The sequence below is a fragment of the Pelodiscus sinensis genome, chromosome 26, assembly GCF_052426305.1.
Source record: "Pelodiscus sinensis isolate ZL-2025 chromosome 26, ASM5242630v1, whole genome shotgun sequence".
Classification (NCBI taxonomy): domain Eukaryota; kingdom Metazoa; phylum Chordata; order Testudines; family Trionychidae; genus Pelodiscus; species Pelodiscus sinensis.
The window spans coordinates 2293097-2412334 of NC_143077.1; the positions used below are offsets into that span (position 1 = coordinate 2293097).

At 54.3% G+C, this 119238-nt stretch overlaps 1 protein-coding gene across 1 annotated transcript; it reads left to right on the forward strand.

Moving 5' to 3' along the window:
• The first annotated feature begins 33925 nt into the window (after positions 1–33925).
• MAN1C1 (mannosidase alpha class 1C member 1) lies at positions 33926–106587 on the forward strand. Its single transcript, XM_075908919.2, has 13 exons — positions 33926–34031; positions 35352–35921; positions 62129–62225; positions 85721–85836; positions 88651–88731; positions 91472–91566; positions 94979–95102; positions 96892–96985; positions 100846–100961; positions 101073–101292; positions 103811–103983; positions 104683–104798; positions 105800–106587. Exons 2-13 carry the CDS (start codon positions 35481–35483, stop codon positions 105921–105923), a joined length of 1797 nt encoding a protein of 598 aa, XP_075765034.2. The 5' UTR covers positions 33926–34031; positions 35352–35480; the 3' UTR covers positions 105924–106587.
• Positions 106588–119238: the final 12651 nt, after the last annotated feature.

Sequence of the window (119238 nt, forward strand, 5' to 3'; positions counted from 1 at the left end):
CTTCTTGTTCTGTCATCAGAGGCCAAGGAGAACAATTTTTCTCCCTCCTCCTTGTGACACCTTTTTAGATACCTGAAAACCACCATCATGTCCCCTCTGTCTCCTCCTTTCCAAATTAAACAAGCCCAGTTCTTTCAGTCTTCCCTCATAGCTCATGTTTTCTAGACCTTTCATCATTCTTGTTGCTTTTCTCTGGACCTTCTCCAGTTTTTCCACATCTTTCTTGAAATGTGGTGCCCAGAACTGGACACACTACTCCAGCGGAGGCCTAACTAGTGGAGAGTAGAGCAGAAGAACGACTTCTCGTGTCTTGCTCACAACACTCTTGTTAATGCATCCCAGAGTCATGTTTGCTTTTTTTGCAACAGCGTCACACTGTTGACTCATATTTAACTTCTGGTCCACTCTGACCCCTAGATCCCTTTCTGCAGGACTCCTCCTAGACCATCGCTTCCCATTCTGTGTTTGTGAAATGGATTGTTCCTTCCGAAGTGGAGCACTTTGCATTTGTCCTTATTAAACATCATCCTATTTACTATTTCTCCAGTTTGTCCAGATCATTTTTAATTATGACGTTATCCTCCAAAGCAGTTGCAACCCCTCCCAGCTTCGTATCATCTGCAAACTTAATAAGAGTCCTCTCTGCCAATATCTAAATTGTTGATGAATATCTTGAACAGACTCAGTCCCAAAACAGACCGCTGTGGAACGCCACTTGTTCTGCCTTCCAGCAGGATTGTGAACCGTTAATAACTACTCTGAGTACGGTTATCCAGCCCGTGATGCACTCACCTTACAGTAGCCCCATCTAAGTTGTATTTGCCTAGTTTATTGCTAGGAATATCATACGAGACCGTATCAAATTCCTTACTAAAGTTACAAGGTATGCCACGTCCACCGCTTCTCCCTTAGCCACAAGACTCGTTATCCTATCAAAGAAAGCTATCCGACTGGTTTGACATGATTTGTTCTTTACAAATCCATGCTGGCTGTTCCCTATCACCTTATATCTACCAGATGTTTGCAGATGATTCCTTAATTACTTGCTCCATTATCTTCCCTGGCACAGAAGTTAAACTCACTGATCTGTAGTTTCCTGGGTTGTTCTTATTCTTTTCAATGAAAATACGAGCTTTTCATTGCCGCTCACAGCACAATGCCCTCCCTGCCTCCCTTGCCCAGCAGGCCTGTAGGGCGCAAGCCTCCTCGGTGGCTTCCCGGGGCCTGCCAGCGGGGCGTGGTGGCTGGAGTCATGCTGCCGTCGGCAGCTAACGCTCTGGCGGGCGCGCGCTTGCCTGCGTGCTTTGACTCGGGCCCAGGGTTGGACTCAGCAGTTCTTTCTTTCCTGCACGGTGCCTCTGGAAGGCGAGAGCAGGGCTGGATTACCCAATAGGCAGACTAAGCACGTGCTTAGGGCACCAGCAAAGCAGGGGCACACACAAAAAGAAGAGATTTTTACAGTATATTGTTGTTTTTATTTTGAATTCCATATGGAGGGGCACCATCATCTTTTCAGTGCTTAGGGCCTCTAAAGGTCTTAATCCAGCCCTGGGCGAGACGTGGAAGCAGTAACGAGACCCATGGGCAAGCACCGAGGCGCCAGCTCCGGCTGCTCTCGGGCTCAGCATCCTCCAGCCACAGCTGTTCGTCAGGCCCCGGGACGGCTGCCGATCGGCTTTTCGACAGGCCGTGGGCTGGGTTGTGAGCGGGGGGCGGGGAGGAAGCCTGGGGAGAGGGACAGAGCAGCGGTGGGAAGGAGTGAAATGGGGTCAGAGCTTCGGGCGGGGCTGGAGCAATTCAAATGAAAAGCAAATACCTGTGGGCAGATTTTTAAATTTTTTACATACGGGGATTAATTTTCATGAATGTCGTAGGCCCTCTCCGGGAGAGGCAACAGCTCATTTTTACTGTTTCCGCTTTGGACTGGAATCAAAACCAGGCTCTTCTCAGCCCCGAAATGTCGTTGATTCTACCCCAGGTTTTCAGCAAGCTTTGGACACAGTGTCCTTGGCTGACATGTAATCGCTTCGCTAAAAATCACCTGTCGAGCAGCAAATGCAGAAATTCATTTTAGGATGTTGACAAATAGATTCAGTAACCCGAGAGTAATGGAATGGCCTCAAAATGTAACACCGAGCCCGCCTGGGACTGAATGTGGAGTGGGTCTGAGTTTACAAAGATCCCTTTCTTCAGTGTCAAACGAACACAAATTCCATAAAAGTTTTTTTTATTCCTATTGGCTCTTCCAGTCTAAGGATATGTCTCGAATTATGAATGCTAAGTATCCAGCCTGGTCTTTCATGCATAACTGATGAAGGTGCCAAGGAACAAATTGATCTTTCAATTTTGATGTGACCTTTCGCGTGTTTGGGTAGAAACTCAGGAATCCATTTTCCTTCCACTGCGTGAAACGGTCTCCTTGGCTCCCGTCTTCCAACCATTTAGGAAGGCGACTGCATCGTGGGGCGCAGCTGAATCTTCTCCTCTTGCTGGTTGGCCCCTTGTAACTAGTCAGCCTCGGGTGTGGTTCAACACTTGAACGTGTCACTATTAATGAGAGCCGGTGCGCCTGCTGTCTCTCGGGCCGGCTGAGCCGCTGCTTTGGGGGCTATTTGGGGCGGGCTGGCCGAGCGCATTTCATGCAACATCTCTCAAAGGCGGGGGGCTTGCGCTAGAACCACTGAATTTGAACAATCCTCTCTCGGAGCAGCAATTCCTCTCCTCCCGCTGACCCGAAACAGGCGTTTCCATGTCCTTGAGCGCGGCTCCCTCCTGTCCTAGCCAGGCTCATGCGGCCTCTTTCACCAGCACCGGAGTAACGCCACTTCCATGGCTCCTCCAGGGAGGGCCCTGCTGCAGCGCCAGCTTCTTTCCACGCACTGAGAGGCGGCAGGGCCAGCGCCGTGTGCCTGGACCAGGCCCCCTTGTCCGTGTGGGGAGGGGCATGTACGTATCCCCACAGCAGGGTGGGAAAGGAAGGGGCCACTCCCCTGCGGGCTCGGGAGTTCAACTCACAGGGGAAGCAGGCAGAGGGGGTCTCAGAAGAAAAGGAGTTTTCCTGACCTCCCGCTCCAGCTCAGGTGCTTGCGATTCCCAGGCTGGCAACAGGGAGGACTCGGGAGCAGCCTCCTTCCTCTCCGACCCAGCTGCTCTCAGGAAGAGCTGACTCCTTGCAGGAGTGACAGGCGCTTTCCCCCACTGCCCCGAGCTCTAACTACAGCGAACTGAGGGGACTCTTGGAGGCAGCAACACTTGGCACGTCTCTCCCCACCGCCACCTTCCCGAAATCAACCTGCCGCCCCTGGCTACGCGGCCCCAGCTAGCCCTGCCCAGGGGTCGCTTGCACACAGGGCAGCACGCGGCTCGTTCGTACCCAGCCGGCACGGATCAGAGCTACAGTGGATCCTGCAAGTGGGTTCGTGCCCATTTCAGTGGCGCCCTGCACTGCTGCTGAGAGCCAACCCCCCACACGGAGCCTGGTGCATGTGTAGAGGAAGGGGCTGAAACGCCTGATCCTGCCGCTGAAGTGAGTGTCCAGCACTCCAGGACTAGCACGGCCGGGCTGGGCCGGGCTCGGACAGCAGACCGAACAGCAGGGTGTAACAGGCAGGATGTGGCGTGTCCTGGCAACGAGGCAGGATGTGGCGTGTCCTGGCAACGAGGCAGGGTGTGGCGTGTCCTGGCAACGAGGCAGGGTGTAGCTCGGTAGTAGGAATCCCTAGTCCAGGGGGCGTGTCATTCCAGCCCCGGCCCTGTTGGGCTGTAGCTGCCAAGCGGCTTTGCGGGGAGCAGTCCTCGCAAAGGGATTATCCGAAGGAGGAACCGCGTTGCTCATGGGGGGCAGGGTGTTGTCATGGCCAGGGGCAGTGCTGACCAGCACCCGGTGACTACACTCGGGTACCTGACAAAGGTGTCGGCCGGGGGTCGGCAGAGCCAATGGAGATAGAGGGTTGAAATCTGAATTGGATAGAGGCCTCCTGCCGGCTTCCTTTGTGTGGGACAGTTAGCCCAGAGTTGAGACACACAGAATGATTTAAACCCAGGCAGGACTGCCATGCCCCCCGCCTCCCCTGCCACGGAATTCAGGGCATGGGAGCGGACTGAACAAAGAGAAAAAGGAGAAGTGAGGACCAGGGAAATGCACGTCCAGTCGCGTTCAGGGTAATTTTTCTTTATTTTGTGGTTTGGTTTGAATTGCTCTGTGTGAATCTCCGCCTCCCCTTCCCATTTACTACCATCTAAGCTTTGTGCCAGAGGTTTCTTTTTTTCTCTGTTTTAATTCGGTTTCCTCAGTTGCTCTGTAACATCTAGCAACCAAGTCTGCTTTATCAAGTTTATATTTTGTTTTGTAATAAAAATCACTTCTTTTAAGTGCACAGTCAACCTGTGGAACTCCTCGCCAGAGGATGTGGTGAAGGCTAGAACTTTAACAGGGTTCAAAAAAGAGCTAGATAGATTCATGGAGGTTAGGTCTGTCGATGGCTGTTAGCCAGGATGGGTAGGAATGGGGTCCCTGGCCTCTGTTTCTCTGCAAGTGGGAGACGGGAGGGGTCACGGGAGGATTCCCTGTTCTGTTCCCTCCCTCTGGGGCACCTGGCACTGGCCCTTGTGGGCAGACAGGACACTGGGCCGGATGGAGCTTTGGTCTGATCCCGCCTGGCCGCTCTGATGTTCTTACGTAAGGTGATGATTTGATTCTTCTGTCCTGGCAGGTCTGTCTGTGTCTCTGCAGGCCTCAGACTGAGGGGTCAGCTACCAGAGGCTGCAGCTTGGTTTTCTCTCTTCTTTTTCAAGCTCTTTTGGGGGCAGAAGAGCTTGGGGCCCCCCCGGGGGCGGATTCGAGTGTTCACCCCTGGGTGTTTAGGGGTCAAAAAACACTTGATGGTGGCAGCGAATTCCCCAAACTCTGGGTAGTAGGATTTGGGGGGAGTTTTTGTAACCAGGGCCTGGAGAGGGGAGGTTTTGGAAGGTCTCTTGCAGGCCCCCACTTTCTGCACTCGGAGTGCCAGAGTGGGGACCAGCTCCGCCAGGTGTTGTCAAAGACAGACACGGCCTCTTCCAGAGGGCAGCTGCTTGCCCCTTTCTGGAAAGGGGAGGCCTTCTGGGGTCAGAAGTTGGGCCGAACACAGGGACCCGGGGGAGGGGTGTTTCCAGAGAGGCTCCTTCGATATTTCGACGTGGCCCTGATTGGCCACCCAAGTCACATGGGGCTCTGCTGGCTGCGGAGGCGTGTGCCATGCGTTGGCTTGCTGGTGCGAAGACGCGTGTCTGAGTCCAAGCCAGCAGCCACGTGCGTCTCATTGAAAATCTCTTTGGAGGGTGACCGGACCAAGCCAGGAGCGGCTGGACTGGGGCCCCCTGAGGCGTGAGCTGGGTCTGGGTCCCTGGCGGCGGGAGCCGGGGGAGGGGCCGTGTGGGCTGGACGTGGGCTGGACGGGCAGTGGCTGCTGGAGGGGCGTGTTCGGTCTGTAGGAGCGGGAGCAGTGGGGGGCAGGATGGGGGGAGCCGCTCTCAGTGAAGGCCTCGGCGGGGAAGGAGGGCGAAGGAGCAGACGTAACGGGAGGAGAATCCCAACGCGCCCATCTGCTGAGATGCGGCTATGCTGACAGCCACCTGGCGCGGGGAGGGGGCGGAGGGAGGCAGCTCTGTGCCCCAAAAGGGGCGGGGCCGAGGGCGGAAGGGGCGGGGCTGAGGGCAGTCAGCCCTTGGCAGCAGCCAGACCATGGTGCAGCTGTGGTGGCTGGGAGCTCCGGGCCCCTTGGAATCGCTGGGCCCTCGAGCAACTGCCCCTTTGCCCCCCCACTCTGCTGGCTGGCCTGTGAGCAGGTAACCTCCCCCCCCGGAGGCAGTAGCTTTAACTCCTTTTCTTCCCTTTTGTACGTTGCTTTCCCATCCGCCCCATGGGCCATCCCACGCCCCACGGCTCCGGCCACCGCTGGGGACCAGGTTAGTGCTTCTCGTGCTGGCTTGGGGCGGGAGCCCAAGGAGTCACAGCGCTGGCCGGAAAACAACTTTATTCGAGCCGCGATGCTCTTCGAGCTCTGTCTCGCCAGCGCTGGCCTCCCACCTCCCCACCCCCACCCAACCCCGCTTCTTCCAGATCACCAGGCACTGGGCAGGGCTGTACCTGGCTGCCTGGGACGGGGGAAGTGCGGTCTAATGGCTTCGCCACCGAACCGGGACCTCTGGGTCTTTTTTCCAGATTTTCCACAGCCGTGGGTGAGCGGTCGTGCCTCAGTTTCCCCATCTGTATGCTGGGGAAGCCGTGTGACAATTCAGGGGTGTCAGTCGAGTGCTCGGCGGGGTGTAGCAGGTGGGCGTCACATCTTGTTTGGGATCAGAGCGTTTAGCCTGCCTGGTGCGGCAGTCTTAAGCTTTGGGGGGTTTTCCCTCCTCTCCTTCCCAAAGTGCTGAAAGCTAATGGAATTGGTGAATTCCCGCTGCGGGGGGAGGGGGACAGATGTGGGGGTCGATGTTTTCTTTGAAAACTACAAAGAAAAAGCCACATTTCATCCGAGCGCCTGAGTAATGCATTTCCTTGGTAGCTACCCCTGGGGCCCATTCCCTGGAAGCAGGTTTCCTGGCCAAATTCTGCCCACAAGGCACCCGCTCCACAGCCTGCCGCTTCCCCCCATCCCTTCCTCCCTGCCCCGGGACAGCCGCTCTTGGGCGCTAGTGCTGCTTGGAGAAGCGTGTGCTCAGCAACGCTTCCCTCCACTCCCAGGGAGGTGTCAGCTGGGAGAAGCGCGGTGGGGGGAGGGTCCGACACGCCGGCTCCAGGGTCTGGCTGTGACGTAGCGTTTAACACACGCGTGTGTCTTTTACACGAGGCTGAGGTGTGCTGTCCATGGCGTTGGCTGAGGCCCCCTTCCCTCCAGACTCTCAGCACCTGAGCTGCGAGGAAAGGAGCCAGGCACCCAACCCCCGTGATGTGGCTTCGTCTGCCATCCGTTCTGCAGAGCAGAGTGCAGCTTTTCCTGGTACACTTCCTGCCCACCCTTGCACGCTGTGATGCCAGGCGGTGAGTGCACAGTAACGGTGGGGCTGGCATCTGATCATGCCCAAGGAAGTGGGTGGGTCAGTTCACACCTCGCCGATGTTATTTTAAAAAGTCTCAGAGTCTGTAACTTTAAAAACAGCGAGCAGCCCTGGAGCACCTTAGAGACTAACCGCAGTACAGCGGCATCCTGAGCTTTCGTGGGCACTTCCTCGGGTGAGCTGGAGAGGGACAACAGGAACCCAGACATTAGAACAGAAGAGAAGGGGGAAGGTACCTGTCAATTGCAGGCTCGGTGCCAATTGAGCTAATTAAGAGGACAGGAAGTGTCATGTACTGAGCCTCTGAAGTAAATGAGGGTTAAACGCAGGAAAGTCTGGCTTTATAGTGTGACATCCAGTTACTGGCTTTGCTCAAGCCCAGGGAAACCGTGTCCAGTTCGCAGGTGAATGGCAGCTCCCCACTCGCTCTCTAAGTAGCTGGTGAATTTCAGGACTGCTGGTTGTTTTCAGATACTGGTTGAGGCAGGGAGCTCGGTGCTGGTAACGCTCAGGGCAGGTCTGCAGCTTTTCTTTGCAAAGGAGCCACCTGCTTCCGATGAAAGCTGAGACTGAAGATCACTTGAGGCCTGTTCACACCTCCCCAGTTTGTCCTTTGCCGCATCCCTCTTCAGGGAGCAATGGGCTGTCCGAGGGAGAGCACCGCGAGGGTGGCCAGGTGTCCGGTTTGAACCGGGCAGTCCGGTATTTGAGCTTTCTGTCCGGGAAACAAATAGAGAAAATACCGGACATAGAAATCTTGGGTATTTTCTAATTAACTTAGTTTTAGTATCATGAGTATCAGGACGTAGTTGCTACTGCCTGGCCGGTCGACAGGCTCACGCTGCGAGAGTCGCACTGGGTGAGCGTGTCGACCAGCCGGGCAGTAGCAACTACGCAGTAGAGAGGAGGGGGGCAGGGTCTAGGGCGGGATGGAATCCCCGGGGCCAGACTCGCCCATGCGCCCTGCTGGGACCATGTGCGGGACAGGCAGCGCCCCAGGATCTGCATGTGCCCAGGCCAGCCCCGCTCCCCACCAGCTAGTTCCCCCCACCCCCCCCGGCCAGCCCCACTCCCCGCCAGCTAGTTCCCCCCACCTCCCCCCCGGCCAGCCCTGCTCCCTGCCAGCTAGTTCCTCCCACCTCCCCCCCGGCCAGCCCCGCTCCCCGCCAGCTAGTTCCCCCCACCCCCCCCGGCCAGCCCCACTCCCCGCCAGCTAGTTCCCCCCACCTCCCCCCCGGCCAGCCCCGCTCCCCGCCAGCTAGTTCCCCCCACCTCCCCCCCGGCCAGCCCCGCTCCCCGCCAGCTAGTTCCCCCCACCCCCCCGGCCAGCCCCACTCCCCGCCAGCTAGTTCCCCCTATCTCCCCCCAGCCAGCCCCGCTCCCCGCCAGCTAGTTCCCCCCACACCCCCCCCGGCCAGCCCCGCTCCCCGCCAGCTAGTTCCCCCCACCTCCCCCCCGGCCAGCCCCGCTCCCCGCCAGCTAGTTCCCCCCACATCCCCCCCGGCCAGCCCCGCTCCCCGCCAGCTAGTTCCCCCCACCTCCCCCCCGGCCAGCCCCGCTCCCCGCCAGCTAGTTCCCCCCACATCCCCCCCGGCCAGCCCCGCTCCCCGCCAGCTAGTTCCCCCCACCTCCCCCCCGGCCAGCCCCGCTCCCCGCCAGCTAGTTCCCCCCACCTTCCCCCCCGGCCAGCCCCGCTCCCCGCCAGCTAGTTCCCCCCACCTTCCCCCCCGGCCAGCCCCGCTCCCCGCCAGGTAGTTCCCCCCACCTTCCCCCCCGGCCAGCCCCGCTCCCCGCCAGCTAGTTCCCCCCACCTTCCCCCCCGGCCAGCCCCGCTCCCCGCCAGCTAGTTCCGCCCACCTTCCCCCCCGGCCAGCCCCGCTCCCCGCCAGCTAGTTCCCCCCCTTCCCCCCCGGCCAGCCCCGCTCCCCGCCAGCTAGTTCCCCCCACCTCCCCCCCCGGCCAGCCCCGCTCCCCGCCAGCTAGTTCCCTCCCCCCTCCCCCCCCGGCCAGCCCCGCTCCCCGCCAGCTAGTTCCCTCCCCCCTCCCCCCCCGGCCAGCCCCGCTCCCCGCCAGCTAGTTCCCCCCCCCCGGCCAGCCCCGCTTCCCGCCAGCTAGTTCCCCCCACCTCCCCCCCGGCCAGCTCTGTTCCCCCCAACCTCCTCCCGGCCATCCTTACTTCCCACTGGCCGGTTCCTTCCCTCGATCTCCCCCAGCCAGCCCCACAACCCACCAGCTGGTTTTCTCCCTGGCCAGCCCCACTCCCCCCCAATTCTCTCCTGGCCAGCCCTGCTTCCTGCAGCCCCCCCCCCCTCCTCTCAGCCAGCCCCACTCCCCTCCCAGCCACCATCCCCCCATCTGAGATCAAGTGTGTCCGGTATTTTTTTGAAATCATCTGGTAACCCTAAGCACTGTGTCCCCACACCTGGTGTTACAGATGAGCTGTGGATGGAGTTTGATGACCTGGTTCACCATGGTCACATCACTTTAGGCAACAACCTCCCTCCCAGCTAGAAACGCTGCTGCTTTCTCGCTCTGGTACCTCCCTGTCCCCTCGGCTCCCGCCGTGACAGTGCCATGTTGCTTTGGGACCTGCCTCCTCCTCTTCCCCTCTGTGGCATGAATGTGACTCTGACATCTGAGGGTTTGGCCTTCGGCCTCCTGATGACATGCCCATGTGTGCAAGCCTGAAGTCTAATGCACGGGGCGCGTGTGTGGACGTATTCTGCCTCTTCGGACTGGGCCGCTGTTAGTAAAACTGCCCGGAACAAGAACGCAGTTATATCTCCGGCTCTTGTCAAAATGATTTTGAATGTGCTAGCTTTTTGCTAACCGTAAATTTAAATAATAATGCCATGTGTCACTTTTCTAAAAAAATGTAACCATAGCAACAAGAGCATCTAAATTATTACAGGCTGATCACTTCCCCACAGGAATCCCATCACATGCTTTCAAAACAGTCCCACAGGTGTGGGTTTTTAATAGCTCCCCCTCCCCCCATCTACTTTTTCAAACAACTGTGTGTATGGAACTAGGGCTTTCTCCATCCATGTGCTGCCTTTAGAAAACCTACATTTAGCTGCCACCATGCTTTGCGAGCCAGAAAGAGAGCGTTTCAGCCATGATCTTGTGATCTTAAATGGTGGGACGCAACCCTCACTTATGCAAGTAAACCCATTAAGTTACCCTCGTGTAAAGCTAGAATAACTCCAGGAAAGGCAGTGAATTAAGAGTCGTTTTGCTCTCTCCAATGGGATTGCTCTATACGAATAAGGTCAGTGAGCTTGCAGACAGAGCTCAGTGAATTTTTTTCCAGTGGGAGGGAGGGGGAATGAGAAATCCAGATTTAAGGCAAACAAACCAATTTTTAACAATTATCAAATTTAGAAAATACCTCACATTTTTGTTTTGAATTGACAAAGACATTTTGCATCCAGTTGATGATTTTTTTGTTTTGTTTTGTTCAGCTATTTTCCCGTGTTTTTTCTCCACTTGGCCAAATTTGAAAACAAAAAGCTGCTCTGAAACAAAAGGTCAAAATAAAACATTTTGGCATTTTTCTTCAATGGCTGCAACTAGGAGTTGAATTTGACCCAAGTTCAAGGTTTGGAGCCTTGGGAAAAAAAATGGGCAACATTTCTATTTGCCAAAAAACAAAACAAAAAACCCACAAACCTTTGCCCGTCTCTTTGGATGAATATTTTGAGTCTGATTCCATCTCTAGTGGCAATATTGAAAAATCTTTGTTTTTTTTAAACTTCTTTGAGATATCATCCTCAGCAAACAACTTCACTGGATGCCGTCGTTTTGAAATCTGTTAAGTTCTTTTAAACAAATGGTCCAGTCTTGGCCGATGTTCCAGTCTCTAAGCCTGCTGGCCCCTTTATGGGCTGTTACAATCCGTTTCAGATCCCCCAGCTGTGTTTGTCTCTTCCTCCTCCTTTCTGTAAAAAGGAAAAAAAAGAAAAGAAATAACCCCCTACAAAAACCAGAGACATCCACAGTGCTGTCAAACACATGATACTGGAGGAAGAAGAGGGACACGTTTTTCTCTAATCTCTCATTTGGAAGGACTCCTAATGCTCCCTGTGTTGTACTAGTAGGTTGAAAATGTTCAGACACCAAAAGATGATTTTTTAAAAATAGTTGATTGTGTCCCTTGTAAACAAAGGCAGCTACTGTCTGGTGGGTGCAGGGACAGAAATAAAAGATTTATAGGCCCTGCTGGATAGTTGAGGTAAGAAAGCGGGTTTAATAAACATACGTGCATGTAGTAATGAGACCTTAAACCAAACCTGTGGCATATTTAATACCAGAGGCTCCTGCTTGTGTCCCTGGGGCTCCTGCGTCTCTCCCACCAGAGGGAGCTGTGCATTACCCTGCCGACTGCTCCATCTCAGCTGCATTTCCAGGTGAGGTTCGTACCCGCTACACTTTGCAAATTGCTGGGGCAGGAGAGGTGCTTTATAAAGGTAAAATCCTACTTACGGCTCAAGTCTTTCAGAACAAACTCGGGTTTCGTGAGACGTGCCTGGCGTTCGGCAAGGTCGGCACAACACAGGAGCAGTGTGGTATTTTTGCAGAGCTTTGAGTAATTATTGCAGCAATAGAGAAGTGTGGCCAAAGCACCAGAGGATGCAGTTTTCAAGGATGAAGCTTTCATTTTTAGAGTGTGGTTGTAGTCTGGCTGATGTCTCTCCACTAATGCTGTTATGGGAACAATGTGTATTATGTGTCAGTGATTTTTCTCATTACAAAAGTAGGGAGGGAGAGGAGGAGACGTGTGTGAGAGATACAAATGTGCGGGAGTCCTGCAGATCAGGCTGGGATCTGTAAGTCCCTCTCTTTCCTTCACGGTTCCCTTAGCATCACCTTTTAATAGAGTCTAAAACCAGGACTAACAAATTTGTTGAAGATGCGTGAGCCCGAAAATAATCCCGTTCTCTCTCTTAGCTTTCTTAACTCTGCAGGCCCACGCTGCATATGAAATAGCATTAAAAAAGTAAGCACAAGGAATAACGATCAGTAGGAGCAGATCTGGAAATGGTGTGAGAATTAGCGTGCGAGTCGGCATTGTCCTGCCGCTCAGAATGAGCCTTGGCATGTAATATACACTATGTGTAAGGTGTCCCTCTTGTGACGGAGCCAAACCGTCCTACGCGATCCAGCCACCCAGAGGTCTAACAAGTCATTCCAGTCACTACTGTGCCATCGAAGCAAGCAGTCGTGTGTCTCTCATTTCCACGGAGTATCCTTGGAGCTTTGTTTTGGTGCCTTGTTGCACTGACTCTGCAAATGTTCAGAGGCAGAACCACACTCCTGTGGCCAGAGATGTGACCCCACAACAGATTATGGCTTCCCTGCTCATTTATGCCGACAGCACACGTGCTCTCAGACAAGACGGCTACTTGCTCTTTACCATACAGGGTCAGTCGATGTCACCAAACAGTAGAAAATGTCATTCTGGAGTGGGATCATGGGTGGGAAAAAGAATCTAATGCACTAAGGCCAAGTCTACTCTGGTGGGAAAAATCAATGCAAGATGCACAATTCTGGCTACGTGAATTGCATAGCTGGAGTCGATGTATCTTGCACCGATCTTCTGGGGCGGCCCCACAACAGGAGGTCGGTGGGAGAAACACTCCCCTTGACTTCCCTAACTCCTTGTAACAGCAAGAGCGAGGAGTGCAGTGCCAATGAGGGTACGCTCAGCGTTTGATTTAGTGGGTCTTCCCTAGACCCACTAAATCAAATCCCAGAGAATGAATTGATTGCCAGAGTGTCAATCCTCCAGCAAGTGGAGACGTGGCCTAAAATTCATGTATCCGTTCCTGTACCTGACTCCTTGTCCACCTGAGTGGAGATCCTCTATTAGACTCAACAGGCCACCCTGGTGCATGCAGATTTGCTGCAATCCTGCACTGGCTTGGCTTCTTCCTCACCCTGTGACAGTGAGTATCATCGCAGACAGTAACTCCCAGTACACAAGTGCCCACAGCCAGAGTGCTACAGCCCTAGCCTCCCTTACGGCAGAGACTGATCTCTGGTTATAGAACTTGGGCAGCAGGTTCTGCCATCTGCACCCAAGAGAGCTCCTGTGAATGTGATTCATGTCTTCGAGAATGTTTGGGTTAATCTCCTAAAAACGCACTTTGTTTGCTGAATGAGTACGTTATGGAAACAGCCTGATGTTGCCATGAGTACGAGCCCCGGCACACAAAGCAGCAGTGCTCTGAGTCGTTATCCCTGGAAGCCGGGCGCTTGTGCAGCCACTCCGGAGAAATTCCAGAGCTGCCCAGCTGACGAGCAGAGCACACACAGCTGGGTTTTATGTTTCTGCTTGTGGTGCACATTCACACATGCCTCAGTGCACATAAATTTATTCTGCACATGGATGAAAAAGTTTATCAGGAACGTTGTTTGAGACCCCTGATTTAGGCCAAGAAGTGAAGGACAAAGGCAATGTAAATAAGCAGAATATTATCTGCAGTTGAATGGGGTAAGGGTAAACCCTCTGGGAAGGCCATGTGGTCTGTTGGCCTGAGCGCACAACTGGGATACAGGATGTCTGGGTTTCCAGGACTCTCTGCAGCCAGGGACGCATGGGGTGTGTTTCGTCCTGGCTGGAATTCCCTTGATTTTTAAAGAAAGCAAGGAAGGACAAAACATCCCGGCTTTTCCTCTCTCTTTTTTTTCTTAGCCAGACTCCGAGTCTCCTTGTGCACGGCACCTCGTCAGTTTTGATTATAATTCTATGTTTGCAATCTGCTTCAGTTCAGGTTTTCTGTTTTACAGCCTGGCAATCTAGCCTGTGCCTCTCTTTAATCAGTGTGCAGCAGGCATGAATGATGCAGCCCCGTAGATGACGGCTTTTAAAAATGTGTTTATAATACACATCCGTTTTTAGCCTAGACATATTAGTATTTCTTCTCAAGTGCCAGGCCATTAGTCCTGGCTGTAATATAGATAATGCTAGAAGATTGACCCGGCGTTGTTCCAGTCCTTAGCTTAATTAATTTTGGGGTTTGGAAAATGAAATGGGAGTGTCCAGGCTTCGTTTGGATCATTGCTCCGGGGTGGGGCAGGGGTGAGGGGTTCAGTGCGCAGGCTGCCCCTGGGAGAGACGACTACTCCAGCCCTCTCGCACCGCAGCAGTTTGGCACCAGGTGAGAAGCGCCTTTCCATGGCTGCTGCAGCGGGCACAGCCAGGGGAGGGGGGCGTGTCCCCTCGCTGGGGCAGGTCCCAGTTTGTCTGCCCCCTGTGCTCCCCAGCCAGACTGAGGAATGGAGAAAACTGGGCACTTTCCCCATACCGCCTAATGAAGGGGAACAGCTGGCAAGGTCCCTGCAGGAATTGGGGGAGGGGCGCTTCAGTTTCCCCCCCACACACACCCTTCCCTAAAGGGTGCCTTCTAGGTGGGAGGCTCAGGGCAAGGTCTGTCTGGGACGATCACCTGCCTGGTGATTCTGCCTCATCTGTCTGGTTTGATGAGAAGCCTCAATCCCATCCAGGCACAGCCCGATTTCCTGGCACAACCAAACTCTGGCCTTGCGTTAAGTTCTGATATAGGATCATAATTCGAAGGAGTGGTAGAAGGGAGAACAGCAAAATAGAGACAATGGATTTCAGGAAGGCAGACGTTAGCAACCTCAGGGAGCAGGTAGGTAGGTCCCAGGGAAAGCAAAACTAAGGAAAAACAATTGCAAACAGCTGGCAGTTTTTCAAAGGGACATTATTATGGGCACAAGAGCAAACTATTCCACTGCGTAAAAAAGCTAGGACATCTGGCAAGAGACCACCCTGGCTGTACCAGGAGATCTTGAATGATCTAAAACTAAAAAAGGAGTCCTATACAAAGTGGAAGCTAGGCCAAATTACAAAGGATGATTATAAGCAAATAACACAGGTATGTAGGGGCAAAATTAGAAAAGACAAAGGCACAAAACAAGCTCAGTCTAGCTATAGACATAAAGGGGAACAAGAAAACATTCTCCAAATATATCAGAAGCAAGAGGCAGACCAAGGACAGGGTAGGCCCATTGCTCAATGAAGAGGTTAAAACAACAACAGAAAATGTGGAAAATGCAGAGGTGCTTAATGACTTCTTTGTGTTGGTTTTCACCAAAAAGGCCGGTGCCTTGCTGATTGGATGCTTACAATAGTGAATACTGGAGAAAAGGCGGTAGGTTCAGAAGTTAAAATAGGAAAAGAACAAGTTAAAAATTACAAACTAGATGTCTTCAGGTCACCAGGGCCTGATGAAATGCATCCTAGAATACTCAAGGAGCTGATAGAGGAGGTATCTGAGCCATGAGCTATCCCTCTTGAAAAGTCATGGAGGTCGGGAGAGATTCCAGAAGACTGGAAAAGGGAAAATCTAGTGCAAGAAGCAAGGGGCTTAAACTGCAGCAAGGGAGGTTTAGGTTGGACATTAGAAAAAACTTCCTACCTGTCAGCGTGGTGAGACACTGGGATAAATGGCCCAGGGAGATTGAGGAATCTCCATCATTGGAGGTTAGACAAATATCAGTCAGGGATGCTTCAGAACAGTGTTTCTCAACCTAATCCTGCAGACCAGATCCAGCCCGCAGGCCCTGCTCTTCATCCTTCCTCAACGGCCGCCTTGCTCTCCTACCCACTAGCACGCGCTGCTTTCCAGTAGGGAGGGAACAGAGCACTTGAGTAGTCGGCTACCCGATCCGCCCAGACTACGCACATTCCCCTCCCCCCACTTGCTGCCCCTGAATCAGAGGAAGCAAAGGGGGAGGGGAGCAGGAGCCAGTGTGGGGGCGGGGAGTCAGCTTAAAAGCCGGTTCCCCCCAGCACTGTCTCCATGGGGCCTCCTGCCCCACCCTCGCTATCAGAGGCAGCGACGCGGGGACGTGCCGCAAAGCTCAGCACGGGCAGAGGCTGCTCCGGCAGCAGCCCCTGTCCATGGGGGGGCGGTCCCAGCTCCCCACTGGGACCCCCTGCGGACAGGGGCTGCTGGACCGGGCAGGAGCCGGGACAGAGTAAGCCGGCTCAGTCCCGGCTTGTGCCAGGTCCAGGAGCTGTCCCCGCTGCCATTCACCGAACTGGCTCTTGCTACACTTAAAAGGCAGCACCACAGCGGTCCCAGACCCAGCTGGAGCCGGGCTTGCTCAGTCTGGGCTTGCACTGCATCCATGACCTACCCCCTGTGGCGCTCTCCTGGCTGGCTCCGGCTCCGGGTCCTCCCCCTGCTGCGCGCCCAGCTCCTGAGACATTTAAACTGCAGAGCTGCAGCGGGGGCAGCTCCTGGACCCAGCATGAGCCAGGACTGAGCCTCCCTTATTGACTAACGTGCAGTCGGTACAAATTGTGTCGACTGCATGATCAGCCAGTTACCTGCCTCTTAACAGCCTTGTTTTCCAGTCCTCTGGATTGCCCCAATGTAACTGAGCGCAGCTGTTTTGTCACTTGCTGTGATTAATGGATTTGGAGCAAGGTTCAGTTTGGCCCTAGGGATCGGGGGGGGGGGGGAACACGTGGAAGTTACGTGGGGGGTAGCAATTTATTATACAACTTTCTGTTGCTTTTTCTGCTAAATTCCTTTTCCTTTCTGGCCCGGTGATGAGGGAAGTGCACTTATTTTACGTACCTAGTCAGTGCCAAATCAGCGCACGTTATCTCCTTCTGCCACGTAACCTCCGCACGTGGCGTCACTGTGTGTGTTGCCACTGAACGTGGCCCAGAGCCAACCTTGAGCATGTACACCCCCTTACTCCAGGCTGCATTTCTCTGAGTTTGTCCCTTTCTATAGTCCAAAGTAAGAATCCCTTGGCCCACGTTGGAGGGGAGCTACCTCTGCAGGGAAACGTGGCCACTGTTTGTGGCAGAAAGTGAAGAATCCTCACCCCACCTGACACTACAGGAGGAACGGAGTGCAGCCGGCAGAAGGTAATCAGGGAAGCTGGACTCTGGCCAGCACCTTGGGCCTGACACCTCTGCAAAGACTCCGAAAAGGGGACTACAACATAAAAGCAACCCCTGCATGGTGAGTATCCAGATTTGATTTTACGGGTATAAAATAGGATTTTGACGCCAGCCAGCGGAGCTATGGAACTGAAGGGATTCTTTTTCTCTTACTGCTTTGGCTTATGCTTCACCCTGGTCATCTGAAATCTTAAGTAATCTCTCTCCTTGATGCTAACGATCTGATCCAGGCACTGGCACGCTGGACATGGGGAGCACCACAGTGTATCTGCTTGACTCTGTTGCTTAATATCTGTGCAGGGGAAAGAGTAATTCCCTCATTTGGCAAAGCTGCACATAGCAAAGAGCTCTGACAACTCTTACTCTCCTCGGCAGGAAAAAGAAATATATTTAGCTGATGAAACATCTGCCCTGCTCCCTTTATCTGTCCCCCTCCCTCCTCCGGCACGTCTGGCCTCACTGAAACAATGTTAAATTCTGCCTGGATGGGAAATCGCTGGTTCAGATGATCTTCCGGCTTCACTCTATAGCATCCATGCAAGACACCGGCGGCACTGATCCTACCCGACGTCGGGCAGCTTGCGATCACTGGGAGAAAGAGGCGGCTATCTGAGCTGTGAAACGCGCTGCAACAATATATTAATCTTCATATCCTTGCCCAAAGGCACCGGCTGACCTGCGGCGCCCTGGAGCAGAAGTGACTGTAAAGTTGACAAACGATTTTCGTGGCGCTTTAGTGGCCACCAGAGGCCAGTCAGTCTGCGGAGCTGGGCCCCGCGCGTTTAGCGGCAATGGATGGTTTAAATGGCTTTTAATTCTGTGGAAGTGCAGCCGCTTCCCTGCGACGGGCGCTGCAGTGGGAATGTAAGTCGGCCCTTTGCATTGTTGCGATGTGCCCTGGTTTCCTTTGGCCCACGTCCTGGCAGGCGCGTTCAGAGCCATTGGGACTGGAAGCAAAGGAGCTTTGCCGTTGGGGGGCGGGGGGGTTCTCTCTGGAAGATGGATATTTTCCCTTTGCCAAGGTACACGCTCAGCGAGGAGGATCTTTCAGCGAGTGTCCCGGGCTGGGGCAACACCCGCACCGCCTTCGGACTGGGGCCGTGCTCCTCTGCTCCGTCCACGGGGCCCAAAGGGACGTCAGAGGCTGCACGAGGCTTCGCTGGACGTGCCCCTGAGTTACGTCACCGTGAGAGTCACACCAGCTTCTGAGGCACAAGGGAGGGGGCCAGCTAGCAAGTGTGAAAAATCAGGACCCTTTTTTGGGGGAGGGGATTGGTGCCTATGTAAGACAAAGTCCCTAATAGTGGGACAGTTGTGGCTGGCTGCCCGACAAGGGGAGAAATCCCTCTCCCCCCGAATGACATTTTGATATTAACTCCAAGGAAGGCGCAGGTTTGACCTAAGACTTTACGGTGTCCCGCTGGAGAACCAAGCCTGCATGCACTAAGGATGGAAGCCTATGAGAGCGGCCATGCAGAGTCACCCCTATGGTCCATCTAGCCCGATATCTGGTCCTCTGACAATGGCCGGTGCCAGGGGTTTGGGAGGGAACCAACAGTGCAGGGCAGTTAGGGAATGATCCATCCCACCATTCAGTCCCAGTGTCTCACAGTCAGAGGTTTAGGGACACCCAGAGCACGCGGCTGCATCCCTGGCCATCTTGGCAAAAGCTATTGTCCTCCAGGATTGTCTCTCGTGCTGCTTTTGGCCTTCACAACATCCCCCAGCCATGAGTTCCACAGGTTGGCTGTGCAATGTGTGAAGGAGTGCTTTGCAATGTGTGTTTTATTCTTTCTGCCTATTAATTCCCTTAGGTGACCACTGGTTCTTGTGCTGTTACATGACGGGGTAAAGAACACTTCCATATTCCCTTCCTCCAGGCCATTCGTGACTGTAGAGACCTCTCAACCGCTTTCACGGCCAGCCAGGGACCTGCCACTCCCTCTGGCATTGTGGCTGCTCCTCATGCCACAATATCAGACCTGGGCCATCCCCAAAGTGGCAGAATCCAGATTCACTGGTTGCTTCCGGCAAGGTTGGCCTGCGAGACGAAGATCCTCGTGCTCTGTTGTCTTTCTGGGCTCGCAGGGCAAGAAGGAGATCATGCCCTTTCTCATCTTCCCTCCATGCAACTGCCCCCATGGCATATCGGCTTGTGCCCAGCTTTGCGCTGTTTCCTATGTCCCCTGGCCTGGGGCAGCGTGGAGCTGCTGAGACAGTCTTTCATCATCTTTAAGCCAGACTCCTCATGTTACGAAATCTCCCTGTCCACTTGCCGCAGCATTCCAGGGCCGGAGACGTGGCACGGATTTTCTCTCTGCTGTTGAAATAAAAAAAAATCCTTCTGCTTGTGACATCTCATTCTGCCCCCTCCGGGGAGCCGGGCCCATTTGCACAGTGGGGTGCTGAGCCCGGCTGGAAACGACTTCAGGCAGCGCCCCGGCTTCCAGCACCCTTCAGCCCAGCGGTGGGAGATGAGGGGGGTTGGGTTTTTATACCATGCAAATGATTCTCTGTTCTGCCAGCAGAAACGTGCCATTTACATGCGTAGGGAAACTCCACTTGCATATCCCTGGGCGAGAGCCTGAATTCGGGCTGTGGATCTCCTCTGTCAATCAGGGCTGGTTGCTCATGATAGCATCGGCAGCCCGGAAACGCAAACCAGTTACTCCTGGCCTCTGCCTTCGCAAGACTGAGCTTTACTGGAGATTAGATGGAGCGGCAGCCAGTGGTTCCTGGAAACTGAGTACTTGGGCAGCCGCCCAGGAGAGATTCAGGTGCTGCCCAGCTGATTAGCAGAGCGCCCACAGTCATCAGCATGTGTCTACTGATGGTGCACACCTGCACATTCCTTGGTGCACAGAACATAAAATTTATTCTGCACGTGGATGGAAAAAAATTAGAGGGAACATTGGTGGCAGTTCCCTGCCATGCTCATCTGTCTGCTTCACCCACAGACTTGGCCAGTTTTAACTTTGCCTTGCAGGTAACAATCAGTGAACCCCGAGACGTCTCTCTGGAGTGTCCAGTCCTCCTCACTGTGACACAGAAATTATTAAGTCGGCTGCCTCCAAAGAGACAGTGTATGCACTAGTGTGTCCAGTTAGCTGGGGAGTCGCTCTATACTTCAACGCTGCATCTAGATTGGCCTGATTTTCTGGAAATGCTTTTAACGGAAAAGTTTTCCATTAAAAGCATTTTCGGACCAGAGCGTCTAGATTGGCACGGACGCTTTTCCGCAAAAGCACTTTTTGCGGAAAAGCGTCCGTGCCAATCTAGACGCGCTTTTCCGCAAAAAAGCACCGATCGCCATTTTTGCAATCGGGGCTTTTTTGCGGAAAACAAATCTGAGCTGTCTACACTGGCCCTTTTGCGCAAAAGCTTTGTGCAATAGGGACTTTTGCCCGAACGGGAGCAGAATAGTATTTCCGCAAGAAGCAGTGCTTTTGCGGAAATTCAAGCGGCCAGTGTAGACAGCTGGCAAGTTTTTCCGGAAAAGCGGCTGATTTTCCAGAAAAACTGGCCAGTCTAGACACAGCCCAATAGAAGAGCACTAAGGTGGCTTATGGTAAAACTAGGACTAAGTTTACTAATAAAGAGCAGAAATGCAAGTGATACCAAGCAAGACAAAAAGAGACAGGCATTGCTTCATGCAAAGCTCAATGTGCTTTAGCTGTTAGACACTAAAACTTAATTTTAGCACCTTCCGAACTTTGCAGCACCTCTAGTCCTCCAGATTAAAGGGTCCGATGTTCACAGAACCTGAAGGGGGCCAAATGCCTTGTTCCGGCGGGAATGGACAATTAGAATGTCTTCTTGCCCCCTTTGTGTTTCCCCAAAGACCATTGTCTACTTCAGGCGCCAATGGGGCTGCCTGCCGGTGCAGAGTCTGCCTCCAGACGTGCTCAGTTGGTTTCTTTATTTACCTTTATATGTGACTGTACTTTCATTGCTCCCACCTGCAGTCAAGCAGGTCCGCCAGGTAAATCCACAGCCCTTTCTCTAGGGCAGACGTGAATTTTGCACTGCCTCCAAAACACGTTTTAAGAACATATTCCCAGCACACTTGCCTAAGTCTTCATACACACCGCTATGTCCATCAGGCAGCGCTACTCCTGACCAGGGCCCTGGCAGTGTCTGTATAATGCCTTTTGGAGTATAGCACTTGTCAGTGAGTGTCAGGTCTGATATGAGCTACAGTACAGGGCATCGTCTGCAGTGGGCATTCAGGGGTAGAGAGTCTCCTGAATTCACAGGTTCTAGGCTCAGCTATACTGGGTTGTGCTCTGTGTAGTTGTCAGGCTTTCAGACCCACTAGGCAAGGTCCTCAGTAACGAAGATGGACCGAGTCACATCAACAGACAATTTAGCTCACCCGTTTCCTCCTCTCTGTGCGTACAGCAAGGCGCCTATGTCCCAGCCTACACGGCTTTATTTCAGAATAACCACAAAGAAAGAACAGATATAAGGTCCCCATGGGAGAAGAGAGAACACAGCGGCTCGTTCTGGAATATTCTTTATCTCCAGTATTTGCTCACAGCTTCTCCTCGTTACCGGTACAACGCCTGAGGAATGTAAAGGTGCCTGGCAGCGAAGCCCCCTCGTTATCGATCTAGGTATTTCAGAATTGTGCATCCATCCGTCTGTCTTGTCTAAAGGGTAAGAGCTAAGACCACCACGTTTGGTATGCCGCTTCCTCTGAGCCTAACGCAAAGCAGGATCGGGTTTGGTTGTGCCAAGGAAATGGGAAGTGCTGGGAATAGGACTGGTTTCCACTGCGTGGAAAGGGAGGGGCACAGCATGAAGGGACGTAATTCTGAGAGTAGCTACTGGGGGCGGCGAGCCTGCAGGTGAGAAACCCCCTGCAGCGAGATCCCTGAGGGCAGCCGCACCACCAGCAGTGTGGCCAGCAGGACTGGGGCTCGCCAGATGGCTTGTCTGCTACCAGATGGGGAAGTAGCCCTCCCCCAACCCTTCCCCACTCTTGGCACCGGGGGGGGGGGGTGTCCATGCTGGCTGGTGGGGAGACAGGCGGCTCCTTGTGACCGGGGTCGGGAAGGGAGAAAAGGCCCTGCCAGCCTGGGGGCGGGGACAGAAAACTCCACCAGATGGAATCCCCTGCCTTGAACCCCTCCTCAGCCCCAACCCTCACTCTCACCCCCACACACACACACTCCCAGCCTCCTGCATTGCCCTCCCCACATCCCCAAGGCCCTGCCCTGACTCCTGCATGCCCCCCCCCCCCAAACTGCCAGTTCCCTGCCCTGAATAACCCGGGCAATGCTGGGTAAATCAGCTAGTAACAGTTATATAACTACATGCAAATCAAATGAATGTCCAGCATGTTTATTGTAAGGGCCAGTTCTTTAATTGGGAAGCTGCCTCAGGGCGCCAAATGCCAACTGTATGTCAATTACTTCATTGGCCTGACTGTGTATCCCCTGTTGCCAAATTTAATGCATCAAACGTCCATCCAGGTGCTGTCTGCTTTCTTGGTGACTGTCAGCTCTCAGGGCTTGTCTTTCTAGTCAGACCGTGTGACCCTTCTCCTTCCCCAAGGGCTTGCAGCTCAGTATTGTGGAAATCATTGGCTGTGGTTTGCACATACGCCAGTCTGGCAAAATGTGTTGATTTCTTTATCCAGTTCCCAAAAGACCAATGGACTCTGTTTGAGGTACCTGTGGGATGGGCTGGAAGGTCTATTCTCCTTCCCCAAGCCCCGACAAATACAGCCCTTCTGCATTGTGTGCGAAGACAAAATCGCATAGAGCTTCACAAAGGAGAAGACAGCTAATCGAGTGTGGTCTCTGCAGGGGTTGGGCTAGAGGGGAAAGGGAAAACACACTGGAAAAAGCATAGAAACTGGGGACCAGTAGGAGCCCTTAATTCCCAGCAGGCCCCCCAAAGCTGAACCACAACAAATTAGGCTAAACGCCAACATAAAGTGGCAGGAGCCTTTTAACATTGCATTGAAAAATGGCACCTTTCTGTCAGCCATGGTGCGTGTCCTTGTAGAGGTAAAGAATTGTTTTAATGGCATTTTTGTCTATTTTCTGTTGTCATCGCCTCTACTTTGCAGTTAATGTCTGCACACAAAGTGTCTAGTTTACAGAGTTGGGTTGGTTTACAGATTTTTTTTTTTAAGTATATGCCTGAATCTAGTATCCCTTCCTTCCAGGGAAAACAGGATTGTTTTGACAATACCAGCCACAAAACGTCTGACAGGACTGCAACTCCTTTATTCCATCTGCTTTCTATAGCCCCTTCTAGCTGTTGTGCCTAGAAATCATAGGGTTAGGCATTCTAAGGCGCAGACAGAGTGTATTGGCTGCAAACCAGAATGATATTCCAGCACAATAGACATTTCCTAACTAGTCCTGCAGCTAAGATGGAAATGCTTTCTAGAGTAAGAGAAAAATTCAGTCTTCTTTAAAATATAAGCTAAAGGCTCTACAAATAAACTTAATTATCTAGCCAAACTATTTTGCTGGGAGTACTATCCCTCACACTCTAGTTTTCCTTCCAAGTGTAGATATTAAATTCTACTTTTCTTATGGCCATAAAATTGTAATTTTCTTTAAATTATTACTTCCAGTCCTGCTAAAAATAAGAATAATAATTCAACTGGACCCCAAATTTACAGTAATTTTGCTTCTGCCTTATAACTCCTTCAATGTCAATTTCTCAAGTTTAGGCCAAGTATGCCTGATTGAATTACAGCTGTGTGCACAGGCTAGGTTCTCTGTGTTACATGTGCTAAATTGTTTTACAAATGCAATTAAACACTTACCTTGAAGGCAGTGCTCTGTCATGAAAAACAAAAACTGCAGCATATCTTAATTTAACCAATGGTTTTTTTTAAAGAACCTTTTGACTTCTCTGGTGTTATTGTTATTTGCATGTCACATCAGGTTTGCATTGCAGATCCTGTTTTATTGCTCTTTCTGATGTTCCCACATAATCTTGTCAAGAAAGGGGATCCAAGCCTTTCAGTTTAAGGGGGCAGATGTAAAAAAGGCCAACGAGCCACAGTTGCTGTTCCATTCCCGTTGCGGTTTTCAGGTTGCAACAACAGGCGGGCAAACCATCCAGCTCAAGTCCCTTGCTGGGAATGCTCTCGGGGAGATGACAGACCTGGCATAGCCAACTCCAACCTAGGAGGGGAGTTCAGTGCATGGAGGAGGTGTGGCTGGACTGGTGCACAGGGCACCGGGCATGGCCAACTCGTGGAAGCTATCGCAGTGCCCAGGCTGGGCTGGTGCACACAATGAAGGAGGTGTCAGTAGTTCTAGGTCCTCAGCTTCTTCTCTTTCCGTCTCCTGAGCTACCGGCATGGGCAGAGCCAATTATTTTGCGCTCTGTGGGGCTCCCAGCCTGGCAGAAGAGCAGGCACTACACAGAGCAGCTGGGAACGGCTTTCTGTCCCCTGCCATGTGGCCAGAAAGGAGCTGTAGCCGGGGGGAGAAGGGGGTGGGCAGCTCAGAATACTCTTGGCTAACACCAGAACCGCCCCTGCAGCTTCCAGGGAAACCGTATGAGGCAGGTGGGGCCCATCTCTTCCCACCCAGTAGTGACGGGGCTGAATCCCATGTCTCTGGGGGTACAGCTCCCTGAACAGGTGATTGCTCACAGGGAGTTTTGAGGGGGAGTTCTCCAGGTAGAGGAGAAGCAGATACAGGACTCTTGAGGGAAGTGGGTGTTGTTACTGGGGCTTTCTTACTGTGTGCTGAGCTTGTGTTTGTGAGTGAGGGTTGGTGTGTGTTCTTTTTTGTTTTTTGTTTATTTATTTATTTATTTTCCCTTGTGTTTGAGAGTGAGGCTTTTTTTCCCCCCCACCTCCCCTCTGCCCCCCCCCTTGATGGAGTTTGTGCTGTGATTGGCAGGTGGAAACTGTTGGCTTCTAATTAAAGTTTGAATTCTAGAAGCCTCTGCTGATTGGCTGAGCCTTGGTAGGGGGAGGGGCTTTATAAGGCAGTGGGCAAGCGACCAAGGAGCTTGCGAACAGGTGATTGCTAACAGGGAGTTTTGAGAGGGAGTCTGGAAGGGGAGAGGGAAGGGCGGGAGGTTCTCTTGCCTTTCTTTTTAAATCCCTTTTCCAGGACAGCAGCGATGGTTGGTGATGGGTCTGCTGCTGTTACCCGCACGGCGTGTGCCATGTTTGTCTTCCTCCCGGAAGAAAGAACGGATTTCATCTGCACCAAGTGCAAGCTGGTCGACATTTTGGAAGAAAAAATTAGAGGACTGGAGGCCCAAGTGTCGACCCTACGCTTGATCAGAGAGGATGAAGACTTCCTCGATAGAAGGCAGCATTTAATCCTTCAAGCACGGCAGGCAGAAGAGCCAGAGAGGGCAGTATGTGACCAAGAAGAGAACTGGCAGCATGTAACTTCTAGAAGGGGAAAAAGGCCAGCACGGGAATCCCCCGATGCTATAGAGGTAAGCAATCGCTTTCAAGCTCTCTCCACAGGCTCTGCAGTGCTGAAAGCTCTGGAAGGGACCTCACAAGGAAGAAACCAGAAGGGAACACCATCTACTGGAAGGCATGGGATGCGTAGTCCTACGGATGGGGGTTCTACGGCCACCACACCCAAAAGAAAACGACGGGTGGTGGTGGTCAGGGACTCCCTCCTAAGAGGGACTGAGCCATCCCTCTGCCGTGTGGACCTGGACTCTCGAGAGGTGTGCTGCTTACCGGGAGCTCGCATTCAGGATGTCACCGAGAGGCTTACCAAGCTGATCAAACCTTCGGATCGCTACCCCTTCCTGCTTCTCCACGTAGGAACTAATGATACGGCCAAGAATGATCTTGAGCGTGTTACTGTGGATTATGTAGCACTAGGAAGAAGGATCCAAGAATTTGGAGTGCAAGTGGTATTCTCCTCCATCCTCCCTGTTGAAGGGAAAGGACTGGGCAGGGATCGTCGAATTGAGGACGTAAATACGTGGTTGCGCAGATGGTGTCGCAGAGAGGGCTTTGGTTTCTTCGACCATGGGACTCTGTTCCGGGCGCAAGGATTGTTAGGAAGAGATGGGATCCACCTAACGAAGAGAGGAAGAAGCATCTTCGCGGGCAGGCTTGCAAACCTAGTGAGGAGGGCTTTAAACTAGGTTCGTCGAGGGACGGTGACCAAAACCCTGAGGGGAGTGGGAAAGTCGGATACCGGGAAGAAATGCAGAGAGGAAGGGGCAAGAAAGGAGGACCCATGTTTCAAATGGAGAAGATAGGACGATCAACTGGTTACCTGAAGTGTTTGTACACTAATGCGAGAAGCCGGGGCAACAAACAGGAAGAACCGGAGGCCCTGGCCCAGACCAAGAAATATGATTTAATTGGGATAACAGAGACTTGGTGGGATGACTCGCATGACTGGAGCGCTGTCATGGAAGGGTATAGACTGTTCAGGAACAACAGGCAGGGGAGAAAAGGAGGAGGAGTTGCACTATATGTAAGAGAGCACTACGATTGCTCTGAACTCCAGTATAAAGAGGGAGAAAAACCTGTTGAGAGTCTATGGGTTAAGTTTAAAGGAGCAAACAACAGCCTTGGTGTTGTGGTTGGTGTTTGCTACAGGCCACCGAATCAGGTGGATGAGGTAGATGAGGCTTTCTTCAGACAACTGAGCGAAGCTTCCAGATCGCAGGCCCTGGTTCTCGTGGGGGACTTTAATCACCCTGACATCTGCTGGGAAACCTATACGGCAGTACACAGGCAATCCAGGAAGTTTTTGGAGAATGTTGGGGATAACTTCTTGACACAGGTGCTGAAGGATCCGACCAGGGGCCGTGCGCAGCTTGACCTTCTGCTCACAAACAGGGAGGAACTAATAGGGGAAGTGGAGGTGGGTGACAACCTGGGAAGCAGTGATCATGAGATGGTAGATTTCAGGATCCTGACCAAAGGAAGAAAAGAGAGTAGTAAAGTACACACCTTGGACTTCAAAAAAGCAGATTTTGACTCCCTCCGAGATCTGATGGGCAGAATCCCCTGGGATGTTAACATGAAGGGGAAAGGGGAGTCCAGGATAGCTGGCAGTATTTTAAAGAAGCCTTATTGAAGGTACAGAAAGAAACCATCCCGACGCATAGCAAGAGAGGCAAACATGGTAGGAGACCGGACTGGCTTACAGGGGAAATCCTTGGTGTACTTAAGCACAAAAAGGAAGCTTACAAAGAGTGGAAACTTGGACAAATGACCAGGGAGGAGTTTAAAGGTATAGCTCGAGAATGCTGGGGGGTTATCAGGAAGGCGAAAGCGCAAATAGAATTGCGACTGGCTAAGGATTTCCATTCCAAACGGCTAAATGTGCACTACATTTGGCTAAGGATGTGAAGGATAACAAGAAAGGTTTCTACAGACATGTTAACAAGAAGAAGGTGATCAGAGAGGGTGTGCGGCCCCTAATGGATGAAGGAGGTAACCTAGTGACAGATGATTTGGGGAAAGCTGAAGTACTCAATGCTTTCTTTGCCTCTGTATTCACGGACAAGGTCGGCTCCTGGACTTCTGCGCTAAGTGACGCAAGATGGGATGAAGATGGACAGCCCGTGGTGGGTAAAGAACAGGTTAGGAACTATTTAGAAAAGCTAAACATACACAAATCCATGGGTCTGGACTTAGTGCATCCGAGGGTACTGAGGGAGTTGGCAAATGTCATTGTGGAGCCTTTGGCTATTATCTTTGAAAAGTCGTGGAGATCGGGAGAAATCCCGGATGACTGGAAAAAGGCAAATGTAGTGCCCATCTTCAAAAAAGGGAAGAAGGATGATCCAGGGAACTATAGGCTGGTCAGTCTTACCTCGGTTCCTGGAAAAATCATGGAAGGGATCCTTAAGGAATCCATATTGAGGCACTTGGATGAGAGGAAAGTGATTAGGAATAGTCAGCATGGATTCACAAAGGGCAAGTTGTGCCTGACCAATCTGATTAGCTTCTATGATGAAGTAACTGGCTCGGTGGACATGGGGAAGTCAGTGGATGTTATATACCTTGACTTTAGCAAGGCTTTTGATACGGTCTCCCACAATATTCTTGCCAGAAAGTTAAGGGATTGTGGATTGGATAAATGGACGGTAAGATGGATAGAAAGATGGCTAGAAGGCCGGGCCCAGCGGGTAGGGATCAATGGCTCGATGTCAGGATGGCGGCCAGTTTCTAGTGGAGTGCCCCAAGGTTCAGTTCTAGGACCGGTTTTGTTTAATATCTTTATTAATGATCAGGATGAGGGGATGGATTGCACCCTCAGCAAGTTTGCGGATAACACTAAGCTGGGGGGAGAGGTAGATACGCTTAAGGGCAGAGATAGGGTCCAGAGTGACTTAGACAAATTGGAGGATTGGGCCACAAGAAATCTGATGAGGTTCAACAAGGACAAGTGCAGAGTCCTGCACTTGGGATGGAAGAATCCCAAGCATTGTTACAAGCTGGGGACCAACCGGTTAAGTAGTAGTTCTGCAGAAAAGGACCTGGGGATTACAGGGGATGAGAAGCTAGATATGAGTCAACAGGGCACCCTTGTAGCCAAGAAGGCTAATGGCATATTAGGTTGCATTAAGAGGAGCATTGCCAGCAGATCCAGAGATGTTATCATTCCTCTTTATTCGGCTTTGGTGAGGCCTCATCTGGAGTATTGTGTCCAGTTCTGGGCCCCCCACTACAAAAAGGATGTGGACACATTGGAGAGGGTCCAGCGGAGGGCAACCAAAATGATTAGGGGGCTGGAGCATATGACTTCTGAGGAGAGGCTGAGGGACTTGGGTCTGTTTAGTCTGCAGAAGCGAAGAGTGAGGGGGGATTTGATAGCAGCCTTCAACTTCCTGAAGGGAGGTTCCAAAGAGGATGGAGAGAGGCTGTTCTCAGTAGTGACAGATGCAGAACAAGGAGCAATGGTCTCAAGTTGTGGTGGGAGAGGTCCAGGTTGGATATTAGGAAAAACTATTTCACTAGGAGGGTGGTGAAGCACTGGAATGGGTTACCTAGGGAAGTAGTGGAGTCTCCATCCCTAGAGGTGTTTAAGTCTCAGCTTGACAAAGCCCTGGCCAGGTTGATTTAGTTGGAACTGGTCCTGCCTAGAGCAGGGGGCTGAACTTGATGACCTTCTGAGGTCTCTTCCAGTTCTATGATTCTATGAATATGTTTAAAAATAAAAGTGTAAATGTTCCTCTTAACCCACTCACCCTCCCCCCCAGTCTCAAACATGGCTTCTGTCATTGAGTGAGATGCATCACTGGTTAGGAGCAGGGCTGCAGCTACCCGAGAGGTCTAGTGAGGGCTAAAGTAGACTGGTCAAATGGTGTGAGCACGTAGCTAGGTTCTCCTGAGCCCTAACTGGATGCCCCACTGAACCTCTGTCTCTTCCACAGGGATAATCATGGGACGCTTTTCGATCCACCTGGTTAGGCAAAATGGCAGGTTGTTTCTGTTAGGGGGAAGACATTGATTACAGAGTCAGGTGTGCAGGCTTGTTATTTACCAGAAGGGTATGTTCAACCCTGTGTATCTGAGTCCAATAGGAGTCAAGGGTCTCTGTCCACATTTCTAAGCACATTGCAGCCAGCACTTAGCTCAAAAGTTTGTTCTCTTCAATTTTTTTCCTCAGAACCACACTACCAGTCCTGTGGCTGTGTTTGATGCTTCATTGATGCCTTCTCTCCCTCTCTTTCTCTGGTGTTTTTTTACTTCTTACTTGCTCAGAGCTACCAAAAACCAATGCTCAGTGCCTCGAATAGATTAGCTGCTCACCATCTGTGCATGGCCTGTGTTTTGAGGAGTGGCTTCTACTGTTTCACAGTCTGTGAAGGAGCTTGATTACTTCTTATATTTGTCCAGAATGAAAAGCGGCGGTTCCACCACCAACTTCTATGAGGTTTGACCCAATCCCCAGCATAACAGTAATATTTACCTTTCTCAGCAAGGTGCAGAGCGCGTGCAGAAATGTTTGTGTGGCCCTTTGAAGATAAAAAAGATTTAAGAAGATAAAAAAACCAAACACTTGAAAGGGATTTCAGCCCCCCTGCTTCAGGTTATAAGACGATCTCTAACTAATGGAGGTTAGGAAGAAACTTTTTCTATAGGCAGTTTAGTCCATAATTTTTCATGGCAGTTACTTGAATATTTCTATGATGCATCTAGTCTGGACGTTGGAATAGGCAGGACATTGCTGTGACCCAGCATGAGAATTTCTTATTCCGAAGTATATTACAGTGGACAGAACTATAGAAGAACTCAAATTGGGTAGTGTTTTGCTATTTTTCAAAGATGAAGGCGAGAGTGCAAGGACACAAAGCTCCCTCTTCATTTCATTGCTGCAGACTGCGTTGATCATGATTACAAGCATTGCATGTTGGGCCGTTCCTTGTCTCCACTGGGGCAGGTCTGTTCGTAATACAGCAGGGTGTCAGGGAACCAGCTTTTGCCACAGTGGGAGGTGGGGGGGGGACACTGATTTATGCCCAGACCCTCACATCTTTCCATTGCCACTTGGCCAGACGTGGACTTCTTACCTCCCTGAGAGCTGCTCAGCCCACAACATGGCATGGCCGGCGCTGCCATCCCCAGGGGGCACTCTGAGTAAGATAAAGCACTAAATGTGTGGAAGGTCCAGCTCTTAAGTCGCTCTGGGGAGTGCCAAGAGCTCCAGGGGAGCTACAGGCCAGGCAGAGGGGAAGTGTTCCAGGCTGGAACAGGCTGCCAGGCACGACAGAACAGGGCCATGCCGTGACCTGGGATAGAATGTTGCAGCTGGGAAGTACTGTTTCTTGGGGTGCTGGGAGGGTGGAGCATTGCATCCTGGGAGGGGCTATATTTTAGGGGGCCCTGGGCAGGGTGGAGCGTTGCATGCTGGGAGGGGCTGTGTCTTGGGGGGCTCTGGGCAGGGTGGAGCGTTGCATGCTGGGAGGGGCTGTGTCTTGGGGGGCTCTGGGCAGGGTGGAGCGTTGCATGCTGGGAGGGGCTGTGTCTTGGGGGGCTCTGGGCGGGGCGGAGCGTTGCATGCTGGGAGGGGCTGTGTCTTGGGGGGCCCTGGGCAGTGTGGAGCGTTGCATGCTGGAAGGGGCTGTGTCTTGGGGGGTCTCCTGGCAGGGTGGAGCGTTGCATGCTGGGAGGAGCTGTGTCTTGGGGGGTCTCCTGGCAGGGTGGAGCATTGCATGCTGGGAGGGGCTGTATCTTGGGGGGCTCTAGGCAGGGTGGAGCGTTGCATGCTGGGAGGGGCTGTGTCTTGGGGGGCTCTGGGCGGAGTGGAGCGTTGCATGCTGGGAGGGGCTGTGTCTTGGGGGGCCCTGGGCGGGGTGGAGCGTTGCATGCGGGGAGGGGCTGTGTCTTGGGGGGCCCTGGGCGGGGTGGAGCGTTGCATGCTGGGAGGGGCTGTGTCTTGGGGGGCCCTGGGCGGGGTGGAGCGTTGCACGCCGGGAGGGGCTGTGTCTTGGGGGGCCCTGGGCGGGGTGGAGCGTTGCACGCCGGGAGGGGCTGTGTCTTGGGGGGCCCTGGGCGGGGTGGAGCGTTGCATGCCGGGAGGGGCTGTGTCTTGGGGGGCTCTGGGCGGGGCGGAGCGTTGCATGCTGGGAGGGGCTGTGTCTTGGGGGGCTCTGGGCGGGGCGGAGCGTTGCATGCTGGGAGGGGCTGTGTCTTGGGGGGCCCTGGGCGGGGCGGAGCGTTGCATGCTGGGAGGGGCTGTGTCTTGGGGGGCTCTGGGCGGGGCGGAGCGTTGCATGCTGGGAGGGGCTGTGTCTTGGGGGGCCCTGGGCGGGGTGGAGCGTTGCATGCTGGGAGGGGCTGTGTCTTGGGGGGCTCTGGGCGGGGTGGAGCGTTGCATGCTGGGAGGGGCTGTGTCTTGGGGGGCCCTGGGCGGGGTGGAGCGTTGCATGCTGGGAGGGGCTGTGTCTTGGGGGGCCCTGGGCGCGGTGGAGCGTTGCATGCTGGGAGGGGCTGTGTCTTGGGGGGCTCTGGGCGGGGTGGAGCGTTGCATGCTGGGAGGGGCTGTGTCTTGGGGGGCTCTGGGCGGGGTGGAGCGTTGCATGCTGGGAGGGGCTGTGTCTTGGGGGGCTCTGGGCGGGGTGGAGCGTTGCATGCTGGGAGGGGCTGTGTCTTGGGGGGCTCTGGGCGGGGTGGAGCGTTGCATGCTGGGAGGGGCTGTGTCTTGGGGGGCTCTGGGCGGGGTGGAGCGTTGCATGCTGGGAGGGGCTGTGTCTTGGGGGGCTCTGGGCAGGGTGGAGCGTTGCATGCTGGGAGGGGCTGTGTCTTGGGGGGCTCTGGGCGGGGTGGAGCGTTGCATGCTGGGAGGGGCTGTATCTTGGGGGGCTCTGGGCGGGGTGGAGCGTTGCATGCTGGGAGGGGCTGTATCTTGGGGGGCCCTGGGCAGGGTGGAGCGTTGCATGCTGGAAGGGGCTGTGTCTTGGGGGGTCTCCTGGCAGGGTGGAGCATTGCATGCTGGGAGGGGCTGTGTCTTGGGGGGTCTCCTGGCAGGGTGGAGCGTTGCATGCTGGGAGGGGCTGTGTCTTGGGGGGCTCTGGGCGGAGTGGAGCGTTGCATGCTGGGAGGGGCTGTGTCTTGGGGGGCTCTGGGCGGAGTGGAGCGTTGCATGCTGGGAGGGGCTGTGTCTTGGGGGGCCCTGGGCGGGGTGGAGCGTTGCATGCTGGGAGGGGCTGTGTCTTGGGGGGCTCTGGGCGGGGTGGAGCGTTGCATGCTGGGAGGGGCTGTGTCTTGGGGGGCTCTGGGCAGGGTGGAGCGTTGCATGCCGGGAGGGGCTGTGTCTTGGGGGGCTCTGGGCGGGGTGGAGCGTTGCATGCCGGGAGGGGCTGTGTCTTGGGGGGCTCTGGGCGGGGTGGAGCGTTGCATGCCGGGAGGGGCTGTGTCTTGGGGGGCCCTGGGCGGGGTGGAGCGTTGCATGCCGGGAGGGGCTGTGTCTTGGGGGGCCCTGGGCGGGGTGGAGCGTTGCATGCCGGGAGGGGCTGTGTCTTGGGGGGCCCTGGGCGGGGTGGAGCGTTGCATGCCGGGAGGGGCTGTGTCTTGGGGGGCTCTGGGCGGGGTGGAGCGTTGCATGCCGGGAGGGGCTGTGTCTTGGGGGGCTCTGGGCGGGGTGCAGCGTTGCATGCCGGGAGGGGCTGTGTCTTGGGGGGCTCTGGGCGGGGTGCAGCGTTGCATGCCGGGAGGGGCTGTGTCTTGGGGGGCTCTGGGCAGGGTGCAGCGTTGCATGCCGGGAGGGGCTGTGTCTTGGGGGGCCCTGGGCAGGGTGGAGCGTTGCATGCCGGGAGGGGCTGTGTCTTGGGGGGCCCTGGGCAGGGTGCAGCGTTGCATGCCGGGAGGGGCTGTGTCTTGGGGGGCTCTGGGCAGGGTGCAGCGTTGCATGCCGGGAGGGGCTGTGTCTTGGGGGGCTCTGGGCAGGGTGCAGCGTTGCATGCTGGGAGGGGCTGTGTCTTGGGGGGCTCTGGGCAGGGTGGAGCGTTGCATGCTGGGAGGGGCTGTGTCTTGGGGGGCCCTGGGCGGGGTGGAGCGTTGCATGCCGGGAGGGGCTGTGTCTTGGGGGGCTCTGGGGCAAAGGGCGCCCCTGGCTTGAGCCCTCCTCCCCCTCTCAGTTCCCTCAGCTCGCTCCATTTAAATTAGCTGAGGCGTCTCAGCCAATCGCAATGAAGCTGAGGCACTTTAACAGCCAATGAAATCCCTCCTCGGGCAACGGCCTCTGCCCCCCAGCTCGAGCCGGGTTCTGTGGTAAACAACCGGGAGGCGCGACCCGCCTACCTGAGCCTAGCGTAGCCAATCGCCAGGGCAGGCTCCACCAAAGACCCAATCGCAAGTGAGGGAGCGGGCGGGGCGGAGTCAGGGGAACGCTTGGCTGCCATTGGCCGATGCCCCCTCCTCCCACTCCCCCAGGGTGGGTTGGGCTGCCGCGGCAGCCATTGAGACGAGGGGGCGTGGCCGGAGGGAGGGTGGTCAGGGCGGGGCTTGCACGGGGGGCGCGGCCTGGGGGCGGGGCCAACCGGCGAGCTGTCGCAGTGAGAGCAGAGCCGCGGTGGAAGCAGCCGCAGCCGCTGTGTGTGGCGCGCGGGCGGGGTGAGATGTTCATGCATTTGCGGGGGTGGAGGGGCAACAGGGCAGTGACTGCAAGTGGGGGGGGCACGTCATTTGTGGCGGGGGGTAGGGGCGGGGGGGGGGGTAATAGGGCAGTTACTGCAGGGGGGGCAGGTCGCTTCTGGCGGGGGGTAGGGGCGATAGGGCAGTTACTGCAGGGGGGGCAGGTCGCTTCTGGCTGGGGGTAGGGGCGATAGGGCAGTTACTGCAGGGGGGGCAGGTCGCTTCTGGCTGGGGGTAGGGGCGATAGGGCAGTTACTGCAGGGGGGGCAGGTCGCTTCTGGCTGGGGGTAGGGGCGATAGGGCAGTTACTGCGGGGGGGCAGGTCGCTTCTGGCGGGGGGTAGGGGCGATAGGGCAGTTACTGCAGGGGGGGCAGGTCGCTTCTGGCGGGGGGTAGGGGCGATAGGGCAGTTACTGCAGGGGGGGCAGGTCGCTTCTGGCGGGGGGTAGGGGCGATAGGGCAGTTACTGCGGGGGGCAGGTCGCTTCTGGCGGGGGGTAGGGGCGATAGGGCAGTTACTGCAGGGGGGGCAGGTCGCTTCTGGCTGGGGGTAGGGGCGATAGGGCAGTTACTGCAGGGGGGGCAGGTCGCTTCTGGCGGGGGGTAGGGGCGATAGGGCAGTTACTGCAGGGGGGGGCAGGTCGCTTCTGGCTGGGGGTAGGGGCGATAGGGCAGTTACTGCGGGGGGGCAGGTCGCTTCTGGCGGGGGGTAGGGGCGATAGGGCAGTTACTGCAGGGGGGGCAGGGCGCTTCTGGCGGGGGGTAGGGGCGATAGGGCAGTTACTGCAGGGGGGCGGGGCAGTTACTGCAGGGGGGGCAGGTCGCTTCTGGCTGGGGTAGGGGCGATAGGGCAGTTACTGCAGGGGGGCGGGGCGCTTCTGGCGGGGGGTAGGGGCGATAGGGCAGTTACTGCAGGGGGGCGGGGCAGTTACTGCAGGGGGGGCAGGTCGCTTCTGGCGGGGGGTAGGGGCGATAGGGCAGTTACTGCAGGGGGGGCGGGGCAGTTACTGCAGGGGGGGCAGGTCGCTTCTGGCGGGGGTAGGGGCGATAGGGCAGTTACTGCAGGGGGGCGGGGCAGTTACTGCAGGGGGGGCAGGTCGCTTCTGGCGGGGGGTAGGGGCGATAGGGCAGTTACTGCGGGGGGGCGGGGCAGTTACTGCAGGGGGGGCAGGGCGCTTCTGGCGGGGGGTCCGAGACGCGGGGCGCCGAGGCGGGAGGGGTTCGCCGCCAGCCACTCGCTGCTCGCCACGGGGCGGGTCGGAGCCGCGGGGCGCTGAGAGTTGCGCCTCTCTCCCCGCAGGCAGGAGGGCGACGCGCGGAGCTGCCAGCGCCCGGCGAGGGACGAGCGGCGGCCGGACGGGCGGCCCCAGCCCGGCGAGCGGAGGCGGCTCCTGCCCGGCCGGGGGCACGAGCCGCCCCCCCCGCGGCGATGCGGCGGCCTGAGCGCCCCCGCCCCCCCGCCCTGGCGCTGCCCGCGGGGGGGCCCGGAGCCGCCGCCCCCCGCGCGCCCCCGGCCGGGCCCATGCTGCTGCGCCGGGCGCCGGGCGGGCCCGCGGGGCTGCGGCTGCCGCGCAAGTTCCTGGCGCTGCTGCTGCTGTCGGGGCTGCTGACGCTCAGCTTCGGGGCGCTGCTGCTGCTGCCCGACGCCTCCCGCCTGCGCCGCCTGCTGCTGCCCCGCCGCGCCCCCGCGCCCGCCCCGCGCCCCGCCAGCCCCGCCGCGCCCAGCCCGGGGGGCGCCCCGCCGGCCTCGGCCCCCGCCGCGCCGCGCTTCGACTACGCCGCCTTCCGCCGCGGCCTCCGACACCCGGTGCTGGGCCGGCGCGGCGCCCAGGAGCCCGAGACCCGCGCCCGCCGCCTCAAGATCAAGGAGGTAAAGACCCCCCGCGGCTGCTGTGAACCCCCCGCGCCCCCTTCCCCGGCGGTGACCCCCCGCCACCCCCCATCCCTGGTGTCCGCCCCCCTCGCCGCCCCCCATCCCTGGTGTCCGCCCCCTCGCCGCCCCCCATTCCTGGTGTCCGCCCCCCTCGCCGCCCCCCATCCCTGGTGTACGCCCCCCTCGCCGCCCCCCTCCCTGGTGTCCGCCCCCCTCGCCGCCCCCCATCCCTGGTGTCCGCCCCCTCGCCGCCCCCCATCCCTGGTGTCCGCCCCCCTCGCCGCCCCCCTCCCTGGTGTCCGCCCCCCTCGCTGCCCCCCTCCCTGGTGTACGCCCCCTCGCTGCCCCCATCCCCGGTGTACGCCCCCCTCGCTGCCCCCATCCCCAGTGCCTCCCCTTCCCTGGCGGTGACCCCCCACCATCCCCATCCCTGATGGTAACTCCCCTTTTGTTACCCCCATCCCTGGTACCCCCCTCTCTGCCATCCCTGGTACCCCCTGCCACCTCCTACCCTGGTCCCCTGTTACCCTTCATCCCGCCCCGTATCCCTCCTGTGCCAGGCTACGCTTCTCTAGGGACCCCTCTGCCACTCCCACTGTGCCCTTGTTGACCCCTTCCTCTCTCCTCCATTATTCCACCAGCCTCCCTGCCTCTTCTCCTTGTTTGTCTGAGCCTCTCTGCCTGCTCCCGTTATCCGCCAGGCTTTCCAGCCCTACCCTTGCCACCCTCGCTTCTCCCCCACACTCTCTCCCAGGTTAGGCAGATGCGCGATGCCCCTGGAAATGGGGTGTCTTTTTACGCAGCCCCGAAGGCAGGACACAAGGCACTTGTGCCTGCATTTCTGCGCACGCAGCTGAGGAGCTGTGCTGGGGTAGCGGGATAGGTGTGACCAGGAGCAATGCGAAGAAATTCTGCCAAGGGAAATTGCAGGTTGGCTATTTGGAAAAACTTCCTACCGGCTGGCTGGGAAGGATGGGTAACGCTGTGGGAGAGTTTCCCGGGGGGGCGAGGAATGGAAGCCTGGTCACGTCAGATCTTTAAAACATGGAAAGGCTAAAACACTAGACAGCGATCAAGTGTGCACTAGCCTAGGGGCTAGACTGGATGTGACCTAACAGGTCTCTCCTGCAAATTTCTGGGTCCTCTGTAAATCTCTCTGGCATCTAGCTGAGGCAGGAAGGTTGATGCCTTTTTCCCTGGAAATGAAGACCAAATTCTGGCTTTGGTTTAGACCTGCACGGGCTTGGTTATATCAGTGCGGTGACAGGGCTGTAACTGAGGGTAGACTTTGGCTTAATGCCTACGGTTTGTGCGTAAAACCTGGCTGCTTTGCAAACATTGCAGTGTAATCTGTGACCTAGTTTACCGAGAGCTATAGAATCAATGGAATAGATTTTATTTATCCTGTCTTTTGCCATGACTGATGATAAACTTGGAGCAAATCTTAATACATCAAAAATGCCAATATATAAAACACAGGTTTAATGATGCAGAGTATTAATTTCCTGGATTTGTTACTTAGTAAAGCTGTAGGCATTCAGCATGTTCTTAGAGTTGAACAAAGGGGGAAATGAAAGGAGAATGGGATAATATAAGGTTGATAAGTCCTTGATGCAACCTACCTTTTACAAATACACTTTTTTTTTAAGCACTCCTTTTGGTTCTGATGCTGCTGTCCTCAAAACAAAGGCTGCAGTTCTGGTAAAATTCCTACTCCTCTGCCAAACAGCCAGACGCAACACGCCCGGGGGGCTCCGTTTCTTCAGGATCCCAGGCGTTATTGTGTTATCCTTTCACTCTGCCTACCTGATCGCTGTTGTCAGCCAGCAGGGGATCAAAACATAGCAGCATCTTGCGCTCTCGTGCGCCGGAGGTAGGGTACTTGTATGTTTTGATACCGTGCCGGCCCCCGGTGCCAGAGTACACGAGAACGGCATGAGGCCCACATACAAAGCTAGCATCAGTCATTTTAAAAATAATCAAATGTGGCACCAGACCAGTTATCTGTGTTTAACTTTTAATGGAAGATTAATATTTAGTAGCCTGAACGTATTGTGCACTTAGCCTGCATTCACAAGTAGTGCGGGATGGCAACGTGTGATTTTTTCAGGTGGTCAAATACATACAGTACTAGTTGTTATGCAAGATACTTAATCGTGAAAAGGGCTGGAATTCATTCCCCCCCTACCCCCCGTTCAAATATGGAGCTGGAAGACACAAGTGACTATAGAAAAGAGGAAGGAGATAGTGCCCTGGCTTACTAAGGGGACAGGGTATTTTTTAGTTTCAATAGAAGACATATGAGAGGGGAAATAGAGAGAGGGCAGAAGATAAAATGTATCTAAACAGCAGAGTAGAAACAGTAAAGTCCTGAGCAGCATTTAGATTGTCAAACCACAGGTCGTGTTGAAACAAAAACCAGGACTATGTAGCACTTTAAAGACTAACAAGATGGTTTATTAGGTGATGAGCTAATAAACTATCTTGTTAGTCTTTAAAGTGCTACATAGTCCTGGTTTTTGTTTCAGCTACACCAGACTAACCCGGCTCCATTTCTACCACAGGTCGTGTGTGTTTTCTGGAAGTGGGGGGGGGGGGGGGGGTCTGGGTGAGTGGTGATAGCAGCAGCACTCTGCAGGGATAGACCGCTCCTGGCACGTTCAGATGTATCCAGCAGCAGTGTGGCCCTGGCTTGATCAAGACATCGTCTCTGGTCCTTGGTGATGTCCCAGTCCCCTTTCTCCAGAATTTCAAGCTATGCCATTTACCAAAATCTGCTCCCGATTGTTCTGGGGTTCAAGTTCCCCCCCCCCCCGCCCCCCGGCTTGTTCTCACGGGGCACTGGGTGCATTCGTCAACATGGAGAGGAGGGATATGAACGGCTTGAAAAACAATTTAGACCCCGATGAGCAGGAGGCCATGTGAAAGGAGCGAGGGTGCAAGGGCATCAAGGAGCACAGATGATGTCTCAGTCAGATCCAGGATGTTCCCTTTCCTTGCAGTTGGAGGAAGGAGTGGAGGCCGCCCAGGCACCATTCCTGGAACTCCACTTGGGCTCCATCTTGCATGTCGGCTTTTTAATCTTGGCCCATTTGTTCATTTTCAGGCCACTGAGATTAGTCGCCTTTCTCTCCCCCACTTCAGAGCCTCTTGGCAGCTGGGTGTGTTCCCAGTTTCTTGGCCAGGGTGCTATGCTCTGCTCCAGCCCTTCCAGCCCCATCCCACTGTACATGGACTGCTGTCCAGGAAGGAGCCCTGCCCAGACTGGTGGCATTCGAACTGCGCTGCAGTTTGGGAAAGCCTCTGCGGAACCATATGCACAGGGTGTCGTCTTTGCCGATATTTTGACTCTCAAACGGGAATACGGGCCAGGCTGCTGGTGGTGTTACCAATTAGAAGAATAGTGATAGAAATGTAGCCATGTTAGTCTCGTGTAGCTGGAACAAAAAACAGGACTATGTAGCACTTTAAAGACTAACAAGATGGTTTATTAGGTGATGAGCTTTCGAGGGCCAGACCCTCTTCCTCACATCAAATAGTGGAAGAAAATTCTTCCACTACTTGATCTGAAGAAGTGGGTCTGGCCCTCGAAAGCTCATCATCTAATAAACCATCTTGTTAGTCTTTAAAGTACTACATAGTCTGTTTTTTTGTTCCAATTAGAATAAGTGCTTGCAGAATTGCGATGAACTTAGCTGGCTAGGATATTTTCCTTGGGAACGCCAAGCTGTAACCCTTGTTCTAAGGGGCATGTTTATGAAGGTTCTAATTTCTTCTGTTAATCCCCAAGTCAGTGAGCAGTCTCTGTCTTCAAAAAAGAAAGCCCCTATATTGCCCAGGCTTCTTACTGCAAAAGGTCACTGTCATCTGGAGAATTGCCTAGGATGTGCTGCTGTGTGTTACTTCTAACAGTTGAGTACGACAGGAGTTCTGACCTTTGGAGAAATTGCAATAAAACTAAATCATAGTATTCCCAGTGCTACAGGTTAAGAAATTGGCTGGGCTTGGAATAATTCATCTCCTGAACCGAGCTCTGAAAAACACTAGTTGTATAATTGATCAATCATGCATGATTTTGGGGAACGGTTAATTTTTAACGTGGCAAATACTGATTAATGTTCAAAATCAAAATGTGGTAATAGGAAGTGGCTGTAAAAGGAACACTGGGGATTCTGTATTTATTATCTCAACGATTTTCAGATCAAATTGCCTCAGTCACACGTCAGAACAATTCTCCCTTCTCCCCCGCCTCCACGTGCCATCACTGAAAATTCAGCCTACGATCTGGAAGAACCAAGCTGGGTGGCTTGTGCCTCTTGTGCAGCAGCGCCCCGAGGTGGGCTGTGGCAGCTGGCGCCCCACGCGGAAGGCGTGATCGGTGTCCCCGCCTGCATGGCCATCAATGGCCGTGACATAATCATCGGGCACCCTGGGACAGTGGCGCCCTAGGCAACCGCCTCGTCTGCCTAGGCCCACGGGCCGCCCTTGCTCGTGTCCCATGGATTTTGCAGGCGGAGCTGATTTTCCAGTTTTGCTGATGATGCATGAGGCAAATAGAAGGCAGTGTGCTCTCCTGGTACTGCGTGGGCTCGGTGGGTGTGATGGGGGGGATGTGCTGGGCCTGAGACCAGTAGAAAAGACAGAACTTTCCCCTGACGCGGCGTGACCCCAACCAAAGCAGCCAAGTGCTAGTGCCTGAGAGTAGGGACCAGTGACTGAGTAGAAACAGTCCACACAGTGAAACTGACTAGCCTGCTTTCTCTCTCAAAGCTGGGGAAAATCCAAGCAGTAAAAGAGCAGCATAAATAATGGAGCATTGTCATTTCTTCGGGGTTAATAAACAAAGACGTGGATAGTAACGTAAGTAAGGAAATGTGCCTTGATCAATCATAAGAGAAAAGGATCTGAACCAGACAGTGTCCTTGGAGCGGAGTTTTCAAGGCATGAAGAGGGACTGTGTCCAAGTTAGGGTCACCACACAGGAGTTCCTTGCTCTTAGAGACAGACTCTCCCACACAGGACTAAGAGAGGTGACAGTAATCCGGTGCTCCCGACTCCTGCACCCCAACATCCCCACTTCCTACTTTGAGCCCCCCACACTTAAACTTCTTACAAGTGCTGTTGTATCACTGCCCCATCCCCTGCCCTGAGGGGGGTGTAATATGACAGTACCTATAAGTTACTTTCACCCTGGCTCTCTAATATATATTCAGTTTTTATTGATAATTACAATGTCTTTGCTTTATGTGTTTGCTCTGCAGCCTATGGGAGCTGCAAGCAGCTGTACCCATGGGCGCACAAGTAAACCGTCCTGCGGCCCGCCAGGGGCTAATCCTGGCCACTCACAGCTGGGCGCTCAATGCCCACCTCTGGCTTAGATGGTTATGAAAATCCTGCCTAGTAACCCTAGTGGATGAAGTACAACAGGCACGTTGCAGGTAGCTGCCGAGTCCGTGCTCTTCCTCAACCCTGAGCCCCGGCTCACGTGCTCACCCAGTCCTTGGTGGCTCTGCAGACGTGGCCAGTCTAGGGACGATGGTACCTGGTGCATTCCCAGGCCTACTTGAGACTGGACTGGGACCACCAGCTGCAGTAACCGGAGCTCCTCAGGGCCGCTGGCTTGAATGTGCCTCTTGGTGAAATGCACCATGTCACATTAGCACTGCTGGAGACGGTCCCTGGGCTAACGAATCCATGAAGGTCTCTGCCTCTGTCTCTCCAAACTCTTCCGTGCCGTGCCATTGTTTCTCCTTAATTCTCGGGCAGCCCTACGACTAAATACCACAGCGTGTGCGTGCTAGTGCTTGCATCGTGCCACTAGCGCCTCAACATGGAAAAGGCTTTTGTGAACTCCTCTGTCTGGCTTGGCCACCGATAATTTAGTCCTTTGTGGTGGTCAAGTGCCTTGTACGAGGTGTATGCTGGAGATCTGTTTAAAGAGGAAGCTGTTACAGTACAGTATATCAATATATTGGGTTCAAATCATAATTCCAGCTGTAGAGGAAAAATAGTTCTTCGGTATTTTGGGATTCTAGCTGGGTCAAGGCCTGCTGAAAATTTCCTTTATAGCGTGTTCTCTTTCCTCATGCATTATTTACTGAACCTTTGAAAAGGCACAAGTTCCCCAAATAGTGCGTACGATATTGTTTGTGCTTCACCATTCCCTGGTGGATTTTTGCAAACACAATGTAGACCTACCCTGTGTATGATGAGATTGTGAATTCCTCATTCACCACAAGTGATACATGGTTAACCATGGCAAATATATTTGCACCAGTTTGTGTATTTGGGTAATTGACTAATATCTTTGTCCTGTTGAGGTGATGTGTGAATACTGATCATTATATTTCTCTCTCTGCCCCCATGCTATAAGTACTGTATATTTCGAGATGCTAATGGTACAGAAAGGACCCACTAGTTTTCCTACAGTCAGGGTTATTTCAAGAGGTTATAAATTGTCTGTAAATGTTTACTCTTGGTTACAAAATCAAATGCTGAGAGCTTTTTTCCAAAACAGCTAAATTTGGTGTAAAGCTGGTTTGTAAACTGCTGCTTCAAAACAGCGCCCTGGTCAAACACAAGTGAAATTGCTCGAGTGTGGTCCTCTCCAGGCAGATTACAGATAATGACTGAACACAAGCATTGGATGTGGCTAAACAGGTTTCCAGGATGCATGTGAGTCTATTATGCACAAGGCCTTACATATTGCTGAATTAGTTCAGTGAACGCATTGGGTTATCTCCCTTACAAAGACAAGAAGGACGGAGCAGGGTGGTTATAGTGGCTTCGCCTCCTGTAATGCTTTACCATATACAATTATGGAAAGAATTGAAGTGATTAAATGTCACACAAATATTTGCTAAAACATGGGATCTTATCCAGCTTGACTCGTTCACTGTGCAAAATATTTATGGGTTCTTGATTAATCTTGTAATCAACAATTAAATTTGCTCCCTTACCGGGAGGATTATTTCCGTTTATTCTTTCTTCTTGCTTCATTGCAAGAGCTGATGGGGGAAACTCTCTTCTTACTCTTTACATTTCAAATAGGTATCGAATCCCTGCAATTACCTTGTTCTTGAAGGAATGAAGGATGGTAAGAAAATGTTTTACAATCAGTGGGTCTGTGCTTTTGCTTCTAATCTTAACATCGACGTGCAGTTGTCTAAAAGATGCGAACTATTTGTGGTCTTATTCGCAGGAGAAGGTTAAATCTTGTATTTTTATTGTATTTGTAAAGATAGAAAAGCAGTGACTGTATGGACCCAACAAGTACAGGCAGTCCCCGGCTTATGTACAAGATAGGGACTGTAGGTTTGTTCTTAAGTTGAATTTGTATGTAAGTCGGAACTGGTACATATTGTAGGGGAAACTCTAGCCAAACATTTCTCCAGAGCTCAGTTTTATTCTCCCACATCTCACTTCCCTCAGTCCTTTATTCTCAAGCTGAAGTGTCTGCTGAGAAAAGCCGCTCCGCGTCTCCCTGGTCTGGGGGGGGGGCGCTAGCTTCGCGTCTCCCTGGTCTGCTGGGGGGAAGCAGCTAGTGCGGGGTTGCCTCACCCCGTTTGTAAGTAGGGATCCGATGTAAGTCGGATCCATGTAACCCGGGGACTGCCTGTACCTTAAAATGGTAAAAGGCTTTTGGAGTGTGGAGCTGACATGCACCCATAATTGTCACCTTAGCTAGTGTATGGTTTGGCAGTATTTCAGAAGGTCTCCAGAGGATCTGTCATGGTGTGTTGTACCAATGATCTGTACGTAATGTATTGTGTATGATGGACCTAAGGGAACTCAGGGAAGGAGGCATAGTGGGAACAGAAGAGGAAAGAATAACATTAATTATTTCAACTTCATTTATTTATTTGAGACACACATCGTGTCCTATTAAGGACAGCAGAACGAGACTCTGGGTTCCATTTGTGGCTACAGATTCACTTTGCAGGCTTAGGCAAGTAAAAAAGAGACCGTACTGAATTAAATATTGCCCATAATTTAAGGTTTTTTTTAAATAGCAGGTTATGTAAATGCTTATCATAGATATTCCTATTTTAAAATGTCCAATAGAAACACTACCAGAAAAAATTTCCCTGTCATTTTTAACCCAAATACTGCACATAATAAGTCTAATATAACAGAATTAAAAGGTGAAATTTACTAGAAATAGGAGTGAAATGGACGACTTCGTTGTCCACCCTGAAAGACATGGCAAAAGTCAATTGCAGGAATGGTCAATTAAAAAAAAATAGGGTGTTTTTTTTTTTTTTAAGTCTTCTAGTGTTAACCTGAAGAAACCTATGGCATTTGTTGTTGTATAAAGAATCAAATCTTTAAGTATATAATATCTTACTCTTAACTTCTTTAGCTTAGTTACGTCCATCTATGAAATGGGTATTGCTGTACTCACCTAGTTCAGTTAGCTAGTGTGTGGCCCAAATTACATCTTAAAGCGCTTTGAGTTCCTTAGGGTCACTAGAAGCACAAATGATTTTTAGAGATTGTTCTAAACCAAAAGTTGCTTTACTGCTTCCCCTCAATAGCTGAAACAAGGGGTTCCTTGCACGTAACCAGGCTGAGTACTGGAGTCAATAGAGAGGACTAAAGGGGATTTAAAAAGCAACCAGAAGTCCCACTAAAACTAAGTTCTAGTGCAGGGGTGGCCAACCCGTTTATGAAGACAGCCGAAACAGCAGCGGAAAAAATGCGAAGAGCTGCACCAGAGTTGTCAAGCCGAAAAAAAAGTGGGGTGGGGGAAAGGCTGCCCCTTTAAGGAGCAAACAAGCAAGCTTAGGCCTTTTGGTCTTATCAGGCTCTGGTCAATGGCCGCCATCTTGGGTGCCATTTTGAATCGCTGACCCAGTAAGCGCAGGTGGGCTGGGGAGGGCCATGGGCCCTTGGGGGGGGGGGGCGCAGGAGTGGCTTTGCAAATCACACTTTTGGAGGGGGAGAGGGGAAGAGCCACATGCAGCTTGTGAGCCACGGGTTGGCCACGGCTGTCCTAGTGGCTTATTTAAGTTCATTGTGTGTGGTTGACTGGGAGTCAGGAACTCATTAGTTCTAATCCTGCCTCTGACACTTCCACTCTGTGGTCATGGCTGTGTCACTTAACCTCTCTGTTCCTCATCTTGGGTCGAATGGAGATCATTGTAAGAGCGTTGTGAAGAGTAAATTATGCAGGAGGTGGGGAAAATGCTCAGGCAACACAGGCCCGAGTGTGCTGTACAAAGTGCCGTACAAACACGAACTCGCTGTCAGAACGATAGATCTCTCGAAAATGTCAGTTCTTTAAGCATCCTGTCTAGTCAACACAAAATTCTCATTGACTCCTTTGGGAGCTGGTGAGCTCCGAATCGCCTGTTAGTACTAAGAATTGAAACCAGGGTAGGTCCTTTCTAGAGAGCAGTGTTTTAAAACCTGTTCTTGCTGGAATTGTGTTAACATGATGTCCCGGCCAGTGAAGAAAGTGCATAACTGTGTTCTTTGGAAAGTAACAAAGTCAATTATAATGCGGTAATGCCTGCTCGTACTATTTCTGCCCCAATGCCATGTGTGTACAGGTAAGCCTGGCTAGCAGGTAAAGAGACTGGAGACTTTTCAGTTCTTCAGTTCCTCCTCAGATGGTGGTGTTGCCAGTCCTGAGCTGATGTCTGATTCTTCCAGAGTTATGAAAATAGACATTTACTTGTCATAGCTATTTTAAAATGTTTTAGCTTTACCCAGGCAGTCCTCAGCTGCCCTTTCCCATGTTGCTTAACCTCCTCAAAACCTTTTTCCAGCAATGGAACCACGTGATTCTCCAATTCCTAAACCTCGGAGTTGTTTTGGACTGAGTCTTAATGGACTTGCATGTAGCCAGTGTATTGCTCCTCTGATATATGCATATATACACATTCTTCCATTCTCTATGGTGGACTGATTCAAGCAGTATATTTTGAAAGGGTTATCGATCTCCAAAAAATCCTCCATAAGATGCAGGAAGAAGTCGTAGAGACCTTCTCTTCCTTCCATTCCTTACTCTCGCGTTTTCCAAAACTTGAAGGACAGGACATTTTTAGGGGGAATATTCCTAAAAGTGAGATTTATTAGGGTGTGAAATAGACTTCCACCACTGCTTTGGGGGAAATGTTGCTTGGGCTGTCTAAAACTGGGATAGAAAATGTGTCGTGGGACACCATTCTACTGGCAGGGACGAAGATTCACCGACCCAATCGGTCTCCTCCGTCTGATTCCTGTGGACCCTTACGTCTGTTCGCCTTGTTTATTATCCATGTCACCTGCCTGGCTTCTCATAGCTCTTCACTCTCAGAAGTTCATTAATCACTGTAGTGTGGCGACAGTCTACTGCTGCGCTGGGATTGTGCGAGGGCCTATCCCGGTACCCCGCGTGATGGGAGGGCAGACTAAATGGAAGCAGGGCCCCTTCGCTCTAGCAGCTGAATTCTAACATCCCTGCCACGCGCTTTCTCTTAAAGATCCAGGATTTGAAAGCCGATTTCTCGTTGCCTGCGAGACTCCTGCGGGAGTTTATCAGCCTCTGGCTAATACGTTTGTTACCGAGCTCTAAGAATTCCTTGAGCGGGAATTCGGGCGTTGGACTCTGAGAAGGCTGTAGGACGACTTCCTTGTACCCTGCGTGGGATCATTGTCTTGTCTCCTACTGACCAGAGCCTGTGATAAGCTGCCAGCTTACGCCTCGCTGCTGGGCTAGAACTTGAGAATTGCTGCTTCCCCATCTTGAGAAGTTGAGATGACAAGTCCCTGTTGGGGGGGGGGGGGTGGGAGGGCCCTGTGCTCCGTGCTCCATGCAAACTCGCAAAGGGGCTAGCAGGTCAACCAGCAAGAAATCATTAAACTGAAGCTCATCCTCCACTTCGTTCATGTGAAGCAAGTCAGGGCTTGGCTGGCACCCAAGGGACACGACTGACTGTTTCGAGCCCGTGCTCCAGCAGAAGTCGTGGGCTGTTCTGGGTTCTTCTTGCCTCATCCTCCTTCATTTGGACAGGGGCCAGGCAAACTCCTCTCCGAGCTTCCCCTCTCTTTCTCTTCCTCCTCCCTTCTCCTGGTACATCGGAGCAGAGAGGAAGCGACGCGTTTTCTGTATCCTCCCTTGCTTCCCTCCTTGGCTACCCCGCCTGCCCGCACCGCCGTGGGTTTGGCGCCATCTGCGTGCCAGGAGAATGCCCTCGCTGTGGCTGATGGGGAAAGGAGACGTAACCTGCCAAGTTCCAGAACGACCGCGATGAGCAGGGTAGCTCATGGAGCGGGTGGCTAATGAAGAGCTGCATGTCCCGGCTGAGGCCGTGCGCTTAGTGCCAGACGCACTCGATGGAAAGGAAGAGCCTGGGTCTGCTGCAGGGAGCACGTCCGGCTGTTCAGCATAACCCGTGGCATGGCCTGCCAGCCAGTGGCACCTGCTGGGGGGGGGGGGCTGTGTCGCCTGCTTGGGGGGGGGGCTTTGTCGCCTGTTCCCACGGCCAGCCAGGGCCCCCAAAGGGAGAGCTCCTTCTCTGCGACTGCCAGCTCTCACGCTGCAAAGCCTGCCATACCCTAGGGATCTCTGAGGCTGTTCCGTGACTTGCAGCTGGGGGGCGGAGCTGCCCGAGCCAGGCAGCCCCGCCCACTCAGGTTTCGTTCAGCAGCGATGGCCGAGTGAGGCTGCTGCTGCGGGACCTTGGCTCTCGGCTGCACCTTCCATCCCCATCCTCTGCATGGGTTAGAGCGAGGGATCCTGAGGCTGGGCGGCCGGCTCGAGGACAGGCGTGTGCGTTAGTGACGTTAGGGAGGAGGCTGTTAGGCTTATCTGTTAATCTAAGATGATCAATTAATCTTGGCGACTGCTCGTGCTCCACGCCCCTTGGAGCAAGGGAGAGGGGAGCGGGAGCTGGTGCTGCGGGCAGCTGGCTTAAAATCCGGTTGCCCCAGCACCGGCTCCTCAGTGCTGCCTATCCCCCCCCTCCCGCCAGTGCTGCTTCTGTCAGAGGCTGCATTGGGGGTGTAGCTGGGGAGGCTGCCTGGGCCCCCCATGGGCAGAAGCTGCTCCGCATGTCCACCAGGGCGGGGGTTCTCAGGGGTGAATGGGGGAGCGAGGGCCCCTCGTTGCCATAGGCTGTGTTCACCCTGGAAGGCCTTTTGCGCAGGGAAGCAGAGGAGGGTTTTCCACGCGGCTGCGGGTTCCGCCCGGGACCAGACGTGGCTTGTTTTTGTGCGGTGACGGGTCCTCTTCCCACCCCCGCGGCGGTGAGGGAGTCTCGGCCTTCGGGGGCAAAGGCCACCACGGCTGCGTGGGGATGGGGTCTGTGGGCAGGTGACCAAGACGTCAGAGATTGGATCGACCCTCTGTCTGCCGCCAGATCGACCCTCCGCTGGTGGCAGCCTTCACGCCAAACCCGCCTCCTTTCGGTGCCCCTCCCGCTCCTGGCCAGCGGCTTGAGCGCTGCCTGAGACCCAGCTGCTCGCCAGGCGCCTCGCCGGGATACGGACCGGCTCCTCTGGCTCCGGGTCCCCCTGCCCCCAGCACGCTCGGCCACAACTTCCTCCTCCTGTCTCCGTCAGCTGCCGGCTACCCCCTGAGGGGCCCACAGGGTCTTCGGAGCGGAGGGGGGGCCACCTCCAAGGGTCTTATCTGGCTCTTTGTAGTGCCGGCAGCTCGTGGGCGCGGCGCCAGCGTGGCGGTTTGTGACAGGGTCCTTCTTTGTGACCCTGCACTGCCGTGTGGCCCGGCCATGACCCGTCGGTCGTGCACCGCGAGATGTGCCCGTCGGTAGCGTCGTGCCTGCGGCTGGAGCACAGCTGGGACCTGGCAGGTCCTGTCCCTCGACCTGGCTCCACGCTGGCAGCCCGGGGTGCAGGCATGGCCAGCTGGAGAGAGGTGCTGAGATGGCCACGTGTTGCCAAGCAAACAGGAAGGGGCCTTTCAGCTTTCCAAAGGAACGCAAAGGGCGGGCCTGAGGGTTGGTCACCTGAGCAGGGCTGTAGAGTTCAAACCGATGACTAGAGAGGCCAGAACAGGCATTGTGGGAAGGGCGCCGGAGGCCAGCCAGGACGCAGAACTACGCCCCAGCGCTGGATCCAGAGCGCCGCCTCTCGTCAAGGTGGTTTAACGAGAGTGCGCCGCCTGCGGAGCTAGTGCGCACCAAGCGCCTGGCCCATGTGGGCACCACGTGCGTTGTAGTGCGCAGGCTGACTTACAGCACAGTAACCTGCCAGCGTAGACTTGGCTTTACACAAGTTGGCGCGATAGGGCTTGGGGGGCATCACTTTTCCCTACACGCTGTTTGTTTTTAAAGAGAGAGAAAAACCCTTGGCATTTGTTTCTGTTCTTTCAGTCTGCCACTCTGTGTCCTTTGGGACATCTCCCAGGCTGCTGGCTCTCCGAAAGTGAGAATCCTCCAAGGTATCTTTAGGGAAGATTACTTAACTTGTAGGACTGCCGTTCTGAAAACCCAAACTACCCTGCCGGGCACTTCTCCGCCTGCCTCCCTCTTGTTCATCTGGAGTGCTGGTCGCTGTAGAGCGAGATTTTGGTATTTTGTGTGCTGGAGACTAGTGCAAAGCAAGAGGTCAGCTTAAGTCAGAGCCTTTAAGGAAGGCTCCTGGCTCACCATAGAGCCAGAGGGATTTCCCGAATGTTTTAGGCTTCAGGTACAAGACCCAGGAGTGTGACTCTTGCAAGAGAAGCACAGTGTCGAGAGACGTCCTCTTCCTTTATTCTGCTCAAAGCCTGGGGGAATAGCAGTGAGGAGTAGCTAAGAGCCAGTACCAGGCTGAACTCCTAGTCTAAAGGAGTCATTTGACAAATCCAAATAATAAAGCAGTCTCTGAAATTTAGCACTCAGCCTCTGAGTCTCACCCTGTGCATGTGTAGGCTCTTCTGCATCCCATGACAAGTTTGTTTGGAGCCGCTGTATTTTGCAAACATCTTCTAATTTTGCGGCTGTGTCAGCAAAAATAAATGTTAACAAGTGTAACCACTGTATAACGTTTGGGGTGTAAGGTTAATGCTGTGAAATGTTCTGCAAGTGGGGGGGGGGGGATTGTTTTTTTTTTTTTATTCATTTTATTTATAAACTCCAGCTGATGTAAGGATTCTTGAAACCACCTGGGTGGTGAATTAGAGCACTCTTTGGAGCAGCTCCTTGCTACGTTTCTTACTTTCCAATATCTGATCCGTTGGGCTTTTGCTGCCTTTGCATATCCATTTCCGTGTGCACAGAGCCATGCATGCGCATGGACACCAGCACTACCGCCTCTTTAACCATTTTACCAGAAGTTATAGCTGCGTATTTACAACCCAAAGGCCAGTTTACCCCCCCCCCCCCATTGCATTTTGCTAATGTTCTATATGCATCTGAGTGGCCCTTCTCTGAGAATCCAGCATGTAGAGTTCATATTCTGTGTTAAATTAGTGTCGTGTGTGGCAGGGGAAGGCCGCATTCTGCAAGTAACAGAAGGTTTTTCTAAGGACTTCCCAGCAAACTCAAGGTTCTTTTAGAAGGACTTTGCAGCGTCGATGTTGCCGGAAGGGTTAATACATTCAACCTTTCCGTAATGATAATCGAAGACACTAATTATCACCACAGTGGTTTTTAATTCTTATGCCGGAATCTGCACAGCAATTTTTCCTCTCCTTAGCATCTCTTGCCTTCTCCCTCTCCCCGGCCGTTCATATTCTGCATGTTGTTGGGCAAGAAATCCTCAGCATCAGCTGCATCACAGAAGCCGCAGTTAAGTCTGATCTTAGCAGCTGTCCCTAACTTTTTGCAGCATGCAGCATTACTATTTGTGCAACAGTCTGCGAAAAACCGGAGGGCTGATTTCTAATAGGATCCCTTCCTTCAGGCCTGTACGGAGTGACAGCGTGTAAAGTCTCTTGTGAAAGTTCTCTAAAGCTTATGACAGCAGGTACGTGAGCAGTCGCAAGAGATAATGAGCTAAGGACCGTTGCTTTTAGTCCTGCTTCTTTTGTGCTGAAACAGTCTTGGTCATGCACTGGAATCTGCTATGTATGACCAAGCAACGCAAATGATGAAAGGTCTAGAAAACACGAGCTATGAAGGGGGGCTGAAGGAATTGGGCTTGTTTAGTTTGGAAAAGAGAAGACTGAGAGGGGACGTGATAGTGGTTCTCAGGTATCTAAAAGGGTATCAAATTTGCAGCAGGGGAGGTTTAGATTGGACATTAGGAAAAAATTCCTAACTGTCAGGGTGGTCAAATATTGGAATAAATTGCCAAGGGAGGTGGTGGAATCTCCCTCTCTGGAGATATTTAAGAACAGGTTAGATAGACATCTGTCAGGGATGGTGTAGACGGAGCTTGATCCTGCCTTGAGGGCGGGGGGCTGGACTCGATGACCTCTCGAGGTCCCTTCCAGTCCTATTATTCTATGATTCTATGATTCTATGAAATGGGGGGAGGGGGAATTGTTCTCCTTGGTGTCTGAGGATAGAACAAGAAGCAAGGGGCTTAAACTGCAGCAAGGGAGGTTGAGGTTGGACATTAGGAAAAACTTCCTACCTGTCAGGGTGGTTAAACACTGGAATAAGTTACCTCCGGGGGTTGATAACTGGAGATATTGAAGAGCAGGTTGGACAGACGCCTGTCAGGGATGTTTTGGTGCTTGGTCTTCCGTGAGGGCAGGGGACTGGATTTGATGGATGCTTGAGGTCCCTTCCAGTCCTAGTGTTCTGAGAGTCTCTGATCACTTACTGAAGCTTGGAACAAACAGGTTTTCTTCTTCTGTTTGCTGTTCTGCAAAGACCGAGAATGTAAATACGTTGACTTCTGATAGAATTCGCTATACGCTTCATTAGAGTGAGTCGGGGGGCCGCTTGTTTGTAGCTCTTCCCCTCCAAGTATTAGAGCGCTCTATAGTTTGCCCTGGACTCAGATTCATTCTCAAAAAACTCGTCACCCGTTTGCAACCTACTGTTTCATTAAGAATCATTAACTGCAAAATCAGCCGCTGTTGGCGAGATGTTTCTTAATTTAGATGCAGCTGGAGCCAGTGGGACTTAATGCCCCATCTAAAGATTTTTTTTTCTTTTGATATAGTTCAACCCAGTTGTGCTCTGCATCTAATTAGGAGTTAGTTTAATTGTGTTTTGAGATGTGTTCTCTTCCTTTTCAGCTTCCCTGGCAGGGGACGGAAAGTCAGGAAGACTCCTGGGTTCTCTTCCAGGCTCTGTCACTGGCTTGTACGGGGCACTGGGTAACACACGGTACATGCCTCTGCTTGTGAAATGGGAATAACACTTGCCTTTGTCTCATGAATGTGGAAGGGCTTGGACTCTGCAGACTCCTTTTCAGAGAAGTGCTGGGCATTGTTACCCCTCCGCTTTGGACTTGCAGGTATTTGCCTGTCTCCGTGGCTGCAGGGATGTGGTGGTGAAACTCAGTTTAATGGTTTGTAAAGTGCTTTGAGGTCCTCAGATGAAAGATACTGCAAAGTGCAAATCCACAGCTGCCTGGGGCTTCCCAGCTGTCGCTTTATTGTGTACATCAGCCGCTCCGAATGTCACAGCTGCAGGAGGGGTAGAATTGGGATCTTTCTGCACAGAAGTGCAAGGCCCTGCTGCCAATGAAAGGAGACCCTTCATGAGCCGGTTGGGACGTAGGACACAGCTGGTCGTTTCTGACAGTCCAGTAGAGGCCCCTGAGCTCGTTCACGATGGGGGAGTTGTGGCTGAAGTGGCTTATCTGACGTGTGAGCCCGGACTCAAGACCTTCCTTGAACGTACATTATGATGAGCTGATCCCACCAGAGCGCCCTGGCACTGGGGACTAGCACCCCCTGCTGGCTGCTTGTCTTTCTGCACCACTCCACTGCCCAAGGAGGAGCACCCAAATCCAGTGTCTGTCAGCAACAGAAACTCTCACCACTGGGTATGTCTAGACTACAGGCTTTTGTTGACAGAAGTTTTGTTGACAGCTTCTGTCGACAAAGATCATCTAGACTACAGCCGGTTCTGTCGACAAAGCAAGCTGCTTTGTCCACGTGAGAGTGTAGACGCAAAGGACCGTGTAGATGCAATAACGCCTTGTCAACAGAACTGTCGACAAAAGGTGTTATTCCTTGTAGAATGAGGTTTACAGCCATCGACACAACTGCTGAGTTCTGTCGACAACTCAGCGGCAGTGTAGACGCAGGGATAGTTTTGTCGACAAAAGCCTGAAGTCTAGACACACCCGCTGTCTCAAGGGCTCCCAGCTGGCTCTGGGCTTCGTCTTCAGTTTTCGGGTTGGTTGCTCTGTAACCTTCTCCCCACATCCAGCCTCAGGCATTGGCCCCTCAGACTGCATCTGTCTGGGTGCATGTTCTCGGAAGTGCGTCTGGTTCCTCCCTTCAGAGCAAATGCTCTTCCCTGTTACAAGGGCCACACGTCCTTTCAGTTCTCGCTTGCTGCCTCCCAGTCCTGCTCCTCCGGCTGAGGAGCGAGTTGTGCCTGTGCTGTAATTAACTGGCTGTTAGCCTCTTGCCAGCCCATGGTCTCACCCCCCGCAGGGCCGTCTTGTGCTTCAGCAGAGTTCACTCTAACGAATTCCAGCTGTAGATGACTCAGGTTTATTCGCAGTCTTTGCTTTGTTTGTATTTCCTATTCAGTAGAATGAAATTGGTGGGGAAAACATCTCTTGTATAAGTGTACAATGTACCCTGAAGACTGAACCAAAAGTCCTAGGCAAAAGCTCTCCACTGCCAGTTTGACATGATCATATTGTATTTACTTTGTAGATAGCACAGGTACATGTAGCAAACAAATTCGAGTAAGTAGCTACTGTAACTTTAGTCGATGTTATCTGCTGGGGTATTTACACTTCGGCCGCCGATTTGGCAGATTTTCAAGTCCAGTTTCACACCCCATTTCCGAGCGCTCAGGTGCATGGGAATGGCTCACGGTTCCGGGCATGGCTGTGTGATTTTTACACAGGACTGAGGATGGGTCTGCTGGCTCAGTGCAGAAGTGTCTGTAAAGTACTTGAGGCTTTGTCTGACATTGGGTGTCTTTCTGAAAGAAACACCCCTGACTGGTCTTGATGCAGGAATTTGGGTGAAATTCCAGGGCTTATGTTATGCAGAAGGCTGGGCAGATGATCGCAATGGCACTGCCTTCTCTTAATAGATGTGAACACAGGCTGTAATCCCAGGGGTTACCTTGGGGTAGACAAACTATTTGACAGAGGGTGTATTGCTTTCTTGATAGCATAATACTCCATGCATGGCCAATCGCGGACCCCACATGCTAAGCACCTGTCTGCATGCAGTGGGGACCAGCTGCATCTGAGTTAAGTCTTGACTCTGCCACAGACTGCTTGAGCAGTGTTGGGAACGTCACTTTCCACTCCTGCCTGATGTTTTCCTCCTTTCTAAAAGCTTTGGCTACATCTACATTACAATAAGATGTGGCACTCCAGCAAGGGGAGTAACAGAGCTGGAGTTGATGTACCTTAAGTCACCTACTTGCAGTGGCAATGGGAGACACTCTAGTACCCGTGTTGACCAGAGAGTGCTCTGCGGTCGATTTGGTGAGTCTTCGCTAGACCAGCTAAATTGCCTGCCAGTGCATTGATCTCCGTTCATTCCATCCCAGCTATAGGGTAGATATCAGCTTTCGAGATGATGATTCTTTGTTGAAGGTTGAATTAATCCCTTTGTTACTTATATTTGCATATGCAGCATGCCATTCACATTCAGTTTCATAGTAGTAGTTAGTTTTTATTTACTATTCCTCAGCACTCCTGTGAAACAATCATTGTTTAGTTTTCAGATAGGCACATTGAGGCCCAGAGGAGCTAGAGTTAGTAGAAAGCTGATTTTTTTTTTTTCCATGGACTACACTGTCCGCAAAGTTTCCCAAACTTCCATTCCCATTTCTAATCCCTGGAACTCACCTCCTCGGTAGTGGTGGTAAGGATGAAGGCAGTTTCTGTTACGTTAGTTAAATAAGAAAAGATCAAGCTAATGACGAGGAAATGACACACATTGTGGTTGTCAGGTGCTTGCAGACCTATTAACTGAAAACTCCACCATTCTTCTCGCCATTGATTCATGGTTAGAAGATAACATGGCTGCTTTAGAACAGACAGGTGAGTCAGGGTCTCTCTGAATTGCTCAAGTTCCCGTTGGGATCTGTTGGATTTACAGTAATCTTTAATTATAACTTGTAATTGCTTTAGGATGGATTATCAGGGTTGCGGTCCATTGCTGCATGTTGCCTAGTAACATTCTCGTGTGCTGCAGCAGGGTCTCTTCTGCGAGTTGCAGGCTTTTGTCACCACGAAGTAAAGGCCCGTGGTTAGAGTGTTTAAATGAAACCTGCCAGCCAAGCGCCATGACATTTAGCAATACAAATATTACGTAGAGTGACTCCCCAGGCTCTTTCCAAACGCGTGGGTCTGAAAGGGCCCCGGCGTGATGATCGCTCTGTGGCAAAGCTTTTTAGTTCGAGTCCCTCATTCTGCTCTTCAGCAGGGTTTGTGTGTGGATTTAAGTGTTTCAAAAATATAATTCAGGGCCCGGTACTGACCTTGCACCAGTTTTACATGGGTTGCAGCTCCCTTTGGTGGAAATCAGGAATGATTTCAAGTCGAGTAAGCAAGAGAGAGCAGGAAGTGTGATAAGCCCTCGCACCCTCCTTTTACTGCCTCTTCCTCCATAGCTTTGGCTGGGAATTGTTTTTCAGGGTGGGAAAATACACAGCAATGGACTGCAGGTAAGAAATCAGAACCGGCGCTAATTTCACTGTCCTAAAAGGTTGGCGGCAGAAAAAGTCAGATCGTGTCTGATCCGATCTACCAGGTTAGAAGCTGAAAAGGTCAGATCTTATCTGACTGCAACTGATCTTCAGCAAAAAGACAGAGGAGAAAACTTGCCCGTTTGAGTAACAGTGGGAAGATTGTTAATTTAAAAAACAAGCAACAAAAAAGAGGGAAAAACCCCAAATCTGCTGAAATCCTCTAACTTGGACTCTTTTAGATAGTGTGAGAGTTTAAATATTTTATAGGGAGCCGATGGGTAAGGATTTTCTTTTTTAAGCAAAAGAGCCATGAAAGTGGTTATCTTGTAAAGATAATTGCTTTGTATAATGTTCATAGGAAGCTCTTGAAATGGACTGATTGGTTGGCATATTTAAATTTCATCTCTTAGGCATTTACTAATTACCCTAGCCTAGATGGATAAAACTAATCAAATAGCTGCTTGGAAATGCTCTGCATTTTAAAACCAAACTGGGCTGACAGGAGGCAAATGTGAGTTTGATTTCTTGCTGATCCTCTCTGGTTTTACAAGTAGATTTAACCCAGTGTGTTAAATTAAATGCCGATTCTGTTCAATCACAGCGGAGGTGTTGTGCATGTCCATTGCCAGGGTGGAATATTTCTTGGGCTGTTTTGATCTCGGCCTCCTGTGCCCTGAGGTTTCTCCTTTGGTGCGTCAGTGACCTACCTAGCTCATGCAAAGGGCAGATTGCTTCCTGCCGCGGTCCCATTGGCAGCCCAAAGCCCGCCACGCCACTGCATGCCAGCCACGCCGCTGTGCTCAGTGGAAGGTGCCTGCTGTCCTCGTTGCTGAAAGTCGAGCTCCCTAGCACTTGGACAGGGCTTGCCCAGTTCTCTTGTCCAAGGTGGAACAGAGTCCTGGACTGGAGCCACCAAAGCGCTGCTGTAGCCAGGGACCTATGGAAGCTTGGTGTGGCGGGATTTTTAGAATCCTAGAGCTGGAAGAGACCTCAGTCCAGCCCCCTGCCCAAGGCAGGACCAAGAAAACTCAATCAAGCCAGCCAGGACTTTGTCACGCTGAGACTTAAACACCTTTAGGGATGGAGATTCCACCCCCTCCCTCAGGAACCCAGCCCAGCGCTTCCCCACCCTCCTAGGGAAATAGTTTTTCCTGATGTCCAACCTAGACCTCCCCCACTGCAACCTGAGCCCATAGCTCCTTGCCAGGACTGGCAACATTTTGGCACCTGAGGCGGGGAGCTCAAATGACGCCCCCATGCCCCCTCGCTTGGGCCAAAACTTTGGAAGGTCTCAATTCTGCCTCCTTCCTGTTCTACTCTCTTGGGACTGCTGCTACCTGCCCCAATAAAGGAGAACTAGCAACTTAAAACGCCTTGTTCAAAAGTTTTGAGTAACACTTCCCTTGACGCCTGAACAGCAGATGTAACTGGTGTGCCGTGCATCTAGAGGGGAGAGAATGTGTATGTACCAGCAGCAGACACAATTTTCTACACTCTGGGTCCTAGTGCCCCTCCCCCCCCCAGTCTGGCACCCGAGGCGGCTGCCTCAGTTTCCTCATGGTAAGGCCGGCCCTGCTCCTTGCTTTAATAGATCTTTATTGATCAGGGTGGTGCTGGGGAGGTTACGGGGGCTAGAGCCACCCAGAAGTTGGCCGCAGCACTCTTCCCCCTGCGGCCACCGGAGGAGTAAGCCTGGGCAGGGGGCTGGGGTGCCCAGGAGAAGTCATTGGGCCGTGCCACAAGGGCAGGTGGATGGTTGGGGGCTCCACACAGCAGCCCGGACTCTTGGGTCCCATCCCAAGCAGTTGCTGCTCCCCATGGGCTCCCCCAGCCCCGGAGCTGGGTCCTTCCACCCAGGAGCTCTTAGCAGTTCCGAGAGCTGCCTGGCTCCGACTTCTGGCTGCTGGCGTGGCCACGGGGCAGGGATGGGAAATCTTTTTTTTTTTGTTTGTTTTTTGTTTTTTTTTTTTTGGCTGGGGGCCACTTCAAAAATGTGTGCGGCCCTGGGCCGCTCCAGAAGGGGCGGGGCCTCAAACGGAAGGGGTGGGGCCAGGATGCTTCCGGGCTTCCCCACCTACAGACAATGATTGGCCTGGGGGTGGGGGAACCCCTTTGCCCCCCTCCCCAAGGTTCCCACTAGACGCCCATGCCCCTCCCCCCCCAGACCAATCAGGGCCTGAGGGCGGGGGAACATGCGAAGCCTCCTCCCACCCTGCCAGGAGCATGTGGCACTTCTAAGCACCGTGTGCTCCTTGCAGGGCAGGGGAAACTTCACATGCTCCCTCTGGCCCTAATTGGCCTGGGGCGAGGGTGCGGCAGGGCCTCCACAGGCCAGATCCAGCCCGTGGAGGCCCTTTTGCCCACCCATGCCACAGAGGGCATTGGGCTGCGGGGGGCAAGGGTGGGTGCTCCCCAGTTTTCTGTCTGGTCCGTCTTGGTTCCTCCACCGGGAAGGCGCTCGCGCCGCCGCTGGGTTTGGTTCACTAAATAAACTTGCACAAAGTGCGTTGATGTTCATAGAAACAAATGTGCCCGAGTCCAGCGTGGCCAAGCAAATGGAAAGCAATGGGGGGGGGGGGGATTCGGCGGCAGCGTGGGAACTGTAGGTGCAGCCCCGGTGTCTTCACTGGGCTTCAGCAGCACGAGGCGCGTGGGGCTTGTCGGTGTGAATGTTGGATGCGCCGCAGGGTTTAAAGGGCCAGAGTCGAAGGAGGTGGCCCAGCGCAGTAAAAACGGCTCTTTACACCCTGCGTCGTCTGAACACGTCGCCTCCCATTCCCCCCCATTCCCCGGTCCAGCAAGGGCCAAGGGAAGGGTTTAGGGCACAGGGATACTTCCCCAGCCCCTCTCTTCCTAGTGCAGCCGTCCCCCTGTGGTCACTCTGCAGTAGAACGGTCTCTGATCAGTCCCCTCCCTTTGCATGGGATGGAAGACAGTCCCATTCCAGGCACTGCCCAGTGTCCTGGCACCACCAAACCTGGCCTTGCTTTAAGTTACAATAAGAGGAAGCTGCCTAGTAAATGTGGTGGTCCCAGCTCTTCCCTTTTAGGAGAAGTTCTTGAATAAACGGCCTGCCGGATGGACTCCTGGATAGATGTACAAACTCTCTATGATATATTGAAATGATGCATTTACATTGAAAATGGAATGCACTTCATTGTGAGGCTGGGTCTCTTTCTGGGAAGTGAGGTGGATGGTGCAGCTCGGGCAGGAAAGACAATCTGACAAGTTTAATTGTAACTTGAAATCTGCGCTGTGAATCAGCGGCGAGGCTGGGTGGTTGTACTTGAGGGTGAGAGCGATAATTGTCTGTCAGGTGGCGTGCGGCACAGTGGTAAATACACCCTCTAGAGGAAGGAGCACTTTGCATAACATTCCTCTTTGTTTTAAAGCTTGATCTGGCGTGACAAAGCGTCCCCTTTTAACACTGACACCAGAAATCAGACTTGAAAATCGTAGGCCAGGAGGGGACCTGGAGAGGTAGGACTGTGTTCTCCTGGCCCTCCCGCATTCTGATGTGCAATTAATCCCTCACGGGAGGGGCTGGGTTGGTAGAACTGTGCAGAGATGTTTGTTGCTGTTAAACTTTCCCAATTAGTACTCCTGGGCCGGTGCTGAGAGAGGCGCTCCTGATTCAGGAGCAGATGAACGCCACAGCATGGGTCTTATCACAGAAATGGGCCAGTTTTAAAACAGCAAGTGAAATTTTCCTCCCGCAAAGGAGATGACAGCAGCCTGTCAGCATCTCTAGGCAGCATGGCGAATCTGGTCCCGCCTCTGTCTGATTATCAGTCCAGAACAGAACAGCACACGAAAGTTTCAGGCTTTGCAGCCAGCAGGAAATCACTTTACACCGAGGCTCTGCAGAACCGCATGACAAATTTAACTTCATTTGCCCGTTCAACCATTTTGAAGGAGAAAAGAAGGAACCTAGCTGGGCGGGGGAGGGGGGACGCTGTCTCCATAAACAGCCTTTCGGGGTGGCATGTTAAAGTGAGCAGACACTGGAGACAAATGCCAGAGGGTACAGGAATACAGCTAGTGTGAAATGTCCAGTGGTGGCACCCCAAACGCGCCTCCTTCAATTTGGTGAACTTCTTTTTCTCTGCTGGTGGAATCGTGTCTCTGGACACTGTTAATCCATCTGCACCAGTGAGGAAAGATTCTGGGACTCCAACATACTTTGAAGAACAAATGTTTTGCCTTTTGGAGACTTAGTAGCAGGTATTTTTTTAAAAATCCAGGGGAGGGGACCCCCTCGGCCTCTCTGATTTTTCATCCCAATCTCAGTTGTGCACATTGTGGGTCATAACGGTGAGTACTAGGCTGATTGCTCAGCAGTAAAGCAGAATTGTTCCAGCCAAGTGGAACTTGCATGTGTTTGCCAAGGGGGTGTTACCTTCCTCCTGGGTTAAGCTTTACAAGGGGGGAACAAAGGGTTCCACAAGCTCCAGCCTGTCTGATGTGTGGATCTAGCTACAGGAAAATGTCTTTTGTAGAGCCCCTTGTAAAATGTCTGGCAGAACATCCCCTCTTCCAGAGTACAGATTCATGCATTTATTAGGAGAGGGTAAAGATCCTTTGCAGCTTTGCTTAGCATCATTCAGCTTTTCCCAAAAGCGCTACTATAAAAATAGTAAAACAATGAACACACCCTGTTAAAGATAAGACTGTCGCTGGAAAACAGCATCGACCTAGAAAAAACGAAAACCCTGAGTCATATGATTGATGCAGACTCAAGTGCCTTTTACAGGAGGTTGTTGCTCTGTTGGTCGTTAAGTCTTCGCTTCCCAGAATCAATGAGCTCTAGTGACTAATTCATCCCACACAGAATTTATGAAGCCAGAGTGACTTTACTTATTCATCCAAAATTCCTCCTTCTGGTGGGGCTGGAATCTGTTATCAGTCAGTTCTGCAAATGTTTATCCTCAGCCATATGACCAGCCCTGCAAAACTTTACTTTGGAAGCTGGATGCTTTTTTAAAAAGGGGGGGGGGGGGCGATGTGGCTTTTTGTGCATGTGCTAATTAAGGCAGATACTGCTAGATGCTTGTTACATTGCATCTGAAAAATGTACAGCTGGAGAGGGAAGGACAGAAAGGAAATCAAAACAGCTAGAAGAATTCCCATTTTATGGAGCCAGACAATAAATACCCAAGAATCCCTAATCTGGACAGACGGATGGACAGGCCACTGTTACACTGTTTAATCTCTCCTTCTCCACAGTTCATCTACAGTGTCTAAACCTTTCACTCTAGCAAGAAGAGTTGTATCTTCTTGGGGGGGGGGGAGGGAGAGAGATATATTACTGTTGATCCTCCTAAACCACCTTCCAATCCAGCATGCGAGTGAATCCCAAGGCTGGAGTTAAAGGAGGACTTAGGGTGAGACCAGTCCGCCTGGAAGTGCATGGATGTAGCTAAAAGGAGGCCTTGTTTAAGGGACTGCTTAGAAACTGACGAAGGGCCTTTCCCTTTGAAGAGAGGAGTCTTGTCGGTTTCTGTCCCCTGCCAGCAACAGCCCAAAGGGGAAGTGGTCGGAAGCAACATGTCCATGTTGGACTCATCCCAAGCCCGGTGCCCTCGACTCCTCCCAGGAAGATGCGTTCAGTGACCTGAGGAGGCTCTTCCCGCCACAGACAGCTCTGGGGTATTGAATTGTGTTCCTGGAAGGGGTCTCTGATTTCCTGCTCCTGCTGGGGCCGGGCTTCCCTGCAGCTGCCTGGAGAGGTTGCACTGGGCCTTGCATTCCATCCTCTTGCACAGCACGGGGATCGCCCGGAGCGAAAGCGGAGGCTCAGCTTGGGCGTTAGGGAACGTCGAAATGGGAGTCATGTTTGTGTTAGCGAAAAGCAGCTGATTTTATTTCTCACGACGCTATTCTGGGAGGCATGATACACCCCGTCTTGCTTCCTTGTCAGTGCTGTTTATACGCCAGCGTCTGGCCAATGCTCAGGTGGGATTGTCAGGTGGGAGTACCAGGTGGGTGGCTCATTGAGCGTTTCCTTAGGACACTAGAAACTAAAAAGGTAACGCTTCTAGGGGATCGAGTTTGGACCCATCGGGCTTAGTGTTTCTGTTTTACCCCGATGGAATTACCTTCATGAAATCTTGGAAGTCTTTGGCTGAAACAATAATTCAAATAATTTAATATTCCCAAAATTCTCGATTGGCTTGACAGCCAGGTATTGGCTATTGAGGTTCCACTCGGGCACTGACTGTTATCAGTCGCAGACTGCACCCCGGAACCGATGGGTCCATCCTGCCAAGCGTGATGTGCCCTGGTGTCACGCAGGCGTGGGGCGGAATGCCGCTCTCAGGCAGGAGTCCTGTGTCCTCGGTGCACTTGTTGATGATTCGGGAGTCGCCAGAAGATGCAGGACTCTGCACTGGTGGAGGTCAAGCACTGCGTGAAATCTGCAATGTAGTTCACTTGAATGTTTTCGCTAACGACCCCCTCCCCCATCTCTTGTTCCAGATGATGAAGTTTGCTTGGGATAACTACAAACAATTCGCGTTCGGGAAAAACGAGCTGCGGCCGCTGACGAAGAATGGCCACATCGGTAACATGTTCGGTGAGTTGTGCTGCACGTTCCCCTTTCTCCTCCTTTGCTCTTGGTGCGGGGAAGAAACATACTGGGGCATGGGAGGGCCCCAGTTCACTGGAGCCCCATTGACCTGGTGTCTAATCTGCCACTGAGCTAGGCAGCAAATTCCCTTCAGCTCCTTGGAAAATCCCAGCCAGGATCACTCTGTCCAGCACAGACGCAGAGCAGTTCCCAACCGGGCCAGTTCCCGCACTAAACGCGGAGTTAATCGCCACCTGGAAACTTTCCGTTTGTCTCCACTTGTTACGTCAGGATCTGACCCAACTGGCTTCTCTTTTGCTGCTCCACTGCTGAGTGGGGATGCGACTCCTGAAATAGACTAAGGGAATCGATATTCAGGACTCTTTGCGTGTGTGTTTACTGGCTCGTGCAACTTCTCTTGCTGAGTGGGGGAGGGGGGTAACTTCATTGTCAGGGCTAAGCCGGCGTGACAGGCCTCTGCAGGCATCCCGAGAGTGCAGGAGCCAATGATGCTAAAGGAGAGGCAGGGCTGGGAGTCAGACCTACTTCCAGTGCTGCCATCGAGTCCTCCTGGCGTCTCAGATCCAGCGCTTTGCTTTTCTGTGCCCGCTTCTCCATGTGAAGCGGAGGTCGTGCTTGCGCCAGGAGCGCACGGGAAGGTTACTGCACGGAGAGGAGTTAAGTTCTTTAGGTTTCTTGGGGGAGCCGGAGCTGAACCGACAGTGCCACTTGGGAAGGCCTGCACTGTGCCTGCCCGCGCTGTTCATGGCTCCCGTCGCTGCTGTCCCCCAATCCCGTCTTCAGAGGCGCTGAGCTCACTCGCCGCTCTCCTGCAATCCCCAAGCCCTCCTGCCAGTTTGCTCAGCATTTGCCCTCGCTGCATCGCTCGCTTGGCGTTTGGTAACGTCCCTGTCCCAGTGAATTTGTGGGAATTCCTTATGGAATGCAGCTGTAAACCAGAGAAGCTATGGAAAGGCTGGGTGCATGTTTGTCCTGCTATAGCGGGTGGCTCTTAGCTTGCTCGAGATGTGTCTGGGAGGGCTCTCAGGGAACACGCTCTCTGGAGCAGAAGGGTTTTCAGGCAGTCGCTGAAGAGATGCTACATGGAACCTTTCATACTGTTTAATGTGCTTCGCCCACCCCCTCCCAACACTGCTTAGTAAAGCAATAAACCAGCAAGCAGCCTCGCGCCGCGCATCCCTGCCCTATTGAAATGCAGGTGGAAACGGGGGAATACTGGCTTTTCTCATAATGTATTTTGATTCCAAACCACAGATGTACTGTAGGCAGCCCTGGTACTCTCCTGCCAGGAGGTGTCAAAATTCAGCTGAGACTTTACTGCAGCTGCTTGCTTCTGTGTGGGAGGAAGGACACCTTTTAGGGCTATTTTAGAAAATGTTTGTGTGACAGAAACCTGTTCAGGTCCTGGAAGGGTGGTAGATCTTCTCCCTGGTTGGTACACGATGCTCACTTGCAGCCGAACTGCCAGCCAAGCGGGGGATCTGCTTTTTCAGCAAATACGTTTCTGCAAGTCAAAATAGAAATACATAGTGAGCATTCACCTGCCGATGCCGGTGGCTGACGCTGGCGCACTGACCGGTTTGCGCCGGCCTGCCCATCTCCACAGCCAGCAGGGAGCGGACACGAGGCTCTGCTGCCTCCGGATTTATTTCCTTTACTTCCCCCCTCCTCCTCCTGCAGCTCTGTGTACGAGGCCGGCCAGGGCTGTGACAGGGTCTCGGCTCGTGTTGTCTGCCGTTTGCGACCCCCTTCAGGCGTGGGCTGCGGGGAGAGAGCCCCCTTCCTGCCACCCAGAATTACACAGAGGCCAGGTTTGGCTGGGGGAGCATCTTGTCTGAAGTGTGCGTGGCACAGACACGGAGACGGGGTCCCAATGTGGCCTGGTCAGACGTGGCAAATTGTACTAATGTGCCACACCCTTCTCATGTCATCGGCTTGTGCCAGGACTTCCAGTGTCCTATGGACGGCTCGTGTGAGGAAGTGATACCCTCGCTACAATAACTGAGGGTCTCTAGAGCTAGCCAGAAATAGCCATGGGCCAATGGTAAAGACTCTTGATTGCTCTCCAGTGTCTTCGCCACGTCTCCCGTACATCCTGGTCTCCCAGGCGCCCTTGCGGGAGGGAGGAAGGAAGAACTCGGTGGAGAACACCAGGGATGTCAGTGCGCACGTTTACACGGTTCACCAATAAGCCTGGGTGGTGATGCAGAAGCAGCAGCACGGGGGAGGGGAGCGGGCAGGAGCTGGTGTTCATGAGGAGCCGGCTTTTAAGCAGGCTTCTTGTGAGCACGGCTGCCTCCCCCGCACCGCTGCATCTGATAGAGGCAGCAGTGCAGGGGGACAGGCGGGAGCCGGCTCCCCACGTGTCTGGCTCCCGTGGAGCTGCATGCCTCCTATGCTGCTGCAGTGGGGCAGGGGGTTATGCGGGAGCTGGTGCTACAGAGGCAGCAGGGAAGAGGGGGGGCAGAGCCCCCTCCCCCCCACCCCACGGGTAAACATGTAACCGGCACAAATTTCAGCAGCTACGTGTTTCCAAATGAAGTATTTTTCCGCCCCCTGAGGCCGCCCTGCTCTTAGGCGCGCTGGGCAGGATCCCTGGGAGCGAGGCCGTCGAATCGCCGACTCCCACAGCCGGGCGCAGGGAGGAAATAAACCCCAGCTGGCGCTGCGTTTCCCGCACGCGGGGGCTTTTAGAACTTCTGAATTTTCATGAGTCTCCGTCCTGAGAGCCGCGAGCGCCGAGCGACTCCGGGGCACACCCAGGGCGGGTGGGAAGTCGCCTGTGTCGGTGGCTGGGCAAGTGCATGTAGGTGTGGGGCAGGGGCGTGTTCGGTTCCAAGTGTCGCTTAGATCTGCGTGACCGAACTGTCCAACCCCCGTGTTTCAATTTCCCAGCCTTTCTGTTTGGCGCTAAGAGCCGGAACCAATCGATGCTTGTACGTTGAGACCCTCGCAATAAAGGTGCTAGAGGAAGGCAGAGTTGCTCGCTCGCAGGGCGTTGGAGACCGTCGCTGCGATAATTCTGTTGTTTAATGCTAGTTATCGTGTCTGCTCGCTCGCTCTGTCATAGCTGCTTAGTTTTTGGACAAAATATTTTTAAGCTTTGCTTCGTCTTTCAGAGTTATATGGTATGGAAAACAAGCTGGAGACCGCTTTAGCTCACCCATCAATTATCACTTACGTTTTAATTGCTGAATCTTTATTACAGTGATAAGTTAAGGAGTTGGGGTTTAGCTGTTCCATGGTGTGTGCGGTGCTGGCAGCTAGACGACTCTCTTGATGTGTGTAATAAATACGGCCCCTCATGATGCTGTTCTGGAGCCGCTTTTCAGGATCTAACAGCATTTGAATGTCCCAGTCTTCGGGCAGGAATCGCCACGTCCAACCAGCTCTCTTCTCGAACTGGCAATTGCATTTAGCACCTAAAGGTCTCTTGTGTGGGCTCTGCCGCCCCGGCGCGCGAGTCCCTCTGATGTGAATCTCCGTGACACTGTCACGTCGAGGACACAGGCAGGTCGCAGCAGTGGCAGGCGAGGCTCTGGCAGCAGCTCGGTCTAAACGGAAGCGCAGGCGGCCTGGTAGTGCTGCGTGCTCAGCTGTTTGGCGGCAGCGTTCAGCGGGGCTACAGCCCCGGGATCCGTGGTTCCTGGACGACGAGCGGCCGCCTGCCTGCCCTCAGCTCGTTCCTTGGCCGGGAGCGTCTGGCGCCGCACTGACAATTTGTTCTGCTGATGTTCCCGGCCCCAGCTGCTGGAAATGGGGCTGTTTCCAATCCTGGCTTGCACGGGGCTGTCATGCCGGGGGGGCGAGCGAGTGAGGAGAGACGTGGCATTTCATGGCGCGCTTTAGAGCGGTGCCAAAATGAAGGTTGTGGAGGCTGGAGTGCTCCGTGGGAGGGATGTTCCATTTAGTCCATTGACTCTCCGTCGACTAGATGATTAGTCGATATGCCGGAGAGCTGTAGCGCGGCGTTAGCTCCTGGCCTCGAGCGCTAAGCCCGCTCTGGCTCTGCCTAGTCAGTGTATTAAGAGCTTGCCAGCTCCGAATGCGTTTAAAAGGCTGGTGCGCAGCCGGGGGTGACTCAGCGCAAGCCGAGACCGCTGATTCCCGGCTCGCGCCAGGTGCCCCCCACTGCGCCTCTGCTTTACATGTATTACGAGCCAGCAGGCTCTTGCGTCATTTAAAAGCAGCGCAGCGTCTGAGACTGGGTGCAAGCTGGGAATCGGCTGAGCCCCAGCTCATCCCATTCCCTCTCCCCCTCTGCTGCCCCTGCCTCCTGGTGGAGATGGGGCTGGGGGAACCGGCTTTTAAGCCACATTTCCCCCCTGCATCAGCTTCTGCATCCCCCCTCCCTTGCTGCCTCTGATAGGGGCAGCAAGTGGGGGGAGAAGCGACTAGTCGAGGGACAATCCGATAAGCTTATGGGATAGTCGACTAGTCGCTTCCATCCCTCCTCCGTGGTCAGTGCCCGGGCCAGCTTTCCAGCCCTGCCTTCGACGTGCCCCAGCCCTGCCAATTTTGGGAGTGGGTGTTTTTTATGCGGACGTGACTGTATTGGCCGAGGCCGTCCCACTGGGCTTCCTCAGCATTTGTGGCCAGTAACTTTTGGTCACCACCAACTAGAGCTTCTGAACTCACATGAGGGCTGTTAAAACGTGTGTAACCGTGGGACTGTTGGAAAGTTCAGCCGTTACACGCAGGGCGGCAGCGGGCTCCCCGGGAGCCTGTGTGTGACCGTTCACCCATGAACCGTGCACGTGGGTTCACTTTCACGCCCCTAACTCTTACAGGTTACTCAGACGTTACAGGCTCTGTGTTCCATTATCTGTCCCTTGGTCCATCTAGTCTCCCTCCTTGAGCCGCACACTTAACAATACATGCAGCGATTAGAGGTTTTGCAGTGTTGTGTAGCTGTGGTGGTCTCGGGATGTTACATACCAGGTGGGTGAGGGAGCATCATTTTCAACTTCTCTTGGTGAATGTCCTTTGTTTGTGATTTTTAGCAAGGAGGTAGGAAGGGAGCAGTCAGCCGAGCCGAAGCAATAGGCATTCGTGTATATGTATTTAACTAGAGACGTGCTCGCGACAAGACAAGAAACGTGTGCTCGCCCTGAGGAGTTGTTTGGTGCCGCGTTCCCTGTGATCACAAAAGTGCAAAGCCCTGGAGTGTCATTTTATGTGATTAAAACAAAAATAATAGTTCTCTGAATTTGCATCCAGAATTATTCCCTCTGTCACATTATGCAGTTTTCTTCGTGTGCTTTTTAAGGAGAGAGACGTTTTTTCCACCTCTGCAGAGCTAATGAAGATGTTTCCGCTCTTCCTGGAACACTGTGAGCCTGCTTTTTTTTTAAGTAGCTTATTCCAGTTGAATGTTTTTAAGGAAGGATGTTTTGTATTTGTACTGTCTCTTTCTGCTGCCCCTGAAAGCCCTGCTTCCTGTCTGTGTGCAGCAGTGATTCAGGATATCCCTCCAAACGGCAGAGCCAGGGAGTACTTGTTAATATAAATCATCATTTCAGTGCCCCCTCCCCCCAGCCTGTCGGGGATTGCGCCTGAGGAAAGGTGGCTCGGCTGTGACCTTCCGACAGGCCCATCCGTGCAGCCCTTTCCCCTCCAGGCCGTGGCAACCGTGGTGTTTCCTTCAGACGCTGGAATCCTTGCTCTGCGGCGCTTGGGCCGGGGAGTAAAACGCTCATTGCGTCAGGTGAGCTCAGGCCGCCTTGGTTGTCCTGCGGGGCAGGGTCACTACAGCCCTCGCCCGCCTTCAAGACTGGTTGGTGCTGTGAGCCGCGTGGAGCGAGCCCGGACTGCTCCGGTAGCCAAAGGCCTCTTGGCGCACGATGCTCTGAAGACTTCCCAGCGGGATCCGTGCCACGGCTGCTGCTATCGCTGAATTCTCGAAGCCGCGAGGCGCCCGTGAGGACAGTGCATCAATCAGCGTGAATTGTTAATGGGAGTTAGGTGACTGCTTATGCGTGGAAAGGCCATAAAATACTCCAAGCATGAATGTGCTGCTATAAACACAAGCCAGAGCCCAAAGCCACCCTGCGAGACTTGGATTGGCCACGCAGGGAGCTAGTCACACCCCGTCTTGAGTCTGTTGCAGAGCCGGGGGAGTCCCAGCTCCTGGTGACTCCAGTCAGGCACGGCCTTAGGGCAAGGTGAGCAAGGTGGTTGCGCCTTCAGGGCCTGGCGCCCGCCTGCCTAGCTGCTCGCTCGCTGCCTGGCCACGCGGTGCAGCCAACCACAACATGCCACCTTGGGCCCCACCAGCTCTTTGACCGGACCTGTTTCCCGTGAACTTTGCATCACACCCCTCGTGATCCTGTTACAGGGAGTTGTGCAAACATTGGATTGGACCCATGTGGCCTTCCCGCCCCTGAATTTAGCTTGCAATTTCTGGCTCAGAAAAACCCACCTCCCCAAACCCAGATTGCTAAGATTTTTGGCCCACGATGCAGACCCCAGAGGTTGGTGTGCGTTTGAGACCCTGCTCTTGCATTTTAGTTCAGCCCTTTCGCTGCAAGGGGGCAGCTGTGCAGTGTTGGCTGCAGGGTTTTGACAGTAGAAAGCCAGGCAGACTCGCGTTACCTCAGCATAAAACCATGAATCATCCCTTGTTTCCTCCGCTTGATGAACTAGCCAGGGATCCTGGGCTGAGTTTTGAATTTAATGAAGCTAAAACCCAGGCAAGTCTCTTCAAATTTGCTGACACATTCTGCTCAAGGGAAAAACCAGCTCAGAAAACCAGCTCATAAGAATGGCCAGACTGGAAACGGGATCGTGAGCGTTCGGGGACACGACCCCCTTCTTCAGATGAAGTGGGCTGTGCCCGCGAAAGCTCGTGATCCCAGCCACGTTTTTGTTAGTCTCTAAGGTGCCGCAGGACCGTTTGTTGTTGGTTTTCCGTTGCAGACGAGCACGTGGCCCTTCAGAGCTTGCGCCTAGAGAGCGGCATCCAGTCGCCAAGCAGAGTACAACAGATCACCCCCTTACGGCTCCTCTGTAACCGAGGCCTCGCGCTTATACGAAGCACACGGGAGGTTTGTCGGCAAAGGCAACGCGCCACGTTTACTGAAAACCAGGTGGCCCGTGAGCCTAGGCGAACTAGGCAATTGCCTAGAGCTCCGCTGGCCCAGGTGCCCGATGATGACATCACGGCCATTGACAGCCGTGCAGGGGGGTGCCAATTGCGCCGCCTACCTGGGGCGCCAGCTGCCATAGCCAGCCTCGGGCCGCTCCTGCTGAAAATTCAGCATGAAAAGCAGCATTGGCATCCGCATGCGCTGCCCGTGGCCTGGTAGTCACCGGTCTGTCATGGCCAGGCAGGGTCAGGTCCATCGGGGGGACTCCACTTTCTGCCTGGTGTCATCGGCCCAGGGTTCAAGTCGGGCAGCTCTGATCTTGGAGCTGGTTCTCAACCAACTTCCATTTGGACCCCAGTTAAAACCTGAGTCCTGCTTAGCTAGACCGTAGCCAATTATTGAACTGAAGGGTAACCAGTAACATGCTGCTTGAGAGTGACCAAGCCCCCCCCACCACCTTGATTGATTGACACTTAGCAAAATTCATTATACCGCAGGCAGCTCCTACAGGCAAACGGTGGGAAAGTGGGGCCATAAGGATTCTAGATCCCCGACTCTGGATAAGTTTTGCCAGACAAACTGAGTCTTCTGTCTGGTGCTTAGTGGGCGCCATTAGGAGAGAAATGTGAGTTTCAGCTCAGGGCTGCCGCTCTTCCAATCTGGCTGCAGACAAAGGCTTCTGGCCTTCCTGTGTGGCTGTAGAAAAAGGCCTTCTCCTTCCAGTGCCCCCTCCCCAGAACTTAAACCACAAAGGAGAGTTTTGGGGAGGTTCGCAGAATACAAGGACGTACGCTAGCGTGCAAGAAAGGAGCAGGGCTGAAGCCGCCCTGCAGCCTTGTAGACAAGAGTATTAACCGATGCTGGGCTGGTTCTTTCTTGGCACCTGGGAGACTTTTATTTAAAACCACGAATCTGATTTTAAAAAATGGTAAAAAAAAAAAAAAAATTTTTTATGGATGTTGTTTGTGCCTCGTTCTGGATGCTAATTGTCCAGTTTCCCCCAATATCCAGCCTCTGATTAAAAGGCAGCCGGCTGACAATGGGTGTGGTTGGACTGCGGGCTAATCCTTTGCGGTGTTATGGAGATGATGGTAGCAAATCTGTGGCTAAGGCTGCATTGAAATTTGCACTTAAGCAAGACTGAAATCAACATGCAACATTAACTCCTGCCAGATGGCCGGCACACCCAAGGCTGGCTGAATTGCAGTGCAGAATTTACAGAACTGAACAGCGAATGTAGAGCAGAGATCACCCATCTGTAGACTTCCTTCTCTCTCTCAAATGTTTAGACAAACTTCTCTTCCAGGCACCGTGTGCAATCAGATGCTGCACTTTCTCTCTCTCTCTCTCTCATACACAGCCACATACAGTGTAGCTTAGGAAAGTCATAACAACCCTATATTAATCATCAAAAGCCACAGGCCTGTAATTAGTGAGCATCAGCATTCAGGCTGTACAGTAATTGCTCGACGTGGGGGCTGTGGGTGGTTGTAGAGAGTCAGTTTAATTCGAAAAGAACTGACAAGTGGATCGGGGTGTTCAGGGTACTGGTGTTTTACACGTTGTGTTGGTGACTTCGGTGCCTTGGCAGCGCTGATTCGGTGAATTGCTGTGTTTTGAGGGGGGAGAGCACGTTAGGCTGTTATTTCACACCTTTAATTTGGGCCGGCCCTGGCGTGTCCCCTCATGCACTGCCCAGCTGTCTGCGAGGAATACGAGTGATCCCAGTCGGGGAAGGGACGTAGGCAGGTGAATATTCTGACTGACCCCATGTCCTGACCCTCAAACCTTTTCCTGAAACTCCTTTGTGAGCAGATACTGAGCATGAGATCCTTGGAATATAGCGGAGCCATAACACGGTTATGTCTGCCATAGCCTGCTGCTACCAGCTGCTCTTCTCACTCGAACACACCGAACGTGGCCTGCGAGTGTGTTCTCAGCAGGGACGCTCTGTTTCATTATCTCCTGTACATTTCACTCTACAGCCCCTAACCTGCGGTTGAATGTTCCTGAACGTGCTTTTGCAGACTCTGAGATCACCAGATTCACCGAGATCGTTATTTAATACTTTATTACTGTCATGGCGAGGAGCCCTGGTCACAGACCGGGACGCATGGTGCTCTGTACAAACAAAGAACCAAAGAGACAGTCCCTGCCCAAAGGTGTTTACATGGAAGGAATGACCTGGATGTGTAGGGGGTCATAGTTTTTGTGATGTCTGATTCCTGAAGATGAATTATGTCCCTGCTTGTATTTTTATAAACATGGACCCCATTGTATGTTGAAATACTTTATGGTGTCTGGCAGTGCAGCTTTTCAATTCTGCATTTGATTTTCCCTTGTCTACTCAGAAAGGAAGGAGGGATGTAAATTATGTAACAGGAAGCCCATTTCTTCTCTCTTTATTTTTAATTAACCGCTATATGTCTGTCTTTCTTTTTTTAATGAACTTCTAAGAAAGTAGGTAGCATCCAGAACTGGTCTGTTAGCTTTTAATCTTAGGGCTTGACTTTTTATCGTGGTGCTACCCAAGTGCCTTGTAATTTTTATTCTCATGGAATATTCATCTAGATTAGTGCAAGGGTGCCTATTTTTCATTCACCCTAGGGTGATCCCATGTAAAAGTGCTTCTTTTCCAGCATTGTGTTCGGCATCATTTCTCTAGGTATCTTCCTTCATTCTCTGTGTTCTCTCATCTTTCTGAAACATGCCTTCTTTTGGCATCAAAGAGACGAAACTCTCTTGTCCCATTTAATACTTACTTAACATCATCCCATAGGACATTAACTTTCATATCTGATTTGTCAATGATTTCTAAGCTAGCTTCACGTGGCAGGCTCTTGAAATCTAAGACTCTAACAATGTTTTAAAATATTCTCTTTTGAGATCAAACTTCTGGTGTGTGCTCTCCCCAAAAGATAAAAAGTGGGGGGGAAAAAGGGGTGGGGAGTTTTTTAAAGAAAATGTATTCAGCCTTTTCTGGAGTAGTCAGCGGCGTTTTTGTTCAGATGTTTTATGTTGCTTTTGTTCTCAAAAGTTTTAGTGCACAGTAATGTGTGCTGTATGTGATTTCCCCAATGGAAAAGCAGTCATGTTGGATTCAAGTTATAAATGGATTGAGGAAAATGTAGATGAAAATGATATAAATGCCTGGCTCATACCAGTTGCAATGGGCATTGTATATGGTTGCTCTGATTTATGAAGCTGTAGTTAAAAATACCTAAACATATTTCCATTTTTTGCCACGGTGCTTTTATTTGAACACACAGTCACATGCAACTGTATTTTCTTCTGGAAGAAATACTGCGCAGGTACAATGTTCTGGTTGAAACTTTGTACTCTGAAGTCCCTAAATTCCAAGCGATGGTATTCACAGAAGCCACGCTCGGCCATATTGCACCTGTGAATCTCTAAACACCGTATACACAATGCTTTCTTGCACGTGGTAGCAAATAATTCAGGGCTATAGGAACTAAGCTTTGAGTTTTCCCCTGGGAAGAAGGTAGAAGGGCTTCCATTGACTTGGCTGAAGTCATGTATTTGAGGACAAAATTTAGCCTGGAGGCATTAAAATTAGCGTTATAATAGCACAAAGTGTTTCTTAGGCCAGGCTGGCTGAGCTGTGGTTGCTGTGAGAATCGGTGTTTTGAATTTCCCGGAACCAAAGCCCTGCTGTAACACTGTGTTAATGCAGCGTTTGAGGTGCGGGGGGGGGGGGGGGGTCCGAGCAGTTTCAATAGAGGTTCCTTCCCTCGCTTCTGCTCTAGCCTGTCTCCAGATGGCTGAGGAGCTCGTTGGGGCTGGTGGCTCCCAGTGAGGCTATTTGGAACCTGGCAAACTGGGGCCCAAAGTCTGTTTCTAGTTTTGCAAGTTTTAGGGGGAAGCCGAGACCCATCTTCCAGCAGCTGTGCCGGGGTGGGCAGCACTTTTGGCTGGGGGGCCACTCCCAGGATTAGGTAAGTAGTCAAGGGCTGCACTTTTCTTTGATATTGATGGGGGAGGTGCAGGGCCTGGGAGCTCCGGATAGGGACTTGGAGTCCAGAGTATGGGTTCAGGAGAGGATTCTGACCTGGAGGAGGGGTTCCACCCTCTGGGAGGGAGGCTGGGTGCAGAAGGGAGCTCAGGGTTAGGGGATTGGGGATGCAGGGTCCGGAAGGGGTTTGTGACCTGAGGCAGTGGGGGTGCCAGGGTCTGGATGGTGACCTGGGTGCAGGGTCTGGGTGCATGCGCGGGGGTGCAGAGGTTTAGGGTTTGAGCTGTGATGGGAGCAGGACAGGGGCAGAGAAGGCGCTGGGGTGCCAGAGGCAGGCTCTGGCTCGGAGGCACTTACCGTAGGTGCCTCCCGGCCAGCAGATCCCTCAGGCAGCTCCCTGCCTGCCACAGCCCCTCGCTCTGCTCAGAGTGGCCGGCTGTGGGGCCCACGTGTCTCTGAACACTGTGAGCTGGAATACTTTGTACACTGTGCGCCACAAACACAGCCCAGGCAGCTCCCATTGGCCAATTTCCAGCCAATGGGAGCAGTGAGATTGTGTTGGGGGCAGGGACAGAACACAGAGGCCTGCCCCAGGCTGGCAGCTTTCAGCGAAGCACATGGCCTCTGCAGTCGGTCGCTTTTAGCAGGGGGCGGGTCAGGCAGGGAACCTGCCCAAGGCTCCTGCAGGCCAGATCTGGTGGCTTGGTGGCCTGGACAAATCCTGCATTCTCTATTTTGCCTACTCCTGAGTCCGTAGCTAGCATCTCCAGGCACTGTCCCTCCCCCCATTCATTGGTGCACGGAACAACGGCATCACTTTTGTGTTTGAATGGAGAGGGAAGCTTCACCCCTGCCCTTTGGATTCAGCTCCAAGCACCAGATCATCTCTGTTGTTTATAAACACGTCGCAAGAGTTGAGTTCTCGGGCCCCCTACGTTCGAGCATCACGTAGAGATGGTGGTTTTCCTCTCCCAGAGCAGAATGCGCGACCCGCTCGCCACGGTGCATTGTCCGGCCCATTCGCCGACAGAGAAGCATTGTCTGACGTTACAAGCTGCTTCTTTCCTTCCCTGTCATAAGGCATCTGCCACACGTCCTGGGAGCTGGCAGGGCACTGTCTTGCTGGTTGTTTTAGCGACGTCTCGCTTCAATTCAGAGATGAATTAGCAGCCTCTGCTCGTTAGCTGCTCGCTGTGTCGTGAAGTCCAGGGATGGTTGTTGTGGATGGGGTGAGCGTGCTCATGGGAATAGGCCTGCTGAGGCCCCTCTCCTCACGTGGCACAGTCCCTCCATGTCGCATGTGAAGAAGAAATTCAAGGTGTAGAGTTGTTGCCCTGAGCCAGTCTGACAGTCCCTTCCAACAGACGAGAAGCAGGAAGCTTTTTGCTCCAGCTGTGTCTGTTGTCCCCTTGCCTAGCCTGTATCAGAGGGGTAGCATGTTAGTCTGAATCTGCAAGAACGAGAAGTCCTGTTACACCTGATTGTCCACAAAAGTGCATGCTCCAATAAATCTGAGAGTCTACCAGGTGCCACAGGACTTCTCGTTGTTCACACAGGCTAGACAAGAACCAACATCTCCAGCCACACGCCTCGCTGGTTGTTAAAGAGCCTCCGGTTGCAAGAGACAATCACGTCAGTTTCACTGACATCCAGGCCTTGTTGCCCAAATGAAACAACCAACGTGTCTCCCAAAGGAGTCTGTCATTGTTTTCAATTCCCACTGGGCGCCCTGCAGCCCACGGTCCTTCTTGCCGGAGTAGGACCTACAGGGCCAGTCCAGCCAACTTCTCTCTTCAGAAGCTCTTGAATGGAAAGGAGTTGAGCGTGGGCTCCAGGAGGCTGGGGTAATTAATAACGCAGTACACCAGGTACAGCGCCTCTCCGCAGAGGAGCCTCGCGGGTGGAGAAACTGAGCCGCAGAGGATTACAGTTTGGATCAGACATGCCTGGACTCGGTCCCACCTTGCCTGGTAATGCAGGTGCTTCTGTGCTGGGCATTTAGCTTCCATGTCGATGGCCTCCCCTTTTCAGTGCACAACAAGGATATTGTCACCCGGCTTTGGCCACGCCGACCTCCCCACTGTCAGCTTTCTAACTTTCCTTGTTCTGTCCCTCCCTAGCACCCAGCTGCCCTGCTTCAGAGAGACTGTGGGGACTTCATTGCCACTGACCGAACCCTTGGGGGCTTGAGGTTGGAGTGGCTTACAATTAAAATAACCACCGCAGCTGGAGGAATCCCTGAATTTAACCCTCGCACCCGAATAGCTACATCTCCTGGGGCGCTTTACTGTATTTGCCTAGTAGCTGTGCAGCACAGTTGCTGACACATGCTGTGCAGTGCAGGTAGAACTGTGATTCATTAACACTCCCTGTGAATTCAGAGGATCAACTCCTGGTGACAAAGGAACACAGATCGAGCGGTCTAGTAGCCAGATGTTTGGGCAGACCTCCTTAGTGCTCTTTAGAACTCTTCTTATTCCAGGGGGAAGCTGAGTCTCCTCGGTTGCAAACAGCTCTCTCAAGTCCTGCCAACTTTCTGTAGCTCCGTACGGTGAGATGTACAATAGGGCGTCGCATTCCCCAGCCTCGTAGACTCAGATTATCGACCCTCCTGTTTTCTCTGTCTTGCGGGAAATGATCTGTGCTTTTATTCTTCCTCACTTTGGGCAGGAAGGCTGTAACTTCAGAAGTGCATCTCTCTGCCTTGATATAGGAGTGCACTGGTTGGGCTGGTGGGTTTGAGTGAACACTCCAGTGAAGCAGATGGATTTCTGATGAATCTGCTAGCTATGTCTCAGAGCTTCAAGAAAATTAATAACTGCTTCTGCTACTCTGCAAATGTTCATCTAGCTGATTGTATTTTTAGTGCATGTAGGAGATACAATATTTGAGGGTTCTAGCTTTTAATGCAAGCGCAAAAAATAGTACAAAGAGGAAAAATATGGAGGAGACAAACATTTTGAATATAAAGTCTTGTGTAACGCCAGCAGTGGTGTCTATTTGGAATGGTTTATTTGGAGAGCGGAGACGAATGAAGCTGCTCAAAAGCAAATAGATGTTTTTATTTTCAGGAGAATGTGCTGATAAGAATGAAATGGATCTTTTGTAGTTCTTAGACTGGTTTTTGTCTCCTCGGTCTCTCTGCAGTGGTATTTTATTGCTCTGATGTAGTCTGCTTAAGGTAATGTAAACTAAACAAAGGGAGCAGAGTTACACTCATATCTCTTAAGTTCACCGACAAAACCATAATAGAAAATAAATTGAGTGAAGGCATTGACTGTGATCTAGTGTCATTGAGTGCAGAAATTCTGCAGTGTATAGAATATTGTCCCAGTTCCATTGATGTTATGGTAGAAGCAGTTTAACGGCTGAAGTAGTAGGATGTAAAGGGACTGTTTAATTAGGTCTTAATTCCGAATTTCCATTTCTTGGTGAAAAGGTCTGAAAACTGTTTGGTTACATTTGTTTAGCTTTTGTGTTTAATTGATACGTTCTGTACTAGCACTCTGCCCTCTACTCAACGCTAGTGATGGGCGAGAAGTCATTAGCAACTGGTTTGGTCCTTCTGGTTATTTGATCAAAGACTTGCTTTCTCTTGTCCCACCTCTTAACATTTCTGAATCTGCTCTAGATTCTGATTATGCCACTCAAAAGTGGTTTATCAGGAGCAGTTTCCATATTAGAATGCAATTAACAGGGTGGAAAAGTGAACCCGGGCGCTCTGGACTGTAACGTTGACACTGAAGGCAACACAAGGTTTGATGACGAACCGATTTAATTTGGGTGTAAGTTTGGTGGGCTGGAGCCCTTGTTAGCTATGTTTGTTAGCCTTCCGGCGCCACAGGACTTGTCGCTGGTTTTGCTAAAATAAACTAACAGATGCTTGTCCCAGGACTTTATTTTAGCTCTTATGTGCCTGGATGGTGGGGGAGGGAGGGAGTGAGTAGCGAATTTGCCAATCTTAAGGCGATTTCAAAAGAAAGGGTGGCGCTCGGCCTCGTCACATGGCTGACAAGTTTCAGGCACCAAAAGTTTGTTGCAAGGAGGGGGGAGAGAAAAATTCTTCTCCTTCACCTTTGAGGCTAAGCAATGCTCTTCAGTTGCAGCAAGTGAGGTTTATGCTGGATATGAGGAAAAACTTCTTGTGCCGTGAGATTTCAGAATTGCCCAAAGCCCAACAAGCTTCAGTTTGCTTTACTCTGGCAGCTGTCTGAATTGTCAACCCCTCCGTGCCGACCCTCCTCCTGAGTTGTGTAACGTGCTGCCACCACTGGCAGGCCGTCATGACCTGAGCTCGTGACCTGAGACCCAAGCCTTTGCCTGAGTCATGGGGCCAAAAGATCCAAAGTTCAATGGCCTCTGAGCGCTGTTCGTCGGCAGCATCGCGCTCCTGGTTTCTTTGCTCGAGTCGCAGGCTGTCAAGCCCCTGAGTTTTAGTTAAAACTGACTTGCTCTCTCCAAGTCTCCGGTGGCTTCGATCACCTGAAGAAGGAGCCTTGGAACTTGGCTTCTGCCCTCTGCCCTGCTGCAGCTCCCCGAGGTGCCGCTCAGTCGTGTGTAACGAGCGCGCTCTTCGTCTTCCATGGAAACAGCCCCCTCGTTCCTGTTCCAAACGGGGCTTTGGCACTAATTCTTGTTTTGACAAATACGATTTGACATAAGAATAGTGGGAGTCGGGGCCTTTCATTTTTGATCTAGGTTTACATTGCCGTGATCTGGATTCCTCCCCCTTTCTCTTGTTCCTTCCAGTTGTAAGCTTGGCTATAGAGTGAGCAAGAAGCCACCTGAAGTCTCTTTGCTCTGGTGCGTTGACACAGCCCTGCAGTATGCAAGCTTGCTGTGCAGCGGCATTGGCGCCTGGGATCACGGCGTAAGGTGTTTGCAACCAGCCCTGCCGAAAACAAAAGATTCAGTTTCTGTTCAGTGCGAATGCTGGCAGGCAACTGAGTCAGGGCTTCTGGGTCCTTTCCCCAGCTCCCCGCTCGTTCTCTCTCTGAGCTGGGTCCGGGCTCTCCGACACTCTCCATTAGAACGGGAGCCGCACTTACCCAGGGGCTCTGACCCACTCCACAAAGAGCTTTACCCCTCGTGAGGAATTGCGGGGTCGAGTCCCCGGCCCGCCAATGACGTCCGTGTTCTGGGTCTCTCGGCGGAGGTGGCCAGGGGCTCCCGTAGCCCGCTCGAGGCGGCACCCGGATGTCACGATGTCTGCAGGGGCTAAACAGATGGGCGAGGCCTCCGAGGAGACAGCGGGAGAGCTAATGGAGAAGGGGCAGCGCTCCCAAGAGCCGGCGAGGAGACGTCCCCTGGCCAGGCCTGGAGGGCCACCGCAGCCCCTTCTCCATGCGTCGGAGGCAGGAGGCAGTGTCAGCTCTGCCCCTTGCACACAGCGAGCAGAGCCAGGGAGGCTGGCTGGTCCTGCCATACCCTCCAGGCCGGAGGAGGGCTGCCGAGAACCGGAGGCATTTTGGGGAGGGCCCTGGGCTGTGACACGTCTGATCAGAAGACGAGTGGGGAGGGCAGCAGGCACGGCGGGGTGGGGATGCCCAGCTGAAGAGCTAGTGGGGGAAGAGGATTCCCATTCGCGCATACGAGTGCGCGGGCGCGTTCTTCCCGTCCCGCGGGGCAGCCCCTGCCGAGCGCAGTCCGGCCTTGCCTTGTAACCGCCCCACGGAGCAGCCTGTTTGAGCACCTTGGCTAGTCACATGAGCACGTTGCCGCGCTCGGTGCCTCTTCAGCGTCCCGCAGGAAGAGGAGCCGGCCAGGTTTTACCCTGCACGAGCGCGTGGAGGGTTACGAGTCCAGGTTGGGCCTCCTTGGGGCCTGCCTGCTCCCAGATGAGGGGTTTGCCAGACCAGGGAAGGTCATTTCTGGCCCCCCTACTGCCGTCCTTGCCCTGCTGGGCTTCCCGGCTCCCTTGGGCAGCCCAGCTAGGCTGCACGCTGGGCTCTTCCCGCTCTCCCCACCCAAGCATCAGGCCGGGCTCCTGAGCCCCCACCCCCGCAGAGCACTGGGACTATCTGGTCCTGGAGTATCCGTGGCTGGACCAGAGCGTCTGCCAAGGGTCCCTGAACGCGGAAAGGGGCCCCTTCCGGGTGGGCTGTTACTTTTCATGCCCCCTTGATTAAATCCTTCTGTGGCAAAAGGGGAGCGAAGTGAAATCCGTGGTGTGGGCACGTGATCCGCCGGCGGGCTCTCTCCCCGCGGCCGGCCCCCCTCCCATGCCACTCCTGGCGCCAAGCGAGCCCTCCCCCCTCCACCCCCCCGAAGCAGGAGCGGAGCCGCGTGAATTGCAGCGGTTGAATTTCAGACCTGGACACTGGCTGAGAAGCGAGCTCCTGCTCCTCCTCACCGCGGTATCCATGCTGCAGGCTGCCCCGGCTTTCCACACTGGGGCGGTTGGTCTGGCTGCTGAGGGTGGGCCCCACAGAGGAGACCCCGGCCGGGGTAGGGGGCCGACTCTTGCTGCACTGACACTCGTCCAAAGGCTTTCCAAGCCTGAGTGAGTTGAGTTGCTGGCGTGCCTGGGACCCGCCCGCTTGGGCAGAGCCCCTTTGACGTCCGGCTTTGCCCTGCGATGGCAGCAGCGTTGTGCTGGGGGTGACGTGGATAACCCGAGTCGGAGTCTGGCAGAGCCCAGATTAGCCTGGCTCCCAGGCCCATGCCCCTTGCGACTGGCGCTGCGCCGGTCCCTTCTCTTCGCAGCGTTGGCGTGCCGGGGCCGTGTCGCAGCCTGTGTCCACGGGCCGGGGCCGAGGCCGTACCAGGCAATCCCAGCTGCTGCTTATTGAACGTGGGTGAATGGAGCCGCCTGTTTGGGGGGTTCTTTTCTGCTTTGATTATTATCGTTCATCGTGCTATTGGGACGACACAGCTGCTGTGTATTGGCCCAGTTAGTGCAAGTCTGTGTTCGCGTGTGAATGAACCTTGGGCTTCACTGTTCAGCGTGGAAGGGCAGAGAAAAATGGTTTCTTGTGTTCAGACAGGGTTGCCTGTAGAAAAGCAGGTTGGTTCAAGTACGTCTGATGGGGTATGAAAAATCCACCCCGAGCTGCAGAGCTCAGCTGACCTGCGTTCTCGGTGGGCAGCACAAGGGAAAGAAAACGTCTTCCGCCAGCCTCGGGGAGGTGGCTTGCCCCTGCCGATGGGAGACTCCGTCCTGTTGGCGCAGGCAGGGTCTGCCTGGAAGTGCCGTGGCGTTCAGGTATGACTGTCCCGGAGAGGTGGCTGCCGTAGGTACATGTGGATGTGCTGCTCGACGTTCCCCTCGTGGCCCCAATGAACCCAGGGCAGCAGGACCCGGCCAATCCTCGTGGCTGGCCCTGGTGCCTCGTCAGCCCGGCAGTCACGACCCGTTAGCTCCGCCCCCTGCCTGTGGGGCTGCTCCCAGGCCCTCGTCTGGTCTGTGTCCCGGGAAGATTCTTCCTGACGGACAAGCCGTTTGCGCTCTCCTCCTGCCCTGTGGTTTGGTTCCCTCCTGCCGGGGCCCGGCACCACCGGCTGTGGCTGTTCCTGCCCGGTGTTCCCGGAGCATCCGTCCCGCACCCGCCGAGACTGCCGCATTAACGTACTGTTGGCGGGTGAGAAGGCAGCTGAGTTAGGGAGTGTGGCTGGGACGTGGTGGGGGGGGCAGAAATAACACTAGCTCTGTCCTGCTGCCTTCCTGGCCATCGCTGCGGGGCCCGACACTCGGAGGGTGGGGGGTCGGTTTGCCCTGCATGCGCGGCACCCCCACTGGGGGGGGGGAGGGGTTGGTTTGCCTGGCATCCAGCTGGACTTGCCTCCTAGCACCTGACTTGTGATTCCCAATCTGTGTGTGTCTTGCCCCTGACCCTAGCTCAGGGGAGGGCAAATTCCCCCCTCCCCCGCGCTCTAGCTCCATCTCTGACTGCTGGGTCTGGCTGCCCGTGATCCAGCCCAGGTGCACAACTTAGATACAACTGTGAAGCCCTTGGCAGCCCTAGAATTGTTACAAATTTCATCTTCCATCGGCGTGGTGCCTCTCACTTACCTGTCGGTAGATGTTCGAAATGGGCGTCCGTCTGTCTGTCTGGCAGTGTGTTCAAGCGCTCCCTCCAGACGCTAGGAGCTAGGACCACCGAATTCCGCAGGCAGCGCCCTCTTGTCCTGGCGTAAAGCCAGCCCGGGAATGGGAACACGGAGGGGAGGGGCAGAGACGTGGGACATGGTGATGCTGAGAGGAACCGAGAGAGTGGCCAGCAGGCCTGGGGCTTTGGGATTTTGCCTGCCAGCACACTGGGTAAGTGGCACCCTTGGGAGGGGGGAGGAGGAGGAGGAAAGTCCCTGCCGGGGGAGGAGAATCCTGCCCTGAGCCCCCGAAATCCCCAAGTCCTGCCCTGACTCCTGTGTCGTTCCCCCCCCCCCCCGTCCTCGTCCTCCCCCCACACACACACAAACCGCCAGCCCCGAAGGACCCGGCAACGCCAGGCGAGCGTGCCAGGTTTTACAGTCCAGTTGGTTTGGTTCGGGGAAGAGTCCCGTGCGGACGCTGCAGAGCACTTTGGGTATGGTGCAGAAGGACCCTTGTGCAAAGCCCACAGGCTGCGGCTCCTCCGACATCCCTGTGTTCAGTGATGTTTATACCAACGGGTTCGTACAAGACCAGGACAGACAGTGACGCACGTGCTCTGGTGTGAAATACCGGGCCAGAACGGGAAGCCAACGCCACTCGGAATCAGGGCATATTTCTGCCCCCCCCCCCCCCCCCCCGTGTGTCATGTATTTAAAGGCAAATCTAAAAGGCTCTGCACATTCAAACATTATTTTTTATTTCCAGTAGCGCCCCCCCTCCCCCCTTCCCCCCCCGCCAAGTGGTGACTTTGTCTCTTTGACCCAATTTAGTTTCAGCAAATCCAACTTTCTGGGTGGTCTGAGTGAGCAGGTTGAAGGTGGGTTTTCACATCCCATTAAAGCGAGCCCGTTAGCGTGTTACTTGCCGAGGATCACAATTCTGTGCGGTGCCTGGGGCGATGCTCGCTCGTTTTCTTAGTGCTCTGCCCGTGTCCGTGCCGCTCAGCGCGGCTACGATTCTCCTTGCTAATAGAGCACATAAAAACCGCAGAATCATTAATAGCGCAGAATCATTGGGGTTGATAAGACCGGCTCCGCGCTGCTGCCGTTTTTCATACTCGCTGCATTTTGTAAACATGCTACAGAACCAGGATTTTTTTATTTATTTTTTTGACCCATCTACAGCTCTTCTGTAACGGCCGTTTCCCGAGCCTGTCCGAATGGATTTCTAGCAGTCGGCTCCAGCACTTCCCCTCCCAGTGTTGGTTGCTGAGGGCTCTCAGCCGCCCACCATATGTAGGCACACAGCCGCACCTTGGGTTGATTTTAGGGTTGTCTCTGTGCTGATTGTAGCTGAGACTTTTCAACCAATCTTGTAACATCACCAAAGTCCTTCCTGGGGGAAACAGGAAAGGACCAATTTCTGTCTTACTCAACATCCAGAGCCAGTCGCCTGGTTTGGGGAAATACTCTACGACTCTCTCCAGTTCAGCAACATCTGTGGCCTGGCAGGGTTTGAGTGAGCCGGATGTTCCACATTTCATGGGTGCAGCCAAATTTCCCACAGTCCCATAAAGTTTGTGCGCAGCACCCAGTCCTGACTCTCGGGGCTCTGTGCTGTGATGTAGCTCTCGTTTACCCCTCCACGTCGCTAAGAGCCCAGTGAGCGGGGGCGGCGTTGGTGGTGCTGCGAGGCAGTATTGACCACCTGTATCGTATTGATTCTCTGGTCTGGCACCTGTCAGGTTCCACGGGTGCTGGGCCAGAGCGGTTCAAAGGGCTTTTTTTATGCAAAGAGACTTTCAAGGTTTGTTGCTAGCTATTGCCTATTTTTCACTTTTTTTATGCTCTCCAGCTTGCTGACCCCCCCCCCCCCCCCCCCACCCCGTGAAGGCTTCTGGGTGTAATCAAGGGGCTGTTTCTTGTAGCACTGTGATCAGAACCATTGCGAGAGGGCACTCGTCCCACGAGGGCTTCTTTATGGGGAAGTTTTGTTTGTGGCTTAGCCCCATCCCTCAGAGCTGCTGAGCATAGGTCAATCTTGGGAGGGGGAAGGGGCCCGGTGGCAGGGGAGAGTGGTCACCCCTGGCCTGCCCGCTCCGGCTGTCCGGCTCTGGGAGGGGAGAAGGTGTCGAGGCTGAGGAAGGAGCTGTGGCGGAAATGGCGTGGTGCTGTCTGCCTCTTGCCTGTAACACAAGGGCACATCAGCACCTTCACACGCGGGTCCCGCTCCGCCGGGCGGGGTGACGAAAGGAAATGATGGAGAAACTGGAATTTTCCTATTAGGGGGATGGGCAGCTTGCAAGGACCTGTGAGTAGGGGTTATGCAGGAATCTGCAAACTCCGCGTACGTGCACCTAGGGCAGGGACCCCAGTTCTCTTTTAGGGACCCGTAGCCGCGGAAATGGCACTGCCGCTGAGACCCCGCGAGAACGCGTCTCTGCTGCCGTTCCCAGCACTACACCGTGTAACGAACATCCGGGACAGCGCCCCACGTCTCCTCCCGGGGCGCGGTGGTGCTGTCTTCTGAACGTCCGCCAGCCTCGTCCTGTTGCTTCATACGCAAGGCCTGACCGGGGCTTTCTGCCTGGTTGACAGGCGGAGCCAGGCGTGGGGTGCGTAGGCTTCGCTGCCCTCGGCTGGCGAGTAACAAGCATGCGCGTGGATAACTGTTCCATCAGTTGAGTGAGTGGCACTGTCCTGAGTCGCTCGGTCTGTGCTAAGCATCCCGGAGCGTCTCGCTGCTGCCGTCTAACGCCACATTGTGGAAAACCGTGAGTCATCAGAGGTTGGCACAGGGTTCTGCAGAACAGTGTCATGTTTATCGAGTGTCGGCCTGACCCATGGGAATGTTGTTCTTGGCCTCATCAAGCAGCTCTTCATGTTACGCAATCCCACCTGCACTGGGGTTTCTGGCGGCCCAGCTCCAAGGTTCTGGACCTTGGTCTTCTGTCACGAGATGTTCAGCCTCACAGTGGGGACGACGGCGTCTTGGGGACTCTGGGGGGCAGGGCTGAAATTGATTGTCCACGAGCATGGCAGCGCCGTCGGCCTAGTCGTGGTTGGTGAACGCTGCTTGGTTTCCGCAAGAGGGATGGCAGGTCCCAACAGCCAGTGGGTATCTCAGCAGGGGAGCGCCGGGGGCACGAGGCAGCGCAGACCCGCTGCTCACCTGAGCTGGCGAAAGCCACAGACCAAGGCAAAGAGCTGACCTGTTGGCTGAGGTGCCGCACTGACGGGGATTCTCACTTTACTCCTGACGCTCTGCTCCCCTCCGTGGGCCGCTCTCCGGCTAGCGCCGCCGCCCCAAATAGATCAGGCAAGTTTGACTAGGGTTGCCAGGTGTCCGGTATTGACCTGGACAGTCTGGTATTTTCGCCTCCTGTCTAGTAAAAAAAATTCAGAAAATACCGGACACCTAAAATGTCGGGTATTTTGAGATTTTTTTTTTCCCCAGGCAGGAGGCGAAAATACCGGACACCTGGCAACCCTACAACACACGCGGCAACTGGGCCTGGCCCTGGAGCCCCTGCTTACCTAGTTCCACAGAGAAACTGTGTTTTGGCTTGATCAATAAAACAAAATGGCTGCCGGCAAAAAGCCTTAAAGACCAAGGGGAAGCAATGCCTTCCCTGGGTCTTAATGCTCAACTGCTCCCATGTCCCTATCCCTATTCTGACTCTGCATGCACACTGAAAGGGGCCATGCTGTTTTAATGCTGTTTTACTATTTAATTTTTTTCTCAACAACTTTGGTCTCTACCCCCTGTCCCCTCCAGCAGAATTTTTCCCCAGATGTTTTTTTTTTTTGGGGGGGGGTATTTTTGGGTAAACCATCTGGCAACCCTATTGATGACTTAATCGCGGAGCTGGGCGGCTGTGTGTTTGGAAGCAGGCTAGAGAGGCTGCCCCCGATGGGCTGACACGTCCTGAGTTGGGCTGACGCGAGCCACGTTCCAGAACTGGAAAGATTTGCAAACCTGAGGAATAACTTTTGGGGCCCAGTTTCAGAAAGGTGGGGTGTCTGCCATCTGACCATCAGGCCCCTCCTGCTCTGGGCTTGCTGGTCCTGTTTGCAAGTCTTTGGCCCGCGCTCCTTGCGCAACCTTGGTCCGGTCCAGAGGCCAGGCGGAACGTTCCGGAAGCTCAGCGTAGGTCTGGTGCGGGCTGCCTCTAGTCCACAGCCTCGTGCCGCTGCCGTCCCTTGCGTCATCGCAACGGTCTGCTATTGCCTGAGCCCGTCGTTAGGGTTGGAGATGGGGGGGTGTTGAAGGGGCGACCCCTTCCCCAGCATGGGCAGTCGTCTTGTGTAGGAGGGGAATGAAAAATGCCCTGATCAGACAGGCCGGCAGCGGAGATGTAACCGAGCTGCTCTGTTTGCCGATGCAGGGGGCCTTCGCGGGGCGACCATCCTGGATGCCTTAGACACTCTGTACATCATGGAGCTGGCGGAGGAATTCCAAGAAGCGAAGAGCTGGGTGGAGAAGAGCTTTGACTTGAACGTGGTGAGTCGGCCGTCGGAAACCTCCGTGTGCGGCAGATGGGCCTGCTGCATCCCGGGGTGTCTGGTAGCAGCAGCGTGTGGGCCAAGGCGTGTCCTGCTGGGACAATCACAGCAGGGGAAATTGTTTGCCAGGGACAAATTCATGGATTGCCAGACCAGAAGGGAGGGCTGTGACCGAACAGCCCCTTGCAAAGCACGGCCCACCCCCTCCACCCCCCCAAGTGATCCCCGCGTCCAGCCGTAGTTCCCGGTTGAAAGGAAGGTCGTCGGCAGCATTGTGCTGACAGGGTGTAAGTAGCGGTCGACCAGAAAGGGCCTATCGCTCAGGGTTAGAAACTCCACAGGAACAAGAGTGTAAACAGGAAACCTCGAGCCGGCCAGCCAGCCACGTGTGGCTTGGACACCACGGCCTGAGTGCGTGCCCCCTAGATCTCACCTCCCCCGCAAGTCCCGTTTTTCTGTGTCCTAGGCTGGTCGCCCTGCTGTGGCAGCAGGAATGGTTTTACCCCCTTCGCAAATGATTGCTCCGTGAGTGGCCAGTAGCGCTGTGTGCTAGGCAAAGGCAGCGCAGGGCCCGGGCTAACGAGAAGGGAGGGGGATGGGACAGTTATGCCAGGGCTTTGAGTGTGGGGGGCACCGAAACATCTGTAACCTCTGGGTGAATGAAGTGCCAAGGGAGGGGTGTGGGGGGGCACATTTCTCCCCCCAGCTCTGGCCACAACCCCAGCGCTGGGCCATTGGATCAGGAAGACAAATGAGGAACTCCGCCTACAGAACCGCCCGCCTGCCGCCCCGTGCCGGTCCCCCAGCTGCAGAGAGGCGCAGTGTACTGGTGCGAGGGGACCGCAGCCGGCCGTGGTGGTCCATGGAGGCCGTTCAACCCAAAATGCCATTAGAATTGTAGTTTCCTGATGCCCGTCCTAGTTCGTGCGTGGGGCAAACGGCTCTCCCCATGTGAACAATGAATGCAGCTGCCTGTTTAGCAAAGCCTCGTTTGAGAAGGGCTGCTCGGCCTGGATCCCTAAGAGGAGCGTTGATAAATGTGGTTGAGTGCTCTTGAGTGTGTTACTGAATCGATAAACAAGGGAGCGAATCAAGGGGGAGATCGTTTCTTCCTGGCCCCCACGATTGATTGATCAGCAGAGATTAAAGTGAATGCAATAGATTGATCATTGGAGTCAGATGTGCGGTGCGGGGAGAGAAGGGTTGAAACTAATTACAAGTTGGCTTTGAGACAAGGTGCTACTTCACCAGGCAGAGGTTGCAGGGGCCTGACGTGGGCAGGGGATCCGGTTCAGAGCCGGAGGGAGAGAGAATTAGGAGGGGAGAGGGTGTCCTTCCAAAAGCGGCTGCGTTTGCTGCCGAGGGAATTTTCCAGAATGGGGGCGTCGAAGCCGTTTGAGCCACAAAGAAACCGTCTCGACACACGACGTTCCACAACGAGCCGTCAGCAACACGTCGCTCGAATGGCGTTTGTTCCGCCAATGGCCCATTGCACCCAGTAAAACCGGAGGTCCCGGTCTTGCCTTTAGAGCATTTGGTGGGCGGGACTCGAACGCTGACGCAAAAGCCCCTCCTTCCGCAGCCACGGCCCCCAGGAGAGCCGCGGGCAGTGACTGCAGGCTGAACCCCTCTAGTCCAGAACCCTCGGGATCTGACCAGCGCCCAACCAGAGAATTTGCCAGCCCATGGGAGATCCATATTGTCTAGCAGCACTGCCCGCACTGCCTCTGCTGCGGGGGCCCTGAGAAGATGCTTCCGGGTACATGAGAACTAAATGACAGCACAGAGCCCTGAGAGCCAGGACGGGGGCTGTAAACACACTGGTCCCCCGGCCACTGGGAAGGGACAGATGAGAGGCCGGGTCCCCTCCCCCGTGCTGAAGTCGCTGTGCTCTGGTCAGAGCCTCCCCGTGGGCGTTTTCCACGTGGTTGCCTGGCAGGCGTGCAGCCCAGGAGTGTGTGTCTAAGTAGCGCAGTTGGAAGGCAATTGCTTTGACATTTGCTGATGGGGACTTGGAATAAAATAGATCCTAACTAGTTCCAGGTGAGCGGCTTCCTGAGCGGTGCAGCGAACCGTGTGGCTGCGTGTTCGCCATCTCCTGGCAGGGCTCGTCCGTCTCCCACGCCGCGTGGCAGGGCCCTGTCCGGTACTAAGCAGGGCTGGGCATGGCAGATCCCTGCCTCCGTGGGAGACTTCCCAAGAAGCTGTGGGCACGGCAGGCGGCGGCGCTGAGCCAGCGCTGGATTAATGGCTCTTGGGGCCATTCAGAACAGAGCCCGGACTCCTTGTGGGCTCTCCGAATCCCTCGGCATTTTGTGTTCGCTCCAGCGCTCGGCATAGGGGCCTGGCTCTGCGCTCTCCACGGGCACCGTTTCTCCTGCTTTATTCCACAGACAGACGCGGTCAGACAGCTGCTGCGCTTCACCCACAGGCCATTTCAGTGGTGGCAAGATTGTCCCCGCAGCTCACCCCTGTTGCCCTCCGGGGCTGTGGGCCTTTGTGGAGAGAGCCCTTGGGGAGACATAAAGGGGGCGCTGGGTTACTCTGCCTCAATGAGGAGACCAGCGGCATGAGACTAACTAGATTTGGGCACCAGCTTCCTCAGCTGCATCTTCCGGCCCCCGAAAGCTGATGCCCAGATACAGGGGTTCGTCCCTCGTGGCTTTGGTGGAGGATGCTCCTGAGGCCAGGTGTCACTGAGCGGCCAGAGGGCTGTGGGGTGTGTGGACGTGCATGGGGGAACTGCACTGGGGCGGGCGCGCGGCGGTGTCACTTGGACCTCCCCGTCACTCTCTGCCTCTGGTCTTTTCAGAACGGAGAAGCCTCCTTGTTCGAAGTGAACATCCGCTATGTGGGAGGGCTGCTGGCGGCGTACTACCTCACCGGCGAAGAGGTTTGTGTCCATGCCCTGCGCGTCTCGTGGGGTCCCAAACGGGGAAGGTGCGGGTGCACTTGGGCTCTGGCGGCTTCCGGCGTGCTGCGCTGAACGTAGAGAATCCCTCGAAGACGAGGCTAAACCGGTTTTTTATGAACATTGAGCTCCCACTAAGAGTCTTTTAATGAAGTCTCAGACAATTGCCGTGCGCTCGCCATGCATGGCTCAGCGCTAAGGATCTTCTCTCTAACGATTTTAGCAAGATCGTTTTTCTGCTTGGTACATGGGTCCCTGCTGAAATGCGTTTGCAGCAATCTTGGCTTTTCCCACTGCCCTTGTTACTTTGTAGCCTAAACATAGGCTACGATCGCGCAGGCTGAATGCCCTGCAAGCTACGTGTTCGCTTATTAGTGGCAGCTATTTGTGAAATCCCCAAATGGCTGTTGCATTGGCAAAGCAGGGGCCAGGTTGTGGCTAACGACATCCCTGTGCGAGGAGCCGTTGTTAGTGTGCAAGTGTCCCGCACGGGGGGGTGTTACAAGTGCCCCCCTCCGCACAAGGCCACTGTGGAGAGGAGTCTGGTACAGCCCCCAGCTGCCGGGCCTTGGCGCTTTCACCCAGACTCTCTCAGCTCGCGCCTTTCGCTCGGGCGGTGCCTGATTCCGTCCTCGTGTGCGGCCCAGGCGCTGTTGTCACGTGGGGCTGCACCTTTGAGAAGAGGAGGGGTGGGTGGGATGACCCCCTCCCCCCGGCAGTGCCCTGCGGATCAAGCCCGAGACCTACCGAGGGAGCAGCCTTCCCTTCCAACGGGCACTAGGCCGGCAATGAATTCTGCCCCCCTCTTTCTCTCCCGCATGCGGGTGGCAGGGTAATCCCAGAACCTGGCTCCGCAGACAGTCCTGCTGGCATGTTCCAGCCAGATGTGGGGAGGTCCAGGGATTAACCGCTGCCCTGAATAGCTGGGGCAGACGGCCTGACCCCCTCTCCTCAGCGGCAGTGCGACTGGCCAGCAGCTGCAGGCCTGGGCCTTGAGCACCCAGGAAATACCCCTTTGGGGAGACGCCCACGTTGCTGCGGGCCAGCGTCGGCTGGGGGAAGCGGCTGGTCTCTGCCCGGCGATGCCGTGGGTTGGGTGCTGGGGAGACGCTTCCTAATGACGGTTTAGACGAGTCCCAGGAACTCGCCCTGCTGGGAAAGCACTCGCAGGTCTCCCGGCCCCTTGCGCTCACTGCTTCCATTGGCTTCAGCCTGAGCTAGCCAAAGCGCTCAGCAGACAGGCCGGTGCCTCCCCGCGCTCCGTAATACAACCCCACCGCAGAGCCAGACCTTTCGCCTTTCTGCTGCGGGAGCAAGCGGCCGGAGAGCCGGGTCCTCAGTGCACGTCTCTGCACAAGGATTTCCCGCTTGCTTCTGGCCACGGGGGCTGACGGGGAGAGGGAGCCAGCCTGGGGTTGATCTCCTGTCACTTACAGGCTTCTCTTGCTCCAGGCTCGTTCCTTGAGCACAGATAACTGATTGTGTGGGTCTGCCCCCAAGTAACAGTCTGTGGTGGCTTTGTGCGGCGAGCCCCCTCAGCTGCGGTTTGCTCAGAAACCCTGTAGCTCGGCAATCCGGAACCGAAAGGCGGAAACTTGGCCAGAGGCCAGGGACCCTTTCTGGAACGGAGCTGTGCAGAAAGGCGCGTGTGTTTGCGTGTAAAATCCGTGTTCTCCAGCGTAGCGGGAGCTAACTGCCTGCTTTGCAAGCCGCTGCTGGCTTCCTCTGTAGAAATCGCCTCCCTGGCCGTAGACTCCGATAGGAGACCTGTGTCCCCGGCGGTGCTTTGCAGAAGCTGCTCTCGGCCCGGAAAGGCAGGGTCTCGTGCCGATGCTCCGAGCAGAGCCCCGGCAGCTGCAGCGGGCGGCGTTTGAAGTGGAGACCTGACCCAACAATGCTCTTGGCTCAGTGGTGGAGAGGAACAGCTCCAGTGGCTTCGGGAGCAGGGCTCTGGGCGCGTGGGCGGATGGCTTGCTTTCGCTCAGGACGCAGACGCACAATCCAGCTTCCCTGCTGTGCTGCCAGCTAATGCAGAACTTGGCTCCGAGTTGAAGGGAAAAGACTCGGTGGGTCTGAGAGTCCCGAGAAGAGCTGGCTGCAGCCGGGGCGGCTCGGCCCTGCACTCTCCGGCAGCATTGAGTGGTCAGCGCTGTGCGTGGGGTTCACTGTTCTACTTCAGTGAGCCTGGGGTGATCTCGGCTTTCACCAGGAGACCCTGGAGAGCACGGGGGGGTTGGCCCCGAACAGGGCAAGAGTTGACAGGCTTGGCCGAGTGAACCTGGAATTTCCAGGTTCAAACCCAAGCTCACCAGGAGCGTGTCCAGAGGAGACGGACTCCCAGGGGAAGGTTCCCACAGGTGCCGTGGTGCCAGCGCGATTCCAAGCCCCAGGTCAGACGTTAACAGAACTGACCCTTGAGCCTGGTAGAAAGGGAGGGTCCCTGTGTTGTGACTTGAGCCCCGGTGGGAGGCCTTTGGGATCCTGGCTGGTCTGTTGTGGACGTCCTGGGGCATCCCTCATTTCCGGGCCAGATGGAAACTTCCTCGGGGGGTTGATTCAGGCCCATCCCAGTGTCTAGGCCACTGGTTGAAATGAAAGCCCTGGACTGTCGCGTCGTCCTTGCCCACGCAGTAACGGGGGTGTCGGAGGGTGTACGGGAAGGCGAAGGGTTAAAGCCAGCAGTAAATCATCCACGCTAACTCTCTTCCTCTTTGTCGAACAGGTATTCAGGAGCAAAGCTCTAGAACTTGGAGAGAAACTTCTACCAGCCTTCAACACCCCCACCGGTATCCCCCGGGGCGTCATAAACCTGGGCAGGCAAGACACTTGGTTGTTTCCCCCTCGTTAGCAGCGGGTCATTGGCCTGTCCGCTTGGAGAGGCGCGACGAGGCATTTGGCCCCTAGGAACCGTGCTCCATTGTGCCCCAGCGTCCTGTCTCTGGCCGTGCGCGGCGCAGGGCGACTCGGCTTGCAGCAGTTAGAGGTGGGATCGTGCTGAGCCGGGGCGGGTGTCCCTGAGCACCTTGCCGGATGCCGCTGAGGGCCCTGCGCGCCCGGAGTGCCTCCCTTTCTTTTGTGCCACTCATCCGCCCAGCATCTTCTGCCGCTCTCCCCCGACTCTCGGAGAGCCGCTGTGGCAATCGCACTCCAGGAGGCCTCTTGGCAGCCCTCAAGGGTGACTCACGTTCAGGCCAGCTGCGTTGTATTGATTTTTAAGCAACCCACACTTTCTCCCTTCGCTTCCTGGCAGAGCTGCCCTCCGGACTCGCGCTTTCCCACCCACGCTCTCCTTTGGGATTCGTGGGCCTGCTTTTAGGGCTCTGCTGGCTCTGCACACTTGTGAGTGGGCCGGGCCCGAGGCCCGATCCGCCCGGCTCCATGCATGGGAGCTGAGAAAGGGGCCTAGCAGGAAACACCAGCTTTGCATCCAGAGGTGGGTGAGCAGGCGAGGTCCGTGTAGCTGCCTCCGCAGCAGGCGTGTCGTTGGTTCGGCCGCACCTGCCCTTCAGACAGGCTCAGTGACACGCCTGCGGGTTCTCCTGACGCTGGAGCTCACCCGCGGGACCGCAGCGAGCTGAGTTAGTCGGTGTCTGCAAAACCAGCGGGGAGTCTTGGGGCACCGTCCGGACTAGCAGAAATTGGGCAGAAGCTTTCGTGGGCTGGAGCCCGCTTTGAGGTGCCCTGGGACTCCTCACTGGATTTGCCCATCGAGGCGGTTTGGGTGGCCAGGTGACACAGGGTGATCCATGGCTCGGGTGTCCCCGTCGTCCTCTGCTCGGCTCACCCGCAGTGACCACTCCGAATGTCTCGCCGCCTTCGCTGGACCCTTCCTGGAATGGGGAGTCTCGTGTGCTGGCTTTTGTCAAAACAATCCTGCGCGCCCCTTCCATGGAGGCAGATGCTGGACACTGCCCAGCCGTCCTGAACTCGCCCGCTGAGGGCCTGGCTAATGCTGGAGAAAATCCGACGAGCTGCGGTGTCCTACAGCCAAGAGCCTGCGCTACCGAGAGTGCGGAGAGGAGCCTGCGGCTGGGCTGGGGTCGGCGCGGGAGCGAACTTCTCGTGTCCGGGGGCGGGAGGAGCTGCCTGCGTGGGTCCCGCACGTGGGCTGGTAGTCAGAGCGGCGGGATACGCTTCCCACCAGCCAGACGGCGTCCCCAAGTTTGCTTTCACGTCCCTCATCCCTTTCACTGCAACTTCGCAGCCAGGCTCTGCTCAGAGAAACCCACCCAGCCAGGCCACGGGGCGTTTCACAGACTTTCCTTGAACGTTCTTTATCCAGGCTCTGAGCAGAACAAAAGTCCTGGCACGGGGCCGGTTCTGTGTCGACTGAGGGGAGCGATTCCCTGGGGGGCTGCTGCCCTCGAGCTCTCAGGCCCTCCAGCGGCCCCCGGCCTCTGTGCCATCGCGGGTAGCTCGAGAATTCCTTCGCTCCATCCCCCCCGCCTCTCGACCGTCGCGTTGCCCTCCGCCCCGTGTCTCCGGGGGCCGAGATCCTGCACCCGAACGCTGCCTCCTGCTGCTGGCTCTGTCCCAGCGCTCGGTAGGGAAAGACGAGGGTCCTGGAGGGCTGGTCCAGAGAACCCCCGAGGCGGTTGTCCCCCTGCGGAGTGAGGGGTTTGCCTGCCCCCTTCAGGGATGGACCGCGGGCCAGCCCCATTGGGAGAGCCAGCGCGATGCCCCGCAGAGATCGCCGCCAGGGCCGGGCGGAAGGAGAAGACGTGGGGGGGCCGTGCCCTGCTTTGGGGCGCAGGGGGGAGCGCTCCCCTCGCAGCTGTTCCCTGCCTGGCTCAAAGCAGGAGCGTCTGTCTGGTGACAGGCCGTGCGCGCAGCAGAGCTCCCCCTCCTCCAGCGAAGCCTGCAGGTGCCACCTAGCGTCCCCCGCTGGAGCCAGGGGGTAGAGCGGGGGGCCCTGGCAGCATGGGGCGAAGTCCCGATGTGCCTGGGGCCCCGGGAGCTCGCGCCCGCCCAGGATGAGGGACGCAAGCGACTAGTCGACTGCCCTGTGAGCCGGGGCTTTCCCAGGGAGGCAACTCGGCTCGTCGCTCCCCCTCCCCCTCCCCGCACTGCCTCTGTCAGGCACCAAGTGGGGGAGCAGGAGCTGGTGCCGGGGAGGCAGCTTAAAAGCCGGTTCCCCCCCAGCACTGTCCGTGGGGGGAAGGGGAGGCGGGCGACTCCCGTACATTTCAAAGGGAGCGGCGCAGTGAGATAGCGAGCGGCCCTCTTACCGACTATCGAAATTCCATCGACTACTCGATGAGCTGATGAATCGCTATGTAACCTCCCCAGAGAGGGCTGCTCAGCCTCCCATGGCCAGCACTGCAGAGGCGCGTGAGACCCGGCCCCTCAGGGAGAGGGCGCTTCCGTGTCTGCGGCGGTGGGCCAGCGGGCCGGGAGCTGCCCCTCGGCGCGGGGCTGGCGGAACGGGAGAGGGGGGCGCAGAGGGGCTGGGGCAGTAGATCCAAACAAGCGACGGTCCGAGTGACAACAATCTCCCTTGTGCCGCGCCGGACAGTGGGGCGCGACCTTTTCAGCCACGACCCCCAGGATAATTTGAGCAGGGCGGCGCTTAGATCCTGTTGGCCAGGGGCTGGGCCTGGCCATTGGTGGCCCCCCAGGAAGACATCCGTGACCCCTTTGGGGGTCACCACCCACGGGTTGTGCACCACGGCTGTAGGCGCCTGTGGCCTGCCGGAGGTGGACCGGGAAGGGAGGGTGTCAGGCACTTAGATCCTGGGCTGTTTCGTACACGCCATGTCTGGCAGTGTTGGCCAGGGGGTGGGGCCCCGTGGGGAGGGGCCCCATGGGGCCCGGGCCTGAGTTCCTGTTGGAGAGCGAGAGTGGCGCAGCCAAGCAGGCTGTCAGCGCAGAGTCCAGGCTCTGGATGAGCCCGTGGCAGAGGGGAGCCAGCTGGGAAACGTGGCTCAGAGTCCACGTTGCCGGGGGCCCTCGGGTGGGTTCGCGTCGCGGGCTGGTGCAGACCCTCTCTGCGTCGGGGTCGTGGTTCTTGGGGATTGCTCCGACGCGTCCCTGCAGAGCTGAGTGCGCTGTGGGGCCACGTGGGGCGTTGAACGCCAGGTCCCCGGGGCCACTTGGCGGAAGGCAGAGCCCCGCCCCCGCGCCCGGCTGTCGCGCCAGGGCATCGCAGGCTCTGTGGCGCTTCGCTGCCGGCTTGCGGAGAACCTGGCGGGTTCGCGTGGTGACGCAGCTCCCTGTTTTGTCCTCCCAGTGGCATGAGCTGGAGCTGGGGCTGGGCCTCCGCAGGAAGCAGCATCTTGGCAGAATTTGGCACCCTGCACCTCGAGTTCCTGCACCTCACGGAGCTCTCTGGAAACCCAGTGTTCACTGAAAAGGCAAGTTCTAGCGATTCCTACGTGCCCATCACCCTGGCCCCTGGGCTTCTGGCACAGAGCTGGGTGCAGCTGCCCAGAGCTTGCTCCACAGCCCTTTCCCTGGGGCCACGAGAGGAGGCCACTGGGGGCACATGAGCCCTGGTGCCTGTCAGCAGCCAGAGGGGACTGGCGGGGGGGGGGCTGGTGCCCATAGCAGGGGAAGCGAAGCAACACGGCCCCAGTTCGCCCCCTCCTCCAGCCCCATCACTCGGGGGAGGGGCAGGAGGGCCCCACGCTCGCTGCCGGGGAGCTGGGGCCACGTTGCTGCACTTCTCCCACCTCCGCTTGTGAGCGCGGGAGGGAACCCCTGCTAGCAATGCCCCTCCCCCCCTTCACCTTGGCCGCCTCAGGTCGGGGAGAGGCAGGGCAGGGGCAGAGGGGAATTGTCCCTGCTCATCCCTGGGCTGGGGGCCCCCTTCACTGGATGCTCCTCCCCCTTCCCCGCGCCGGGCGCCCCCGCCTCTCCTTCGGTGACAGGCAGAGCGCATGTGGCCGCAGGCCTGGGCTCTGGGCGGGCCGGGGAGGTTGCTCACGGGGCCCGGCAGAGGGAGGGAGCCGGGGTCCCTGTGCTGCAAATGCCAAATTTCCTAAACGACTCGCGTGTGCAGCTGGCCGGCGAGTCCAACGGCTCCTCCTGTGACGGGGGCTGGAGCCCGGATGGTGTTTGGACTCGTCTCGCCTGCGCCGTGGCCTCGCCCTCGTCTGCCTGAGGCTCTGTCCCACGCGGGGTGGGGGACGCCGACGGTTATTTTGTCTGTTTGCTTTGGCGCCTCCCCATCCTGCTCCCCGCAGTGGGGGGACCGGCAGGCGCCTGAGGCACTTCTGTGCTCCGGCCTTACTACGTTGAGGCGAGAAGCTAGCGCCAGATCCAGAGGCACCGGCTCTTGGCTGGCTGGGGGGTCCCGCCCGCTGGTGGCTAATAACTTGGGCGTGTTCATGTTCCTGCCCTGCACCCGCGGAGAACGCGGCTCTGAACCGACGGGAGCGGGAATGCTCCGGCCATCGGGGCTGGCCCAGAATTCCCTTGTGTGGGGAGGGGCTGGCTGCCGCCGCCGCTTCGATTCCCTTTGTAACGTCTCCATTTCAAATTGCCGGGGGGGGGGGGGGGGGTCAGTTCATCTTCCAGAGCCCGTGGGAGCAGCTTCCTGTCCTGCTGGATCCCCCCTCGTTAGCGTTGCCAGGTGCTCCCCGAGGAGCCTGCTCTGAGGGAGACAAATGGCTCCAATTAGAATCCCAACCTCCCCGGGAGCGTGATGGATGCATCACACCCAGAGCCCCGGCGCGGTGACAGGCCTCCGACCGTTCTCCCTGTGGCTCCAGGGAATCGCCTGAGAACAGCCTGTCCCCGGCTGCCACCCCGTGTGCTTGCCGCTTCGGGGCCGGGGGCATGGGACGGGCGAATGCCTGTCGGGTGGGAGATGCTACGTGGTCCTGCCCCGAGCGCAGGTGACAGGACGATGGGGCTGGGGCTGCACGGCCCGGTTATTGCGAACAGACTCCCCAAGGAGCGATTTCAAGATGAGCTCACTCCTCTTCGCAAGCAGGAGTCGTTTCGAAATAGCAGCTGGGAGAGTGGTCGCTCGCCTCGTGATTTCGAACCAACTCCCCAGCATAGACGTGCCCCCGCCGGCGCCCCGGGTTGCTGCCAGCCCGACGATGGGGGGACGCTCGTGGCCGACTTCTTCCCAGGCAGAGCAATCGGTCTGGCCCGAGAAGACTTGCCAGTGACTTGCGGGTTTGCTCTTTCTAGGTGATGAACATCCGCAAAGTCCTGAACCGACTTGAGAAGCCGCAGGGCCTGTACCCGAACTTCCTCAGCCCGGTCACTGGCAACTGGGTGCAGCGTAAGTATCGCGCTCGCCTCCTGCGCTGCGCCCGGCCAGGCTCTGGCGCTTTTCCGCTCCTCTGCAGGGGGGACTTGGAGCTGGGACCCTCCCCCTCGCATGCCGCTCAGGGGCCTCCTTCGCCGCGGGGATCAGCTCCATGGAACCGGATTGAGAGTCCAACCCCAGCAGCCTCCAGAGGGAGGTCGAGGACCCCAGGTAGACAGGGCAGGGTTGTGCTCGACGAGCCTTTAGCCACTGGTGTGTGTCAGGGTCCCACCTCCCTTCGCGATCCCGTTGCCCTGCCTGGGGGGGACGCGGGGGACGCGGCTGGTTACTCTTCGTGCAGCCAGTGAGAAATCACTCGGAGGAGCGGTGAGAGCGGCGTTCGGGATGCTGCCCTGCAAATGACCTGAGGACGGACGGAAGGAGGGTGCCCTGCCCCGCCCCGCCACATGCACCAGCAGGCCCATGGCCCCGGCACTTGCTGCTGGATTGTCCTGGGTCTGCCTCCTCCCTCCTCCTGGGGATGCCACCCGGGTCTGGGGACGGCACAGGGCCCAGGCTGGTGCGCGAGGGAGGAGCTGGAGGGGGCCTGAGGACGGCAGGACCAGTGCAGCAAAACGAGGCTCTTGATCCTGCTCTTGCCACTTCCACCTGCCAGTGCCCAGGGGAGACGGCAGCAGCCGCTCTGGTGTTAGGCTGCAGCCTTTGGACTCCTCGGTGTCTCTTCTCCCCACGTGCGCGGGGCCTGCCTGCTGCGTGCCGGGTGCTGCTGGGGGAGACACCAGGCCGCAGCTCAGAGGCTGCTTTCACTTTGGTCTCCTCAATGGACTCTCATTGGTCCCTGTTCAGTTTTGGTCTCGCGTCTCTGCAGCGTCTCCCTTCCCGGATCGCTTGTGACCTGTGTAACCCCCACATCAGCCGCGCTAATTGTAAGTGACAGGGCAGGCACAGAGCTGCCGATGCATCAGACAGCTGCGAGGGCGCTCGCGGGATGGAGCCGGGCCCCCTCACACCCCTGGCAGCACCACCTGACAGTGACTGACAGGGCTCGTGTCGGAATTGTCCCAGCAAAGCATCGTGAACAATTACACTTGTCCCAGCAAACGGGAACGTTCTTCACTTCAGTGCGAAAAGCGAGCTCCCTGCTTGGCCCCATTAACTAACTTCGAACTCTCCACATCCCCTGGAAGTAGCTTCCCCGTCCCTCACGCTTGTGTTTGCCGAGTGATTGCAGCATTGCCACTTGGCGAATGGATCTTGCCCCCTAGAGACACCCTTGTCCGGGGGTTCCTACCATTTGCACAAGAGCGGTGCCGTTCCCCAGACAGGCGGGCTAGCAGCGGAGGGGAAATAACGACTCCCCTTTGTCAGTCTGTCTCTGGTAGCTGGCTGCTCATGCGCTCGCTTCCCAGCTCTGCTTGCAGGTGACGAGACTGAAGTGTGTCCAGTGCCTTGCCTGCTGTTCAGAGTGAATCTGTTTTTGTCACCAGTTCGGTTCCATTTCGCCCGTGCTAGCCAGGCCTCTCCCGTGTCTCGTGGTGCCTGCCGGGGTTCGGAACTGCCCCGCGTCGCTGCCTTGGGGCGAGCTGGCCTCACAGGACTAGAGAAATTTACCCGTTGGCTAAACCGGGAGCTGACTTAGAATCATAGAACCATGGAGCTGGAAGAGACCTCAGAAGGCCATCAAGTCCAGCCCCCTGCTCTAGGCAGGACCAATTCCAACTCAATCAACCCGGCCAGGGCTTTGTCAAGCCGAGACTTAAACACCTCTAGGGATGGAGACTCCACTACTTCCCTAGGTAACCCATTCCAGTGCTTCACCACCCTCCTAGTGAAATAGATTTTCCTAATATCCAACCTGGACCTCTCCCACCGCAACTTGAGCCCATTGCTCCTTGTTCTGCATCCGTGTCTACTGAGAACAGCCTCTCTCCAGCCTCTTTGGAACCTCCCTTCAGGAAGTTGAAGGCTGCTGTCAAATCCCCCCTCACTCTGCTTTTCTGCAGACTAAACAGACCCAGCTCCCTCAGCCTCTCCTCATAAGTCATGTGCTCCAGCCCCCTAATCATTTTGGTTGCCTCCGCTGGACCCTCTCCAATATGTCCACATCCTTTTTGTAGTGGGGGGCCCAGAACTGGACACAATACTCCAGATGTGGCCTCACCAGAGCCGAATAAAGGGGAATAATCACTTCTGGATCTGCTGGCAATGCTCCTCCTAATGCGACCTAATATGCCATTAGCCTTCTTGGCTACAAGGGCGCCCTGTTGACTCATCTCCAGCTTCTCATCCACTGTAACCCCCAGGGCCTTTTCCCTTGGTGTCAAATGTCTTAAGGCCGCAGCATGTGAACCAGCCCGATGGCTGAGTGGGAGGTGCAGGGAGGTGCCAGAGAGCTCAGCCCTGGCGTGCTCTGCAGGCGTCCAGTGCCCGGGCAAAGGGGGCCCGGAGCCGCTGCGTCCCGGGGGCAGCTCTGTAGGGGCCAGCCTTTCGCCTGACGGCTTTGTCAAAGCCGTTTGCAGTCAGCCCTTTGCCTGGGACTGGCATGTTCCCCCCTCAGCCCAGCCCGAGGAGAGCCACTGCTGGGAGTGACCTTGTGAAAACAAGCAGTCTCCCTGCTGGGATCCATGGCTTGTTCCCGCAGGGGGCCTGGCCTGGCTTGAACTGTGAGGAGCACGTGGTCCCAGCGCGGTTGTTCTGAAGCACCTGGGGCCAGCCCCCTTCCCTGGGCACACAATCGGCCGCCTGTGTTAGGCATGCGGCGAGAGCACGGTACCGAATCTCATTAGTCTGCGGTTCCTTGGACACCCGCTTGGGCAGTCCGATGTCGCTCTCGCCAGGGTTTAGTGTTTAAAATGAGCCTTGGGGCTGGCTGCGCAGACAGGTGGAAACAGAGCAGCTAATCCGAAACCCCTCCTGGATCTGCCCCATTTGCACGCGGCCACGGGGGGTGAGACCCAGAGCTCGGCCTTAACGTGCCTTGCTCATCTGAAGGGAGAATGTGGCTGCTCGAGGAAGTGCTGGTGGGTTCCCCTCTTGCATGCTACAGACGCAGACCTGTCCAGCTGCGTGCCCAGGGAGTAGCCTGCTGCTGAGCTGTCAGTCCTGTTTCCCGTCAGGATTGCTCGGCATTCTCCTCTCCGGAGAGGTCAGAGCCCTGTGCGGTCTGAACCGGCAGCCTTGGAAATGCAATCTCTGCAGCAGTAAATATTCCCTGCACACACCCTCCCCCCCACCCCACCCCAAGCGTTATCTGAATGAACTAGAGGCCCTGGACATCTGCATGCGGCTGCGTCCTGCTCCAGGCAGGGACTAGAAACCAGCAGTGGCCATGGGCACTTGGGGGGAGTCCGAGGTAGGGCCCCAGACTCAAACTCCCATTATAGAATCCTAGAAAACTAGGACTGGAAGGGACCTCGAGAGGCATCGAGTCCAGTCCCCTGCCCCACGGCAGGACCAAATACTGTCTAGACCATCCCTGAATCTTCTATTCAGAGAGGGTTAAGCACCTAAATATGTGGAGGCTCTGGATCGCCCGCGGTTGCAGACCCATCCGCGCCTGTGTCTGCTGTCTGTCAGCCCAGGATACGAGTTCTATCTCAGAAACAGGAAACCTCTTCAGTGTGTCCCGTGAGTGGCACGTAGAAGTTGTGAATCGTTTTATGGAGGGCAGCTGGCACGCTGTAAAAGACAGTTGCCCTGGGGTTATTCCTTCCTCCTTCACTTGCTGTCCACACGTAGCGCTCGCTTCCGGCAGGGCAGGGCTGGGCACAGGGAAGAATGGCTCCGCCTTGCAAAGCGTCTGTGCGGTGATGGCGGCGGCCGCGTGCAAAAGCAGTGATGCGGCTCTGTCTTGTTGCCTTCCTCCGTTGCAGACCACGTCTCCGTCGGGGGCCTTGGGGACAGCTTCTATGAGTATCTGGTCAAATCCTGGCTGATGTCCGACAAGAGGGACGATGGCGCGAGGAAGATGTACAACGATGCGCTGGAGGTAAGCTTGATGGCTGCGGCAGCTGTGGTCCCGATGACCGTTCCGTCAGAGCAGCTTAGTTTTCCTTCCCGTAAGACGTGTTCACGTGCTGATTTTTTCCATCCATTTTAGGCCATAGAGAAGCACTTGGTTAAAAAATCTGCCGGAGGATTGACCTACATTGCCGAATGGAGAGGTGGCATCTTGGACCACAAAATGGGCCATTTGGCTTGCTTCTCTGGTGGCATGATAGCCCTTGGAGCTGAACAAGGCGGAGAGGAGAAAAAGCAACATTATCTGGATCTAGCTGCAGCGATTACTCACACGTGCCATGAATCTTATGCACGCTCAGGTACACTGTGGATTAAAGTACTGCTGATAAATTACTGTGGTAGCTAAGGATTTACAGCCCCTGAAAAATTGAATCTCCCATGCGAAAGGATTGCAGTAATTCTTTGGCACTTCTGCAGCATTTTCCATCAGAATGAGAGCTTTTAACATTCCTCCGTCCTTGCAGCAGCCTGTGAGGACAGTCAATATTGGGATATCCATTTTAGATTGGGAAACTGAGGCATAAAGAGGTTACGTGACTCACCCAAGGTTGCATAAGAAACCAGTGGCAGAGCTGATAACTGATCCAGGACCTGAACCCCAGACCTGTGTTCTAATCAGAGCCACACTTTTTCCCAATAAAAGGAGTAGTGTGAGTTCCTTGGTATCTCATCCCAGCAGCACTTGGAGGTATTCCCATAACGAATGGAGTAAAGCGCCGATCTGCCTTGACTTGCTTCCACCGTGTACAGGTGAAGGAAGCAGAACGGGAGTTGAGCATCGGGTGGGGTGTGAGGGGAGCCGAGTTCTGTTCCTCCACCTCCGAACAAGCCAAACGCACAGATCCCGCCTGGGGCCTCCCGCAGCTTGTGCCGATCTCTCCCTGCTCCCCCGCAGGCGCCTCTAGACTCCTCCTTGCTCGCTAGCACCATGGCTTCAATATCGGTGTTCCCAGGGGGCGGGTGGGGGCAGTGAACCTCGCAGGCCTGATCGGGGCAAGCTGCAGGCCGCATCTGGCCCACAGGCTCTGCCTGGCGTGGGGAGGAAGCAGCTCTGCCCGCTACGGCCCCCCCCCAGCAGGGGGAATAGCAGTGGAGGGAGAGCTCCGCCCCCATCGCTCCCAGGGGCGGGGAATTTCAGCCAATGGGGGGGGTGCCTGCTCACACAGGGCGGCATGGAGCCACCTGCACCCCCCGCTGGGAGCTGTGCCAAGTAGGTGCCTCCTCCTGCACCCCCTCCCACCCTGATCCCCCCCCACGCCAGCCCACAGCTGCACTCTGCCTCCTGCCCAGACCCTGCCCCCTTGCCTCCCAGCAGCCCCCTCCTGCACGCTGAACCCCCTCACTTTTGCCCCCCCGCCCCGCCCCGTGGAGTCCTCGGCAGGCTTGGTCTCTCTCCCCCACCTCCCACCCCCTTGCTGAGCCTGGACCTGGCCCGCTGGGTCGACCTCTCTGCTGCCCAGGCTTACCTGCTACGTGTCCGTCTCCAGTAACGGCTCCTTTTCGTTGTTTCACGCCCTCGCTGCGTCAGCAAGCCCGGAGGGATGAGCTGCGTCCGGCTCGTCTGCCTAAAGCAGCTCTGAGGAGCTTCAAGCCAAACTGGAATTGTATCGGCAAGCTCTTCTCACAGCACGTGCCCAGCCGCAGCCGGGCCCCTGGGCCGCAACTCCCCTTCAGCTGTCTGCCCCATGCAGAGCACAGCTGCCCGCCTGCCCTTCGCGGCTACCCCGGCCTGTATCCGCCCGCTCACTCGGACGGCAGCCGGGCACTTCCCCTGTATCCGCCCCTCAAGAAACAGCGAGTTTCCCCTGTCGCTTGCTCCACCCTGAGCCCCATGGTTTTCGTCCTGTCTCTAGAGGTTAACGAGAACCCTCCTTGTAACGACCTCGTGTGTCCCTGTGGACTCTTCCCGGGCCTCCCTCAGCCACCTCTTCTGCAGGCCAAAGCGCCGCGTTTTCCCGCCTCCCCTCAGAGGTCGCGTTTTCTGGACCTTGAATAATTGTTCTCCTCTGGACACTCCCGTGTGTCCGCACCTGCCCGCAAGCTGGCTCCCAGTGCGGGGCGCGGTTCTCCGGCTGGGGCCTCAGCGGAGTAGAGGGAAGAACGACTTCCCCTGCCCACGACGCTCCTGCTAACGCCGCCCAGAGGGAGGTTTGCGCCAGTGTCGCCCTGTGGATTCGGGCTGACCTCAGCGTGACCCCAAATCGCTGCTCCTCGCCCGCCAGGCCTCGGCTGTGCACACCTGGGCAGGCGGCGGCTCCCCCTTAGTGGGGCTTTCTGTTCAGTAGCTGTTCCTCCCGCCGGGCCCAGGGACTGAACCGGAGACGCCCGAGTAGCTTCCCTTTCCGGGGTTGGCTGGGCCATGTTGCCTCCTGGGGCCTGATCCTGAGAGTCGGGCTCTGCCCCTCACTCCGCTTGCCTGCCGTGGAAGAGGGAGGGCTCAGACCTGGTCCCAGGGGCGGCTGCCTCTGAGCACTTCTGTCCGGAGTGTTCGCCCAGGCAACACTCCAGGGACTTAGTGATGCACACGCTGACGCCGGGGTGGGACGTGGCCCTTGGGCCCTGTTGTCCTGGGCCGTGCTGCTGATTTCAGAAGCCCTTTCAATTTATTTTCAACACTTCTGCAAGCAGCTCCCTGCGCAGGGCAGGCCGGATTCCGAGCGGGTAAATCGGCGCCTGCTTGGAGTCGGCAGAGGTGCACTTGTTGTAGGCCAGCCTGGATTCCTACTGACACGCTGGCCTAATGGATCGGCCGTGGCACCTCACAGCGAGCCCTGAGCGCCAAAGGTGATTCCCTGTGCGGGTTTCTCTCTTGCTTAGATACCAAGCTTGGCCCCGAAGCTTTTCGCTTTGATTCTGGATCGGAAGCCACGGCCACCAGGCTCAGCGAGCGCTACTACATCCTGCGCCCCGAGGTGGTAGAAAGCTACTTGTACATGTGGAGGCTGACTCACGACCCGAAGTACAGGCAGTGGGGCTGGGAAGTGGTGAAGGTACGACCGTTAACACGCCGCATTCTCCCTGCTCGTGTCGCGCGCGCTACGGCGCAGTGGCACCTAGAGAAACCGAATTTGCTTTTCTCTGCTGAGTGTTGAAACGTTTCTCCCCCTCCCCGGGTTTGGTTTGAAAACCAATGAACCTTGCCGGGTTGGGAGGGGAAAGCGCCTGAGCCGGTGTCGTGGCGAGGAGTGTGCCAGTGTCCGATGCATGCGCTGGGCATGATCTAGACTGAACCCAACGTCACTCCTGCCGGGTTGGCTCAGCCCTGCATCCCCCGTGTGTGGCTCTGCAGAACGAGGCTGCAAAAGGCAGGCGCGTCTCTGGGCGACGGGGCAGGAAAGGCGCGGTGGCTGCCTGCTCCAGCACCGCTGTCTCGTGGGAGGTGCGCAGGGGCCGTGTCCCAGAGGCGTTCAGTCATACAGAGCCTTGGCAAGGGCTGTGTAAACCCAGGGTTGCTCCGTGGCACCTGTTGATGTGGGTCAGCACCAACCAACCCACAAGCTTCCAGCGTTGGCCTTTGCCCAGCTGTTCCCCTAGAACGAGCCTCTCTCCCGGACGGCTGAGCAATGACCAGACTCTTCAGGGAGAGAAGCTGCTGTAAAACCTGCATCTGATTTGCAAACCTGACTTGCTGCCGCCGAAACGGGCTGCTCCGCGTAGCCGTGTGCTGAGATTGGTCTGTCTTTCCTCAGGCACTGGAAAAATATTGCCGGGTAGAAGCAGGCTTTTCCGGGATCCGAGATGTGTACACCATCCCCCCAAATCATGACAACATGCAGCAGAGTTTTTTTCTGGCAGAGACATTGAAGTAAGTCTGGTATCATGAGCGAGTGTTCAGACTAAATCTCCTCTCTGGGCACACGCAGGCTTTGTGCTGCGGGTTGTCTTGATGCACAATAAGCTGTAGCTTCATCTTCGAAAGCGTTGGGTTCCCTGCACAGTAACTTGTGGAAGATGGCAGGGTACTGCAGGCATGTGTCCTTTCTGCAGCACAAGAACAGAAAGAGCTGAACTCGTTTGGGATAGCTTTCAGCAATTTCCTGCATGCTCTGTAAATTTCAGTATGTGCCTTGTATTTAACAGGAGTTTGGGCCAGTTTAGCTCTATGGTAAGGGTGGGCAATCATTTTTCATGGCGGGGGGGGGCACGCCAAGATTTTTGTAAGTGGTCAAGGGCCGCACTTTGGAGGAGGTGGAGTGTCTGGGAGGGAGGCTGGGTGTAGAAGGGAGCTTGGGGTAGAGGACTGGGGTGCCATAGAGGGAGGGGGTGGGGTCTGAGGGGAGTTTGGGTGAAGGAGGGGGTTGTGACCTGGGGCAGAGGCTTAGGGTGCAGGTACCTAGGTGGCACCCAGCCAGCAGCCCTGCAGGACCCTGAGGCAAAGTCCCTGGCCAACGCAGTTCCAAGCTGCTCAAAACAGCTGTCTGCTCCCTGTGGCTCTGTGCTCCAGGTGTAGGGGGAGGCTTTGTGCGCTGCCCCACCCACCCAGCAAAATCTCTCAGCTCCTATTGGTCAAATATTTGCCAATGGGATCTAAGAGACTTTGCTGGGGTGGGGGCAGCATTCGAAGCCCCCCCTTGTCCCTGGAGCAGACACACGTGGAGCAGCCGGCGACATGGGGCTGTTTCTGCACCTGAGGGTCCTGGCCGGGCTGCCCACAGGCCGTATCTTGCCCATCCCTGCTCTGTGGAGGTGGACTCTACGCCCTGTACTGCACGGAGGGTCTGGCCTTCCCTGTGCACTCGGAATCCTGTTAGTCTTTCTGTAACCCAGCTTACCGGTTTTCCCTCCCTCCCTGCCCCGTGGCACCAGGTACCTCTACCTCCTCTTCTGTGAGGATGACGTGCTCTCTCTGGAGGACTGGGTGTTCAACACGGAAGCGCACCCGTTGCCGGTGAACCACACAAGTGTTGAAGCAAAAGCAAGTGTGCAATAGTGATGCTGTTTCTCAAGCTTCCTGCTTCGGCGGCAGCAGAGAGCGGGTTTCTGCCTTTCCTTTCCCTTCGAGGAATTAGCAACGTTCCTAAACTGGTATTTGGGGCACTCGTCCATTTCCGGACAGTATTATATTGGGGAGAATAAACTGTGACCTTAGCACCCTCTTTTCCTCTATGAGGAGCTCTATTAGCCTGGCAACAAGCGTTGATTCTGGGTCATATTGTAAACAGATCATGGACATTCCTTTATATACAGAGAATTTATATGAAATCCGCTGACTTTGCTTTCGAGTGGCCAAAGGATTGGAAGTTTGCCATACGATAGACTTTCCCCCGTTCTCCTTTTTATTTTTTTTATTTTTGCCTTTTATATACAGATGGATTTTATCACATTTCTAATTACAGTTTTCGATATACTGTGCTTTCTAAGTGGTGTCAACATTGTAACTAAAACAAAAATTCTTGGCCCAAACGTATTTTTATATATTCTTTCCTGTGCTCTTAAACACATTTACAGAACATTGCATCACATGTAACTTTCCTTTATAATGTTTTATGTTTTTCTACTTTTATTTGGAACTAAATGTTATGAGTCACTTATAATAAATTGCACTGCTGTAATAGTCAAATCTGTGAAATAGAATAAAAGGTCTTGTAAAATAAGTAGCGTGATTGAGTTGATCCTACACTAACAGCTCTCCATCACTCAGAGCCTTGCTGTATTATCCTTGGAATCAAAAGCTGACAAGAACGCTTGATTCTGAGAATAATTTACAATAAATGTTTATTCCAAGAATAATCTAGCAAGTGTATCGTCAAGAATTCCAGCCTGCTCCAGCTCTCTTAAATTGCTTAGTCCTAGTTCAACTGTGAGATAACAAGAACTCAATTAAATGTCTTATTTCCAAGAAAAATCCCCATCCACGCTTCTTCCTCATATTTTATCTCTGGGATGAAGTTACAGGAGACAAAAAGCTGCCCGGTGCTTTGCATTAGACGCGTTCCTCCCTCATACTGTCAAATGCTGATTGGTTTCTTCAGCAGCTGGGGAAAGGAAAAGCAAAATGGGCTTTGAAATCTCTGCCTGTCGAAGTCCCAAAGGGGAAGAAGATTGTCACATGGGACCTAACCGTTATCCCTGGGTTAAAGCTAGAGGAGGATAAGCATGGCCTAGGGGGTGGCTATTGGCAAGTCAGAGTCCTGGGAGTGAGTCATCTCATCGGAGGGCTGTTGACACTGGAAGGTAAGCTTGCCCAGAGAATTTTTACAGTGGATTAAGAAATGTTATGAGTAACCAAAACCGTCTCTGCCTACCAAGATCTTAAAAAGCCGCCTCCCAGCTCTCGTTAACATGGATCCCTGGCATTTCATTCCGCTTGTCTGGCTTGATCATCTTCTGGTTATTTTCCTTTCCCAAAGCACAAACTGGGTTTCATTTCTGCACCACTGTTTAAGTGTCACATGAGAAACAAACGCTACTTCTGAGGTCAGAGAGGCTTCTGGCTAAAAGATTTTTCTCTCCTGAAATCCAACAGCTGGGGCTCGTCTACACTGGCCCCTTTTCCGGAAGGGGCATGCTAATTTTTCAGATCGTAATAGGGAAATCCGCGGGGGATTTAAATATCCCCCGCGGCATTTAAATAAAAATGTCCGCCGCTTTTTTCCGGCTTTTAGAAAAGCCGGAAAAGAGCGTCTACACTGGCCCCGATCCTCCGGAAAAAAGCCCTTTTCCGGAGGATCTCTTATTCCTACTTTTACATGGCACTGTGCACTTGCAGCAATTTAAAGGGCCCAGGGTCTTTGCTGACACATGAGTAATGCTAAGAGCGTGCATGAAGGTGCTAAGTCCTTTGGAGCACAGTCCATTGTTTTGTTCTGTTCTTACAGCACCTAATACAATGAGGTGCCAGTCCACTGGGGTTTCTAGACACTACCACAATGCAGTGATCTTTGCAGGATTGGAGCCTTGGATGTCTCGTGGCTCGTTTTCACAGTACTCTTTGGATCTTTATTCAGGCCGAACTCTTGGCTTCAGTGGTCATTTTGCTCAAGGAAGGGGAATCTTGCCCTTTGGGGTTTCGTGGCCCGTGACTAACATCTCTTTCCACTTGGAGAAGAGAATTAGTTTGTAACGTGTCTGGGTGTGGGATTGTATCCTGTTTGTGTTGACGTAGAAGAGGAACCATTCTGTTTGTATACCTTTAAGCTGGAAGGATTAATGTGAACTGTTTCCAGTTCTAAACAACCAGGGGAAAGTATTGGGGAAGAGGTTACGCCTTTTGTCTTATATAATATAATTATAATTAATATATATATATTGTCTTGCCTACGTCACACGCAGGCATGGGGTAAAATAAGACGCATGTGTTTATCACTGAGGGAAGCTAGCTACTGGAATAACTTACTGGGGGGAGGTAGATTCTCTGTCGGAAATTTTCAAATCAAGATTGGATGTTTTAGAAAAAACTTTGATGTTCAGGTTCAAACAGGAATTAATTCAGGGAAGTCCTACGGCTTTTGTTTTGCAGGAGGTCAGATCAGACAATCACCTACAAATTAACCTTAGTATTGAGAAATCAGGGCTTGCCGAATGGCTGTCAATTGTTGCCTGACTTTTTTACATAAACTGCAGAACGAGATAAGACAAAGCTATTAAAAAAACAGATGTCACTTCTTGTCACCCACACTTCATTTTTCAAGAGTTATTGCATTTCCTTGGAAGGCGTACAGCAGAATTGCTTATTGAATTCCAAACCCTGGCAGCCTTTTATTTTTGCCCTGTAATCTGTTCGTTGATTTTTTTCAGGTTTGATAGATTGAGTTTTTGCCTCCACTGTTTTTAAAGCGTCAGATGTTATAGATGGTGGGTATTGGAGCTCTGCATAAATTCACCAGAGAACACTGAAAAATCAGAGACTTGTAGGATTGGAAGAGACCTCAAGAGGCCATCTAGCCTAGTGCCCTGCGCTCATGGCAGGACTGTTATCTAGACAGGTGTTTGTCTAACCTGGTCTTCAAAATCTCCAATGATGGAGATTCCACAACCTCCCCAGCCAATTGATTCCGGTGCCTAAACCACCCTGACAGGAAGTTCTCCCGGATATCCAAACTAAACCATTGTTGCTGCAATTTAAATGCCTCTTGTCCTGTCAGAGCTTTGGTTTTTCTTCCTCCTCCTTGTAACAATATTTCAGGTTCTTGAAAGCTGCTATCGGATCCTGTCTCAGTCTTCATGTTCTCTAGACCTTTCATCATTTTTGTTGCTCTTCTCTGGAATTTCTCCAATTTGTCCAAATCTTTCCTGAAATGTGGTGCCCGGAACTGGACACAAGACTCCAGCTGAGCCCAGTAAGGTGGAAGAATTAGTTTGTGTCCTGTCTACAACACTCCTGTGAATACATCCCAGAATGCTTTTTGCTGCTTTTGCAACAGCGTCACGCTGACTCCTATTTAGCTTGTGATCAGCCATGATCCCCAGATCTCTTCCCACAGGACTCCTTCCTAAGCTGGCATTTCTCATTTTGTTTGTGTGCAACTGATTGTTTCTTCCGGAGTGGAGTCCTTTGAATTGGTCTTCATTGAATTTCTTCCTATTGACTTCAGACCGTTGCGTAAACATCTTGCTGAATCGGGGCCTTAATCTTGTTTGTGAATCAACCCCACCTACCCACTGATCATTTGAGTGACGTTTCTCTAGACTCTCTGTGATTGGTTCGGATGGTTCTGGTAACAACAGGCTCAGAACTTGAGCCCAGGATTCCGGAACCAAGAGCCTTCCTTTTCAGTGGCTAATTCATCCCATGTATTATCCTACTGCCTGGGGCAGGCCTGGGCAAAATATGACCCAGGGGCCAGATCCGACCCGCAGACACAGCGGAGAGCCTCAGGCAGACTCCCTACTCCTCCTCACCCCTCACTGCTTAGTAAAGGTTTCTGCAGCCATTTCTCTTTCTCAACTGTAAGCCTGGGGGAGGAGGGAATGGTGCTTCACGCACTGCTCCCGCCCCCGCACAATCCCATTGGCCAATTTCTGGCCAATGGGAGCTGCCTGTTTGAAAACAGGCAGCGTGCAGCACATGGCCCCTGCAGTCTGTGCAGGAGTAGGGCAGGCAGGGCTGCTGACTGGAGTCACCCAGGTAAGTCACCAGGCCAGAGCCTGCCTCTGGCACCCCAGACCTTTCTACCTCCCAACCTTCTGCCCCCTCACTTTTGCCCTCCTACCCCACATAAGCCAAACCCTCTGTCTCCCTCCTGAACCTATACCCCCTCCCAGACCCTGCATCCCAATCCTCTGCCCAAGGTAACAACCCAAACCTCTGTACCCCAGTCCCCTGCCCCAGGTCACAACCACCTCCTTCACCCAAACTCCCTCCCAGACCTCACACACCCTCCTACACCCCAATCCCTTATCCCAAGCTCTCTTCTGCACCCAACCTGCCTCCCATTAATATCATGGAAGAGTGCAGCCCTTGACCACTTTCCAAGATCTTGGAGTGCCCCCCCCCGCCCCGGCCTAAGGAGCAATCGAGACCAATGGTCCATGTGCTAGGGGCTGCACAAAGACTTGTGGATCGTCCCTGCTGTGAAGGGATGGGGGGGGGAGGCACTCCAAGAAGAGCTCCCAATCTAAATGCACCTCCCAATCTTGAGACCTGAGATTGCAATGACACTCGGGGGTCTTTGCAGTCAAACTCTAAGAATTATTTTGGGAACGCTCAGTCTATGGCCTGGATACAGGCCTTGGAATCTGTGAATCAGGGCATCCCAAAGGACCTCACTTTCCCAGGCCCGAGGAGCAGCTCAAAAGCTCGTCTTCCTCGTCCGCAGACGCTGGTCCAACATGAGATGTGACCTCACCCACCTTGTCTCCCTCGGATCCCGGCACCCACGAGCCACAACTACCCTGCAGACGAGGTACTTCCTCGTCGAGCTTCCGTTCAACTCCGGGGGAGTTGGGCGCCTAAATACCCTTGTGAATCTGGACTGTTCATATTTTCCAAGTGCTCCCTTGTCTTGGTGGGTGCCAGTTTCCTAAGGCCTTCCAAGATCTCTCTGAATTGCGCGCATCTGATGAAATGGGTCTTGCCCACGAAAGCTCATCCCAGAGACATATTTGGATTAGGCTCGAAGGGGCCACAGGACTACTCATTGTTAAAGTTTCAGACTAACACGGCTCCCCCTCTTTCTTTTTCTTGATGAGACGGAGTCATTTCTAAGTTCACTCTGGCATTTTGAGCTGCACTTAACTGCATCTCCCTCTTCATTTATTGATGTTCCTACCTGACAGAAGTAACCACCCTGCCCCCAATACCCTGTTCGTTCATGTTAGCCCCTTTGGCAGTTAACTTGTGCTGTGTTTTCAATCAACCCTTTACTGCAGCTACCCTTTGTTGCCTCTTGCTTTGCTATTGGTAAGATCTGGGCGCTCCTGTGGCGTCTGGTGTGCCGTTCTCATTCAGAACGTCCCTGTTGAAGAAGGTTTTATTCTTTCCGTCATTTCCACTCTTGTTTACATCTGTGGGATCTGAATACAACTTCCCCTTGAGTTTTACTTCTATAGGAGGGAATCCAGGCCCCATGTAAGTCTGCGGGAATGTGGCCACGCCAACGTCATCGTCCCTAAAATGCATCTTTTTTTTTTGTCCTGGAATCCCGTACCTGCGGGCTACTGCCTTGGGTGACTGACGGTTACTATGGTGAAGTTTAGAAGCTTGTCGTACTCATTCGCACCGAATGCTTCCCTGCCCTCAGAGGGTCCCTTCTGTTCCTGCATGTAAAAAATGAGATCCAGGAGGTCGTTGCCTCTGATAGAATTTTCTTCTTAACGATCTTAGTTGTCCCGTTTTGAGACTCGGCTTGCTGCCCTTGTGGCTCTTTGTTTCGCAGCCGGTGTCTGGCTATTTAAAATACCCCCCGAGCGACGTCATCTGTCATTTCGAAACCTAGGAGCTTCGACCCAGGAATTTTGTCCACTCTCCTTTTAAAGGGGCTGGGTCTGTAGCAGATGCCCTCAGTTTCCCCTTCTGTCTTCCTCTCCTTGGCTTCTCCAAAGGATTCACTGCCGGGCTCTGCTAATGTTCTTCTTGTGCAAGCGTTAGCATTCCAGAGCTGAGACCCACCTGCAACAGCTTGCAGGCTCCATCACCTACTACCTCTGCCAGTTCTCGCTCGTCGCCCGAACACTGGAGAGTGCACTGACTCTGTTTCAGAACAAGTCCGTCTGGTGCTGTTCTGCGCTCCACAGCTATTCTCTGGATTACTGGAGTTAATGGACGTGCCCCTCGTCCCATGTCCCAGCCAAAATGAGCCCAGAGAGTTTTTAAACCGCATTGAAACCGTCTCTCACTACAGACGTTATTTCAGTGCTCTGTGAATCCAGCTTCCCCCCCATCCCCATTGGTGCAGGAATTAGATGAGCACTGGTATCCGAGTTCTTTTTTCCGTATAGCTAAGTACTCTAGTATCCTTGTATTTCCCATGTGTATGTAAAGTGAGAGCTAGAGAGAGAGCAGATTATCCCCATTTTATAGATGGAAAAACAAAGGATAAATGACTTGCCCAGGGTCATACAGGAAATCAGTGGCAGTGGTGGGAACAGAACCCAACTCTCTTGAGTCCCAGTCATGGTTACATGACCGTACTCCCCTTTTCCACTCCTCACTCACAGGCCTTGAGGGACAGGCCAATCCTCTCCTAAGACAACCCCCAACCTCAAACAAATTCTGTCCAGTAACCACGCAGCCACCTCCATCACACTTTCCCCAGCACCCTCCCCTGCATTCAGCCCTGGGACTGACGCAGCCTGCACATCCACACCATCGATTTCATCGCAGGACCTAACCACGTAAACCAGCACATCGGGCTCATTTAACTGCACATCCACTAATGGGATCTGTGCCATCAAATGCCAGCAATGCCCCTCAGCCATGGATACTGGCCAAACCGGACAGTCTCTATGGGAAAGAATTAATGGACACAAATCAGCTATCCGAGAAGGCAACACAGAAACCTGTTGGGGAACATTTTAACTTGCCCAGGTACTCATTAATGGATTGCAAAGTCACCGTTCTGTTTCAGGCCAATTCCACAACCCAACTACCCAGGAAAAACTTAGGAATCAAATCTGTAAATGAAGTGAAATTCTATCACAAAGATTATGAGACATTGGCTGGATGGCCCCCTACATTCCACATCCTAATGACATAGGGCAAGCAATGGGTGCTTAAGAGCAATCTGCACCTTCCCTATCAGCTTCATATAGACTCTGACTATTTCGTCTCTCCACCCCCCCCCCCATTCCCTATTTATTTAGAAACTGGACCTTTAATAACGCCAGTCATCTGAAGCGGTGGGTTGTGCCCATGAAAGCTCATACCACCATCCACATGTTTTGTTGGTCTCTAAGGTACTGCTAGACCGGGGGGGGGGGGGGGGGGCAACCCATTTAACAGAGAGAGCCGAAACAGCGGCGGAAAAAATGCGAAGCCGCACCAGAATCGTTGAGCAAAAGGAAAGCACCCCCCCCCCCAGAATTGTCAAGCAAAAAAAAAAAAAAAAACGAGGCTGCCATTTTAAGAAAGAAGCTTAGGCATTTTGGCCATATCTGGCTCCTTTTGATGGCTGCCATCTTGGGTGTCATTTTGAATCGCCGCCCCGGTTTGCACGAGGTGCGGGGGCCGTTTTGGGAAGTGCAGGAGCGGCTTCATGAGCCGCACTTTTGGGAGAAAAGAGCTGCATGGAGCTCGGCCATCCCCGTGCTAGACTGTTGGTTGTTTTTCCAGTTCCGGACTAACCCGACTCCCCCCCTGACGCTTTTCCACTCCTGTTTGGCATGACATGACTCAGCCGTCTTTGCGGTTTTCTCTGCTCGGCTGAGTATTTCTGGAGGGTATGAAATCTTCCTTCTCTGGGGTCCGTTGTGGCCACGATGCACCGTTATTGCTGGGAATTCCCAGTCCCGCGGTGGGATCTTTGTCCCTCTTACGTTGCCACCCTTTGCCCCTGCTCTCGGAAGGCAGCTCCCTCTTTCCTTGACCTGGGCGACCGAAGCGAAGTAACAGCCTGTGGCTTCTGTTCTTCTCGTCTCCTGCAACAAAACAATTAAGCGGGCTCAGGAAATGGCAGAACTTCAAAGCGTCAATTCTGAGCCGCCCGCCCCTCCGGGATCAGCCCTGTGCATTAGCCCTGAAGCAGGAGCACACGGCGCTAACTCTCGGCAGTCGGGAGAATCCAGGGGCCGTGCAGGGTTGTGTGGAGCGTGTCTGAAGACTGTGATTTATGAAGCAAGATGAAAAGAGCGAAGTAGGAGGCACCCGGCCAAGGTTCTGCTAAGGGGGGGATGTGACGAGCGCGCACGGACCTGACGGGCGTATAACGGCCGAGGGGGGAGGAAGCTTTCTGAGGCTGGGGCGGAGGCCTAATGGGACCAAGTGACTCGGAGGAGAAGGCAGGCTCAGGCTGTCTGCAAAGCAGCATTTCTGGGAGGTCCTGAGCAGCAGGGGTGGGGGATGGGCAGTCCTGGAGCGGGATTGCTCCGGCCGGGATGACGGAGGCATGAGGCAATTTACTGACCATTCCCATCTCTCAGGGCGGAGTCTGGCACTCGCCCCCAGCTCAACAGGAGACTTCCATCCCGCTGGCGCCGTCGCCTGCCTGCTAGTCTAGGCCCAGGGCTGTACTGGTCCAACCTCTCTAAACCTGGGCCATCTGCTCTGGCCCACAGCTGGCCAGGGAGTCCTGGTGGAGGGCTGGTGGCTGTAGGCCTAGAGGGCCACAGCAAGGCTGGAAAGCCTAATGGGACCAGCAGGGCCAGCAGCAGGCTCTCAGTGGGAGGGTTAGGGGGCCGCTGGCAGGAAGTGACCTCCCCTGGTCTGGCCAAATCCCGCATCTGGGACCAGTCACGTCCCAAGGGGGCTGGACCAGGGAGGTCCAATCTCCGTCTAGTGTTGCTTGTTGGGTTCAGCATGTGGGTGCTGGGGGTCCTGGCTGACAGGCAGTGAGGTTAGCGCCCGTCTGGCCTTCAACTCCATGACGCTGAAGGCCCGGTGCCTGCAAGCCTCATTCACAGGCAGCAGCTAATGTGTGACGAGTGGGGACCGTCCTTGTGCTTCCCTGTGGCTGGCCTGGGGCAGGACCGTCCATCTGTCTCCTGGATGGATTCAGGGCCGAGCGCGGTGGGGTCCTGGTGCCACCACACCACCGGGAATGCCTGCTGCCGCTAAGTACTTGCGGCCGGGTCCGGATGGTGTAGGCGCTGCTGAGGAGGGATGGATTCCACCTCGTGCCTGGGACTCTGAGCAGCCTCTGCCACTGCCCTGCTGTGTGACCCTGGCCACTCACCTCACCCCTCTGGCTCGGGGGTGCTGCTCCTGTTCTCTAACCCGCAAGCTCTTTGGCGCTTCACAAATCGGCCGTGCGGGGTCTGTGCCCCGCAGCTTTGTCCCGTGTCGCTGTCTTTACAGAGCCAGATTCTGCCGCTGCCCGACTCGCGCTGTAGAGTGGCTCGCCCTGCGCCGGCCGTCCCTGGAGGAGTGTCAGGTAGGATCCCTCCCGCCTGCACGAGGGCTCCTGGATCCGTCACCGCTCGACTCTGAACCACTGGTCGTGGGCTCAGGGTGACCGTCCGGCACACGCCATGGTACCGTGCTCCCGTCGGTCACCACGGAAACGGGAAGGCCACGCCCAGATGTCCCCCAGCCTTGGTGCACTGCTGAGCCAGGGGCCCGGCTGCAATCCAAACAGCCTCGTGGGCAAAAGGAGCCTTTCTTGCTGTGGTGGGAGGGGAGTCCTGCCTGCTGTGGGGCGTAGCCCTTAAGTGTTTGGGTGGATCTGTGGTGAGAAGGGAAGAGAGGAAAGGGGGGCTCAGCTTGAGAAGGAATCCTGTTACTGTATCTTTAAGGGGGCGGGCCTGGAGGCTTGCAAAGAGGGTGGGGCAGAGACTCCTTTCAGCCAGTAAGAAAGGCGCTGGGACACAGGGCCAGTATAAATGCAGACTGCCACCTTCTTCTCTGTGGCTAACCGGGGAGCAGACGTAGGAAGTAAGTTCCTGGAGGGCTCTGAATTAGCCAAGCGCCGACACTAGCTGGAGAAGGCTGCCAGCCCTTGGAGCTGGACGACTATGTGGGGCCAGCTGGCGGAGATAAAGGAAGAGAGGAACAGTAATTGCCTGAGCTACCTGAGTGCCAGGAGCGACCTAGAGATTGGAAAAGAGCCCTGGGGGGTCTGGGAACAGCACTTGGGCTAGGTCTAGACTGCAGGCTTCTTTCGGAAAAACGTCTTTCGAAAGGCAGCGCCCACACAGAGAAAGCGCATCGAAAAAGTGATCTGATTTTTTCGAAAGATAGCGGCCAACGAATGTGGATGCTATCTCGCATTTAAGTTGTGATTGCTATAGACAGAGTGGCCACCAGGGCACCTGTGCCTTTTCCTGGAGGCCTCTTCTTTCAAAAAAAGAACCCTCTTCCCCATCCACACACGCCTTTTTCAGAAAGAGCTCTTTTGGAAAAAGGTTTCTTCCTCCTAGAAAGAGGTTTACACTGTCAGAAAAACCCCTGCACTCTGTCAACTTTCTGTCAAAAGAACACAATTGCAGTGAGGATGTAAGTGTAGATTTTCCGGGAAAACAGCCATTTTTCCAGAAAAACGGCAGTGTAGACAACCTTAGGGAGCCAACACCCAAGGAAGCCTGAATGCCAGAAGCATCTTTAGCTTACCTGGGGTCTTTTCTTATGTCCCCTTATAGTCTGAAGCTTTTTCCTGAGCCCTATCAAGGGTATTATTGAGACAGGCACCAAGAGTGCCAGAAGTAAAGTTATTTACTTTGGGGGAGGAAATTGAGGCCAGGTCTACATGCAGTGCCCCATTTTTTCAACAGGGAGCACTCCAGGGTAGACACACCCTACAACCTAAGGCAACAGTCTCCTAAAAAGAAAGCTGAGGCAACATAGATTTAACAGACGTCAGATCACTGCACAGCTGATCGCCTTGCATATAGCCGCGGTTGGGGTATGTGCGCACTTCTTTTCAGCTGAAAAACGAAGCCAAAAAGATGACTGCAGAGCAGCAGGCTGCCAATGATGGTGATGAATTTGCTCTGGAAAATTCCTGTATCAGATATTCTTAAATAATTCTAAACTGAGGCCAAACACGTGTAATCACGAAGGGGCGTGTTTTCAAACAATTTCCTCTTGGAGAGGGAAAGGGAAATGAAGGGAAGAGGTGACATTTTTCTCATCTATCTTTGCTTTAAATCCAGCTTGTTGCAGTAGGAGGAAAGACGAAAATCAGCAACTAAAAGGGGACTGCGTCATCGGAGATCAATTCTTGAAGGAAATTTGTACATGAATGATGCTCTTATTTTTCACCAGCTGACCTCAAGTGATGCTCAGAACACTTAAAATAGTGATGTTTGATTTACTACCTAGTAATGAGGCTGGGCGGCCTTAGCTATTAAGAATTTCAATCGATGGTTCATATTTGATTGATTGACTAATATTAAGTGGATTCTCTCTGTGCAAATGGGCATTTGCACAAAGATTTCACTGAGTCACTTTGGCTTCAGCATAATCCTGTTGTGCTGAGAGACATAAGAATAGTTACAATGTGATTTATGGTGGAAAATACATTTAATTCTGATCTGTATTTTGTTCAGGTTTCTTTATATTTAACCCCCAGGGATTATAACCGGAATACTCGTTTCTGTAATGAACAGATGCAGAAATTTCATATTCATCAAAATGCAAAGTGGAAAAAGACAGGGGCAGAGCTGCAAATTGTTAGTAATCCTGTTTATTTCCTCATTAATCCCCTCTTTCCTAATCAGTTTTCATGCCCCTTTAGCTTTTGCATTAAAACAGAAGTTAGCTTTGCAATAGCATCTGTCATGCTAGAAGTGTCCCAAAGCATTAACAATACGTTAGAAAGCACTAGAGCCCTGATTCTGTTGCTAGCGAGTGTAACGGTCGTTGTGTATTTGCCAGTGGAGAGGGGGCGGTTGAGAAGGTAAATGAACCTTTGAATCACTCTTCCCTGCCGAGGACTGGGGGGGCGGGGAGCGGATTCCTGCACCTAAGCCATACCTTGTAGAATCGATGACGCATCTGATGGACAGTCCCAGCTTGCAAGGTCAGAGTTGGCTTTGGAACAAACTGATACATTCCACAGTAATAAGTTACGGAGGCCGAATGCTCTGACCAACTGGGATGTGAAATTGCAGAACTGTTAACAACTGGATCTATTGGTAAAATCAGCCTTCGTACCAGGTGGCTGCAAGGCGCCTAATGTAACACGGATTAAAAAAAGCCTGCAGACGCGATCCTGGCAATTACAGGCCAGGAAGCCTAATATGAACTAGGCAAAACGGTTGAAACTCTCGTAAAGAACAGAACGATCAGTTCCCAGAGACGCTATGTGGGGGGGAAAATGCAGCAGGGCATGTGGTGATGGGAAAACCCATCTCCCTGCTCTATTAGAATGGCTTGGGCTGGTCTAGTCCGTAAAGTGCACTTGGCCTTTCCGAAAGCCTGTGGGCCCCCTCACCTAAGTCTCTTAAGCAGTTGGGATAAGAAGGCAGGTAAAGGCAGAACCAAACCGTCAGTCCTCCTGTTGCTTGCTCGTCTATTCCAACTGAGGGGTGTGCGCCGCGTGCCTAGCTGCTACCTGTCGGGTCAGCGCCGGAGTGGGGCCGGTGCAACGCCCTACCTATGACCCTGCCAACCCAACCAGTTACGAAGGGGAGGAATGGGTTTGGTGCTTGCAATCCAGAGAGGTCAATAGGAGAGGACCCCATGGCTCTGTGCAGGGACTGGGGCTGCTCAGTGGACTCAGAGACCACCTGGAAAAGGGGGTGACCAATGAGGTAGCAAATTACGACCTCAGAATTACTCAAGCTGGCTAATGCCTGCACAGAGCCACAGTGGGCTCCCCATAGGCTGGGCAACAGAATGGCAGATGAACTGGAGAGCAGGTGGAACAGAGGGAGGAGGCACCAGACCGAGCAGGTCCCTTGGGGCCGGGTGAATTGAAAGGGCCCCAGGTTCTGGGTTGCTGTTACGGCAGCAGCAAGCTCCAGGCCTTTCAAGTCACATGGGACTGGGAGAGGTGGCTGCAGTCAGGGCTGCCCCTAGACTTGCTCCTCCTGGGGCTCCTGGAGCTGAGCTCTGCTCTCCCCAGGGCCCAGCAAAGTCTGTTGCCAGCCCTGGCAGAAAATCATGTGCCTGGGAAAAAATAATCCCCAGTATATTATATGTATAGTTCTAGGGGCTGGGGGGCTGGGGCCTGTGAGGGGAAGAGTTGGCAGGGAGGGGCTAGAGGAAG

Excerpts from the sequence above, each read along its gene's own strand:
- MAN1C1 (XM_075908919.2), top strand. The coding sequence starts at position 35,481 with ATGCGGCGGCCTGAGCGCCCCCGCCCCCCCGCCCTGGCGCTGCCCGCG. Across the intron at positions 91,567-94,978 it reads GGCGTCATAAACCTGGGCAG|TGGCATGAGCTGGAGCTGGG; the intron begins GCAAGACACTTG and ends TTGTCCTCCCAG. Across the intron at positions 95,103-96,891 it reads ACCCAGTGTTCACTGAAAAG|GTGATGAACATCCGCAAAGT; the intron begins GCAAGTTCTAGC and ends TGCTCTTTCTAG.